General features: G+C 35.1%; 2 protein-coding genes across 2 annotated transcripts; both read left to right on the forward strand.

Moving 5' to 3' along the window:
- The first annotated feature begins 23,437 nt into the window (after positions 1 to 23,437).
- On the forward strand, positions 23,438 to 41,315 carry LOC131164503 (uncharacterized). Its single transcript, XM_058121755.1, has 5 exons — positions 23,438 to 24,815; positions 25,132 to 25,898; positions 25,991 to 26,080; positions 39,057 to 39,824; positions 40,733 to 41,315. Exons 1-5 carry the CDS (start codon positions 24,704 to 24,706, stop codon positions 40,859 to 40,861), a joined length of 1,866 nt encoding a protein of 621 aa, XP_057977738.1. The 5' UTR covers positions 23,438 to 24,703; the 3' UTR covers positions 40,862 to 41,315.
- Positions 41,316 to 52,844: 11,529 nt separating this feature from the next.
- Positions 52,845 to 91,076, forward strand: LOC131164705 (uncharacterized). Its single transcript, XM_058122114.1, has 4 exons — positions 52,845 to 54,227; positions 54,648 to 55,414; positions 89,436 to 90,191; positions 90,669 to 91,076. Exons 1-4 carry the CDS (start codon positions 54,116 to 54,118, stop codon positions 90,801 to 90,803), a joined length of 1,770 nt encoding a protein of 589 aa, XP_057978097.1. The 5' UTR covers positions 52,845 to 54,115; the 3' UTR covers positions 90,804 to 91,076.
- Positions 91,077 to 144,179: the final 53,103 nt, after the last annotated feature.

Below are 144,179 nucleotides of genomic sequence, written 5' to 3' on the forward strand. Positions count from 1 at the left end.
AAGCCTCTACTTTAATTCCTGAAAACTATGCTCACAACTATCGTCCTATTCAAATCTGGTGTTCTTTCTAGTCAGTCTTGTCAGAGGTACTGATAACGCTAAGAATCTCTCAACAAAATGACAGTAATACCCAACTAGCCCTAAGAAACTCCTTATCTCCTAGACGTTCCTTGGTCTAGCCCAATTCACTACCGTATCAATCATACTAGGATCCACAGAAATTCTATCCCCGAGATAACATGCCCCAAAAACACAACCTTTTTGAGCCAGAATTCACATTTACTAAACTTGGCATACAACTTCTTTTCCCTGAGCGTCTGCAAAACCTGCCTCAAATGCGTCTCATGCTCCTCATAGCTCCTCAAATAGACCAGTACATCATGAATAAAAACAACAACAAACTGGTCTAAATATTGGTGAAAGACTCTATTCATCAAGTTTATAAATATTGCAGGAGCATTCGTCAGACCAAAAGGCATAACAAGAAATTCATAATGTCCATATTTGGTCTTGAAGGCCGTCTTCAATACATCTCCTGCCCTTACTTGATGATATCTTGACCTGAGATCAATTTTAGAATACACCCGTGTACCCTAGAGCTGGTTAAATAAATCATCTATACGGGGTAGAGGATACTTGTTCTTAATTGTCACTTTATTAATTTTCCTATAATCTATACACATCCTCATGGACCCGTCTTTCTTCTTCACAAATAACACTGGAGCTCCCCATGGAGATACACTAGGCTATATAAATCCCTTATTAAGCAAATCTTGCAATTGATTCTTTAATTTCGCTAACTCTGCTGGCGTCATTCGGCAAGGTACTTTAAAGATTGACGTTATACCTGGAAGCAGATCAATAGGAAAATCTACCTCACAATTAGGTGGCAAGCCTGGTAGCTCATCTAGAAAAACATTTGTGAACTCTTTTACTACTAGCGTACTAGTAAGCTTCAATTCATTCTCTGACATTTCCTTCACAAAGGCCCCAAATCCCTGACAACTACTTAGAAGTGGTCTCATTACCTAAATAGTTGAAACCAACTGAGGTAAAGATTGCACTCGCGATCTTATAAATCTGAATTCTAGTCTTCCTAGAGGTCTAAATATCACTTCTCTCGAACGACAATCTATACTGGCAAAGTTAGTTGCTAGCCAATCCATGCCGAATATGACATCAAACTCGTGCATGTCCAGCACTATTAAATTAGCAAATAAAATTCTCCCCTGAATATCAACTGGACAGCCACGCAGCACCCTACTACACCTCACTACTGACCCGATTGGTGTAGTTACTAGCAACTCAATGTCTAATAATTGTGTTTCTGCCCCACATAATTTAATACACCCCATAGACACAAATGAGTGTCTGGCCCCTAAGTCAAATAATGTAATAACTTTAAACGAAAACATGTTAACCATACCTGTCACCATGTCGCCGACTATCTCAGCATCACCCAGTGTCAAAATGAAAACTCTGGCTAGAGCCATATTCCTCTACTGGCCCCCATGTGGCGCCTCATGGCCTCCCCGAACTAATCTAGGAGTGGGAGCAGCACCAATCTAAGCCTGACAATCTCTTATCATATGTCCCGGCTCCCCACATCGGTAGCAGATACCACGACCAGTACGACACTCACCTAGGTGTCTCTTCCCACAAGTCGGGCAAGCTAAAAGTGGCTACATACCTTAAAAACCACGAATCCCGGTCTCCTGCCTCCGGTTTCTATAGTAGCCACCTCTCTTCCATAAACCATGACCGAACCCCTGTTGGGAACCAGAAGGTGTGGATCTCTTCCTCTATCTCTGTTCTTCAGCTTCCAATCGCTCTCCAACTTCTACTATAGTTGCCCTATCTACCAGCTCGGTGAAATCTTGCAATTTCAGTATCTATACTTGCTTATATATATCTTTCCTCAAACCTCTTTCAAACTATCTTACCTTCTTCATCTCATCTAGAATAATGTACGAGGCGAAGCGAGATAGTTCAATGAACCTCGCAGCGTACTGCTGCACTGTCTGCTGTCCCTGCTTCAGATTCAGGAACTCCTCTATCTTAGCTTTCCTAAACGAGGCTGGAAAATACCTATCAAATAATATCTCCTTTAATCACTCTCATGACATCTCTATAGGCACTTTCCTCTGTTGCTCCAGGAGTTCCACTGTCGTCCACCATCTTTCGGCCTCTCCAGTCAGTTTATACATAGCAAATAGCACCCTCTGCTCCTCAGTACATTGTAGCACTGCAAACACTTTTCTAATCTCCTGCACCCAATTTTCAGCAGCAGTAGGATCAATTCCTCCTAAGAAAGTCGGAGGATTCATCTTAATGAACTTCTCAATCGAGCTATCGTGGCCTGTAGACGAACCACCCAACTCCCTAGAGCTCTTGGAAATTTTAGCCATGATTTTTTGTGCCACGCTGCGCAGTACTGCATCTGAATCACCACCCGTAGTGCCTGAGGGCCCAGCACCCTCATTACCACTGGCATGTGCACTACTACCTCCAGGGTCCATCCTGAAAAGACAATAAACTTAGGACCCTATCATCATAACATATCATCTAATTGGTATATTCTATCTTTAACTAATTCATCCCCCCTGATATTAATTCAAGGTTCAATCCTACAACCTAGATACCCAACCCGACGATAGTTTACCATGGCTTTCCTGAAATGGTCACCCCAAAAAAGACACACAAATCACCACAGAAGTCCTGCATTTAGACTACAAAACCAGACCTCAAATTCCTTGATCCTATATTATGGTATTATTACTGCTGCTTTCTAAAGTCTACAAAACCTAACATCCTAAGCTTTAATACGAAACTATAACGACCTGCTTAACCTACCACATAATCAACCATATTAATTATCATTAGCTTCAAACATAATAAAGTCAACCCAAACCCGTGGGTAATAGGGACACACTTGTCATAAGCAGCGGAAACCTAGGCAGCAGTAAAAATAGATTACATAAAAATCTCCAAACCATAGAGTACATAATACCAGAGTTATCTACAATCCACCATAATACTGTATATGCCCATCCTCAAACATCAAAAGATACATCAAGGATCTTTCAACAAAAACCTACTATTCCTAGCTCAAAAACTTACCCTCCTAGTGGGGTAGTATAACTGACTTAACGGCAGGCTCGGTCCGCCTGTCTTTATGGGTTCCCTGAAATAGTTTAAGCTAGGGTGAGACACTTCTCAGTAAGGGAAATAAACTAAATACAGTTGTGTGGTAACATGAATATTTAGTGCTATAATAGATATACAGTACATGTCACATACTTGAAAACACTGTAAAAAGCATGATTGAGTAAACATATAGTTTCATAATTCTACTAAATCATACTGTTCAAAATTCATCTGATATAACTAGTACTTTTGAAATTTACCCAGGATGTATAGCTAGCTGATGTCATGTATTACCCCCCATGACGAGTTGTGCAGCCTGAAGGTGGGACCCGACAATGACTAGTCGACCACTACCTATTCAAAAATGTCTGTAAGTACAATGGTCCCGCCACACCCTGGTCCGGACTTCCATGTGGACGTCTAACACTCTACACTGAAAGTCATATCGACTATCCATCTCCCACCCCCTCTACTAGCAGGGGCAGTTAGCACAAGTCTGAACTGAACTGTATAGCTATGGTACCGTGCTCCTGTAACTAATCTAAACTATCATCCAAGTTTTGATAACATATAATACATTATAATATACTATTTAATGTGAATAGATTGATTGCATGTTCTCTGTAATAACGTAAATAAATGCAGCCTTGCGCCGATTACATTCATAGTTGTGGCCTTGCGCCAAAAACATTCATATTTACAACCTTGCACCCAAAACATACATAATCCACGGCCTCGCACTGGCTATCAATCACGGCCTTGCGCCGAACATATCATACATATTAATCTGAATAAATATACTATTTATCATGTATTTTTGAAATCATAATGTACTATATTACACTATTATCCCTTAAATAACTGCAAATATGCTTTTCCTATAAACTTGACTTAACATAATACAATTTAAGTAAAATAATATTCATACCACACAATACTGAATAAAACCATAAATTACATTCTGAAATCATATTTCCTATATAACAGTAGTATTTTCCCAAATATACCTTTTACCAATATGCTCATACATAATACATGCTTCCTGAAAATTAGTTTGCTGATAAGTAATAATAATTTTCATGGAAAATAACTGCTTTATTTTACTCCCTTACCTGACAACTGAAAAGCCCCTTATAAAATTTAGTCTTACACCCGTAGGCTTCCCCGTTCAACACCCTAAAAACAACATTTCCTAGAACAAAAGTTTAGTATATCTCTGTGTACTACATTTCTTATAACTATGGGAAATTCGAATATTGAATAAAGAGTCTTACCTTGAATTTGGGATGAAATTCAAGACAGCCCCACCAACGATCCACTCTAGCAGACTTGAAGAGAACTTTCCCAGGAGTGTCATGGTTGCCTTGGATCATCAAACCGGCAAGAATCCGGCCTGAAAACTTAGAGAGAATGAGGAACGAACGAACAGGAGAGAGTGAGAGGAGGGTTTGTGCGTGAATTCTTGGCTAAAAAAATTAGGTTTAGGCTATTTATACAATGGCCTTCATCGACGAGACACGTCACTTCGTCAACGAGGTCTAGAAGGAAATTTGTCGACGAATGCTTATCCCTCATCGACAAAATTCAGAACTAGAATATAGTCTTTTAGTATTTTCTCATCGATGAGACCCTCATTGTGCTCGTCGACGAACTCCCTGTGTTCGTCGTCGAGACCTTGTTTAAAATCCTTCTTTTCTCTCCTCCTCCTATTATTAAATTACGATAATTATTTGGGTCTCTACGTATTTATTGTTCGTAAAAATCCTAAATTTTTACATCTCAGTCAACTGAGCATATACCTCCACTCTCCCAACCTCTCTCTCTTTCTTCTTCAAGTCATATTTCTCGAAGATTAAACCGTTTAAACTTCAATATTTCCTTGAATCTTTCATTCCCACTTCGTTTTCAAGGATTTCATCGGTTAGTTTCTTCAGAAAAATGCCTAGAACCAGGCATGTGGCAAAGTGAGGTTCTTCTTCTAGACAAGACGATGCAAGCAACATCGAAAAATGGTTGGTGACTCCTTAAGCAAAGCAAATCTATTGAAAGCATCTTAGATCTACCGAACCCATTTTTGGTAAGGTTTTGGACCTTGAATTCTTTAGCGAGGATTTTCCAGATATTTTACCAATGTTTTCTGCTTTGGTTTGGGAAAGATTCGTAACCTATCAAGCTAGGGGCATGTATCCAAATCTTATTAAAAAATTTTTATGCAAATCTAGTGAAAGGAGAAAATGTAATCTCTACTCAAGTTATGGGTAGTATTATAGCTTTAACTCCATAGATTTTAGTTGTCAAATTTGGAATTCAAAATGGAGAATTTGAATGTCCTTTGATTGGTTCATCTTGGATAATGGAGCAAGGCTTTACTCCTGAGGAATTTTTACCATTGATAATGAAGGCTCCAATATATTTTGGTCATCCTCCATTGTATCATCGGCTAAATCTTCAAGCACAAATCCTACAGAAACTCATCACGTACAATATTTTGCCTAGGGTAGGATCACATGATCACATTTCCTACCTCGACTGTTTTGTGATGTGGTGTCTGCTTAAAGAAAAGAAACTTGATCTACCTCGTCTTATTTTAAAATGGATGATCACACGAGAAAAGGCTAGACGAGTTATTCTACCTTATGGAGGAGTGTTGGATGAAATCTTTGATCATTTAGGTATTACCACTTCATCTGCCCTATTCATAGCTCCTTCTCGCCATAATATGCTTTCATCTACAACTGTTAAGCAAATGGGGTATGAACGACTTGATCAAGGGTGGTTTCTAAAGGGTGGTGGGGGACACAGACAAGCTCTAGGACTGAACAGGCTCCTATAGCCTAGGAAAATGCACCACCAGCGGATGATGCTCCATCTTGGTTTGCAGCTTATCAATAGCAGCAGAATGCTTTCTATGGTGAAGTGCATAATAGTTTTAGTTCACTTCAGTTGTGCTGTAATTCCTTGGATCAACATGTTGGATGCATTGAATAGTATATGGAAAGCTCTTCTTCATCATGTGGCAAAGCTCCTGTGGAAACAAACTCTAGAGATGAAGATGATGATGATGAGGAAGGAACCGATTCAGATGAAGGCAATGAAGATTAGCCTTATTTCATTTTTATTCTGAACAAACAACTTTGGGTTGTAATATTTGAGCTGTTTTTAGCTCTTTACATTGTTTTCCTTCTTCTTCTTCTTTTTTTCTTATCTTGAACATGACCTATTTTCATGCTAGACTTTGCTTATCTTGAATATCTTTTTACATAATGCATGAATATTTGATTCATGGTTGATTTTGAGTATTACATGCAGAGTTACAATGCATGTACCCTTTTTGTTGATGTCAAAATGGGGAGCAATATGTGCAAAATGAGATATGTTCATATGTTGACATGTTTGAGAAATACTGAAATGTTTGAACATGAGATATGTGATATGTTGATATGTGTCATGGAGAAATATATGTGCAAAATCTTATGATTGAGTCCATGAGCAACATATTAACATATATTCAGGGGGAGTTACTATGGATGATATGAGTATTGAAAAGCATGATATACATTGAAATTTTGAATGCTTGATTGACATGAGTTATTGAAAAGCATGATATCCATTAAAAATTCTAAATGCTTGATTGATGTGAGTATTGAAAGCATGATATATATATATATATATATATATATATATATATATATTAAAAATTCACAATGCTTGAAATTACTCTGATATGAATGTTCAAAACATGATATTTTAAACACGTGATATATTATCATATGTGTGTATAACTTGTTAAGAGTATGCTTATTGTAAGGAGGAGCCTTTTAAGGCTTCTCATTTTTGCTCCTTATTTTTCATCATAAAAAATGGAGAGATTGTGGGCCTAACAAGGCCACTTCATCTTGAAGACTTTGAATGGAAAATCACACTTAAGGCTATGAGACATGATAAACATGAAGGCTCAAGTTATGTGAGACATGAAGCTCATTGAAGCAATGCTTAAAGCTCAGAAAACATAGTGGAAGCTTCACAACCTGAAGACTTAGGCACTAAGGTAGGAAAATCATATGAAAGTCTCGTGTAAGTACTTCAAAACTCAATATTGATTGATTGAAGCTCCTAGGATATGTCATTGGACTTAGAGAGCTAAATTCATTTATGGAAAATATCTTCTCAAAGTACAAATTGAGTTTTCAAATATATGAATTAAGTTTGGAACCAAAAATATTGAAAAACAAGTTTTGTTGAAAAGCAGACGACTGATGTTAAGTCATCAGGCGATTGTAGTGCTTCTATGTTCAAAAATATTTAAACAAAATAGGCACAGATGACTAGCCTATTTGGAACAGTCATCTTACCCCATTCTTACTTTCAAAATACGCTGATTTTAAAATAGCACAGGCGACTGACCCTTCGAGGACAGGCGAATAATGCGTGTGTTTAAATGTTTAGTAGCGCTGATCTTGTTTCCATATTTTGTGTGAATGGTTTCCAAATTGAGAGAAAATTCATAGGAAAGTTTTTGAAACCCTAGTGCACTATTTAAATGTATTATTCTTGCACATTATAGCAAGAACACTGATTGAAAAAGTAAACGGCACGCACATACTTTTGTATACTCTTGTCTAATAGGTGACTGTTATGTTCTTAGTTGTTTCACTTTAAGAAATTGATTTGATCTTTAAAACTCACATCTTTAATCAATTCTGGTGAAATACTTCGAGCTTCAAATTTCATATTATTTATTTGAAGTATTATTTTGAATCTAACGTTTACTAATCTGCTCATTTGAGGAGCTTTTCTCTTGAACAAGCAATTGTTGTTGTTTGTAGTATTGTTTGACGATTCAGGATTGTTGGATCGTTGCCTAGTGAGAGGGGATTCTCATTAGAGAGGTGAACTCCACCTTTGAGGAAGAGAGGTTGTAACTTCACCTAGTAATGAAGTTGGTAAAGGAATCCTCTCAGTGGGTTGCTGGAGGCAAGGACATAGGCTGCGGCCGAACCTTGTAAAAACAACGGTATTCAGCTTCTTCTTCCCTATACTTTTACTTTCTGCAAGATATAATCTGCGGGCTTAACTGTATTTTCATCATTATCCTGCTTAATATCGAATCTTGGTAAATATTAAATCTTGCTAAGTATTGGAACTCTCTAAATATCTAATCTTGTGAAACATTGTATTATGCTGAAAATCTGATCTTGGTAAAGATTGGATATTGCTGAATATTGGTTGATTGTGATTGATTATATTTGTTATATGATTAAGTTGTTAAATAAAATTGCATATAAATACACACACACACACACACACACACACACACACACACACACATATATATATATATATATATATATATATATATATAACTTTGATTTTGTAAGTAAAAAAGAAACTAGTTGTAAATTGGTTTAAATATTAAAGCATAAGTGCTGGAGTTAAACAAGTGATTTGTAAAAATTTGTTTTGAAAGAAAATACCGCTTGTGGCTGAAATTCATATTTTATTGTTGATTATGTCATTAAAGTATAAATCAAATCATTGAATTTATTATTGAATATATTGTTGAAAACCTTACTCATTCAAGCTGAAATCATATTTTGAATAAGGACTAAATTGAATGTATTAATTCTTTATTTCATAATTTAGATCATATATTGAGACTCCGATTTCCTGAAACATAATTCAATTCAGGTCGCCCCTTGTGATTTCTTGGTCGCACCACATGGTCGATCAAAGAACTTCTGATATAGTTGAATCAAGGTCGTAGAAACCTAATCAAGTTGTTATTTGCACATGGTTGAGCCTTGTGTTTCCAAATTGCTGCATAAAGTCCTTGCACTGCATAACTCTTCAATTTAGACTCCGATTTCCTGAAACATCAAATATATTACATGTAACTCCAAACAATAATAAGAAGTGGTGATTATGGAGTAAATGGAAACATTGCACAGGTAAATGGGGGACTAAATAAGCATATTTAGGTACACGTCACTAATATATCAAAGTAATGAATCATAACAAGTATAAAGAGCAAGAGAGATATTGAACACTTGAGATGATGAACTAAATGCAAAGTGCTTATGAATGATATTCAATTGATGTTAATCACTAAGATTAATATAGAACAAGTCTTTAGACTTGTATGCATAAGGAATTTGGAGTACTATCCATTTTATGGCCATTGGCTTTAGAAAATAATTTAATACTTTGAAAACTAGTCGTTTATAGCCGTTGGGTTCAGAATCCTGAAGCAAACCATCGACAGATTCCCTAAACCATTGACGGTTTCCCCTTAAACCGTCGACGATTTCCCCTAAACTATCGACGGTTTGCTCAAACCATGGACTATTTCATCTAGGCCAAATTTTATTTAACTCTCTGCCTGAAACCATCGAAGCACTTGGGCCAAACCGTCAACGGTTTGCCCTGTTTCTACATGAACTTGATTTTTAGGTGCTTAAACATGGTTTTAACCCAACCGGGACCAAGTCTATAAAATATTACAACACTAAGACTATTTAAAACTTGTCCCTTACTAAAATACACTTGATCATAAGATATTTCCATGAAATGCATTTGAAAACTCATAAGTATTTATCCTTATGATTTGGTGATATCTTATATACTATTATGCATTTGAAAACTCATAAGTATTGACCTTATGACTTAGTGATATCCTATGTACTCTTATGAACTAGTATGCACATGTAATTGCTCAACTCTTGCCCAATAAACATTCGCAAAACAATACTGCAAGAGTTACAACAGTTCCTACCTCAAACACTCCCTATTATATTATGACTTTACATTTGCTTTATTGGATGTGCTTTATTTCTTTTGAGTGATTGTTCACTTTTAATCTTTCCTACTTGATTGTCCACTTGATCTTTGCCTACAAGAGTATTCACTTGATCTTTGCACTTAAACCTATATCTGTATGATTTCGCCACTTATACGTGTCATAGTTTAGTATGCAAAGATTAGTTCAACTTAGAACCACTAATGTGTTGTCATCATCAAAATATCACAATTAGGATTATGTAGCCACTAAGGCTAACAGAGAGAAAATATAGTGGAATATGAATTTGATTTTTTATTTTCCCTTTTCCAAGTAAAATTTTTAATCCAAACTACCCCTTGATTTGCCTTTCTTCTTTTTTTATTTTCCATTTCTCTTATTCTATTCTTTTATGCTCTATCTCTAAATTTACAATATACAAAAATGAAATACAAAGTTATTTCAAAAGTTATTTAAATCCATGCAAATCTAAATTCAAAACATAATAACTATTTTCATAAACACACTCTAATTTATTTGTTTGGTTGACAAGAATAAAATGAAATAGAATGGGATTAATATTTACAATTTTACAAATTTTTCATGTAATTTTTTATTCGATTGCGCAAGCAATCCATTTAATTTTAGCATACCAAACATAAAGTAACAATAAGAGCCACAAGCTTAATGTCGCATAATAAATTTTTGGTGAAAAATTTAAAAGCAAATATAAGACATAAATAGGCATAGAATAATAATAATTACCAAAAATGACACTCTCCAAGAGTTAATTCTATAAAGAAATAAAATTTTAAAATTTAAAATTTAAGATTTAGAACATTTGAGAAGACACCACACGATAGATATATAATATAAACTAGCCATGGACATGTTCTATGTGCATGCTTTACGATTTTCTATTTTTGAAACTTTTAAAAATTTATAAAGAATGAGAATTAAGGTGTACTCCTAAGAGGGGGGTGAATTAGATTTTTAAAATTTTCTTAATAACTTAGGTTTACAAATACCTTAGTTAAGTATTACCCCTTTCAAATTAATTTCTAACAATCACACAATCACAATAATATTGATTAGCAACCTCACAAGCACAGCCAACAATCCTTTGTATGAAAATATGTTATCGTAATCCAAATTCAATCTTTTATGAATGAACAATATTAAAGATCAATTGTTAAATTCCAATAATAAATATCAAGATAGAATTTTATAAGATTGATCTCAAAAATCTTGTGTAACGCCTCGAACCCAGTGGGGCTCAGAGTGCTATTCTCCATGCATACATCTCTGATACCATAATTATGACAACCTAAACCCGAAGAGGGGTACTGGGTACACCTATCTTTTACTCAATATAAAACATACAACAGAAATACATCAAAGCTCAAAAATTATACCAGAGTTCTAAACCATCACCATTACATCAGTATTTCCCAAAGACAATTTTACATTCTAAAATATACAAAAGTATATATATATACAGATCAGTGTCACACAAACACTCACTTTAAACAAAAACTATCTAGTCTCGCCCTGGAGCCCCTCAGCTCGACACCCTAGATTTCCTGAAATGTTAAAATTATTGGGGTGAGACGCTTCTTAGTAAGATGGAATAGATTATTATCAGTGTGTGGCTAAAATGAGTTTTAGTGTAAGCAAATATATTCTCTTAATTTAACTCGAATGAACAATCATTTATATACAACTCACGCCTATACAATTGAAAATGTTCATTTTCTTCTCAAAACATGCTTTATCTCAATAAATTTCTTTGTTTACATAAATCTACATATATGCATAAAAGAACATTCCTAACTGGATAATCATATATCATATATTAACCCCATGTGATTGGGTTGTGCGATTTGAAGACTGGACTTAGCCATGACTGGCCTACCATCAGGTTAAGTCAAACATATTATGCTCTAAAGTATGATTTGCCTACCCATCTAGTCCGAACTCTAGGAGGTACTCTACTCTTCTCTGGCCAAATCGACTATCAACCGCCTACACTTTCACAACAATGTGGCTGCACTAACATATATCTATAACTATGGTATCGAGCTTCCTTTACATCTCTGGTTCATCAGGATTCTTAAACCATATAATGCAATTTATAAAATAATAGAGTAACATGATCTCATTTTCACAATTTGGTATAAAATCGTCATATTCACAAATTAGCATGAACTTGTCATATTCATAAATTGGTATAAAACTGTCATGCTATAACTCTATATAAAACTGTCATACTATAACTATGTATAATTTTGTCATATCATAACTCTGAATAAAATAATAGCTTTGTCTATATAATACCATAAAAACAATAGTGCCTAATAAAAATTTTAAAAAATTAAAAATTAAAAAAATTATTATTAAAAAATAAAATTAAAATATAATACATTTTTTAAAAAAAATAATAAATAAATAAATTATTATTATTAATTAAATAATATAATATAATATTATAATGATATAATAAATATATGTATATAAGAACATGAAGGATATGAGATCCTTCAGGTTGAAGAAACGCAGAGAACAGAGGTGCTCCGCTTCTCCTCGTCTCCTCTCTCCCACTCTCCTCCACCTCGTCTTCGTTATTTGATCGATCAAAAATTTGAAAATACCATTGGGCTCTATTTGCCACCATCAACATTTCTACAAGAGCGGATCTGTCGTGGGAGCGGCGTAGGCATATCTCCTAGGGTAAGGTCAAATCTCAAACTTATCTCAATTTTTCTTAAACTATAAGCCCCATTAACGAATGGAAATTTCTAGGAGACTCGTGGGGAGATTCTCTACAATCTAGCCAGAGTGAGTTTTCGAATTGGAGCTCCGGGGTACCAATCCTAAATCGGGGGTAAGTTTGATAACTTAGGCTTTTATTAGGCTATTTAGGGAATTCAAAACTTAGGGAAATTTTAGGGAAAGTTACTCTATGAATTATGACGAATAATATGGTGAAATTTAAATTTCAAGGTTATGGGGTTTTTGAATACCTGGGGCATAGGCCGAGGTGTTAGCAGGCTTTTTCAGGAATCAGGTAAGGGGATCAAGTTAAGTCAGTAATTTTATGAAATTTGAATTAATTAAATTGTTATGTTTATACAAATATATTTATTTATTTATTCATTTAAGAATTTAAAGGCTATTTTGAACCAATCGTTCGAAATGGATTTTACAAACCTAGGATATATGGTATGGTATTTTTGAATAAAATGAATGGTGAAAAGTTTGTTTATTTATATGGATATGTTAAAATGTGGAAAATTGTATGGCAGATGACTTAATTTGTATGGATTATTGTATATTTGGATTTGAGATTTTGAAATACTGAATTGTTTGAGAAATACTGGAATTGTTGAGAAATACTGGAAATGCTTGTGAAAATATTGGAATTGTTTATGAAATGTAGGCGTTTGAATTAACGGCCAGTGGCCGGGTATTGTTTCGTCAGCCAAGGGCCATGATTATTATTTGACTGTCGAGGGCCGAGTTTGAATTGATGGCTATATGTCAGATTGTATTTTGTGGCCAAGGGCTAGGTTTTGGAATAACAAGGAATACATGTAAATTAATGTTTTAAATTGTATTTTCTATTATCTAAATTGCATAATATGCTTTAGGAACCTTAGGGACCAGTGTATTGTGAGCACGGTACCTTTGCAAGTTAAACCATGTGCACCCACACTGTCTGGATATAAGTGTAGGGGGTCCAGCCGACTGCCTGTGTGAGGTTGAAGTAAGGGCGTCAGACCTGCAGCTTTGTTGTGGATGTCTGTAGATGTGTTTGCAGAGGATGTTGTATTTGACTTTGTTTGGACTGATCACCCAAGCTTAGTCCAGCCTTCGGGCCGCACAACCCGTGTCATAGGGATGTAAATGATGTGTTTGTCACAAGGAGTGTCTTATATGCATATCTGTTAATTTATATGAATACGGTTAATTAATAAGATAATTTTGAGGGCTTATTGAGAAAGGTAAGTACCCTGGTAGTAGTAATGGTACTAGAGCAAAGGGAAGTTACTTGTATGGGCGGGTAATCTTCCCTATCCTCGACTAATTGTGTGTGTGGGTGTAAAATAAGAATATTTTCATAATGAGTTTATCTGCTTAGTGAACTGACTATTTTAACTTAGTCTTTCCCTTACTGAATTGTGCCTCACCCCTACTTTATAAACTGTTTTTTTTTTCAGGGAAACCTAGAGATTGAATCTAGCAGGCTAGAGGAGCCGGGCTAGTGGTGTAAATTTATATAGGTAGTGTGTAGATAGAGATTTTTTTTTTTTTTTTTAGTTTTATAGGATGTAATTATATGAAAATGGATATATTTGTGTATAAAGATAGTTAAAACTCTAGTAATGTAATTTGAGGATTTTATATTTTATTTTCGCTGCGTATGTGTGTTTTATATTTGATGAATAAGGTATCAAGTACACTAACGTTACTAAAGTAGCACTTCGGGCCCACGTGGTGGGTCAGGGGTGTTATAGGTGGTATCAGAGCCTAGGTTTGCTAGGTTCTACAGACTTTGAGGAATGATAATTACCAGACTATAGGTTGAGATAAGATAGGGATAGGAGTGGATAGGTTAGGATGGGTTTTAGTATAGAAGCTGGAGGCAAAAATCTATTGACGGACTTCTGTGATTTTCTGAATCAGTCGCAAGTTTTAGAAAAACATGGTAAATTCATTGATGGTTTCATTTCTAGGTTGAGGGACTTGAACTCAGGAAATTTAGGTTGGAATGTTAGGATGAGTGGGTATATGGGTGAAGTTAATGTTAAGATGGAGATTTTTTCTCTTAATGGTTTGTGATAGAATTAGAATATGAATTATTAAATTAGAACCCGTATATTATATCAATTCCATTATTCCATATTTGCTTTAATTATGTTAAATGTGAAATTTCTAAGTCGGGTTAGATCCTATTTACACACTGTCAGATAGTGCCATTGTATTATTTGATTGAGGTACAACCCACTTGTTTGTGTCTCGGGGATTTGTTAGATTATGTGGGTTAGGGGCTCAATTGTTAGAGACAGAGTTAGTAGTGGGCACACCGACAGGGTCAATGCTAGTATGTAGCAAGGTGACCAGGGATTATCTAGTAAAGATTTAGGAGAGAGTGCTGCCTACTATTTTGATAGTCCTTGATATGTATGGTATTGAAATTATTATGGGCATGGAGTTGCTAGCATCCAGCTACGTGAGCATTGACTGTCACAGGAAAGAGGTGGAATTCAAACCTCCTAGAGAACAGGAGTTTATATTTGTTGGGTCGTGTGTGCATTCGGCACCACAGATCCTTTCGGCTATGTAGGCAAAGTGGTTACTTTTGGGGGGATGCCAGGGTTACCTTGCAATGGTGAAGGAAGCGCCGAAGGAGGAACTCAAGTTGGAAGATATCCCAGTGATAAGGGAGTTCTTTGATGTTTTTCCAGAGGATTTATCGGGATTGCCTCTTGATCAAGAGGTGGAATTTGATATTGATATGATCCCAAGGACAACACCAATCTCTAAAGTCCCATACAGAATGGCTCCATCTAAATTAAAGGAGTTAAAGGAGCAACTATAGAAGCTTCTAGACAGGGGGTTTATCAGACCGAGTGTATCATCCTAGGGTGCACCGGTGTTGTTTGTGAAGAAGAAGGATGGGTCGATGAGGATGTGCATCGACTACTGAGAGATTAATAAGGTAACAATGAAGAACAAGTATCCATTACCTCGAATTGACGACCTGTTTGATCAGCTTCAGGGTACGCAAATTTTCTCTAAAATCGACCTGCGATCTGGATATCATCAGGTGAAGGTTAGATCAGATGATGTATCGAAGACTGCTTTTCGGACTTGGTACGGCCATTACGAGTTCTTAGTTATGCCGTTAGGGTTGACAAATGCTCCAACAATATTTATGGATCTGATGAACAAGGTATTCCACGAGTACTTAGACCAGTTTGCTATTGTGTTCATAGATGATATTTGGTCTATTCGAGGAGCCTTGAGGAGCATGAAGCTCATCTGAGACTAGTACTTCAGGTGCTTAAGGAAAAGAAGTTATTTGCTAAACTTAAGAAATGTAAATTCTGGCTAAAGCAGGTTGCATTTCTAGGTCATATGGTATCCAAGGAAGGGATTTCAGTGGATCCAAGCAAAGTAGAGGTTGTAGTTGATTAGGCAAGACCGAAAAACATGCAGGAAGTTAGAAGTTTTCTAGGTCTTACCGGATACTACCGCCAATTTGTCGAGGGGTTCTCCAAATTATTAAGGTCTTTGACACGAATCACAAGGAAGAATGTGAAGTTTGACAGGACCGACGAATGTGAGCAGAGCTTCCAAGAGTTGAAGCAGCGTCCAGTTACCGCCCCAGTGTTGACCGTTCCATCAGGTGAGGGTGGATTTGTAATTTATAATGACGCATCGCAGAAGGGACTTGATTGTGTTCTAATGCAGCAAAGGAAAGTCATTGCATATGCTTCTTGCCAATTGAAAGAGTACGAAAAGAACTATCCTATGCACAACTTGGAGCTGGCAGCAGTTGTGTTTGCATTGAAGAACACTACCTCTATGGTGTAAGGTGCGAGACATTTACTGACCATAAGAGTCTCAAGTACTTCTTCACCCAAAAGGAGTTGAATATGAAGTAGCACAAATAGCTCGAGTTGATAAAGGATTACGACTGCACCATTAGCTATCATCTAGGAAAGGCGAACGTGGTAGCCGATGCATTGAGCCGGAAATCGAGGGGTACGTCAGCGTCAGTAGTTATGGCTTATCACCATATCATGATGGACCTGGAGAGGTTGGGTGTATAATTGGTAGAAGGGAATCATCAGGCGTTCATTTCTAGTCTGGTAGTTCAACCGACTTTATGGAAGAGAATCAAAACAGCTTAGTTGAAAGATGCAGAGTTGATGGAGATAGTAGAGAAGATACAGGATGAGCAGCACACAAACTTTAATGTTGCTAAGGATGGAGTTCTCAGATTTCACACTCGATTGTGTGTGCCAGATGACGTAGAGATAAAGAGGATGATTCTGGGGAAACTCACCACTCTCTCTATACTATTCACTCAAGTAGCACGAAAATGTATAAAGACTTGCGAGAATCGTTCTGGTGGAGTAACATGAAGAGGGAAATTGCTAAATTTGTGGATTAGTGCTTGACTTGTCAGCAGGTTAAGGCAGAACACCAAAGGCCAACAGGACCACTTCAACCACTGGACATCCCTACGTGGAAGTGGGAGCATATCTCGATGGATTTTATATCGGAATTGCCTTCAGCGTTGCATGGGCAGAATGTCATATGGGTAGTGGTTGACAGATTAACAAAGACTGCCCATTTCATTCTGGTTAGAACTAGTTATTCCATGGATAAGCTGGCAGAACTCTATATTCAGGAGATAGTCAAAATACATGGTGTGCCTGTGTTCATCGTTTCAGATCGGGATCCGTGGTTCATTTCCCATTTCTGGAAGTTTGTAGGGAGCGTTGGGTTCTCAACTCACTTTCAGTATTGCATTTCACCCTTAGACGGAGGGACAGTCTGAACGATCCATTTAGTCGAGGATATGCTACAGGCATGTGTGTTAGATTTTGGGGATAGTTGGATATGATATCTGCCGTTGGTTGAGTTTGCAAACAATAACAGTCACCAAGCCAGCATTGGAATGGCACCATATGATGCTTTGTATGGTCATCAGTGCAGATCTCTGTTGTACTGGTATGAAGTAGGCGAGTTGTAGATTTTGGGACCAGAACTTGCTCAGTAGGCCTCTGCAAAGGTCGAACTTATTAGGGAAAGGATCAAGGCAGCCCAGAGTCGGAAAAAGAGTTATGCGGATACTCACCGGCGGGAGCTAGAATTCGAAGTTGGTGATGTGATATTCTTGAGGATTGCTCCGATGAAGCGGGTGATGAATTATGGAAAGAAGGACAAGCTGAGCCCTAGATACATTGAGCCATTCAAGATTTTAGGGAGGATCGGTTCGGTGGTGTACATGATAGCATTACCCCCAGCGCTGTCTAGGATACACAACGTGTTCCACGTGTCCATGTTAAGGAGGTTCATTCCAGACCCCTCACATGTGATCAGTTATGAGTTGTTGGAGATCAGGGATACTCTAGCATACAAGGAGGTACCAGTTCAGATTTTGAATTAGAAAATACAGGAACTACATACTAAGGATATACTGTTAGTGAAGGTGTTGTGGCGAAATCATGCAGTTGAGGAGGCTTTTTGGGAGTTGGAAAAAGAGATACGCCAAAAGTACCCACAGCTGTTCAGCGAGGACTAGTGCCGGACGAGTAAGGATATGGTTGTATAAAGAGGGATTAGAGTAGGTTGTTTGGTTAGTTTTGTATAGTTTTAATTATAGATAGTCTTTGGAAACATTTGTTATGATTATTGTAATTTTTCAAAGCAGTATTATAACTACGGTATTCCTCCGCCATAAGTGAGGGTTGTTAATAAACTTGGGACGGGGCCGCTGCGTGGGTGGCTACCGACTTTTCTGTAGATAGGGATCGTGAGTTAAGAATGTGACTGGTTAACAAATTTCAAGGACGAAATTTTTGTAAGGAGGGGAGAATGTAGTGATCCTAAAAAAAATTAAAAATTAAAAATTTTAAAAAGTAAAAAAATTTTAAAAAATTATTATTAAAAAAATTAAAAATAAAAAAAATTTTAATAAAATTTTTTTAAAAAATAATAAATAAATAAATATTATTGTTAATTAAATAATATAATATAATATATATATATATATATATATATATATATATATATATATATATAAGAACCTGAAGGATCTCATATCCTTCAGGTTGAAGAAACACAGAGAACAGAGGCGCTCCACTTCTCCTCGTCTCCTCTCTCCCACTCTCCTCCACCTCGTCTTCGTTATTCAGCCGATCAAAAATCTGAAAATACTGTTGGGCTCTACTCGCCGCCACCGACATTTCTATTAGGCATATCTCTTGGGGTAAGGTCAAATCTCAAACTTATCTCAATTTCTCTTAAACTATAAGGCCCATTAACGAACGAAAATTGTCAGGAGACTCGTGGGAAGATTCTCTACAATCTAGCCCGAGTGGGTTTTCAAATTGGAGCTCAGGGGTACCAATCCTAAATCGGGGGTAAGTTTGATAACTTAGGCTTTTATTAGGCTATTTAGGGTATTCAAAACTTAGGAAAATTTTAGGGAAAGTTACTCTAAGAATTATGACGAATAATATGGTGAAATTTGAATTTCAGGGTTCAGGGGTTTTTGAACACCTAGGGCGTAGGCCAGGGTGTTAGTGGGCTTTGAATCAGATAAGGGGATTAAGTTAAGTCAGTAATTTTATGAAATTTGAATCAATTTAATTGTTATGTTTATACAAATATATTTATTTATTTATTTATTTATTCATTTAGGAATTTAAAGGCTATTTTGAAAACCTACCGTTCGAAATAGATTTTACAAACTTAGGATATATGGTATGGTATTTTTGAATAAAATGAAAAGTGAAAAGTTTGTTTATTTATATGGATATGTTAAAATATGGAAAATTGTGTGGCAGATGACTTAATTTGTATGGATTATTATATATTTGGATTTGAGATTTTGAAATACTAAATTGTTTGAGAAATACTAGAATTGTTGAGAAATACTAGAAATGCTTGTGAAAATATTGGAATTGTTTATGAAATGCAGGTCTTTGAATTAACGACCAGTGGATGGGTATTATTTGATTGGCCAAGGGCCATGATTATTATTTGACGGTCGAGGGCTGAGTTTGAATTGATGGCTATATGCCGGATTGTATTTTGTGGCCAGGGGCCAAGTTTTTGAATAACAAGGAATATATGTGAATTAATGTTTTAAATTGTATTTTCTATTATCTAAATTGCATGATATGCTTTAGGAACCCTGGGGACCAGTGTATTATGAGCACGGTACCGTTGCTAGTTAGACCATGTGCACCCACACCATCTGGATATAAGTGTAGGGGGTCCAGCCGACTGCCTGCATGAGGTTGAAGTAAGGGCGTCGGACCTGCAGCTTTGCTGTGGATGCCTGTAGATGTGTTTGCAGAGAATGTTGTATTTGACTTGGTTTGAGCTGATCACCCAGGCTTAGTCTAGCCTTCGGGCCGCACAACTCGTGCCATGGGGATGTAAATGGCGTGTTTGTCACAGGGAGTGTCTTATATACATATCTGTTAATTTATATGAATACGGTTAATTAATAAAATAATTTTGAGGGCTTATTGAGAAAGGTGAGTGCCTTGGTAGCAATAATGGTACTAGAGCAGAGGGAAGCTACTTGTATGGGCGGGTAATCTTCCCTATCCTTGGCTAACTGTGTGTGTGGGTGTAAAATAAGAATATTTTCATAAATGAGTTTATCTGCTTAGTGAACTAGTTATTTTCTGTCCACTAAATGCATGCTGGCCACATATTGACATTAATTTAATCTTTCCCTTACTGAATTGTGCCTCACCCCTACTTTATGAACTATTTTTTTCAAAGAATCCTAGAGATTGAATCTAGTAGGCTAGAGGAGCCGAGCTAATAGTGTAAATTTATGTAGGTAGTGTGTAGATAGAGATTTTATTTTTGTTTAGTTTTATGAGATGTAATTATATGAAAATGGATATATTTGTATATAAAAATAGTTAAACTCTGGTAATGTAATTTGAGAATTTTATATTTTATTTCCACTACATATGTGTGTTTTATATTTGATGAATAAGGTATCAGGTACACTGACGTCACTAAAGTAGCACTCTGGGCCCACGTGGCGGGTCGGGGTCGTTACAAAAACCAACAGATTTAGTTGTGCAATAATAGTCATTCTCATGCCACATGATTTGAGTGATAATTCATAATATAATTAATTGCATGGGGAAAATATATTTCGCTGAAAACATGGGTATGATCATCTCCATAATTTTATTTAACTCATATAATATGTTTTATAGGAAAAGGGAGATGATTACCCTTATTCACTTTAGTTTTCCCCAAATGTGTATATAATAACAAAAAATTTTCATTTTCATATGCCTGATTCATTCAGAAAATCATATATAACATTTCTATATACATATACACCAATTTAATTTATTCATATTTCAAAATAACTGACATAATCTATTCCCCTTACCTGATCCTTGGAGTGGTGTCTATGATGCCCAAACGACGAATCCACTCTAGTTAAAATGCTAAAGATCAGAGCTAGGACCCAGAAATGGTATTTGTTTTTCAATTTGGCCGAGATTTGGAGAGAAAAATTGAGGAGAGAGAGAGAGAGAGAGAGAGAGAGAGAGAGAGAAATTTTTCCAAAAAAAAATGAGCTACGTTCCTATTTATAAGCTGCTACTCCAGACAAAACTGTCGACGATTTTCCTAAAACTGTCGACGGTTGGGTCTTTAACCAAACCATTTTTACCACATTTTTTACTTTTAAAAGCCCTCAGTAATTCGAAACCGTTAATGGTTTTCTTGAGCTCCACCAAATCGTCGACAGTTTGGTCTACACCAAATCAAATTCCCCCTATTATTATTATTATTATTATTATTATTATTATTATTATTATTATTATTATTATCGGGTCTTTACACCCTGCAATATATCTTTATTGATAAATTAACAAGGTTTATTTCAAATATTATTCTCAGAATCATCAATATTTAGAATTTCAGCCAACTTCGAATACTCAGCAATTCAGTATTCAAGTATAACCTATATTTACAATCAATAGAGTTCCTTTGATTAAAGATAATCACTATTCCAGCAATTCCCAAATATTCAGCAACTTCTTAACAATTTAAATAGGCATACACACAATTTTTATACTTGCAAGAATGTAAAGAAATTGAGGGAAGAAAAGAGGAACACCGGATTTTTTATAAGGTTCAACCAGCCGCCTACGTCCTTACCCCAAGCAACACACTGTGAGGATTCCTTTCCAACTTCTTTACTAGGCAAAGTTACAACCTCTTTCCGGTTGAGGTGGAGATTCCTCTCTAACGAGAACACCCTCTCGCTAAGCAATGGTCCAACAATCCTGAATCGTCAAGAAAATAGAAACAAGGAACAACTTTTGTTCGTACAAGTAAAACTCTCAGTTATAGCAGATTTGTACAATTGAAAATCAGTATACTTCAAACAATAAACAATATAGAAGAATGAAGCTCAGATGAATATCACCAAGGTTCTTATTAGATTTGAAAATTTTAGCAAAAAAAAAAAAAAAACAAATATGTGAGGATTATATCAGCAATAGCACAACAGTATTTCAGTAAGAATTTTAGCAAGACAAATATGAGTTTGTAATTCGTATGTGCTTGATAGTTGTCTATAATTTATGAAAATAACAAGTATTTATAGAGTAGTAAAGTATATTACCATTTTCCCAAGTTTCTTGTCGCATTTCCTAAGTATTCTCCAAGTTTGGGAGTCAAGAAATCATTTTTGGAAACTTTCCCAATGTTGTTTTAAAGTTAAAACATGAACTTCAGTCGACTATGCCTCGAGGGTCAGTCACCTGAACTTTTTAAGTTCAGCGTATTTTGAAAACTCAGAGTTGAGTCAGTCAACTGGATGTTAAGGGTCAGTCGCCTGTCTCAGTTTTGTTTGCTTAAAAAAACATTAGCACAAAAATGTCAGGCGCCTGGTGTAAATTCATCAATCGCTTGTCCCGCTTGCAACTCTTATGTTTTTCAAAATTTGATTTCAAAACTTTACTTTGATCTTGGAAAACGTAAGTAGGACTTTATGAAAATATTTTCCATGATTTAAAATCAGGCCTCTAAGTCACTGAAATTTCCTAAGAGTTTCATGCATCAATATTGAATTCGTGAAGTACTTACATGAGACTTATATATGATCAAACTATCTTAAATACTAAGTCTTCATGCTTTGGCTTACTCTTTATATCCAACTTGAAGCTTTTTATCTTCAATAAGCTTTAACTTCATAAGTCCTTATAACTTTAGGGATAAACTTTATTGAAACTCTTTGAACACTCGATCTTGATCGTTATGAAAACATTTGAGTCCTGAAACCTAACTTAAACAAACATGCTAAGTACCATTGATTTTATTCATCATAACAAGATTCTAAGTCTTGTTAGGCTAACAAAGAAAATAATAAAAAATTAAATAGTATAAGGACATTTTAAGATAGTTGTAGATAGTTACATGAGTCTTTTGAAATAATTATGAGTAGTTATGTACATATATTTGACGTGATTATCAGAGTATTTTGAAAAAGTTAAGACGGTTAAAAAAATATTTTGAAATAATTATAAGTAGTTGTAGGGTTAAATTTAATATTTTTAAAAGATGAGACTAAATAGGAGAATCGGTGAGGATAGGATTACATAGCAGAACTAGAGTGTAAAAATTAGATCCATTTTGCAGTGAGACTGGCTGGCATGCAGCCATATATTATATAAATATATATATATATATATATATATATATTTGAAGTACGTTGTAACTAGAAATTTTAAAAGGAGCGCAGCATTTTGGTTGAGCAGAATTTTCTTCTAATTTTCGACGGCCCCAAAGGAGCAAAACAAACCCTTCATCTATTCTTCTGACTTACTCTGTCTCTAACTCTAATCGCATCCCCTCTTTCAATACAAACTCTCTCTCTCTCTCTCTCCGCTGCACTCTGCACGGCGCAATCCAACATCCGGGCGTTTTCTCTCTCTCGCGAACTCATGATATAAAACCCTTCTCCCTCTGCCTCTCTCTCTTTCTCTCTCTCTCTCTCTCTCTCTCTCTCGACTCTTGAACAGCAGTTATAACACCATCTCTCTCTTTCTCTTTCTCTTTCTCTTTCTCTTTCTCGTTCTCTGCATTCTCTGGTTCGATCCACTGAATCGCGGCTGCTTAGCATTCAGAACGCTGGGCGGTAGGAGTCGCGCAATTAGGGTTTTCGTCAAGTTTCATCCGTTTCTGGGGCTCTTCGTTAATCAATCCGCGGTTCAGGGCAGTTATACCGTTCTTTCTAAATACGAAATTGCATATATTCGATTACTATATTCTCTCATATTCTGCACTGTTCAAACCCTAAGATTTTTTGCTAAGTTCATTTTGTGGGCTTCTCATTTTCTACCTTGTTTGATGGTTTCCAATTCTAGGGTTTGATTGTTTCTCTATTTTCTGTGATGATTGCCAGTTCTTTTTTGGAAAGGGGTTTATTTTGTCCATCTTTATTCAAAGGTTAGGTTTGCTCTTGTGGGCATTGGTACGAGTAATTCCAATGAATGAGGGTTTCTTTAGCGTCTTCTTGAACTTGGAGGACTGCTGAAGCCCTTCTTAATACAATCCCTCCTATATTAAAGCCATTGTGGACTAAAGCCCTTCATGACATTGCCTTTTTTGGATTTAGATAGATAGGCAGTTGTTCTTGTTTCAGTTTTTCGTGGCTGTTTGGTATATAGTGTACAGAGAGAAACAAACCATAGTTACAGTTTACAGGACAGTTGGATTCTTTTATTACAAAGTGGGTTTTGATTCCCAAAGGATTTGGGCCTGGCAATTTTGTTTCGCAGTATTATTGACTTGGTTTCTTCTCTGGGAGCGCCTGAAAAAGCAAGCATTGTGATTGAGGGGAAGTGGAAATTTGGTAGAAGTAGATTGATCTTTGAAGAAACATAGCAATTGCTTGAGATATTTGGGGAATTGAGGTGTATAGGGACTAGGGAGAAATATAATAGGTATTCTCTTTATAATATCTGATCATGTTTGATAGGAGTTATGGAAAGAAGTGAGCCCATATTGGTTCCAGAATGGTTGAAGAGCAGTGGAAATGTATCTGGTGGTGGCGGCAGTACAAGCCACCAAATTGCATCATCTTCATTGCAGTCAGGTAATTTTATTTACTTTGGCATGAATTTTTCTTACTTTTTGTTTTGATGTCCAGAAGTACAAAGAAAATAAAATATATGAATATTTAAATTGTATAAGTGATGTTGTTTGGGTTTCCAACTTTTGGATTTAGTTATATTTAGTTCAAATGGTTGGAGTTTCCTTTCCTGGATCTCGGAAAATGAAAAGCTTAGATACAATTTTCTTTTGGGGTAGTTTTTTTCCCTGTTCAAGCAATGTAACATAGTTTTATGTGTAACTGTCCTTGTTTAAGTCAAAATGATTACCTTTTTCGATGATTTTATTTTATTTTATAGATGAACATGCTGTTTTAAAGCCAACAAGGAGTAAGTCATCTGTGAGCAGCAGTGGTCATGATATAGGTCGCTCAATTTCGGATAGAACTACATCTACATATTTTCGCCGGAGTTCTAGTAGTAATGGTTCTTCTCACTCGCGGTCATATAGTAGTTTTGGTAGAAGTCACCGTGACAGGGAATGGGAAGACATTCATGACTACCGTGACAAAGACAAGTCAATTTTGGGTGACCACAGGCATCGTGATTATTCTGATCCATTGGGGAGTATTTTGCCGAGTAGGTTTGAGAAGGATGTCTTAAGGCGTACACAGTCAATGATTTCTGGGAAACGCGGCGATGTGTGGCCAAAAAAAGTAACAACTGACTCGAACAATTCTGATAAAGCCAACCATAGCAATGGCAATGGTCTGCTTAGTGGGGGTGGTGTTGCTGGCAGCATGCACAAGGCTGCATTCGAGAGAGATTTTCCATCGCTTGGAGCTGAAGAAAAACAAGGAGCTTCAGAAATAGGAAGAGTGCCATCCCCTGGCTTAAGTACTGCTATACAAAACTTGCCAGTGGGTAGTTCAGCTGTGATTGGTGGTGATGGCTGGACGTCAGCCTTGGCAGAGGTACCTGTGATATTTGGAAACAATAGCACAGGTGTCTTACATGTTCAACATGCTGTTTCTGCAAGTTCCTCTTCTATTACTGCAAGCACAACTACTGGACTCAATATGGCTGAAACCTTGGCTCAGGGTCCACGCTCACGGACTATTCCTCAGGTTCTTGTCATCTTTTATTCTATTTTCCGTTTGTTTACGAAAATATTTTTATGCTCATTTGGTGCCAATTGTTGGATTTGTATTGCATGTAGGTGTCTGTTGGAACTCAAAGGCTAGAAGAGCTAGCTTTTAAACAATCTAGGCAATTAATTCCCATGACCCCACCCATGCCTAAAGCATCGGTAAGCATTATTGCTTCCCTTCTTTGATTGATACTTTCCATTTAACCTTGGGGTGGTAACTGGTAAGTCTTTGTATCATGGTCCGCCTTTTAATGCATAATGCTTTCAAGTGTATACGTGTAGTGCCTTAAGACTTATGACCTAATATAGCTTTCAGTTCTTCCATCGGCTGTATTTTTGGAAGGTTTGTATAGAAAAACCTCGATGTAGGTTCTTTTCCTCTTGGTTTCTTGAATTTTGAAATCTAGTTTTTTCATTTTTGTCTGCATCTTTGTTAGACGCTCCAACTTGTGTAAGGTACATTTTGCTGAGTATGCTTGTTCACTATGTATTCTTACCATTCCAGTTGCTCTTTGTTATTCTTGCCATTTGTTTTATCAAATTTTACTGCTTTTTGAATCCCTCCATTATTATGAGGTTAGTTTAGGAATGTTTGTTTTTTGAACCTATTTTATGAATAGCTGTTTTAGAATTATTTGTAGCTCAATGTTTAGTGGGGTGTGGGGGGTTTGGACAAGGGCTGCTCTGTCTCAGCATATCTTCAGCCAAAAAAAGTGACTTAACATTATGATAATGTGGGAATTTTGGCGAGAGTATGCTTATGCTTGACTAACTACAAAAATTGTGAAGGTGCCACCCACATTTGCTGGTGCAACGTGTGGCTATCTAAGCCTTGGCTTTGTACCCCTAAGTGGAGCCTCCCTTCACTAATATTTTGTTGTACCCTCTAACTATGATATTATTATGTTGAAGTTGTTTCCTAACACAAAGAAAACATAATGCTTCAACAAAATTAGGTTGCAAGGTTGAAGGAACATATTTTTTGGGCTCAATAAGGCTGAAGGACCATGTAATGCATATTCTAAACACATCATGGCATCTTATAGATGGTAAACTTTGTTTGGCTTGTGGAATTAGTGCTGGAATGAAATTGGAATTTAGACTATGATTGCTATGCCAATGTTTGGTTTACAAAAATGAGGGCGGAATCGCATTCTAGCTTTATGTAAATGAGGGTCGAATTGCATTTAATCCAGAATGTTAATTCCCCCCTTCAATGGAATCGCAGTTTCATCTTGTACTACAATTCTATTCCCAAATCTCTTTTTTGAAAGACAGTTATAATCCTTACTAAGTAATCAATTCCAAAAAACAACACAAACTGTCTATATCTCAAGAACAGCAACAACAATAATGGCAATAACAACAACAACGACAATAATTTATTATAATAACTAACAATGACAACGATTATTATCATTATGACTTTTGAAAAGGTAGCAAAAAACCCAAACAAAAAATCAAGCCTTTATTGTTATTATTAGTTGCCTTGGGCATATACATTGAGTGTGTTTCTTGGATTTCAGTTGCCACGAATAATAATAAGAATGTGTGTTTGCAAAAATTTATAATCATTAAACACATTAGGTAACATTTGTATTTGGAGCAGGTACTTGTAGAAGTAGGGGAATATTTTTGTAAGATAATGGCAAAAAAGACAGGTTGCAAACTGCCTCATCTTCCCATAATTAATGGAATAAATTGTCATGTTTTTAAATACAAAACAAATATTAAGATTTGAAAAGTGCTAAAATATCCAATTATAAGGCTTGAAAAAAAAAGGGCTCATTTTTCATTTCATTGCAGCCTCCATTCTTGCCTTCCATTCCTACCCCAATTTTTTTCCTACTTCAATTCCATTCTGTGAACCAAACTTAGTGTTATTTCTTCTCCTTTGAGGGAAGGACAACAATACTAGTTGTTGCAATCTGGGTCAAACACGATGATACATTAACATTTGTTGATATGTTAACATTAAAATCGTCTTGCAGTGACTTTGTTTGAACATTTCAAATAAATCAATGAACATGGCAATGACCTGCTTGGATTATCCCAAAGAAAAACAACACATGATGATTAGAAGATTTCAACAACTGCTGAGTTTTGGGTTGATTCATGATATGGTATACTGGTACACAACAAAGTAACTGTATCTTTTATTTGAGGACATGTATGGTACACTTTTATCACCAAGTGGGTTGAATTACGTTTGGTGCTGTTATTTAGGTATGATTGGTGTCAGTAACCTATTTTTGCCCTGTTGCTGCGACAATGATTCTCTGCAGAAGTCGGCATAACTCGGCTTTATACATGCATTGATTTGGTGATCTTTCTCATCCTTCACTTTGGGCCCGTCAGAATTGAAAATGCCAGCACTGCTGCACATTTGACACTATCTAACTTTCTTCATATTGTTGTGGAGGCTAAAGAAAGTGCCATGTAGTGGGATAGCTAATAATTTGACATTGCATGCATTCTCGCTAGTGGTGCATTCTACTGCTTTAGGGCAGGATTGACCATATACATTGCAATATAAATTTTTACAATATATATATATATATATATATATTTTTTTTGAATCTATGCTCTAATAGATCTTAAAAAGCCAAGTACTAGTGTGCTATGGAGACTTCTGGAAATATTTTTCCCTCATAATGTTGTAGTTTTGTTGGTGAAATTCCTAAACTATTGTAATGGGGACTTTATTTACTAGAATATTGTATTGTTTGACTTTTTGGATTTATGTTAGTTATGAATTGCAATGCAATTTTTAAGGATATTTCCTGGCTTCAATAAAAAAAAAAATAATTGATGTTGAAGGAGACAACCTGGACCCTCTTAGAAAGAATTTTTTTGTATAATATTGCAGGTTATTGGGAAAGCCCTAACTATTGTAGCGGAGACCTATTTTCTATAATATTGTCATTTATAATATTTGCAGTGAAATCATCTTTAGCATGAAATTATGTTTTTAAAAGTCAGTAGTTCCTGCCAGGGGAGATAGTTCCATATGAAGGATCTGACCCTGCGAATGCTGTTAGTTTCCTAGGGTCCACTCGGGTCTGTATGTGTTGTTTGTAATAATCTTTGGTTAAATTTTTTTTTTAAAGATAAATTAGGGGAGAAATTTCACTTTGGGTTCAAATTTGACATTTGAATTTCAAGGAAATTTCATTCTGCAGTTAAACTTTTGATAAATATTTTGCCAAAAATTTCAAGATTTTGATAAATTTCAGCTGGTTTGTAGAAATTTCAATAGAAATTCATGAGATGAAAATTAACTGTCATTTTAATTTTGAGGGCGATGGAAGCGAATCTTGGTAAATTCAACAATTTTATCGAGATTTAAGTCATGCACTCCCCACAAATAAGGCTGCAAAGGAGCTGAGTTTTGCCATGCTGGAGCTTGTTTATTAGAATTTCAACTGAGCTCGAGCCAATCTTAGACCGAACTTTAGTATACTTGCTCAAGCTTGTTTATTATGCAAATGAACGTGCTCCTCGCAAGGCCTTACTTAGTCAAGCTATTGAGATGCTCATGATTGGTTTGGTTCTTTTGGAACCTCTTACTTTGAGAGGTGAGAGAATCTTAGGGTTTTGTTAGGCAAAAATGTGAAAAGGGACTCTTCGCTTACTGCCTTTTTTTACCTCCAACTAAGCTCGCCTATTTGCTTGGGCATTGGCCCTATCACTAAATTCAGGTTATAGAGTTTGAGCTAAAGAAGCCCACACCCAAACAATCCCTACTTTTAAGCTCACTATAGTATATCAAACTTAATTTGACATTATTAAAGTAGCCCATAATGAGCCTTATCCAAGCCTATTAAAGAGCCCAACCTAAGCCTATAATTGACCCCCCATGAGCTATAACGAGCTGAGCCCATTCATATTTGAGTTTGGTTCATTTATTAAATGAGCTGCAATACTGGGCTTGAGAATCACACATTTATATAATAAACGAGCCTGAACGAGCTCTTACTGAGTTGAGCTCCATGAGCGGCTTGGTTTGTCTGCAACCCTACCAACAAAGGTTTACTCAATGCTAAAGACCACATCATAATAGATGCACAAGGAGAAGGTCACTCCTCTTTAGGCTTCATTCTTTTATATTACACAAGGGATACCAAAAGCATATAACCATTTTATGCTTTGTTTATTTGTTTGTTTGGTTTTGTTTTTATTTTTTTTTTTTTTGGTTTTTGTTTTGTTTGGTTTTGTTTTGTTCTTTTTTTTTTTTTTTTTTTTTTTTTGGTTTTTGTTTTTAAATCCAGGAAGGCAGCAAAGAGTTTCTAGCAAGATATGGATTTATAACCAACAAAAAGTGCAAGAATTTCTAGAGGGAGGTGGAGTGACCACTAATGAAAAGTAGAAGGGAATGGAGCTGAAGTTTGATGGATCTAGGCAGAGAGCTGGATTTGCTATCAGAGATGGCATGTGAAAATTTCTATTGGTTGTTTCTATAAATGTAGCGAGCATCTCGTGGAAGTTCCCGTAGGATGTACATCTCATGGGGTTTGACTGTTTGAGCTGCTTGAGAAGTCATTGATCTAGAATTATGCACCTGAAATTGCTTTGATATGAAGCATTTCATAAATAAATTAAAAAAAATCAGATTGTGAAAAGCATTTTTTGGAATTTTTATTTTTTGTTTTGTTTTGCTTTGTTTCTTTTCGATGAGCTCTGCCTGGAACAGGTTGTGAGTATATGAACAGAAACAATGAATCTGAAATGCACACGATTTCTTACTTGAAAGGTTGTCATTTTTAATTATGACAAGCAAGTCATTGGTTCAGCTAGAGGAGGTTGAATAGGCGGGAGTGTGTTAGGTTTAGGGTTTTAGCCTTTTAGGCTTATGTTGAGGTGAAACATCTTAAGGGAGCTTTGAATGGTAATGTGGAGGTTTATGGTGATGTGAGGATTAGGAAGTCTTAAAATTTCGAAGGAGATAAACTCTGTGGACTGTTTGGAAGATTTGGTTACATTCTCTAAGGATTCAAACATAGAGAGGAGTGTCTTTTAAGAATGATTTGGAGGGTTTGCTGTGGAAGGAAGATATGTTGGAAGCGGCATACATTCAAATACGTTGAGTAGGTGGATTGCAATACTAGGTTCTTTTGTAGAGTAGCTAATGGTAGGTGTAAGAAGAGTGTGATTAGAGAGTTGGAAACTAGTGGAAGAGGTGTTGCCATGAATCCAAAATTGATTGCTAAGGAGGTCACTGGCTAGGAATCTTTCCTTAGATGAGGTTGAGGTTAGACCTATGATTGGGGGTTTGGATTGGGGCCCAATTTTTAAGTGATTAGTTGTGATGGTTGGACGGGCCTTTTGAGGACGAGGTTGGGAATCTGGTTTTTACTATGTTGATGTTAAAAAAATGTTTTAATTTTTTATGTACATTATCCTGTTCAATTATTTTTCAAACTGTTGAAACAATAAGATGATTTTTTTTAAATTATAAAGTGGGTCGCTACAGTTACTCTTGTGACTTTGCTCAAGTGTAAACTATGAACAATGATGCAATTATGTTTTTCTATATTCTATATTCCATCCTAAGTAATTAATTCAAATAGTTTTGTGGTCTGACATAGCATAGCAGCTAACTGACCCAAATAAGTGGTTCATGAATCATGATTATCACACTCCAAAATGGCATACTAACCCTACTCCCCCCAAAACTGCATGTCTCTCGAGTAGCATACCTCATTCCCTTGCACAACCCGCACTGTGGTCTGCTAACTGTGGTTGAGAGGTTTTTGTTTTTTTTTTTTGGGGAAGGTCTATGGCTTGTCGAATTTTTTTTCTTTAATAATGTTGTCCTTGTAGGAAAGTGGTCGCAGTTTCCTTTGGAATTTATTCTCTTTAGCATAATGTAATCATGAGTAGATTTAGCTTCATGATAATTCATCACACAGATCTCACCTCTATTTTCATTTGCTAAACATAAAGTGGTGGATGGATATCCAATTCATTTTTGGGAGGATCTTTGGGTTGGGGAGCACTCTTTTTGTAGTTTCTCCATTCTTTTTCGTTCTACCACATTTCACAATGAACCTATTTCCTCCTCAATTCTTGGAGGGGATTGTGTTTCCTATGATGTTCACTTTCATAGAATCTCAAGGAGGCTGAGGAGCTTTGTTTGCCTCTTATTTTGTTGGATTCTTTATGACCTTGTAAAAAGTGGATGCTGGAATTTGCACGTTAGATTTTTTTGCATGTTCTTGTGTAAACCGTTTTATTTTCATTTGATTTGTACCTCTAATTTCTTTCCTCTTGTTATCATATGTGGAATGCTACTTTACCCTTGAGGTTAAGGCTTCTGTGTTGACGACCATCCTTAATAGAGCGAACACCACAAACACCAATAATTGTGCTGATTAGAAGACTTGGCAAGTTGTCTACTAATGTGTGTGTGGTGTGTTACGCTAGCGGTGGGACTCATGCCCAAATGTTTCTTCATGCTTTGGAGAGCTGGACTTCATGGAGTATACTTTTTTGGTTTGCTTGATGTGTGCTGGTGTGCCTTATTTCATTGGAGGCTTTCTTGTTGATTTCAATTAGAGGTTTTGGGAAGCATAAGGATGTGAGAAGATTATGCAGTGCGGTTTCTTTTTTTTTTTTTTTTGCTTTTTGTTTTTGTTTTGTTTTTTTTTTTTTTTGTTTTTTTGTGGTTTGGTTGGAGAGGAATGCCCGCATTTTTTATAATTATTCTTTCTTTACTCATTTGTTTCTACTTAAAACATGTAGATTTTTTGGTTCATGTTTACGCTACTTTTTATAGTACTCTTTTCTTAAATGTACCTATTATTAGATTTATTCTCACTATTTCTTCAAGATTAGGGGGACCCTTCTTTGGAGACAACTGTATAAGCCAATTCATTTTTGGAATCCTTTGTTCTAAAAGTTAGCTTTTATTGAAAATGAGGATTCAAGAAATACCCCAGAACTTATCAAGGATTTTTTATATAGGTTATTAGCTTCATTAAGAAATGTATGAATCATGCCTAAAATCGTAAGTGATATGGGATATCTTCAATGTAATTGTAAAAAGATTACTTTGAAGAAATCATTGTAACAAAAGAGTGATGTAGTGAACTTTTTCTATCTGATAGTTTTCCTATTATTTAGTCCTTTGGTCCATTCACTGTTTAATAAATGGACTTTGTAGGTTGCTTTTCTTCAGAATTTTCCATGTGAAGCACATAACAGTAGTGCAGCCTTTAGGCATGTAGTAACATTTTGCCAAAAGCACTAGGGAATCCAAAATTTTGTAATATATTGCCTTCCATGGATGCCATGAATCTACTAGACTCACAATTGTTTGATGGAAACTCAGATTGCTGTTATTGGGGGCTAGCACGTTGGGGGATGTTAATAGAGGAGGGAGGAAAGGTCTTCTTTTGAAGGTAGATTTTTAGAAGGCATATGATTATGTCGAGGTTTTTTTGGGTGAGGCTTTAGAGGCAGAGTGTTGGGGTGAGATGGAGGAAGTGAATTAGATATGTAGTGGTGAATGGTGTGCCCAAGTCTTGGTTTAAAGCATCTAGGTGCATGAGACAAGAGGATCCCCTCTCGCCATTCCTTTTCACCATTGTAATTGATGCTTTTGAGTTGATTGATTGATAAGAGGGGTCAATTGCAGTTAAGTCAAGGGGATTGTGGTAGGGTCTAAGGATCTATCTATGTCATTTTGCAGTTCGCCCATGATACCATTGTTTTTCTTGTGGGACGATATGGATAATTCCATTAATGTGGTTACCACGTTGTAGATTTTTGTGAAGGCTCAGGGTTGAGTATTAATTTGTCAAAGTGGCGTAGTGGGCATGGGTGTTCATCTGAATGTTGTTTCTCTTTATGCGAGGGTGGCAGGTTGCATGTTCTTGGGTTGGCCAATTACTTAGCTGTTCCTTTTGGGGGTTTCATACACTTTAATCTTCTTGGGACCTTATCTATAAGCGAGTTTTTAATTTACATCAACTAGTAGTGTAACTCATAGTAGGGATCACTTTTCTATTCCTTGGTATTATTTCTCTCTTTTTATGATTCCTATGAGGGTGGCTTGTAAGATAGAGAAATTGATGAGGGAACTTTTATGGCTAAATGTGGAGAGAGGACAAGAGATCATCTTCTGATTTTGGAAACTCTCGATAGGCCTAAAAGGGAAGGTTTGGTCCGGTTAAAGTTTCCTGCAGTGGGGAAGTAGTTGTGGTGGTTTCCTTTGGAACTTGACTCAATTTAGCATAAGGTCATTCATAGTAAGTATGGCTTTCAATAGAATGGGGCAGCTTCTTTGACTTGAGCATATCTTTGTCTTTTATGTTTCTCTAGCCTTCACGATGCACTGATCTTCGCTTTCTTCTTAAGGGAGTGTGATGCTCTGAAATTTTCACACTGAAAGGAATTTGAATGAGGGAAATGAATGAATGAATGAATCATGTTGCTGAATGTGCTTGGCTCTTTTTCTAGGTCTTTGGGAAATTGGGAATTGCATGTTTATGGGATTTCTTTTTGGGCAGATCTTTTCACTCAGTTGACTCATGCTCCTATTGTTATTCCTTTCCCCTTTCACGCCTTTATTTGAAAAACTAAGGCCTTGTTTTGTTGTGAAATAACACTTCATTTTCCATTTTGGTTTTTCAAATAATTACAAAAATGCCTCTTTTTTTCTAGTTTTTCGACATTCATATGGGAAAGTTGAAATACTGCAGCCTTGAATAAGCTTGATACCAATGGTTTGCCTCATAAAATGCAAATAATGCATTGTCTGTGTACATGTCTGCTTTGCTTTAGTAGTGGGGAGACTTGTTCAAATTTGTTCTTACATTGTCCTCTTTCATGGAGCATGTGGAATAATCCCTTTGGTGTTTAGGTGAGAGATGGATTTATCTTTTGCTTGCATAGTTTTTGTCTTCTTCATTTTAATGGTATTGAGAAGGAGAGGGAAAGTAAAGCTCTTTGGAGGTGTAAGGTTTTTTGCGATTATTTGATGCATGTGGTTGGAGAAGATTGCTAGAGATCTTCAAGGGTATTGCTATTCTTCCTGTGTTGGTTTGGTGTGAAGGTGATCCTCTTTGCCTCACCGTGGTGTTCTTTAATGGCTTTTTCAAAGGTGTATTCTTAATTGATATGTAGTGAAACTGGATTGATTTCTTCATCAGTGTTGTACTGTGTTAGTTCTCGTCTCTTTTTTATTTAGTTGCTTATCTGGTTGGAGGACAATTATGGTTTATTTTTCTTCCCTCTAATAAAATTCTGTGTTTTCAAGAAAAAAAGGTGTGATGGTGGGAGTAACTAAGCTCTCTACTTTTAATGGATTCTTTCGTCCAAGTAAGAGCAAAGCCCTTGAATATATGGAAGTTCATTTGTTTAGCTTTTGCATTTGTAGCACTATGGAGTTTATGCTTTTTTTATTCAGATCTTCCAATACCAAATCAATGAAGTGAGCAACATGTGGATTGCAGACAACTTTTTACTTGTTTTCATCAACTTTCCTGACTAATTTGTAGTTTGCAGCATTTTTGGAAATAACTTGCATTTCACCTTCTTCTCCAATCCTTCACTAGAGTAATCCAACATCTCAAATGCCTGATTAGCTGTCAAATATATGTATGCATGCAAGAGGATTGTTCCCTTAGTACTTTTTGTCTGTTCACCATAATATTACACATTTTAGGACACTGTTTCCTTTGCCTCCGTTCCAGCATGATTTCTAGAGTGTCTTTTCTTTTAGCCAGCCAGCATAATAGTGCAACCTCATCTTTCATTTTTATATATACTCAGGCAACACCAAAGTGTGTAGCACCTCCTTCAAAAATTAGATTCAAATTTCATGAGTCATGGGCTGTTTAAATCCAATACTATTGTTGGCAATTTTCTCAAAACACCATTGAACTATGGGTGGTTGATGTAGGACCGTTGGGGAGACATGAAAAGGAAGTAAAAGAGGAGAAAATAGAAGACGAGAGAGAAGGAGAAAAAGAAGAATGCATGGGATTGGGGAAGAGAGAGAGAGAGATGACCGAAGAGATTAGGAGATGACCAATGGGGAGGAGAGAGAGAGATTACCAAAGAGATTAGGGAATCCACTGCAAAAAGTGTTTGATATGTGGACTAACAAAATATTTAAGAAGGAATAATGAAGGTAGTTTTACTCGTGGAGATCCCGGATGTAATGAAGGATGGTTCAAGTGATAAGGTTAATAAGTGTTTTCAGTTAAAAGGTTAAAAAAATGAGTGATGTATTCAATGATGAAAGTAATTGTGGTAGTGAGTTAATCCGTGTTGATGATTTGTTGTTTTTGTACTCTTCAGATTCCTTGAATTTAATGGATGGTATTTCTTGCATCAACTCCTCAACCAGAAGGTTTAGATTTTAGAAGGTATCCTTATTTTTTAAGATAATGGAATGGGCAAAGAATTTTTTTTTTAATGAAAACCCCAATTAATTGCAAGAGAATTGCTAGAGAATGATCGGATAGACAGGATGGTATCTTGCCCACTCCTGTTTCTTCTGTGAAGGAAGTTGGTCGAAATTAGATGTTGGGAGTTTGGTTGATCCTGGAGGAAAGATGAAGTTTGGTTGGGTCATGGTAAGATTAGAGGGCCTCAAAAGGCCAACATCAATTTGCCATTTTGAATTGTTCAATCAATCATGGAAGGGGAAGGGGTTAAAAAGAGTCCCCCCCCCCCCCCTCCTTTTTGGCTTAGCTTTGTAAAGTATTGTCTTTTTTAATTGCCTTCTTATTTTTTTAAAATTTTGTTGGTTTTTTCTTGCGAAGACTTCTTGTTTTCCTGTTGATTGTTCTTCTCGCCTCTCTATTAATAAATTTCTTTTATAATCGAAAAGAAAAACCAAACAAAATTTGCTTTAAATTGATTGCTTCAAATTAATTCTAATAAGGAGCAAAATTGAGAATTGTATAACAACCCCAAAAATAATCTTATTTTCTTAGTCGATGCCTAACAAAAGTAAGGTAGAGTGTCTGATACTCGTGCTGAAGTAAACTCAACTTTGGATTGTTTTACTGGAAGCACCGCTCTGAAATAAGGAGTAAATATGGAATTCTTGGGCTTCCAAGTAATGTGGGTTGTCCATTGAACTAGAGCTACATGGTGTTCAAGAATGAGTTTATTGGAATCAGAATGAAAACTGATGTTTTGAAAAAGGAATGGAAATGAATTTTGTAGAGGCTACAACTATAGTCGGAACCCCATTCCAAATCCTTGGATTGATATTCTCGCAGGGAAGTGGAATGGATAATATAGGTAGGAGACAATTTATTTATTTATTTTTTATGCCTCAAAATAGCATTATAGCCATTTTATTATAATAACAAGAAATAAAATACCTTATGTCCTAATGATTCTGATTCCAGAATGCATGATTCAAAGTGCATAAACAGAAATGAAGCATTCCTGTTCTCTGGAATGGCATTGACCTGTTCCCATTCCCATTCCAGATTCCAAAGAGACCTAGATAAAAACCACCATGGTGATAATATCATCTTCTGAGGTAACCTTAACCTCACTGTATGAGGGAACCTGCCCTTTTTGGGGCTGCAGAACCTATCTGAGCACTAGAAGAGAAGCATGAGGTCAGAGATGCCTCAGTAAAGTGCCAAAACCTTTTCACTGAAAATGGGAGTAATGTTTATATGATCATGCTAATCAAGTAACGTGCATTATATAAAGAACTTCTCAAATGATGGAAAATGGTCGAGTGCAATGATAAAATATTTTAAAGGAATTAATTTGCCAACATTTGTAATGAATTTATAAGATGGGTGCATGTGGTTTAAATCACACTAAGATGGACTCTTATCCATTGGCCTATCCATAGGTTGTTATTTAACAATAGATAACAGTGAGAACCAATTGCAGATGTGAATGTTTTCCTTTTCTTAGCAGTGCCATGCCTCTTCATAATGTCTTAAAGTTGATTGTGTCATGCAATGATGTTATATTAGTTGTTGCCTTTCAATATTGTCCCAGTATGTTATACCTTAGCAGTAGCTGTGAATTGTCTCGAAAGACTTTATTTTTGAAAATTCCAAGTGTTTAAAGCTTAAAAATAAAATTTCCTAACTGAAATCTTGACATTTCCTATAAAACAATTGCTACTGAAACTCCAAATTGAGATTGTTGTGGTCGAAGGACAAAAAAGTATGGTGCTTGGAAGGAGGAAAAATTGTATTTTTATGCAGATTTTCTTTGATTTTCCATTGAGATGGTTTAGAAACTATAGTTTTTAGTTAATTTCTTCCTTAATGCTATAAAAGTGAGATTAGAAAGGGTCCGATAGTCTCTAGTCCATGCTTCTTACTGCTTAATCGTTTGACTAAATATTTTATGTGTTTATGTGGTTATATGTTTTTCATTGGTTATCATTATGTTTTGATTTTATTTGTTTGCATTACATGTATACCCGATAAAGAAGTGGAATGTAATAAATACATGCTTTCTCATCAATAGAAAATATAACCTGTAGTACTTTAGTATAATTCTCTATGTAGATTGATTAAAATTTGCTAAAAATCATTTCTCACATTGGTACGTGTAGCTTGAGGGTTTTAAACTCTTTGTCTCTGAATTCAGTAAGTTTTCCACAATTTTGCTAATGTGAAAATGAATTCATGGGTTTGTTGTTTGTTACTGTTTTTTTAATGTCCTTGATGGCTGTGTCCATTACATGGTTACTGCTGCCAGACCACCGGTTTAAACCACAGCCCATAAATATCTTTTTCATAGAGCATTGTTGGTGGATATTCTGATGAGAATGGGTGACTAGATACTTTAAGTGAAGATGAGTGGTTATGTTGATTGGGAGCTGTGTGTTTTAGGTTTAAAAGTGCTACAAAAGGTGAAATTTTTGTGGTATGATCGACACTGACAGCAATAATTAGAGCATAGCCATTCATTTGGTATAACTTGTTTTTTTTTTGGTTGAATTTCATGAATTTTTTTGGTATCTATTTTTTAATAACTTAAATCGTTCTATTCGCGTTATATTAAAGTAATATTGATTAATCATTTAAAAGTTGGCCCTCTTGGTTGAGTACAAGTTTGCTGTTGACTGTTGGTCACATGTCTAAGGCTACAACAGTTATGCTTGGTTCGTAATTGTTATTTTTTCTTTCAGGTGCTCAATCCTTTGGAGAAGCCAAAAGCTAAGATTGGCCAGCAGCAACAGCATCAGACATCTTTGCACCTTGCCAATCATACTGCACGAACTGTGCCTGCGAAGTCTGATGTTTTGAAGCTATCTAATGTCGGAAAGCTTCATATTCTCAAACCAGCCCGGGAGAAGAATGGTGTCGTGCCAATTGCAAAGGACAGCTTGAGCCCCACAAATGGCAGCAAAGTAGTGAGTCCGCTTGCTGTTGCTCCCTTACCTGCTGGATCTGGTCCCCTAAGGAGCCCTGGTAGCAAGCCAAGTGGTACTGAGCGTAAGCTAGCCATTACCCCAACTGTGGAGAAACGGCCCACACCGCAAGCTCAGAGCCGGAATGATTTCTTTAATCTGATGAGGAAAAAATCTTCTACAAGCACCCCATCTGCTGCCCCTAATTCTTCTAGCCCTGTTGTATCATCAGCTGTCATGGAGAAGCCTGATGATTTCAGCTTGGAAGTTGCATCTGCTTCTGTTACCTCTCATAGTATGGATAATGCTTTATTGGACACCTGTGGTGAAGAGTCAGCTGAGAATAGGGTTGATATGGCCAACGATGCTGATTCCCATGATGGGCCGCAGAAATTTCTTGACAATGGAGAGAAACATTCAATCTCTGATGCAATTTGTTACCCAGAGGAGGAAGAGGCTGCATTTCTACGTTCACTTGGGTGGGAGGAAAATGCTGGGGAGGACGAAGGCCTTACAGAGGAGGAAATCAGTGCTTTCTTCAAGGAGGTAAGCATATTAAAACCTCATGTGACAACTCGAGCAAATTAAAACCTGATCACACTGCTAGGTGTCATTATCAAAAGCTCTGAAAATGAAAATCAAAAACAAAAACTAAGACTTAGAAACATGATCTCAAACCTGAACTTTGTATAATGCAGTCAATGCATGTTCCTTTTCGTCCTTAGATTGAATAATAATTAATTATCATATCGCCCTTAAATCATCATAAAATTTTTCATTTTCAAATCCACCGCTATGAAACCTTATAAATCTAACTTTTAGGAATACTTTTTAAGCTTTAATCAATTAAAGTATGATTAGAGTAATAAAAAATTAGAAGAATGCAAATTAAAAGAAATTAGTGAAAAGAGCAGAAATTTCTTAATCATTATAAATTTACTGTTTTAGTTTCCTATCATATATGAAGGTTGAAAAATGATGAAAATATTTTTGGATCGTTTGTCTTGCAACTCTTGTTACAACTTTGAAATTATAATAAATTTGAATGGCAGTTGTATCTAATTTTTATCTATTAAAAGTCATGCACACAATGATTTAACCCGCACTAGTGAATTATGGTTGCACCAACAGTAAATTTGCAATGCAGTTGTATTTAATTTTTGTCCGTTAAAAGTCATGCACACAATGATTTAACCCACACGAGTGACTTATGGTTGCACGAACGGAAAAAAAATACCTATGATAAAAATTCAGAACTAACAAAACAAATAATTTCAGCCACCAATTTCTTGTGCAAGAAAGCAGAAATCATTAAACAAACATGATAGTGACAACCTCTTGGAAATTCTGGTCTCAACTGGTTTTTTTTTTTTTTTGAAATAATGTTTAAACAATGTCATTTTGTTGGTATTCTCAATAAAATTTCATGTAATATCTGCTATTTCTTTGTACAGCACATGGTATTGAGGCGATCCTCAAAGCTTCTTGAAGGAATGCAGTCAAAGATTTTAGTGCAGCTCAACTCACAAGGAGGGTTGGGCAACATTTCATCTGGATCAAGCCCAGCTGACTCTGATTCTTAATCCCAACCTATACTTAACTGACTGGAGAATTATAAATTGATGGGATAAGGGTTGCTTTCTTTTTTTAGTTTTCCCATTTTGTTTTTTATTTTTTTGTTTTTGAGTTACTCTGGTCCATATTGAGATGGAAACAAAAGCAGCCGACGGAAGGTCAAAGGTAGTAAGGTATGGGCGCCCCTGCTGATTGTTGAAGGTGAGTTAGGAATAAATCACAATGGATGGTTTCAGACCTCGGAACAACTCCGGATGTGTTCTGCCTGCTCATAGGTTTGGGATTTTATGAGTTTTCAGTGGTTGGGATGATGAGAAGGAATGGGTTTATATTTGTGAGGAGCTGCTCTCTTTTCTGGGTTTTTGTTGAGGAGGGTTCAATTTAACAAAATAGAGCTTACAACGTCTCTGAAGTCATTTGGAAAGGGATAAAAGAAATAGGGAAAAAAATATGTTTACTTCATTTTGTTCTCTGCTTGTTTTTATTTGTTTTATTCCGTTCTAGGCAATACCATGTCCATATTTGAAAAATAAAATTGTTGCTCTTGAAATGAGAAGACAGAGCAATCAGAGATATAGCCCTCTTTGCTTTTGGGAGGATGGAATGGAATGGAATGGGTCGAGCAACTAACTGGAATTCATTTTTACCCTCTAGCGTTCAAGTGGGCATGCAATCTGTCCTCGCCTTTTGAGAGGTTATTGGGTTTTAACCACTCTTAAGGGCCTTCTCCCCAACCCCTGAAAATTGAAATGAAAAAAATAGTTAAAATTGACTGAATCGTCATGCACAAGAATCTGCTTGTATGTAAAAAAACGAAGGCAACATATTGCATGCAACGGAGGATGACTAGGTCGCGGACCCAACCAGGGGAGGGGATAGGATAGGGGATTAACTCTTAGAACTGAATAACTGAGTTAAGTTCGGAGTATGCATTTTGGACATTTTAATTTTAGATTTGGATGAATTTATTTACTTTAATATAAATATAAATTCAGCATAGATATCACACAATGCTTGCGTACCTTGAAAATTAAAAAATGCACAATTTATGAAGACACCATTTCCTTAATTTTCCTGCATCGTGGGGGTAGAAATTGGGGAAGCAAAATATGGAGGCTAGAGGTCCTCATTGTTCTCAAAAGTGAGAACTTTAATGCTTTATGAGCCTCAGGTGACATTTATTAATGGGAAACTAGATCTAAGAATCAGAATTGAAAGGTGGGTATGAATTATTTGTATTAAGTTTGGAGAAACTCATTCTAATTACCATTCTATATAGGAATAAAAAAATTTCTTTTAGACTTTTTGAATCTAGCCTCCTAGCTTTGAACCAAATTATTATTGATTGGAATCATAAAAATTTTTGAAATTGCGTAAACGTGCCGATCTTTATACATGCACATACACAAATATCAACAAATATATTTTATGTGTGCACACATTATATGTTTTTGATTTTTTGAGTTCGATCTCTGTTTTTATGCTGACAAAGTACAAGTTTCTTATGTGTGTATTTAGCATATGAACAGGTCCATTAATTTAATACACACATAAGGGAATGAAAATGGAAGCCTGAAGGACTTAAAGCCTATACGATCTGGTGTATTCCATGAAGACTGAAGAGTAAAGAAGAAGAAGAGGAAGATATCTATTTTAATTTGTATTATATTTCATTTTTATATTTGGTCTGTAATAATGCATATCTCTGCATGACATGACTTAATGCTTAAGATGAACCATAGATTGACCTTCTTGCACCCAACACTTCCACGAAAAACTTTTTTCATAAAATGCTAAAACTATACAAGGTTTTTAAATCATTTAGGGTTAAAAGTTGGGCCAACCTTAAGTTTTTCACTGATCTCGGTTGACCGTCTCATGTATGTTCAAAGTGCCTTAGTCGACCGACTACACCTTAGGCTAGAAGTCAAAGTTTGACAAAGTTCAGTCAACAAACCATCTTTTGAACTTAACTTCCACAATTGACCGACTGCTGAACATGACTTTTCTACCTTCCTCAGCGAATCGGCGCTCTTGGTTCAAAATAACCTCAGTCGGCCTGCCTTTAAGGCTCGATCGACGGTCATTTGATCAACCAACCGAACTCACGAAGAAAGGAAAATCGTCCTAGGTCAACCAACGGGCCCTTTGTTTGGCCAACCGAACCCATTAAGAAATTCAAATTTGATGTGTGAGGTTAGTCGACCAACGCTAGGGTCAGCTGATAGAACCTCTCAGGTTCCGATTATTTTCCAGCACTAATCAAGTTTAATTTTTAATTAAACAATTTGAAAATACCGAGTGTGTCCCTAAACGGTTATATTTTCAGAAATTCTATAAATACCCCTTCCATTAGCATTAGCAACTTTGATTAGTCAAATTTTTCTCTCAAATTTTTTCTTTATCAAAATTCCCCCAACTACATTTTCTTTGCAAATATTTCTTTGGGGCAAAATTTTTAACATTCTCTCCAACTCTCTTTCACTCATTTTTTGAAAATTTATTTTGAAAAGAGCATTTTATTTTGGACATTCATTTTTATTCAAAGCAAAATACTCTCATCCATTCCTTATTTTTGAAAATCAATTTTTTGAGAGTTACTTATAGTTTTTCACATACATTTTTCTTGATAAATATTTTTGGGAAAAACTATTATCTTGCTTGTGAATCTTTTACACTTTCATTGCAAGATTCAAGTTCATCTTGTTTTTATTACACAAATCCTTTTTGAATTAAAAACTCTAAAAGCTCATATGCTTCATTTTGAAAATATTCTTTGGAGAATTCATTTGAGGATTTAAAGATCTTTGAGGTACTCATTGCACACTTCATTTTTAATCAAAGATTATACAAACCCTAGGATCTCCTGCTATTCTTTGAAAAATAATTTTTTGGGAGAAAATTTTATTAAGGTCAAATTTTTGAGTATTTATCATACATATTTTTTCAAAGATTGAAAAATATTATTGAGAAAAACACCCTTACTTTACTCAGTATATTTTATATCATATAAGAGTGCATTTTAGAGTTTTTATTGTGTACATTTCTGCTTGTATTAGAAACATTTATTTGTACAACAATGGTTTTATGTACGTGTTGGATTTAGCCCATAAATTGAACTGGGGAGTCTCTGCCCCGTAAGGGAGACCAGTTTGGTTCAGTCCGGTAAATTGAACCGAGGTGTCTTCACCTCGTAAGGGAGACTAGTTGGGCTCCACCTGATAATTGAGCTGAGGTATTCCTCATCCCGTAAGGAGAGGCTGTATGGTTGTGGCTCAACCCTATAATTGAGCTAAAGTTTACCTCACCCTATAAGGAGAGGTTGTAACGGTTTCTACTCCACCCGTTAAGTGAGTAGGGTTAGTAAAATCTTTGGGGGGTATGCCTAAGGCGGGGACGTAGGTTGGTTTGACCAAACCTCGATAACAAATCATATATGCCTCTCTTTCTCTCTCTCTCTCTCTCTCTCTCTCTCTCTCTCTCTCTCTCACACACACACACACACACACATATTTATTTTCTGCACTTTAATTTCCATGTGTATGCTTGTTTAATTACTATTATAATTATTTGCATATACACATCTAATTTAAATTAAATATGCTACACTGGTGTATGTCTGCATTCATTGTTTAATTGTTTTTACATACATGCATGTATTTTGAGTGAGATATGTTATGTGGTGAATTGGTGTAAATTTAATTTAGTCAAAAAGTTTTAAAACCTAATTCTTCCCCTTCTTGGGATTACACCAATCACATCAATTGGTATCAGAGCCTGGATTGCAATAAGCTTAAGCGCTATTTGTATAAAGATTGCAATGACTCATTTTCAATACATCCCTGTTTTGAGAGTTAATCCTTTGCGAATCCTCTACTGCTTTTACTGTGTATATTTTATTATTTGGAAAGTGATTGTTAAAGAAAATTTATATCCCATTGAAATTTTTTAAATGCATAGTTTCCCAAACCTGAAAATGTCTTGAATGAGCATGACATAGTTCTAATGCATATCATTTGAGTGTCATGCATATGTTTATATTGTTCTTAGGTACTAATACTTTTACAAAGTTTATGACTTATACTAGTACTAACGTTTTTAGGAAAATCTAAAAAGTATAGAAAGACCGAGAGAGAGGAGAATGTCACTCCAAGCTTAAACGATTAAGGAGTAAAATGTATTAATATTTCTCTGCCTCCTTCTATTTTATTAAATATTTCATGCCATGATTCTTGTGATATATATTGTGTTAAATATTTAGTTGAATCATGTGTTATACCATGTTATCTTATGAGATGCCTTAAAAGATATTTCATTAATACTCATAAGATGTTAAGTGTTGGCCTGACAAGGCTCACGAATCTTATTTTGATGATAATAAATCAAAAAAACTTAACAAATTTTAGTTAAGTGATGATATTTCAGGAATCAAGCATATGAGTTCACGATCAAGTGCTCACAAGTTTTGTTGAAAGTTTATACTCCAAAGACAAGTAGTCAAATGAAAGCCTAGAGTATATTTAAATCATGGGCATAAATATAGAAAAAAATGATGAAACTTAAAGCATATTGAAATTTGAAGACAAGATGGACTTCAAAAAAAAAAAAAAAGACAAGCATGAAGACTTGATGTTTAGAACATTTAAATCTTAAAGAGTCTTATGTAAGTACTTCATTTAAATGTTGATATTGATGTATTGAAGCTCTTAGGTTTCATTATTGACTTAGAGACCAAATTTTGAAAACCTCGGAAAATATTTTCAAAAGTCTCAAAGTAATAAGACAAGTATAAAGGTTAACAAAAGTTTTTGGAAACGAAGTTGAAAAAGCATATGTTATTGCACGTTCAGGCGACTATATTTTTTATACTGAAATAAATTGGGAACACAGAATATGCACAGTCGACTGACCCCATGAGTTCAGGCGACTAACCCCATTCTGACTTTGAAATTTTGTAGGTTTTTAAAAGAGCAGGCGACTGATCTTGATAGTCCAGTCGACTGTACTTCGTAACGGTCAAATTTAAATAGCAAAGAAAAGTTTCCAAATTTGTTTTCTTGGACCCCAAACTTTATGAAAACTTGGGGAACACGAAATATAAGTTTTTTTTTTTTTTTTCATCTATAAATACATGAAAAACCTAAAGATTTTACACACCAACAAATTGCAAACAACATTCAAGCTATATTATTCACAGTCTTCAAAAACTCTTATTGCAAACACTTTGCTGAAGTTTTTGTTGAAATTCTTACTGATCAAATCACATTGTTCTTTGCTCACTTTCTGAGAAATTCAAATCCAAGGAAGAACCCGGTGATAAATTTCTAAGCTTCAATTCTTTTTATATTGATATTTAATTGAAGTATCTTTATTGTTCATTCAATTGACACATTATATATATCTGTGTGTGTGTGTGTGGCCTAATTTATTTGATACTAACCCATGAGAAGATGGATTCAAAAAATAAAAAATAAGGAAAAATTTATAAAAAAAGTAAAACAAAAATGTGATGAATACCATTTTAATCTAAATCATTATTAAGTACTTTGAATCCCAATTTAAATACACAATATAGTGGATTTTTTTAAAAAAAATTTAGGAAATGGACTACAAATTCAAAGAGCATAATTAGTTTTTTCATAGATGCCTTTCAAATCGTAGTCAAATTAATACATAAATATTGATAGCCCATGTACTTTCAATTTGTAAAACGAACTTGAACGACTACATAACATATTTTATTTTATTTTACTTATATATTTAGAAAAAAATAAAATCTAAATACACACATCTTCTTAAAAGTCGATGAGTGCATGAATGGTATACTTATTTCTTTATTTTTAAAATATTTTGAATTCATTTTATAATTTTAATGTAAGTGAATGTAAATGTAACATGATATACATATTCCCATATTTTTTTTAATGATTTGAATTTAATTTTTAATTTTAGTGTATGTAAATGTAAATAAAGGATAAAGAAAGTAAGGACCAATAATTTGGATTAGTTTTATAATTTGAATTTGTGTAAATATAAAGGTATATAAAGATGTTGGGAGGGGGTTTGGGGGCCAATCACATGGAGAGAGAGAGAGAGAGAGAGAGAGATAAGAATTGAAAGGAAAAGAAGTAAGGAAAGAAAAAAAAAGTGAGCAAACCCCCACGTGGGGATGTAAGTGAGTTAAACTTACTCGTGAGCTACTCAGACTCGACTTGTTCCTTAACTTAATTCGACTCGATTATACTCAAGTTTGAGTTACTCAAATATTTTAACGAGTCAAATTCGAGCTCAATAATAGTACTCGAGTCGAGTTTCGAGTCTAATTAAGCTTTGTAAAATTATTATTTTTATTATATATATATATCATACAATATATATTTTATAAATATATTTAATATTATATGTAAATTATTTGTATATGTATTTAATATTAATTTATAACTGAGTCGAACTTAATCGAGCTGAACTCGAGTTTTATGACCTTGTAACCAAGTTGAGTTTGAGTATTTATTGTGTTGACTCAACTCGACTCTAATACACCTATGCCTCCACCAGTATGTGTCTGCCTAGGGTGGGCCCCACTCACATGGTAGTCGGGGAGAGAGAGAGGTCAAAGGAAAATGGAGGAGCTAAAAGAGGAGACAAAAAACAAAAGAACGAAAAAAAAAAAAAAAAAAAACCTAGAGGTGACAAAAAAAAAAAAAAAAAAAAGAAAAAATTAGTGCAACATGTGTCCCACCAAAGGTTCAAGATTCATATATAATATAGATAATAATAGTTGTAAAATATGAGATAAAAATGATATTTTAATATTATGATATTAACAAAATGTAATGGTAAGAATTTATATAATAAAATACAATGTGTAACCTTATTTCCTTTGTTTCTATCATAAGGATGCACACACATATATATACGCGCGAATCTCAATCATACAATAATTAGACAATCATTCAGATGTATCAACTTAATCATTTAAAAAAAAAAAATATTCCCATGATTTTCAAAAAGTTTCTACAAATTTTTTGAGATATTTATGAGAATTTTCAGAAAATTTTTATGTTTTAGGGCATTTTGGTCATTTTTTTTAAAAAAAGTGGGGGTATTTGTTTTTTTCCAATTTTTATTTTTCATTAAAGTGACATCAAACAATATAAATACATACATACATATATATATATATATATATATATATGGATTTTCTTTATAACAACAAAGATATTAAAGCGATGAAAGACACATAAAATGCAGTTTAGCATTCACACATATGTACTAACACATCCATGTTCACATACACATATATATGCTTCTACATGTATATGTACACTTAATGACACATCAACCTTGCATAAATTTAAATCCAAAGGCACACATACATGTGCACAAACCACTTATAACATGTACATACTAAAATCCATCCACACCTACGAATTCTCACACTAGCATCCACTCTTGAACACACATAATACATATCCATCCTCCTCCCATTTTTACATACACACAGCCACACACACTAATGTATATATATATATACATGCACAATAATACTAACACATGCATACTTATATGCTAACTTACACATGCATTTCCACATTCATGCTTATGCTATACACACTAATGCATGCATGTATCTGTACACATATTTGAACTCATGCCCTCACTCACTACATCTATGCACATTCATATTCCAACATGCATGTATTCTCTTATGCATTCCCATGCCCATACATATGCATTCCATATCATCTTTGCACAATACATACATGCCCACGTACCCGCACTAATGCATGAACATATATATGTTTACCAACACATGCCTACACATATAGACACACATTCGCACATCCATATATTCAAATCCAACCATGCATGATCATTCTTCTATCACTCATATTCTCATGCATGCATGGTTGCTTAAACATGCACATATATAAACACAACATACACACACATGCACCCTTCATCACCCTTATGCATGGAAATGCAATCACACGCTCAGATCAACCATTTACACACCCCTACACACATATATACTTACACTCATGCGAACATGTCACCTACTCACGCATGCACACACTGCCATCTAACACATTGCCATATGCACAATTCCACACACATCAAAATATACATGCATTTACACATAACTATGCATGCATGCTCTTACACCTTGACGTACAAATGCATTAACATCATGCATATACACTACAAGAAATTCTGCTTTCACCAGTGATTTTAACTGCTGGTAAAGACTAAAATAATGCTGGTATATGCATTACCAGCGATTTTTGAAACCGTTGTAGTAGGTCCTATATAGCAATAGTTATAAAGATTACATGTAAAAGGGTTTCACAACCGTTGGTATATGGCTAATATTTAACATTGATGCAGTAGTAAGAATACTGCTGCTTAATATAAAGAAATGGTCGGCATATGTCTATAAAACCGCTTATAGATGGTATTAAAACCGCTAGTATATGTTATTAAAATCGTCGATATATATTATTGAAACTGCTGGTATATGTCATCAAAACCGCTGGTAGATTTCTACAAAACCGTTGGTATATGACATTAAAATCAATGATATAGATCATTAAACCAGTGGCATAAATTATTAAAATTGCTGGCATAGATCTTTTAACCTGAAAATTGACTTTTGTTGCAAACCTATAAATTAAAATGACGAGCACTATTTTTTTATTCCATTCAACTTGTACAATTAAAAATTAATTGTATCTAATAACACTTTTTTGTACCGTTCATTCACAAAAAGATTTTCAATTCCACCAATCTTATCTTCAGATGCCAAATGAGTGGCCAAATGCACCATGATGGTAAAAAAGGAGGGTGGAAGATCCTCTCCAATTGGCATAATATCACCACAATTCAATATTCTAGTTGCTCAAGATGAACTTTGGAGCATAGTTTCCTAAAGATACAATAAAGGTCAATTAAAGGAGCAACAACATTCCTTAACAAAGAACTATGAAATCCTACTACAAGAAGTTGTTGCATTAGAATGTGACAATCATGACTCTTCAAGCCTATTATTTTTCTTTCCTTGAGTTGCACACATCGCGATAGATTTGACGAATAACCATAAGGAGATTTTACATTTTTCAAGACTTTAAGGCATCCTTCTCTATTGGGGACATTGTGATGCAAGCTGGTGGCTTATACACCTTTGCTTCCTTTTTCTTTCTAATTGACTCATCTTCCATATTTTCATCTAAACCATCATCACTTATTTGCCACCTCAAACTACCACATTTTAGACATGCTTCAATTTATGCATTTTCTTTCCGAAATAATGTACAACCATTCAGACAAATATCAATCTTCTCATGTCTAAGCCCTAAGTCCTTCACATACTCCTTTGCCTCATAACAATTTGGTAACTTAGCATATGAAGGAAGTATGTCTTTTATAATCTAAAACAACATTGTAAATGTCTTATTGCTTATTCCACTAAGGCATTTGACATGGTATAATATCACAATTGCTGATAACTTACTGTACTCATATAACTTCTTTGCATCCTCATTTGGTCCTTGTCTAGTGGTTTGCACATTGAGGTCTTCTCTATATGAGTCTTGAAAATTATCACCACATTCAAATTCATCCTTTTGCAAAATTAAGCCTTGTGAGAGTATTGTTGAGTGATTCTATATTATTCCTAGTTGCTAAAAACTTTCACTGAATGATTGCTTGGTTATTTTTTATTGAGAGTTATAACTAAAGTTTTCCTTTGGTTTAACTCAATAAATCCATTGTGAGGGAAACTTTAAAGCTTGTGGGTCTTGGCATTCGAATTGCAAGGCACCTTAGCTTGTTTTTTTGAGTGTGCAAAAATCTTTTCACAAGCTTATTTTTCGAATATCTCTTGTGCTTGAATATTGAGAAAATATTTTTTTTGAGATAATTATTACTCCTGGTGGAAATCTTTGAAGCCTAGAAGAATTAGTTGTAAATGTTGAAGTCAGTCCTATGTTAATTTGACTTGGTTGTATTTCGGTGCCGCTCCACCCGTGAAATGAGCCTTAGTGAAATTCTTGTGCCTGTGAGTCAAGGTGGGGACATAGACACATTTTTCGAACCTTGATAACATATCTGGTGTTATTTCTCTTTACTTGCTTTACTGTGCATGCATAAATAGTTTAATTGTGCAATTTAATTTTAGCTAAATATATCAGTTTATTTTATATTTGCACTAGATTGACCCTAGGGTTGAGTAATACTGCTGTTGGATGTAAGACCTAGGGGAGAAAATTTTAAAATACCAATTCAACCCCCTCTTGGGATTACAGTAAAGTTAACAATGATCTCAATTCTCAACACATATTTTGCAGTAATCTCTCCCCATCATGCTCAACAATCAATTTCTCAACACACAATTCACAATAGTTTTTCCAAAATTTTCCAACCATCCATGTGATCGGTATTGAAGCGTCAAATTCATAATATCCGCATTTTTCCCAAAAATTCCAAAAATTAGTATAATACCACAACTTTTGCCATATAATACCATAAAAAATTCCAAAAAGTTTAAATATGCAATATAATAAATTATTCTCATGTCACACAATTTGAGTGTTAATATCATAATCTAATAAAACTGACCGGAGAAAGTATATCCTAATTAATCTGTATATGTTGTTGAAAATGGAGGTATGACCACCTCCACCATTCTCATTCAACACAATATATATATTACAGGGAAAAGGAGATGATCACCCTACTCACTTTAATTTTTCCCAAATACGTGTATAACAAACCAAAAATCATAAATTTCATCCGCCTGATTCATTCAGAAAATCCAATATAATATTTTAGTATTCAAATACTCAAGTTTAATCGGTTCAATTTTAAAATAAACTCATATAATCTATTATCCTTACCTTAACCTTGGAGTGGTGCCTACGACATCCAAACGACGAAATCTCTGCGATTAAATTGTAGAAGAGTGGAGTTGGGACTTGAAAATGATGTCCATTCTTCAATTTTGCTAAGAAATGGTGGAGAAATTGAGAGAGAGAGAGAGAGAGAGAGAGAGAGAGAGAGAGAGAGAGGGAGAGAGAGAGGGTTTTAGAGGGGGGGGGGTTAATTGAACTTCCTAAAGGTTTCTTGAAGAATCAGGATCCTTCAGGTAAAGTTATATATATATATATGTGTGTATTATATTATATTATTATTATATTATATAAATTAATAATAATAACTTAATTAATTAATATTTTATTTTTATTTTTTGTATACTTTCATGCAAATTATTTTTAGGGCCGTTATATAAAACATTTTTACTTAACTAATCAATTGAAAGTATATTTCATGACCATCAAATGCAAAGTAAGTACAAGGAATCATGTAAGAAAATAAGAATCACGTGGTAATAAAGCGACGCAATTCATTAACAAAACCTTCGTAAGCAATGCGTGTTCAACGAGAGAAGTAAGTAGGCTAAATACGTTTACAAATGTTGGTGAGTTTTATAGTAATTGATGAACACCCATGCTTTTATAGAGAGCTTTATATGTTGTTCTATCTTTGATACTAGAAACATAAAACTAATTAAGGAGTCATACTCCATTATCACACTAAGACAAGCACACTTAATGAATGAAACAGATACTACTTTTTACATAATGATTACACATCTCATGCACACAAAGCAATCGTTTGTAGCCGAACATAATATCTTAAACAAGTTTGGCTCATGGGTCCATGATGTATTCAAATTGAATAGATTTGTGAAATTTTAAATTTGTATAATTGGGCAATGAGTCATCATAAATTTCTTTCATTATTTTATATGTAGATTGATTTATTTACTAGATATCATCAATGCCAAGAATTTAGGCAGGTGGGGTGGACCATTTTGATTAATGAAAGAATTTGGCATGCTATAAATAAAAATAAATAAATATATAAATAAAAAAAATATAGTCCAAATACATAAATACCTAGGGCACCAAACAAGATAGAGAAAATAGCCGGACACCCCAAAGGGTCTGGTAGCAGGGTCCTACACATTCCCTGGTTTCCATTCCATGTGTACGTTTTCTTATGGTCAGCAAGCATTTTTTAAAACCCAGCGCAGCAAGGTTTCAGCAGAAAACCCAAGTTTTCCCCGGCACCAATCCTTCTCCTCGTCAAACTCTTCTTCTCCGCCGTCGCCACCGCTTCCCGCTGTTCTCTCTCTCTCTCTCCCCTATACAGCAGCGAGATAAACCCTTTCTCTCGGTCTTCTTTCTCTCCACAGTATTTTTCGATTCACTGAGTCTTGGCGGTTTAGCATGATTGAGGTTTCGTTTCTGGGCGCTTCGTTCAGTAATCCCGCGGCGTTTGGGGCAGTCAGAGCTTTCTTTCTATGTACGAGTTTGTGTATGCCATAACATACTCTTCTCTCATTTCCTCTACTCTTGAACTCCATTTTTTTGGTCGCTTTGTGGACTTCTCCTTTTCTCCTTCTTTTGATGGTTTCCAATTCCAGGGTTAGATAGTTTCGCTGTTCTCTATAATGGTCCTGAGTTCGTTTCCAAGAAAAGGGCCTGTTGTGTTAAACTTTTTTTCAAAAAATAGGTTTGCTTTTGTGAGCATTGGTACGAGTAATTGCGCTGATGAGGGTCTATTGATGGTTTCCAATTCCAGGGTTAGATAGTTTCGCTGTTCTCTATAATGGTCCTGAGTTCGTTTCCGAGAAAGGGTCTGTTGTGTTCATCTTTTTTCAAAAAATAGGTTTGCTTTTGTGAGCATTGGTACGAGTAATTGCGCTGATGAGGGTCTATTAGCGTCTTCTTCTTGAATTTAGAGGGCTATTGAAGCCCTTCTTAATATAATCCCTCCGTAATTGAGTGTCTTCTCGACAAACGCTCTTCTCAACATTGGTTTTTTGGGTTTAGGAAGAGCAGATAAGATTGTCTCCTTTGATTCATTAAGTTGTTTTTACTTGAATTTTTGGCTGCTTTTGGTATATATTGTACGGAGAGAACAAACCAAAGTTATCGCCAACAAAGTGGATTTTGATTTCAGGAGTAACTAGGGTCTGGCAATTTTGTTTGACGGTGTTGTTGACTTGGAGCGCTTGCAAATGAGTGTTGTTGTTGAGGGAAAGTGAAATTATGGTGATAGCATATTCATATATGAAGAAAACATAGTTGTTTCTTTAGAAATCTGTGGAACTGAGGTATAGTGGGAGGGAAAGAAAAAGTTTTTTTTTTTTTTGAATTTTATTTTAAAATTATATGTGATCATGTTCGGCACTAGTTATGGAAAGAAGTGAGCCTGTATTGGTTCCAGAATGGTTGAAAAGCGGCGGAAATGTATCTGGTGTGGGTGGCAGTGCAAGCCACCAAATTGCATCTTCTTCATCGCAGTCAGGTAATTTGATTTACTTGGCGTGTAGGACCCTTTGATACTTTCTGTTTGGTTATCAAGATGAGGAAAACAAAAAAAAAAAAAAAAGCAAAAAGAAAAAAAAAAAAGAACTTTTAAATGGCATAACTGATATATATATATATATATATATATTTTATTTTGGAAGTTATATAAATGGTTGTATTTGTTTAGTGAGTGGGAGTTTTTGTTTTCGTGGATACCAGAAAATAAAAATTTTGAGATCCAATTTCCCTTTGGGGCAGCAGTGTTAATTTTTCTTTTTCTTTTTCTTTTTCTTTTTTCAAACTATGTAACAGTTTTTGAGATCCAATTTCTGTTGGGCGAAAATTTTTTCTTTCAATCAATGGAACAATGGACATAATCTTTCATGTTTTAGACTAATTATTTTCTTTGTTTTTATAGATGATCAAGCTGTTTCAAAACCTGCAAGGAGTAAATCCTCTTCAATCAGCAGTGGTCATGATATAGGTCATTCAATTTCAGATAGAACTCCATCTTCATATTTGCGCTGGAGTTCTAGTAGTAATGGCTCTTCGAGCACACAATCTTATAGTAGTTTTGGTAGAAGTTACCACAACAGGGACCGGAAGAAGGACATTCGTGACTACCGTGTCAAAGACAAGTCAATATTGGGTGACCTCAGGCACTGCGACTATTCTGATAAAGTGGGCAACATTTGGCCAATTAGGTCTGAGAAGGATGTGTTAAGTTGCACACAGTCAATTTCTGGGAAACAGGGTGAAATGTGGCCAAGAAAAGTGACAGCTGACTTGAGCAATGTTGTTAAAGCCCCACACAGCAATGGCAATTGTTTGATTAATGGGGATAGTATTGTTAGCACCATGCACAAGGCTGCATTTGAGAGGGACTTTCCATCACTTGTGGCTGAAGATAGAAAAGGAGCTTCAGAAATGGGAAGAGTGCCATCTCCAAGCTTGAGTACTGCCATAAAGAGCTTGCCCATGGGTAGTTTGGCTGCAATTGGTGGTGATGGCTGGACCTCGGCGTTGGCTGAGGTTCCGTTGATAATTGGAAACAATAGCACGTTTATCTCACAGGTTCAAAATACTGTTTCTGCAAATTCTTCTTCTAGTACTTCAAGCATGACACCTGGACTCAATATGGCTGAAACACTGGCTCAGCGTCCTTGTTCTCGCACGATTCCTGAGGTTCTTATTGCTATCTTATTTATTTTATTTCCTGTGTGTATATACATAGCACCTAGTGCACAAGACTCCCACACCACCAAGGGTATGGGGAGGGCAAGATGTGCAGAGTCTTGCTTCCATGCTTGGAGGACTGTTTTCGTGATTTGAACCTCTTACCTCCAGCGTTGGTGCAACACCCTTACCATTGAGTCAAGACTTGCCCTCGTAATTTGTGACGATGTATGTCAAAAATTATTCGTATTCTTCTTTGGTGCCATTGTTTGATTTGTATCTAATTAGGTTTCTTTTGAAAGTCAAAGGCTTGAGGAGCTTGCTTTCAAACAATCTAGACAATTAATTCCCATGACACCATCAATGCCTAAAGCTTTGGTAGTAAACATTGCTTCCCATCCATGGTTGATACTTCTATAATTGTATTTGACCTTTGTTGCTAAGTCATTTGTATCCTGATCTGTGGTTTTGCATCCTTTTTGCTAAGTCATTTGTGTCCTGATCTGTGGTTCTGCATCCTTTTTATACTGTAACTCATGCAAGGTGCATTTTCTTTGTAATGCAGTGTGTGTTTTCGCCTTTCTTATTGGTCTATTACTCTTTCCATTTGGTGTTATCTAGTTCAGCTGCATTTTTAATCTCTTCATTGCTGAAGAGGTTGTGAAGTGGTTATGTGCTAGTAGATTTTCTAAAGGCTGGTTAGGAATGTTGCATGTATCAAACCTACATGCTACATTAATGAGTATTCATTATCATTTGCTTGTTTAAAAGTACTATTATATCTTGTGCAATCATGTTTAGAAGAGAAAATTGCCCTATTACCCACCCAAAGCAATGCATATTTTGAGCCAAAAAGATATTTAACATTGTGAAAATGTTGGAATTTATGAAAAAGTTATGTTTATGCACTGCTAAAAACATTGTGGAGGCACCAACAACTTTAGTTGATGAAGCTAGGGCTATATTAACCTTGGGTTTTATCATTAGAGCCAACCACCTTCACTATCATATGCTATCCCCAGAAAATGTAATATTATCATGTTGAAATTCTTTCATATCCTGAAAAAGGAAAACAGACTAATTCCAACTTCCAATAATGTGATGCATAGTGAATAGGAGCCCTTGGTGCAATGGCTATTAAATTTTTTTTTTTCTTTTTAGGGGCAGATTCATGATTTGCAACTGCTTTGTTTTCAATTTTTAAGGATATTTTGAAAAATTTCAGAGGTTTGATTACAATATGTAGTCTTTTGAAAATTTTCAGAGGGTTTGATTTGTAGTGGAGTGATTATTGGGTCATTCTTGTTGGGTGTGTTGAAAGTTTTATCAAGCCCAACCAAATACTTGCCCACTGAGTTTCCTAAGCCACCAAATTTCCTTGGTCACCATTCACTGAATTTTGGGCTTCCTTTATTCTTGGTTACCAAATCTAGTTTTCTTATTAATATGTGATTGTTATAGCTGAATGAATGAGAACTTGAGTTCGGATTTATGTGGATTTGCTTGGCCCTTATAAGAAAAGTGCTCTCTTTCTCTCTCTATGATGCTCCTAGGTTACCACTTACTGTGCACTGTACACTGTACACTAACGCATCTCATAACCAAGTCTTCCTCCCTCTACAAAGTTTAAAAGCTCCTTTCCTGTTGTTGAGGCTTGATATACATTGTTGGTCCACAACATAACATCTTAAGCTTTTAGATAAGGTGGTTGCTTAACATGGTATCAGATCCATGGTTGTGAGTAGATTCGAGGTTCTTGTCTTGTTGCTTGTGTTTAGTGTAAGTTTGTTAAAAAATTATTGTGTTATCAATATGGGTGCTATACATTGTTTGTTAATCTCTTCTCGTGCAATTGGGCTACATGTGTGGCAGAGTGTTTAAGGCTTAATATACTTTATTGACGCCCAGCTTAACAGCTTAAGCATCTATGTAAAGTGGTAATCCGACACTTATTTCCTTCAAAGCCCTTCAAACCCTAATCCCTTTCTCTACTTCTTGTCTTTAACCCACAAACATGCAATTCCAGCATGCCTCTGTCTCATAGTAGTTAAAAGTGCGCCTAGGCGCAAGGCGCAGTGAAGTGAAGAGGCTTGCGCCTCAAACCAGGTGAGGCGAGGCGACCTGCAAGAGGTGACGCTAGGCGAGATGAGGTGCACTGGGGCGACAGGCGCAGTGAGTCGCGCCTTGTGAATTTAAGTCATTTAAAGGAGAGAAATAGCCACAGCCAGACCCGTAGCCCTCATTCGACTTGAACGAACATAGCCCTAGCCCCTCTCGGCCCTTTGAAGCCCTTCGTGAGTTCGTCTTACACATTTGAACCAACAGGAGCCTTCGCGATCCTTCAAACCAGCAACGTGAGCTCGTTTGCGAGCCTTAGAACCAGCCGGAAGCCTTCGCGACTTCGTCTTCGAGCTTCGAACCAGGATTGTGAGTTTGTCTTCAACATTTTGAAGAAGCACGACCCTTCGCGACTTCGTTTCGAACCAGCAGGAGCCCTCGCGAGTTCTTCTTCTTCCTGCTGCCTGCTTGTGCATGCTGCATGCTGCTGACTGCTGCCTGCTGCTTCTCTTTTTCTTCTTCTTTATATGTAAGCTTATTAATTAAATATTTTCTGTAATTAATCTAAGCTTATAAATTAAACTAATACATAATATTTATTTGTTTTACTCAAATTTAGCTACTGTTTTTTAATTTGTAATATTTAGTTTAATTAATGTAAGTTTATAAATTATAACTAATACGTAATATTTATTCTTTTTATTGAAATTTGGCTACTCTTTTTCTTCTTCTTCTTTATATGTAATTACTAATTAAATATTTAGTTTAATTAATGCAAGTTTATAAATTATAACTAATACATAATATTTATTTATTTTTACTGAAATTTAGCTACTATTTTTTAATTTGTAATATTTAGTTTAATTAATGTGAGTTTATAAATTATAACTAATACATAATATTTATTCTTTTTATTGAAATTTAGCTTCTATTTTTTGATTTGCACTCTTTTCTTTTGATGTTGAACTATGTTGAATTGTTGATGCTTTTGGGCTTCGTATGGGCAATTTTATTAAATTTTCAATTTTGTAATTGAATGTTTTGGCATTTTAAATTCTAATATTACTAGATATTCATATGTTCATATATCAATTATCCCAAATAGACATTTTACACCATTTTAATAATTGTGCCCCTCACCTTCAAGAGGCACGCGCCTTCGCCTCGCGCCTCGGCTTCAAAGACCCTTTGCGCCTCGGCTCGCCTCACGCCTCTAACTACTATGCTCTGTCTAGGTTTTCCTAAGTTATGCTGCATTGGATTTGTTATTGGAAGAAAGGATCCTATATCAATGCCTAATTGCCTATTATCACGCGGGAGCAAAGTTTGAATTTGGAAGATGTGATATTTAGAGCTACAACATTTTATTTAGATAACAAAAGAAGATATATTAAGAGAGAAAGAACATACAAACGAGAGAGGACAAGAATCCTCAAAGAGAATAAAAATAAAGATTAAAGACAATCCAAACCACAGCTGTCAACAGTCCAAACCACTATTGTCCACCACCCAAAACACTACCTAAGCCTAAACAAAACACTACCTAAGAAAACCTCTCTTTAGTCCTTTGTATTTGATGGAACACTACAAACTAGCCGATTCCCATTATCCAAGTGGATTTCCTTTCCTTCTGAATTAGCTAACTGCATTCCTTTTTTTATCAGCATATGTTGAAATTACATGAAATCTGTGCTGGGTCTCATTCTTACCAATTGTATCCTCTAGCTCTTCCATTTCAACATTCCTCAAACCAAGCGCTTCCTCTAATCTTTTAATGAGATGAAGATTGCAGGAAGGAGCACCCATCAAATTAGCATTGTTCGATCCATAACCGAGTTGTTCACGAACCTCATCTATGAGTAGTCTTTCGTCGCAATCAAAATCACAAACCAGATCACATCACCCTCCTTCTTTTTCAGTGAATTTCCTCACTAGCCTTTTTTTTAAAATATATTTCCGACCCATTTGAATCCTCAATGTAAAAATTACCATCACTATGTTTTTTGAGGAACTTAACTCCCCTTGTGCCTTGAGAAGCTTCTCAATTGACTCATCCTTTTTTTTTTTTCTTACTCTTTTGCCTCCAACGAGTGTAAACTTTTGATTTTGCTTGTTTTTTGGAAACTTGGGGATTTTTTACCTCACTATCCTCTATAATTACCTCTTGACAACCATCCTCCATAGGAACCCCTTTGGTGAACTCATTATCTTTAGGATATCCTTTCCCTGTCCCATCACGTACTGACAAACATTGTGTTGCTCAATTGCACAAAATACCACCTTTAGAGAAGAGGTACCATGAAGCTATTTTCTTAGGTAAATGGATTCAGGTTGGTGGATATACGCCCCAGTCTGTCCTATGTGGATTTTGTATTTCCTAAATGTATTAGGGGCAATCATTGGGATTTTTTTTTGTGATGCGAGGCGGATTTGGGGTGAAAAGTGGGTTTCTTATCCCAAGTTTGCTCTGCCTCAAATATTGCTATGCTTAACAGGCCCCAAATCTAAATAAATAAACAAATAAATACATGTATGCGTTTGTGTATGTGTATGTATAATTAAAGTATTTTCATTCAATTTTTTTTTTGGATAGTAAAAAAAGAATTTCATTAAAAGATTAAAAATATGCAACTAGGAGAATAAGACATCTCCTTAACAGAGTCTGGAAAATCCGGATAAAAACAAAGAAAAAAAAACGAAAAACTGAAAAGGTAGACAAATAAAACCAGCACGAACTAACAATCAAACACAAATGCCAACCGGACTGAATATAAAAAAAGTTCACCCCCTTAAACTTCCCCTGCTCCACAAGAGAAGCCAAATACTGTATTTTTTCGCAAATCAACAAATGTGACGACTTCTTCCCTAGAAAATATGTGTATTATGCTCCATCCAAAACCCCCAAACTACTGCAAAGAAAGCACATTTCCAAAGCACTGCGTTTTCTTTTTTACTGCCAAAACTACCAAAAGAAACTGCCAAAAAGTCCTCCACTGTCTCTGAACTCACCCAACATTCACCTAAAATTCCAAATAGCTTAATCCAAACCATCCAAGCATAATCTCAATGTATTAACAAATGTGATGTAGAGTTTGAACAATTAAAACAAAAACACAAACGTCTGGAGGTAGATCTTTCAAAGGTCTCTTGACCTGCAACAAGTATTGGTATTAATTCTATCAAGTGCAACCTACCCGTTAAAAGCCTTGATTTTAAAAGGAACTTTGCCCTTCTAAATGGATCTATAGAGAGGAAAAAATGAGTTAGACCTAGTCCAAAAATCACAAAAAAATTGCAAGAAAAAAACCCTTGAAGTATCCAAATACCAAGAGCATCCATCTCCAAAGAAAAATTATAGTTATTCAACAAGACTAACAAAGAGGATAGCTCTACCATCTCCCCGTCGTTCAACAATCTACAAAAATGCAAATCCCAAGAAGGCAGAGGACCACCTGGATCAACAACAAGAGAAGAAATGGAACCGTCCTGCCTTGAGCTCAAACGAAAAAGGCATGGAAAATAGATGGATAAATCTAAATTCCCTAACCAAGGATCTTTCCAAAAAAAAATATTACTACCCCTTCCCACTAGGAGTTTATATGGGAAATGAAGAGGGAATAACTTTGAGAGATAGCTTTCCATGGACTCTCCGAAGTGCATTGAAATCTCAAATTAGTATCCCACTCATTCTCGTTGAATCCATACTTTTTACAGCTATATGCCACAGGGAAGAATTCCCTAGTGGAAACCACCAAAGCCATTTGGCTGGAAGAGCTATGTTTTTAGACAACAAGTCTCCAATACCCAAACCACCCTCCCATTTATATCTACCCATCACTTCCCAAAAGATCCCTAAAACTCTCTACTCCTAACCACAAGAAGTCCATCATTATCTTCTCAATCTTTCTAGCTAGTAGCAACCCCCACAGAAATCTTAAAAATTGAAAGAGAGTATAAGAGAATACTAGAAGGACAAGCCTGGATGAGTGTAATTCTACCACTGAGAGAAAACATCTAGTCTCTTAGAAACCCTTTCCACAATACAATCCCAAAAACCTACAGGTCTATTGTTACCCCTAAAAGGAACCCCTAGATAGGACAACGGCCAATCCACCTTTGCAGACCACTCCCTAACACTCTCGTTAGGCATATTGATAGCCTCAATACTGCTCTTCCCCATATTAATCCTAAGCCAAGAAACCTCCTTGAAAACGTGGAGACCCAAACTATTCAAAAAAGAGGGTTTATGATCCTCTAAAAAGAAGATAGTTTCATTAGCTAAATGAAGGCGTGAGACCTTGGCCCCCTCTCTCCTCACCTCCAACCCTTTCACTAAATCTCTGTCTATTGTCTATCCACCATCCTTCTTAAAATGTCAGCCACTAAAACTAACAAAATTGGGGAAAGAGGGTCGCCTTGCCTAATCCCCTTCATAGCGTCAAACCAAGATTTAGACTCGCTATTCACTAAAATTAGGTGGCTCACATTATGCAAGCAGCCTCTAATCCGACGTCGCCATCTCTTACCAAACCCCTTTCTCATAAATGTCTTGTCCACGAAATTCCAATTCATTCTATTATAAGCTTTCTCAAAATCCAACTTAAAAATGAGTGCCTTCTCCGAATATCCTCAACAATCTATTGGCAACCAAAATGGCATCCACATTTGCCTACCCCCACAAACACACTTTGAGCCGTAGAGATAGTCCTATCAAGCACTGCACTCAGCCTTTTAGCTAAAACTTTAGTGACGATTTTATCTACATTGGAAATTGGAGTAATAAGTCTATCGTCTGACGTCTTGATGAATTTATTCTTCGTTGGCACTGAAGTTATGAAAGTGGAGTTAATACTCTTTCTTAAAATCCTATTTCCATAAAATTCATTTAAAACCTTAAGCAAGTTGACCTTAACCACCTCCCAACAATCTTGGAAGGAAGCCATATTAAAATCGTTAGGCCTTGGAGCTTCATCCATCTCCATCCCAAAAATCGTGGCCCTCACTTCCTCTTCCTCAAAAGGTCTTTCTCAAACCAGGCTACTTCATCAACAGACAAAGGGTTCCAATCTAAACCTTCAACAATTGATATGCTATCATCCTCCTCAGAATACAAGCTAGAATAAAACTCATGATTTTAGAAGCAATTTGAGTATTTGACTCTGATCGGAGGTAATATCCTCCTTGCCTAAGTCCAAATCCCTAACCAAATTCTTTCTCGTTTCCCCAACAACTATTCTATGAAAAAAACTAGAATTACGATCACCACCTCTTATCCATTTAAAATTCATCTTTTGCATCTAGCTTCTTATTTCCTTGAAAATCCCTCCTCTAATTCATTCTTCAAAGGTACTCTTTTCATCTCTACCTTCCCCGAGAGAAAACTATCTTCTTCCTTCCTATCTAACTCAGCCAACTCTCCTAAAAGACTAGCCTTTCTAAACCTTAAATCTCTGAACACCTCCCTATTCCATTCTTTGAACTTCTCTTTTAATCTCTTCAATATTTTCATGAATCTAGAACCTTCCCATCCCCTCTCCACATCCTCATTCCAAGAGTTCCTAACTAAGGGATGGAAGGAATCATGATCCAACCATATATTTTCATACTTGAAAGGAGTAGGACCCCACAAAACCTTCCTTAGTTCCAACATGATGGGGAATTTGGTTAGAAGTAGGCCTAGATAAAATAAATTGAGAGAGATTAGGGAACTCATTCTCTCATTTTGTGCAAAATAGGATTTTGTCAAGTCTGCTTGCCGTTGCTTTAGCACCTCCCACCGACCATGTAAAGTTAGCATTATCAAAGGGGAGATCTCTTAAACCACAATCCCTAATAAAGGAATAAAAACTTTGCATTGTAGCGGTGACCTTTTCTTCTCTTGGGAAAACTTCACAACATTAAAATTACCTCCCACTATCCACTTAGGAGCATAAAACCCAAACACATAACAAAGATCATCGCAATAAATATCTCCTATGGGTTGGTTGAGAAGGACCACACATCAGCAATACCCATTGTTGGCCTTAGCCTTTCAGTTCAACTAAGACAAAAAGAAAAAACAAAAGCCTATTGGACTGTTCACTTTAACAGCAGAGCGCATGTCCCACGACACCAAAATACCACCTGCTGACCCCCAAGAAGATACAAAGGCCCAATCCTGTCCAAATCGCTCCACACCCCCACCCCCCCCCCCTCGCGGGGCGCGCGGCACCCCCAGGGGGCCAAACAACAAAAAAAAAATATTCTCAAGCTTAGTCTCTTGAATCAGAACAATATTAAGAGAATATCTAAGTAGGGCCTCTTTGATTAACCCCTCTTCCTAAAATTTCCCAGACCTTTAACATTCCAACTAAAACTTTTCATAGTTTCACTTGTTTCCCTCCCTTCCCAACTCCCTTGCTTTCCCCAGGATTGATAGAAGAAACCAGGTTCTTAAGTTCGTTTTTGAACCTTCTTCTTTTTTTGCTTATAAGTTCCACGACTCATTAGAAATTTCCCCTAGGCCCGACTGGACTAACTAATTTTAAACCTAAGTCCTCAAGGAGTTTATTTGGATCTAGATTGTTTCTTTTACTACCCCCTAGGCCAATACTAGAAGCGCTACCCCCAGTAGAACCCTTCTCGTTGTATAAAGTGTTAGAAGACAAAACGGATTGAATAGGAAGGGGAAGAATACCTTTTCCAAATTTGGACGAATTCAGACAAACCACAGGAATAGCTGCCTCTTCATCAATACCCTCCCCCCCCCCCCCTCCTAAAAAAAAACATTGAATCAGAACAATATTAAGAGAATATCTAAGTAGGGTCTTTTTGATTAACCCCTCTTTCTAAAATCTCCCAGACCTTTAACATTCCAACTAAAACTTTGCATAATTTCACTTGTTTCCCTCCTTTCCCAACTCCCTTTCTTTCCCCATATTTGATAGAAGAAACCAAGTTCTTAAGTTCTTTTTTGAACCTTCTTCTTTTTTGGTTCATAAGTTTCACGACTCATTGGAAATTTCACCTTGGCCCGATTGGACTAACTGATTTTAAACCTAAGTCCTCAAGGAGTTTATTTGGATCTAGAGTGTTTCTCTTACTACCCCCTAGGCCAATACTAGAAGCGCTACCCCTAGTAGAACCCTCCTCGTCGTATAAAGTGTTAGAAGACAGAACAAATTGAGCAGGATGGGGAAGAATACCTTTTCCAAATTTGGACTAATTCAGACCAACCACAGGAATAACTGTTTCTTCATCAAACCACCCCCCCCCCCCCCCCAAAAACATTTATAGGAGGAATATCAACAAAGTCCACCTTGTCAGAGTTAGGCTCAGGGATAGGGGAGAAAGACCCTTTATTAGTCAATTCTTTGTCTAGTTTAAGTTGTGTTTTATATCATTTATGCCCCCTTGTACAATGTTAGAAAACAATTGAGCACACTCTTCCCCATTCTTATCTAAACTTTGTGTGTGTTCATCACATTGCTTTAAGGCTTCCACTCTCTTTTGGAAGTTCCTTTGTAAGTTGTGTCAAGGCATGCTCTTCATACAAATCTAAATTAGCTCTCAACTAATCTACTAACAATTCCTTCTCAGAATCACAAAAGCTACTTGAGTCATCTTCAAATCAAAGACTTCCTTGTCATCACCACTATTCAAATTATCTTCAGCTCTCTACCCCTAATCCCGTTTGACTGTTTTACCTTATCCTTCCTATGAGTTCAATGTAAAAACTTAGTCCCCTTTATTATCAGGAATATCTGACTTCTTTCTTGATTCCCCACTAGCTAATTTGAGAGATGGTGTGGTCGATAACATGTTAACCATTCCTCAGATTCTCCTCCATCACCTTCATGTCTCCCAGACATTGTGCTTTTGATACCTCTCTCTTCAATTTACCTTGAGAGCTTTGCTCGACCTCCCTTTCTAAATTAGGCCCCTATTCCAGTCCACCAAGGTCATTCATTTGGCCGCTTGAAGTGAGACCCAACTCATAAAGCCTCTTTTCCTTGTCGCCAAAAGGTCTCGGATCCACCTTCTTGATAGAATCTGAGACTGCAATATTTTTTCCCTTTTCAATCCATTTGCTAACAATCCTTCTCGGCCCATTATAGATAGGCTCAAATATTAAGTCCCTGTTACCATTGTTTGGAAAAGAGGTGCTTCCAAATTGCCCAGAAATTCTTGCTTCCTTTAGCGGAAAATCTTTGACAACTTTGGCAAAAGACCGATTGTCCAAGAGCCCTTCAAAATCATTTTGCTTCTCCAACTTTTGCTTAGGATGAACGATGTTCATGGAGCCACAATTAGCACAAGTCGTGCGAGAATATTGTTCAAGGTTGATAGAAAATTTCATAAAGGCTTCTAGAAACTTATGCGATCCTTTGTTTTGATTCCCTATTGGGACACAGAGTGCTTGCGTTTGACTTCTAGGAGAACGCTTCTCAATACAGATAAACCTGCCTTTCTCATTCCTCCTCTAACTCTATTCAAATCTTGCCTCCTCTTATGAAGAGTGTGTTCCCTCAATGCCTAGTTGCTGCCCTAGAGGACCAAACAAATCATCCCCAAGGATCTCAAAATCCATAAACCCATTTTTTTAGTTAGATAAATGAGATGATGCTCCCTGCAAATTTAGAAAGTCTGAATGGTGTACTATCCAAGCGATTAACACTAAAAAATTTGCTCTCAATCTTCATAGTAGAATGCCCACTTTTCTCAATCCCTTCCCCCATAACCATGTAGGATTAGTTGACGGAAGAACACAACTATACAACAAGTAATCAATCAGCAGATGAACAGTAGTCAATTATTAAACCACAACCAGTAGGTTCAGCAAATGATCAATATACAAGGACAGACAGACGCAAGGCTTCCTTATATTGGTAACATGATCCCACGCTCAAGTCTTCCCTAAACTGATAGTCGTAGAGGAGTTTCTCATCAGGCTCCCTGCTGCGAATGCTCAATTTCCTGGATATCTTCGAACAGTATCTGATTGGCCGGGAAAGGTTCGAGCAGTCTTAAAAGGTCCAGGAAGGTGGTTGTATAGAAAGAGGGTCAATGCTTTCACCTAAGGTCTAATTGCTAGTACAATCTGTGAAGATCTAGGACGGTTTGAGCAGCCTCTGAAGGTCCAAGAAGGTTGCTGTAAGAAGAGAGCCTTCCCGACAGTTTAATGGTGGTTGGCAAGAGAGTTGATAGGTTGTACTTTGTTGCAGGTGTGAGTCAAAAGAGCCCTGATGGCCTAGGATGGCTTTCTGAGTGGAGATGTGAAGATTTGAGAAGGAAGCTTGTCGGAAGTCAAAAGGGATTTTTGGTAGGTTGAATACAAATAGGGTTGGGTTGCTGTGGATATGTTGGGGCTTTGGTTCGATTTTTGGGCTAGGGCAACAAGGTAAAGAGATTTTAGGTCAGAAGATTTAGGATGAAGGTGATCGATGAGGCTTGCCATGTTTGTTGTCGTGAAGTAGGGAGACGTTAGGAAGAAAGCATCGTGAGATCCTCGACCCTGAGTTTGATTTGCACCACATCGTAAAAGTACACTTTCATTCAAATGTTCATAGCTTCTAAATGTATTATTTTTATTTATATTATTATATTGGGGAAATGTTCTATTTTATCTATAATTATATTAAAATAAGATAGATTATCTTTTTTTAATAACATAAAGACATAGGAATTGTTTTTGTTTTCTCCCAAAGTTTTGTATGTTCTTTTTATAGTTGGCGACGCAGGCTTGGATCCTTGAGGGAGGTGGATCCCCTAATGAAGCTGGTATTGGGGTACCAATAATGCTCTGAGGCAGATTTGGGGTTGTAGGTGGGGCGGATTTGGATTTTGTCTCCCCTGCTCCAAACCAGCCCCTTTTATATTGCAATCATTGTCTAAGATCAAGTTTGTTATGCCCATCTGTTTCAACACCCACCACCACACGAGCCTCTTCCAAGCTTTGGGCTTGGTTGTAACTTGTAAGGAGACTTACGTGAAGCCATGGGCTGTTCATTGACCAGTGGGCTTTGGGCTTGATATCTAACAAAAGAAACTTGCAAATCCTAAGATTTGTATTGGGCCTGCTTTGGAGATTACAAATTAGTTGAAACGGGCTGCCCATTAAATTTAGTTGGATCTAGCCCAATAGCAACCCAAGTTCAAAGTAATGTCTATAATCCTTGGTTCACCCAACTCAAAGCCCACTCCTTTTTTCATGGGCTGCCAATCTTAAGCCCTCTTCCCATTGCAAACCCTAGCGGAAGCAATGCCCTTCATATCATTTATCGGTGTCACATAGAACACATCATACCTCCACAGTTGTCATGACACCACCCATCCTACAAGACCTTTGGCAACGAATTTCCCTCCAAGCCATCCTTCTAATTTCGGTGACCATTTGATTGTATAGACTTATTCCTAACCTCTCTCTTGGGATTAAAAATCTATTGCGCACGTCTCACCAACTCCAAAGCTTCAACAAAGCTATGCTAATTTTCCCCTTTCAAGCCACCCTCAAATGAAGATACAGTGTCTTTTGTTCTTCGATCGTACCCCATTTCTAAAAATTTGCCTTTTCAAGTTTATCTACTTACCACCCAAAAAAGCGATTTACCAGATGTTTTTTGATGAACACTCCAAATTGTAGGTTAAGGAAAACAAATCGCACACCCATCTTGCCCTTGCTTTCAATTTGGATGGACTTGGGAAGATTCTACTCCATACCCTCCTTGATCCATAGAAAGAGCGGAGTGAGGATCTTGCAAGAGAGGTACCTAGAGAGAGATTTATTCAAATTTCCATCTTTTAAAAAAAGATTGAAATTGAAAGTAAGTTTTACCTCTTCATTCCTTGGAAATTAAAGAATTTGATTTAGAGATACAACATGATTGGATGAGTTGACTTTGTTTAGTAGCCTATATGGTGTTGTGGCCCTTCATCCTTGTGTTCAATCAAAATATCATGCTCTGAAAAGATTTTCCCCATCAAGATAAAATAGTTGAAGAATGGTGAGTGTTATTATTTGTGTTGTATTAAGGTCACTTTGGATGACTGCTCATAAAAAATTTCCAAAATTGGTCAAGGATTAAAATTTGAAGTTGATATATGAGCTCAATGATGTAGGACAAGAAGCAGGACCTTGGGAAGACCCATGTTGGAGACTACTTAAGAAGAATTGGATAATAATTGTTGGGTTTAATTAGTATTTTATTATGTATTTAGTGCAATTAGTATAGTATTATGTGTATTTTGGGGGCTTGTTTCATGTATTTGTATATTCTATGAGTATGCTTGTAATGTAATGTAGTTTTAGGGGTTTTTATGTAATTTCATATGAAGAGGCTTCCTTATAAATAGTGTGTGGAAGCCATGTTGTAGGCAGTTTGATGAATTGAATTGTTGATTGAACGTGAGTTCTCCCCTAGTATCTCCTCTCTCCTCGCTTCTCCCCTCCCTTCCTCTCTTCTAATTCTTCTAATCTCTCCCATGGCTGCTGAACCTTGATGCTGCCCCTGCATTATTTGGTATCAGAGCCCAACCACGACTCTCCATTCTTCCATTTCAACCCCCCCATCTTCCCGTTCTTTCTTCTCCTCTTCTACAATATCCTTCTTCTCCCTCCCTTCACCTTTCCTTCTTACCTCTGTTCAGTAACTTCTCATTCCCTCTCTGCTGCTGCTTCTTCTTCCTTCTCTTCTTTTCTCTAGTTTTCTGTCGTGAGAAATTGGTGTTTTCTCATGATATTTTGATTTGCAGCAGATATTCTGGTTCCTAACTTGAAATTGTGTAAGCAAGTGCGATAAGTTGGCACGAAACCATATAAATTGTCACTGCCAGAATCAAAATTCAGGTTTTATTGCTGCTATTTGTGAGTTGTTCTAGTGAATTTGTTTCATTTTTGCGTGATACTCAAGATTCAAGGTGTCTTGAAGATTGCTCTTAAATAATTGAAGGTGAAGTTCATGATTTGCTTCATATAAGTGCATCATGGTGATCAATGTTGAATTGTTTGCGAAGGTGGAGCTGCTATCCGGTAGGGTGCAAAATATGGAAAATGCTTTGGAGACTAGTACTGGTGCTTTGAATAGGTTGTTGAAGTTACAGCCTTTGGTAAAATGCCCATGGAATTTCCTACCAAACAAGAGGGTGGAATAGCTGCTGTCCCTCATGCTTTTGAGTTGTGTGAAAGCCGAAATTATTATTTGAGTAAGGGAATTAAACTAGAAGTCTCAGATTTTAATGGTGATGGTTCTCCTAATGAATTTGATGATTGGGTGTATTCTTTTGAGTACTATTTTCGATGCCATGACATGAATGAGGCTAGAAAGTTGTACTTTGCTGAATCAAAATTGAAGGGAACTGGTCAAATTCAGTGGATTAAACAAATAAAAATCTTTAGAAGAAGGAGATATGGTGAGATTACAATGTGTGATGAGATGAAGTGAGCCATGGAGGAGCAATTTGTGCCTCCCAATTATTAGGAGCGTGTTCATCTCTATCTCTTTGATTTGAAGCAAGAAGAAAAGACAGTGGTGGGGTACACTAGTAGATTCTATCATTTGGCTATTCATGCCAATATAGAATGGGAAGAGGATGCTATGATAGCATTATACAGAAAGGGTTGAAGCCAGCTATTGCCTCCAAACTTGCTGCATGTCATCTCATCACAGTTGGGGATGCAGCACAGGATGACACTCAGATTGAGGAGGACATGCAACCCAATCCTCCTAGAGCTACATCAGCCCTTCAGTTTGAGAAGAGTACTAGTGGAGTGGTATGAGAGAAGAAAGTTGAGCAATTGGGTAAAGGTGTTCAGACTAGTACCTCTTGGAAGACTTCTAAGCATTTTGGAACAACTTATAAGAGCCAACCATCACTCAAATGCTTTAAATGTTAAGTTTTTGGACAACGGGCTGCACAATGCCTTAACCAATTCATGGCTGTTGCAGAAAAGGAAGAAGAAGATGATGATGGTACTCAAGTAGTTGAAGTTGAAACAGAAATTCCAAGTTACTTAGATGATGATGGCAATTTGAGAACCTGTTTAGTGCTTTGACATATGCTCTTTTCCCACAAGGTTAAAGAGACAGAGGATTGGAGGCGGACCAACATTTTTCAAACTCAAGTGATATGCCAAAAACAACTTTGTGCTTTGGTTATTGATTCTGATAGTTGCACAAATGTAGTATTTGAAGAAGTTAAATTTAGAAGTTGAGCGTCATCTCGAACCATACAAATTTTCTTGGGTGAATAATACTAGCTTGAAGGTCCATGATCGCTGCTTACCTTCAAGATTGGTTCCATTATGGAGACAGTGCAATGTGTTATCCTTCCTCTCAAAATTTTTAACTTTCTGTTGGGCCGACCATGGTTATTTGATTGGAAGGTGAAGCATGATGGATATCAGAATTCTTATTCTCTCTCCATTGACAAAAAGAAGTATAAGTTGATGCCATTACAAATTCTTTCACTCACCAAGTTGAAGCATACTGCTGGTTCCTTTCTTATGAAATGAGACGACTCTATTCATGATGACGGACTGCTTGGTACTTCCCCAACTCGACGGAGTCCAGTTCTTTTTGGAAGGAGGGAATTGATGTAGGAAGAGAAGTGGCTTTTTGGATGGATAATTTTGACCCAATTAGGAGGCCTATATCAAAGAATAAGTTGAATGGTTTATTGGGTCTGAAACCGAAATGTGCTTAGTTATTTAGTTTAAGTATGTGTATAGTTTGCTCGTATTAGGATAATATTTGTTGGGGACTTGTTTGTAGTAATTGTGTATTCTAGGGATATGTTTGTAATGTAATGTAGTTTCAAGGGTGTGTGTGTAATTTCATATGTTTAGAGGCTTTCTAATAAATAGTTTGTGAAAGCCATGATGTAGGCAGATGTTGGTGAATTCAAATTGTTAATTGAACGTAAGTTCCCCCCTAGTATCTCCTCTCTCCTCCCTTCCCCTTCCTTCCTCTCTTCTAATTTCTCCATGGCTACAGAACCTTGATGCTGCCCTTGCATCACATGGTCTGCATAATCAGAGTAAGGCTCAGGAGTACAATTATGTGAGGGGAAGGTACTAGCGCGCGTTACATACCCGTCACACGAACGGCACCTACTAAGCCAAGTGTAATCATCAAAGCACATTAATTGTACTTTATGTAAATTTTATTACCCTTTCATTTAATATTGTTCCACCTTGCATTCCTCACCATATTATGATATGGAACACAAGATTTCCCTCATCTCAAGAGACCATTAGAGAATGCTAATGCTTCTCTCTAAGACATCCATCGTCGGATTAATTAAGTTAAATGTTTTCAAGATTAAACAAGACACAATACATGGGAATAAATTATGCAAGGAGGAGATGGACACTAAAATCATGCAACAAAAGATATGCAAAGATGTAAAGTTAGTAGTGCTCTCCCATAATCAAAACATTCAATTAAGTTGAAGTTGCCCAAAATAATATGTTCTAACAAAGAAAAATATTATAATAAAATCAAACACAGGGAAATAAAATCACACACAATACTTACCTAATCTAGAAAAGACAATTAAGCAAATTAAAATGCCAATTTACTATTTTGAAAGATTCTTTATTTCCAATTTAAGAAACAAACACAAAGAAAGTTTAAATCTTTATGTATAAGGAAACTATATTTTTTATTTATTTTTTTACGTTCATTTTTTTTTTTTGCGAAAGGAAACATTCTATGGTTTTAATACTTTCCAATTTTGGTGGATTAGAGATCCAATTCTTAAGGAAACACATTAAAAGAAGCCCAAAGAAACCCTAAAGCCCTAGCACTCACCCCAAAACTTTTCTCACAATTTTCTGCATTTTTTTTTTTGAACTTTTAATCATTTTTAATTGCAAAAATTGAAAATAACAAACAGAATAGAAGACTTAAAAATAATATTAACTAAATAGAACAAACCTATTTTTTTATTTTTCATTTTTTCATATATTTATTTTTTATATATACAAAAATTTAGATAGAAATATTATAATAATAATACAATTAAAAATAATGTTTTTTTGATTTTTATATCTTAATTTTTTATTTATATATTTCTATCTTAATTGTTTTTTATATATAAAAAATAAAAAATATGAAAAAAAAGAAAAAACCAGAACATAAGGTTTTTCTATTTAGTCAGTATTATTTCTAAGTTTTTATTTTGTTTGTTATTTTCAATTTTTGCAATTAAAAATGATTAAAAGTTAAAAGAATCCAAAATATTGTGAGAAAAATTTTGGGGTGCGTGCTAGGGTTTTTAGGGTTTCGTCGGGCTTCTTTTAATGTTTTTATTTAAAAATTGGATCTTTAACCCATCAAAATTGGAAAGCATGAGAATCATAGAATGGTTCCTTTGGCAAAAAAAAAAAAAAGAGAGGAAAGAATAAAAGAAAAAAAAATTGAGTTTCCTTGTTCCTAAGTTTTGAACTTTCTCTATATTTGTTTCTTAAATTGGAAATATAGAATCTTTCAAAATAGGAAATTGGCATTTTAATTTGCTTAATTGCCTTTTCTAGATTAGGTAAGTATTGTGTGTGATTTTTTATCCTTGTTTTTGAGTTTATGGTACTATTTTTTTATTAGTGCATATTATTAATTGAATGTTTGCTTTGATTGTGGGAGTGTTCTACTAATTTTGGCTTCTTTGCATATCTTTTCTTGCATGATTTTAGTGGCTATCTACTTCTTGTGTGATTTATTCTCATATATTGCATTTTGATTAATCTTGAAAGTATTTATATTAATTAATATGACGATGAATGCCTTATAGAGGAGCACTAGCACTCTTAACGGTTTTTTGAGGTGAGGGAAGTCTTGTGCTCCATATCGGAATATCTTGAGGAATGCAAGGTAGAGCAATATTAAATAGAAGGGTAATAAAAAAGCTGCTTAAAGAACCAGTTAAAAGGCGTAGGCGTAAGGTGAGGCGTTTTAACCCTCAAAAGGCGAGGCGTAAGCCTTAAGGAATTGGGGCGTAAGCCTTTTGAGAATTTGTTTTTTAAGATAAAAATTTGTTAAATAAATTATATATATTTAAAATAAAGTAAAAATTAAGAAAATCACAAATATAATGTAAAAAAGAAAAACTAGATGTACTTCGCAAAATACTTGTTGGCCATTCAAAAATTGCTAACTTGAATACATGACATAAATCATGACAAGAGATAGCCATACCATTTCAAAGTTCAAACTATTTTCATGACTTAAGATACAAGTCGAATTATTTTGGAAAGGTTGAGGTTCAAGAGTTTTAGAAATAAACTCATATTATGACATTCCTTTTGTACAAGCATGTAGTTAAAATTTTCTAATCAATTCTAACTTGAGAATCACACACCCAAAATGCGTAAGCCTCAACTAAAAAGGCGCAGAAGGCGTGTTTTTTGCAAAAAATTGTAAGCCCCAGCATGTGATGCGTTAGCCTTTTTGGAATTTGATATTTTAGATCGAGCCTCAAGGCGTCTTAAGCATGCCTTGCCTTGAGGCGAGCCTTGATTGAGCCTTTTAAAACACTGTAAAGAACAATTGATGTGATTTGATGATTATACTTCGCTTAGTAGGTATTGTTTGTGTGACGGGTGTTTAGGGGGTGCTAGCACCTTCTCCTTGTAATCATACTCTTGAACCTAACTCTGACTACATAGACCACGACTATTGATTCCTTGGACCTAGTTTAGGTTAGAGACCCATCAATTAGTTATAATTAGGTGAACTAAACCGCACCTAAGTAAATAAAAAGTTAGTAGACTCCTTAGAACCCTTAACACAACTAAAGCCCCACCAATAATCATTTTAGGGTTGCCATCTTACTTGAGGCGTCGGAATTCCCAGTCCGCACGTGTTGACACATTACGGTTAATTTATAAATATAAATGACATGTTTAGATTTTCAGTTATTCTTAGAAAAAAAAAGATTAATACTGATTTATCTTAAATGATAATGCACTTGGCTATGCTTAAAAGTAGAATTAATAAATTGAGAATTTCTTTGGATACATAGTTTTTTGTAACTGTCATAATTTATCATATATAGTGTGTATATAAAAATATATATTTATGTTGTGTTTGGGAGCTTCGATTTGTTTTTTGTGTGGGGTTGAATAAAATGCAGTAGAAAATCATATTGGGCTTATTCCATATCATTACAAAGCCAAATCTAAAGTCTGAAATTTGTGCCCCTAGACACAATCTATATTATTTATTTATCTATGTTTTTCCATGTTGTGTCCTCAATGTCCATGTTGTAATTTTGTTTGTGTCCATGACTCTGCTTCATAAGTGCTTGGCACATCTGCATCAACTGTCTCACACCAAACCTTCATGGGACCTGCACATAAGAAGACTTTAAATGCACCACATTATAGGACAGAAAGAAGGTACTGTACTTTGGGCTCAAGTCTTTTACATATGAATGGGATGCCCAATGTATGTATCAATTGGCTTCATTGTTTACACATCTCCATGAGTGGAAGCAAAGTGGGAGGGAAAATAGTAAGGGGGTTAGGGGTGAAGCAGTGAATTTTGCGAATGTTGAAGAATGCAGGCATTTTGTGAAAGTTTTGCATGGTGCATATGGAAATACAAAACTAGGGCGAATTGTTTCACGTTCAATAGAAATTGTCGTCACAATTAATTGTTGTGAATTTTTGTAAAATGATTTTAAATAAAAAAGTTGTTGGAAAAAAATTGCTTCAAAGTTGTTTTTTCTACACATGAATTTTTTCTGACAGCACCTAAAGATGATTTCGGTGCAAATCTTAAAAATAAATATTTTCTTTTTTCCCATTATAATGGTTTTGGGTTTTTCCAGTAAAACTACAATATTCCAGGAGAAGACCCTGGGAAAGGAGACTTACAGAGTTGATCTTGATGCAACTCTCTCCAACATGCCAAAATATGGGTCGCATGCCTTCCTCTTATAATTAATATTTTTGACACTTGGGAAGTTTGCTGTTATGACTTGTTGTGTTCGTGTCCATGCAATATATGAAAGCCATTATGTGGCAAGTTTTTTATCTGAATGCAACAAGCAGCACTTGATGTCTAGAATAGCCTTTTCCTCTTTCCATAAGATAAGGGAGGGACGACTCAGATGTTATGGACACTTGCAACGTAGGCCTTATAGTGCACCTGTGAGGAAGAGTGACTTAGTTACTGTGGGGGGCAGTAGAAGGGGTAGGGTTAGACCTAAAATAACTTGGGAGGAGATAGTGAGTAAGGATTTAATATCCTTGAATCTATCAAAAGAAATGGTCCATGATCGCATAAATTGGCGGAAAAGGATTCATATAGCCGACCCCACTTAGTGGGACTAAGGCTTGGTTTTGTTGTTGTTGTTTTGTTGTTTGTAATTTGGAGCAATAGCAGATAACTGGCTCTACTATTTCTTCCCTACCTTTCCTACAACTGTGTGGGATATCCATCAGCAGTTTAGAAATATCAGATGTATCTATACTGGAACATTGTTCTGCAGGGCTGTTCACCAAAAGATTCCATACTCAGTGTCTCCTTGTACCAGTTCAATCATTAGGTAAGTGCAACCAGTCCTTTACCATTCTTATTTTGACCCAAGCAATGCATTCAGCACTGATTTAATCCTGTATTTAAAATTTTCTTAACCATGAGTATGAACTCTTGGTTCTCACCGTAGGTGTCAAATTGAGATTCGAATTGTGAATCGAAATCCCAATTTCATGAATCAAGAATTCTTGAATTGAATCATAAGATTCGGTTCAAAATTTGAAAAATTGATTCCTAATGACTTGTATATATGTGCAACAAGTAAAATAGAAAAATACATTGACATTTCAACAAATATGGATTATCCATGCTGATAATTGGAAAGGTGCTTGCTTTTGAAGCAAGTTTTGTAGGTATCCTACCACGATTCTATTGAACTCATAGATATATTGATATTATAGGAAAACTAGCCATATAAGCAAGATATACCATGATCTAACCATTCCACCTTTATCAAGTATCAAGTTAAGATAGTTTCTATGAAACTATAACACTTATTATGTTACTCAAAACTAAAGCACTAACTCTAAGAGTTGAAGGTACACTAAAAAATAAGATAAGGACCAACAAAAAACTTTAAATAATTGAACTTCATGCTTTTGGTGTAAGTTTACATGTTTTAACATTAAAAAATTCATGTGTGCTTTCTTTAAAAAAAAATAAGGAGAGGAATCATGAAAAGCTTAATTAAAAATAGAACTTTATGGTTTTTAAGGGAATGAATCATTGGAAATTTTTTTTTTATGCTGTTTAATAAAAAAAAATTCATTTTTAATACTTGGCCTTGCTCTAATATCTAAAACAAGGAGAGAGAGTAAATAAAAAAAACATAAACAAAGCTTTCTAAAGTATAGAAGCTGAATGAAAATCAGATCTTTAAATCCAAAGGAGTGGAGCATGGTTGTCACGCAGTCTATTAGCTTAAGCTTTTAGGTAATGTGGTATTCTAACATCGTATCAAAGCTGGTTACTAGGAGGTCTTGGGTTCTAGTCTTGTTGCTTGCGTTTTTTGCGTGGTGTTAAAAAAAAAAAAAAAAAGTATTACCTGTGATGGTTGTTATTCATCATGTGTTTTATCTTTCCATGTGCTGTCAGGCTGCACATGTGAGGGAGTGTTAAAGCTTGATATACATAGTTTGCCCACAACCTAATAGCTTAAACTTTTAGTTATTCCTTCTCCAACTCTGGTTTTCTTCTAGTCTTACCTAATGGAAGAAATAATAGGTGCAGAATGAGAGGGCCAACAGACTTCTTTCTTCCCCCTTGGAGGACAGAACTCATGTAAATAGCAAATAGAAGGCCACCATGAAAGCAGAAAAAAGGTTTAAAAATCTTTAAGTTGGGTTTTAGAGGAGTTGCATCCAAATCTTATGATTCTTAAGATTCGATTCGACCCACTTCAAGTCACTGTCTTTTGTGATTCTCCCATGCAATTCAATTTATGCCTTTCTCAATACAAATCTTATGATTTGAATTGGGAATCGTACGACTCTTAACAACTATGGTTCTCACTGAATTGATGGGGATGATGTTAGTTCAGGAAAAGTGAGCAATTTGCTGACAAACTTGCTGCTCAGAAATTTGACTAATGGGTGTGATGCAGAATGAATGTTCAACCCGACTTCAATTCTAGTTCAACTCTAAATTAAATAGCAGAGGCCTTTTTTAGACTTAAGAGTATATGGGAAGCTAGAAAAATAATTTTAGAAATCTAAGGAGCTGTTTAGCATCACTATAAAAAATTACCAAAACTCTGCAACATGTTTGGTTAATATTATTATTTATAAAACTAAGTTTTAATACAAATTAAAAACTTGATTTATCAAATGCTTATTTTTGTGCTTGAATAAAATAACAATTAAAAAATATGATTCAAATAATAAAATAGGAAAAACACAAATTACAAGTATTATAATAAAAATATAAGTTAGTACTATTATTTTACTTAATTATTCAATTTTAAAACTTGCTTTTATTGCTACAAGAACAATATTATTGCACATGAAAAACTGGAAAGTAGTAAAAATATTTTTAAATGACTTATTTTTCAAAATTTTAGAAATTTTTTGGATATTTATTGTGGTCATTTTATTTTAATTTTAAGTGAGAATTATGTATAAAGTGAATGGATATAATAAAAATAGAAATTATTACTATTATTTTACTTATTCAATTTTAAAACTTGCTTTTTAGTGCTACAAGAACAATATTATTGTACATGAAAAATTGAAAAGTAGTAAAACTATTTTTTAAATGACTTATTTTTCATATTTTTTGAAAATCTATGGATATTTATTTAATTATATTTTAATTTCATGTGATCATTTTAGTTTAATTTGAACTGAGAATTATTTATAAAATGAATGATTTAATCCACAAGGTTAATTATGAATATTAAAATATTTTGAAACAACTGAAAATCATAAAATCTGATTTTTTATTTTTGTTTTTTTTTTGAAACATAGCTGAAATCAATGATTGAAATAGAAAACTCCCAACGTAAACAAATGCATTTTCATAATCTGTTTTTTCACTGTAAAAAAAGGAAAACAGAAAATAGAGATGATACCAAACAGATCCCAAATAAACTCTTAAGTTCTGCCTTCCTAAATAATAACACCATATTGCCCTTATCCCAATATATATATATATATATATATATATATATATATATATATATATATATATATCCCTAAAAAATGAAAATACAATTAATTCCCTAGAATTTACTATTTATGTAAGGAAAATGAGGAATTGAAAATTAGGAAACCTAATAATACTAAGACATTATTTTCCAAATAGACAGTCCCAAAATCTACTAATTGTAGCCTAATAAATGCCATAAAATACATAATGAAAATAAAAAAAATGAAGGTTAGTTATTTGAATCATAGGTCACACAAGTCATTTGAATCATCCCAGACACCCCGGCTTTTTATTTGAGTCATGAACTTTCTGCAGTCACATGAGCTTTCATTTTGCCCTTCCATTTTTTGGTTATTGCTTAGCTGAAAAAATTGTTCTCCAAGGCATCTCCTATCTCATTCTCTTCCTCTTCATCTCCTGTCTTTATTTTCATCCTTTCGAGACTCCTTTGAATCAGCTTGCTAATTTCTTTACTTTCAAGACATGGCTCAATGTTGCTGTGGTTGTGAGCTAGATGATATTCCAGGCAGAATACACCAGCAAAATGGACCATTCAACAATATCTACACTTAACTTTCCCAAGGTTATTGTTGACCATGGCACTTGGTTCCCACTCTGGATCCAAGGTTGTTAGAATCAGGATCCTTCATATGATTGTTGGGGGGGTTTGCAGGGTCGGGTCATAGGATCAGATTGTGGATCATAGGATTCTACTTGCACAGTAAAATAAATTAAAAATTTATATATTTGAAATTTTATGATGGCTCTCTATAGAGCAAGCGTAAAAACTTGGTAGTAATTTTAAGAAATTAAAAAAAATTTCAGGAATGTAGCTGGCTTGCTACTGGGCACCTAACAGGTTTTTCCTTCAACAATTTTGACCCTAAAAAAATCTGAGTTGTTTGAACTGCAAAGTGCTCTGAAAAGGGCAGACTGTTGCTAGCTTGCTTATTCACTAATTGTAATTAAAAATAAAGCAAAAGGATTGAAGAGAAAAAGGAAAAAGAAATTGCTAATCTTAATTCAGTGAACTGATTTAAACTTCTCAGCTTCTGTGGCTTTGTCAGCAGACCGTAAGGAGGAGGAGGAGGAAAAAGAGAAGGAAGAGGAAGAAAAAAAGAAAAAGGAAAGCTTTTTGTTGAAGGAAGAAGAACCTTTTGTCAGTCAAAAAGAAAAGAAGAGGAAACAAAAACTATATGCTCTCTGTTTTGGGAAAAAAAGATAGGTCTCTGGCTTGTCAATAATAAGAGAAAAAGAGGAGGAAGAAAGTGAAAAAAAAAAAAACTACAAAGATATTGCGTAACTGCTACAAGCTTGCAACTTTAAGCCCTCGGCTTGACCGTGCAACTCCCTATTTGTTGACGCTCTCTGCTGATCTCAAAGGTATCAGCGGGCCTCTTCTGTTTCTAGAAGAACGAACAATCCAAGCCTGGTGATAGACAGCTTGGGATCTGCCTATCCAGAACTCTAAGCTCTTAGAGAGCTTTTGATTTGAAGGAAGAGAGCTTTCAAGAAATGCTCGACGGATCACTTTACTTGGATCAAACAAATCCCATAACATGCTCGTTATTTTGCCTTAATTTTTGATGCATTTGAGCCAACTAGACCAAAATTTTTTTCTATTGCAAAAATAAAGTGTTTGGGCCAATAGAAATATATATTGGGCCTTTTTCTTTGAAGTCCTAAGCAGGAAAAATCCATATTCCATTACACAAGAAGGATCGGTAGGATCCCAAGTAGGATCATGATCCTAATGATCCAGATGGGATTCTACTTGATTAAGATTCTTCTTAAGATTCGGATCATTTAGGCAAGTCTGGATTGTAGGACTCACGATTCAGATCAGGATTTTGATTACCATGCCTGGATCTGACCTTTGACCATTGTTATTATTCTTTCTTTGTTTTCATTGTTTTTTTCTCCAATAGAGAAGACATTTTATAATCAATCTACGACAATGTCAAGTTATCAACCACGGAGCAGTATACAAAGTACGGCCAGTATACAAAGTACAAACAACAATTAAATAGTCTAATAGCCAAAACAATAAAAACATGGTAGTCAAAATTATGTAAATCGCAAGAAAGATGGAATTTTAAAACATTAGCAGCAGGAAATGCATGATCAGTTGGGGGGTCGGCTGAAGGTTCGATCCATTGACCCTTTTTGATCAACCACAAAGCTTCAAATTTTGTTTTGGAGCTCTAAATTGACAGAATCAAATAACAATTTAACTTGACTCAGCATCAAATGATCTTTAAATCACATGAACATCTTCAATTAATCCACAATGAGAGAGAGACTATTTGTTCAATTTCAAGAATTAGGTGAATGAAATTAAATTTCTAGGTTTAGATTTATGGCTAATTGGTCATTTTTGGGCTTGATGTTGAGCTGTTTGTTTGCTAGCATTTTTAAGGTTGTCTAGCAGACTTGCTGGAGTTGCAACTAGGTCTGCAATTCTAACTATACTATTCTATAGTGATCAAAGACTGCAATCCAGATCATTTTGACTAGGCATGGTATGAGTCCTATTGCAATTATAATAACAATGATGATGCCTCATAAATTATTTGATGTTTGTATAGTTTCCTATATTATAGCTGTGTTGTGCAGTGTGTTCTGCCAATTTGTTACATGCATTGGGCAATCACATCTTGAAGGGTTCATTTTCTTCTTCAGAACTATGGGCAGATCTCTTTCCTTCATTTTTTTTTTTGGTTTTTTTTTTTTAATAAACTATGGGGGGCAGATTTTCTTATTACTTTTTTGTCTTATGAAATATCCATTTGGCATTTATTATGAATCTTGATTAGTCAGATTTCAGTGATCCACGCTTGTGCTTTGGTGTGATTCAAGGTGCAAATTTGGCTGTAAAAGCAACTAGGAAATAGTAGGAATCAAGTTCCCTGGTGTTTTGTGTTGCATAGATTTGGGTACTAAATTTTCTTTGGTTTTTGTCAAGGATTATTAGGGTTTTCTTTGGAATGGATACTGTTGAAGTGTCAGACTTTGCCGACTTGTTTGATCATTGCATGAATTATGACATATTGGTCCTATAATGCAATCTATCTAGAAATTGGAAAAAGAAAGCCCAAAGAGAGTAACTTTTGTCTGAATATGTATTGGAAAATTAGATTTGTTGTATAATTTGATAAATTTGACACTGGAATGATTATAATTTAATTCATTGAAGTGAAACCCAAATTATAATGCAAAGTTTATTATAAATTTTTCATCAAATTTATTTTTCCAAGCTAATATAGGTAATATTTAACTTTATTTTTATTTTAATGTGATTTTATCCCCAAGTTGAAATATTTTCTTTGAGTTAGCTCTACAGTCAAAAGAGGGTGTTGGGAGTGTTGCAACTTGCAGGTTAAAGAAGCAGTGTACTTATTGCATTTTTTTATTGGTCGTGCCAAACCTCTTCATGGTGTCTAATTAAAATCTTTTCCTGTTTTGATGATTGTATTTTAGTTCTTTATGGCTTGTAGATCTCATGCCACTTGAGAAGATAAGGTCAAGGTTGTATGTTGGGGCCACAATTTTAGACAGGATATTTAGAATTGCTCAGAATAAGCTGTCTCACATATTTGCAGTCAATGCACATGTATAGAAAACTCTAAATACTTTATAATGCTGTAAGGCCATGGTAGAGTATGCATAATACCTCATTGTTACAACTTTAATATCATTTTTTAGGCAGCAAGTTTTAGGTTTGAGTCTCATCACATTTAAAAGTATACTCTACCATGAGAATGACAGAGAAACTCACCAATTATAGATGTTCGTCCATTCGAATGCATGATGCCAAAACTCATTTTCTTATAAAACTTGCTAGCATGAGCATAATCATTTAAATTCTATTTGCAAATAGGTCCCCACTGGTTAAAATTTAATTTTGGGCTCATAGATGATTGTGGACTTCCATAGATATATAACGTCAGCCACTAAGTGGAATCTAGGTTTGCTGGGTGGTGAGAAATTGCATATAGAATTGGGATTAATGAAATTGCCATGCATGTACAGCTTCATTTTGGCACCCTTCCAAGTTGCGCCTCCTCTGAGTAGAACTTTCCTATTCAGTGTGCAAACAAGATCTGCTTTAATTTTAATACCCTAATTTTATTGTATTTTCATTTTCGTTTTATTTAGGGTAATTTTATCAGGGCCATATCTTCAAAATTCTAGGATATAATTATTTAGGAAGCAAGGTTCAAGGGTATTATTATTTGGGAAACTAGTATTTTAGTTTAGTTGGGTTTCTTGAATTAGTTTGCTCATCTTCCAAACATTGGAAGTCTATAAAAGGCCCGTTTGTATTAGGTTTTATGGAGGGTGGAATTGAGAATTGAAATTGTTGGACCTTGGTCCTGCAGCATTTCCTCTTAATGAACTAAATCTATATTAAGTGCAGTACATGAAAGAGAAGCTCATGGTATTAGACCAAGAGGAATCACATAAGGTGGGACATAGAAGACATTGAGAATTTAATAGAGGCTAGACATGCTGTCATGTACCATTTGATAACTATGATTTCTAGTTGGCAAAGTCGGCTGGTTCATTGTAATCCTTGATTTCCTTGGCACCTTACAGTGAGGGTTGTGTTGTTTTTTGTTGTTTCTGTTGTACTTGGGTGGCATCCCCTTGATGCCTTCATCCTTAAATAATTATATCTCTTTTCTGGTAAAGAGGAAAAAGAGGCGAGACATGCAAGCACTGTTTATATTATCAAAAAATAAATAAAATTGCAAGCACTGGTTAGAATCTTACTACTGATAAAAAAAAAATAATAATAATCTCATTATTATTAGGATGTAGTCCATAACCATCCATTATGTTATCCAATCTCATTGAATAAAAAGGAACAAGGGCAAAATTGTTATTTTCATAGTTATGGCACAAGTAAGGTTTTAGCCCAAACAATTTTGATCCATAATTCTAGCAAACTGTACTCCCAAAATATATTTTAGATTGAGTCGGGGAATCAAGTCAAAATCCAAAGGCTGACTTACTGTCCCTTCACAATAAGAAATCAGTATGGCTTGGACACTGATCCAAGTATAAACTTGATTAGGTCAACTATTTCCTAATCCATAACTGATTTAAGTAAATAAAATATTTACTTTGTACAAAATAATTTCTGGGATTTTTCAGAAAATAAAATAATTGGAAAAAATGTAGTTATGCATGAAACCATGCAAAATCTGATGCTAGCTGTCTAGTCCCCTTGGGGGTGGACAATCTTTCGCTGCTGCTGCTGGCAGCTGTCCTTGTGCTGCTGCCATCTATTAGCTGTCCTGCATAGGGCGATCGCCACTATGGCAGTCTTTGGTCACCAGCAGCCTGGAAAAGGTTTGGATTGCTCAATTGTTCAGTAATTCTGGACCTAATTTTGTCCACTTTCACCCTCCTCATGATTTAAACAGCCTTGAATCATCCTAAATATGTATGCAAACAAACTGTGAAGAGTGTGCCACCTTAACTATTAACCCAACTATTTGAAGGAAGGGGGCTTCATGTGGTCTTGCAAGAACAAAGCCAAGCTAGGCATGTTTTAATCTACGGCCATGCATGAGCCAATATTTGGTTGTTATCTTATGAAGTAATTAAACAAAAAACTATATTATTGATGTATAGCATTTATATACATTCATAAATAACCCAAAAACATGAAAAGTCAAATCTTTCTTTGTGCCATAATTACAATAATTGCTGTTTTTCTAGACAAAAGGCAAAATATGACTCTAATACCACTCAAAGAAGATGCAACATGCATTACTCAGAGGAAATTGAAATTTAATATTCACATGCAATACTTTGATCTTACCACATCTGATCACAAACTAAGAAAGTGGAAGTATGAAATCCCCAACCCTTATGTATGTATTTCATGCATTTGAGCTCTCTTTTCTTAATTGTTGCACTTTGCCCCTTTTGTGTGTAATTCATCAGGTTTATTCTGATCTTGTAACGGGAATAATGACATTAATCTCTGTTAAAGCTTGATATACATTGTTTGCTGATGACCGAACAGCTTAAGCTTTTAGGTAAAGTGGTAATCTAACATGATATTAGAGTTAAGGTTGCTAGGGGGTCTTGGGTTCTAATTTTGTTGTCCATGTTCGTTGTAGGTCTTGGGTTCTAGTTTTGTTGTCCATATTTGTCGTGTTGTTGGTTAAAAAATTATCTTATTACCTGTAATGGGATATACTTACCACTCCATGTGCAATCAGGTGGCATGTGTGGGGGAGTGTTAAAGCTTGATATGTAGTGTTGGCTCACAACCTTAAAGCACAGGCTTTTAGGTGATGTAGTAATCTAACAATCTCAATTATGGTCTTAATTTGAACTCTTTTGAATTAACTTGAGTTAGAAGACCTTTTAATTCTTCTAATTAACTTATGACAGCCGTTGTCCATGACCGACACATAATAGTATTATATGGCAATGCATATTAGATTGAGTGGAAGAGAACCTATTCCTTTACAATTCCTATGTGATTCTTCCTTAATCACGTAGTATTCCTGAATAAACTATAATAGTAGCCCCCCTAGATTTTATTTTATGTTTTTTTTTTTTTTTAATTTTTTAATAAAAAAAGAAATTTATTAACAAGAAAAAGAAGAATCAAGATGGAAGATAAGGGATCCTTCTAAAGATAGAGAGAGGAAAAAAACAAAAGGATTACAATAATGCTCCCCTCTAGTTCTTTTGAAGATCTAACAAAAGTAAACCTCAAACAAACCCTAAAGAATGAGCCCAAAAAGATGCAAGGAAACCACTCTATCCCAAAGGGAGCAAGGAGGATTTGATTTGCCATTAAAAATCTTTGCATTCCTTTTTGTCCAAAGAGTCCAAAGGAGAGCAAAGGTAGCACATTTCCAAAGGATCCTTCATTTTTAAGAAAGCTTCAACTGTCCATAGGAAAACCATAGGCTCACCAAAGATTGAAAGCAACATAAACCAAAGCTCCTTAGCCACCCTGCAATGTAGGAACAAATGGTTGATAGTTTCATTTGAGTCATGGCACATAATACACATGTATGGACTCATAGCTTTGTGAGGCCTCCTTTTCTATGACAAATCATTGGTGCTAAGCCGATAAAGCACTAAAGTCCACATGAAAACTTTCATTTTGAATGAAACCTGTGCCTTCCAGATAAAATTATTTGAAGGGAAAGTACAAGGACTCGAGGATTTCATAAGTTGAGAGAAAAAAGATTTAGTGGAAAAAGAACTAGAGGAATTCCCTACCCAAATCCTTGAGTCATCTCGCACCATGGGACAAAAAAATTCCAACACTCGTTAAAAAGGTTAAATCATCCTCTCTCATTGAGATTCCTAAAAAGGTGAAAATCCTAAGAGAGTCCCCTTTCAAATTGTAGAAATCAATAATCAGAGAATTGTGTAACCTAGACAATCTAAAAAGACAGGGGACTAAAGACTCCAAAGAAACCTAACCCATCCAGATATCTTCCCAAAAATGAATTTTGTTTACATTACCAACTTGGAAACAAGAGGGTAGAATAAATGGGCTATTTGAGATATGAATTTCCAAGGACTTGTATGAGAAGCACAACCACTTCCTTTGGTATCCCACCCATTTTGATGCAAACTACATTTACTTCTAGTTACCATGTTCCAAAGGGAGTCGACCTCCAAAGCCAATTTCCAACTAGCGAAATGTTTTTACTCAATGTTCCCAAGTCCCTAACCCCCTTCGGACTTAGATTTTCCAGTTGTATCCTAGCTAACTAGATGATATCACCCTCCCCTCATAATCCTCTCCAAGGTCTCCACCACCCCAACTAGAATTTTGAAAAGGGCAACATTTATGAGGGTAATGCGTAAGCCCTCTTCCAAATCCCCTCACCTCCCCAACCCACAAAAATCTATTCCCTAGGCTTTCTACTATAGAGTCTCAAAACGAGATATAGCTAGGATACCACTAAGAGGAAGAGCCAAATAAGTCAGAGGTCACTCCAAAAATGTGCACCCGCAATGTCAGCCAAACCATCAAACTCTATCAAACCTAAGTTGATACTTGCTACCCAGTTAGAAATTTTAATTTTAAGACCTGAAATATTCTCAAAAGATTTTTAGTAAGGTAAGAGTCTTGCTAAAGTTAAGAATACTATCCTCAAGAAAAAAGAGAGGGTATCATTAGCAAATTGAAAATGGGGCACTATGATTGCTCTACGTACTTTGAGACCCTGAGACCCTGATTGAGATTGAGACCTTGAGCATCATTGATCATCCTATTCAGCACATCCACAACTAAGGTAAAGAGAAATGGGGAAAGAGGATCCCCTTTCCTCAAACCTCGTGAGGCTTGAAACATCCCTTGGTTGACCATTTACTATGTCTGACATTGTTACTGTGGATAGGCAACCTTTTATCCATTTCCTTCAAATCCCACTGATACCCTTCAAGGCCAACACATTATCTAGGAAACTCCAACTAACCGTATCCTAGACTTTTTCAAAGTCTAATTTGAGTAAAACACCCCTCTCCCCTTCTCACATCCTTCACTACCTCTTTTGCCACAAGCACAACATCTAGAATCTGTCTATCCTTAATAAAGACAGAGTGTTAAGGATATCCTATAACTTATCATTCTTGCTCTCTCATGATCCTCTTAGGTTTGCAACTGTGGTTTATTCCTATATCAATGTGAGTCATATTTCTCTTTTTCTTGGGTATAAGTTTGCTTATTTTGGGAATGGCAATCAAGCATACTCTGCCCATGAAGGCAGTATGGCCAATGATTTGGAAAGCATCTGCTTGAAGTAGAAAAATAGAGTAGCCAGACAATCAGTTAATGCACATTTGGAAGTTCAAAGTTTTTTTTGGAAATTTGAGTCTGCCATGTGGCATAGAATTTTAGAGGTCCAGGATCAGCTCTGTAGTAAGGTCGTTGCACCTAGACTTGAAGGTCATTGGTTTAAGTCACAAAAATGTGGACGTAAGGATTGCATACATCATGCCACTACAGACCCCCTACATGGTGTTGGAGCCTTGTGCATTTGTGTTGCTTTTATTTTATTTTTTGGGCATTTCGTGGCATAGAGATATCTGTAGGCAGTTGAAGCCCACATGGCCTAACTGAGCATTGGGAAAGGACACAGTTTGAGAATAATGCGTCTTTGGCAAAGGCTATGACTTGATAGGTATACTTGAGGAAATAAGACTTAGAGAGGTATTGCCAATGGGCCAGAATTTGGGAAAATCTTGTTTGGCATTGTTGAATATGAGAGCTTTGCTTTGATTTGAAGATGTTGCAATGACAGTTAGCTTAAAACGATGATGTTTGGTTTCTGTGAGAAAACATCCTAATGATTCATTCTTTAATGGAGAATATGGCCAGAGCAGATTGGTGAATTTGGGTCTGGCTTATCATCATCGGCATTTATTTATGGATGCATTGATGGTTTAAAAAATTTTTTTGGCTGTTATTTACATGACTTATTGGAAAATTTACTATTAATTTTATCAGCAGTTTCAAAAGCCAACTGCCAATAATATGATTTAAGACAAGATTAATAAGGCTGTATTCTCCGCATGCCATTGATTGCCTTGAAATATGTTTTCATAGTCATTGTGTATTTAGTCACTGGTATGTTGAGCTTCTTATCACTCCCTGCCTTTTTCAAACTGCAAACTGCCAAAGATCATCTCTGTTCTGAGCTTCTAATGCTGTCAAAATTGTATGATCTTAGATTTTAATTGTATGGTTTGACTCAATTCACCTGCATAATGTTTGAATACAGAAGGTGCTTTGAACTTTGCAAGAATTGACCATGAACCATACAATTCTCAACTCAAATCTTACAGTCCACGATTCAGTAAGTACTAAGGAGTCATGTTCTACCCAATCCAACAAATTGAGTTAGTGTCTTCTGAAATTTAAAAAAAAAAAAAATATAAATGCTGGAGAACTGAAAAACGAGGTGGAATTTTTGAATTTTTTTGAAAAATCAAAATGAAAATGGAACCTATTTTCTATAACCGAACAGGTATGTTTCTGAACTTCCTAAGAGTTTGAAAATCATTAAGTCTTCATTTGTTTAATTCTCTTGAAAAATAGTTTATTTGGAAAGTAAAAGTTTTCAGCTATGAAGTTTTTTAAAGTTTGGGTATTTTAAAGGCTAGATATGCTTTTAACATTCTAATAAATAATATATTTTTCCATATGTATCTATACTTGGGTTCATGATAATTCTGTTTTCGTTAATGTATTTCACTTTCTAATGTGTTTTGCTTGTTTTACATACACGCCTGACACATAAAGCTGCTTTTATAGAGTTTGTGTTGAATACTGTGTTGATTTTATTCTTGATTCCCAGTTCACCAAATTAAGATTTTATTTCATGATTTGAATTGTGATTTGACATCTATGTTGACTGCTGTCTGCAAGTTTCACTCTAATAAATCTGTGAACCGAAATTGTCATGGATAATGAAGTAGAATATGTACATCATCTGTGGAAAATGCTTTTTCTTTTTGGGTGGATTCTGCCTCATTGAATATGGTTTTTATAGAATTTTTTAAAAAAAATATAATTTCATGAACTTTTTGGAATATTTGTTCCCTATTTGTGCCTGCTCAGAAAGATAGTTGTGAAGTGGCAATGATGTTTTTTAAGCCAGATAAATGAAATGAATTCTATTGACTTAGTGTTTTTTAATAACATGAAATTGACCCTCTTGCATGCGTCTTTATGGATTTTATTTCCCATTGACTGTTGATCATATGTCTGTAAACAATTTAGCATGTATATTAATTTTCAATTTTCTTTTCAGGTGCTCAATCCCTTGGAGAAGCCAAAACCTAAAGTTGGGCAGCAGCAGCTTCAGATGTATTCACACCTTGTCAGTCACTCTGCACGAAGCACGCCTTCAAAATCTGATGCTCTGAAGACATCTAATGTTGGGAAGCTTCACATCCTCAAACCGGCTCGAGAAAGGAATGGTGTCATGTCAACTGCAAAAGACAGCTTGGGCCCTACAAATGGCAGCAAAGGAGTAAGTGGCCCCTTTTCTGTTGCCCCTTTAGTTGCTGTTTCTCCTGCTTTAAGTGCCCCAAACCTTGCCAATTCTGAGTGTAAGCTAGCCATTACCCCTGCTGTGGAGAAAAGACTCACATCGCAAGTCCAGAGCCGGAATGATTTCTTTAATCTCATGAGGAAAAAAAATTCTGTGAATAGCCCGTCTGCTACCCTTAATCATGGCAATGTTGTATCATCAGCCGTCTTGGAGAAGTCTGATGATTTCACTGTGGAAGCTGCCACCTCTCCTGTCACTCGGTTTGGAGATGGCTCCTCATTGGCTACCACTGGTGAAGTTTCTACTGAGAGTAGGGATGTTATGACCAACAATGGTGATGCCACTGGTGGGTATCAGAAATTCCTCAACAACAGTAGGTTGCATCCAAGCTCTGATGCAACTTGTTATCCGGAGGAGGAAGAGGCTGCATTTCTACGTTCACTTGGGTGGGAGGAAAATGCAGGGGAGGATGAAGGCCTTACAGAGGAGGAGATCAATTCTTTCTTCAAGCAGGTAAGCACTTCAAAAACCTCATCTGAATACTTGGTATTTCTATGGGAGTTAAATGACACTTTTAAGGTCCGTTTGGTTCAAGGATTTTGTTTGGTTCAAGGATTTTGTTTGGGGAAAGGAAACTCATTTCTAGTGTGTTTTCTATCTATAGCAAATGCTATTAAAGATGAAATTTGTTCTAATATGATTACAAATCAAGAAAAATAGAATATTAACAATTTGTAAAATCAAAATTTTTTCTCATGATTTGGTATATTTTTTTAATTTTCTTTCTCACTTGATAACCTAGCATGAAAAAGTGATTTTCTTAGATTTTTTGTTTCCTTAATATTTTTGAGAGGACTCCTATTTTGTCAGGCATTTAAAAAAAAAAAACTGTTTTCACATTTCTTTTTACAGAATTAACCTTGAAAAGGTGTTCTATTACCTTCTGTCAAAAAGTTTTTGTAATCCTTGTATGCTTCTTTGATTGGGCAGCACATGATGTTGAGATCCTCCTCAAAGCTTCTCAAAGGAATGCAGTTAAGGATTTCAGTGCAGCTCAAAGCACAAGGTGGTGGGTCAGGCAATTCATCTGGATCAAGCTTATCTATCCCCAGTTCAGAATCCTGATTGATTTTTTTGGGGGGGCGGGGGGTAGTTTCTTTAATTGAAATTTGGAGTTGGAAAACAAGAGGGTAGGTGAATCTTGGAAGAGGTTGCATAGGGGCGCCATTGTTGCTGGAAGCAAATATGCAATAAGTTAGGATGGTCCAGTTGCCAGGACAATTTGAGCTGTGTTTTTTCCACCTTATAAGTCAGGATTTTTCTGATGTTTAATGATTATTAAGAGGGTAGGAATGCGTTTTATTTTGTTATGCAATTGCAATGTGCTGCTCACGAAAATTAACATGTTGATTGTTCTCTTTTCTGGGTTTTTGATGAGAAGGGTTCAATTTAACTAATAACTTGCAATGTCTCAAGTTATTTTGAAGGGGGGGTGGGGGGAGAAAAATACGTTGTATAAGTTGAGCCTTTTGGGTTCAAGAGATGAATATATTCATTAATTTTTTCCCCAAATTGTGATTAGACAACATGGTATTCAGCTAAACAAGAAAAAATCCAAGTTGTTTACCGTGTTCTTCTTCTTGTGACTCCCTGCCTTGCATCACCACCACCACTCAACAATGGCACTACTATCTCATGTTGTCCGCAACTGTCATTCTTGTAGCTTGCCAGTTTGTGCTACGGCCTGCTGTTATAGTCAAACCCTTGCTGTTCATTTGAATACTCTCCTCTTTGTTGTTCCGACTATGTTAGTCCCAGCCATGATCCAGTCTCCTAGTTGTGGCGCCCATCGTCACTGAATCTCCAAGTTGTCGACCCTCCTTCCCAATCACTGGATTTTCTCACCATTTGGCTCTTTGCCGGTTGTTGTGGTTCTCGGTCACCTTTTCATGCGTGTCCTGCACATCACTTTTCCATTGCTCTGAAGGCCACATTGGCATCTTTGTTCATTTATCAACGCCGACAGAGCATCCTGTTCTAATCTTTGCCACATATAATTATTCTATTTACGAGTCACCATTCTGCTCACTTGATTCACTAGCATGGAAAAATTTAAAGTTTCTCATGTTATCACCATCATCCTTGATTGACCACAATTATTGATCTTGGTTTTATGATATATGAATTTTTCTCAAAAGATGAAAAATGTGGCGATATGTCTTTAGTGGCATCACATTATCCACTAAAGCCGTAGATGAATATGATGTTGAACTTGCATATCACTTCGAAGACTAGAAAAAATAATAAAAAAAAATTCATCAGATAATGCATACAAGCTTTTTATCCATGAGCAATTTGGGTGGTTCAAGATTGTGAAAGAGGTTTGGGATCTTCTGACAAATCGATATGATAATGTCATCTTTGCTCCTATGCATCACTTACGGGTTGACCTTCATACATTGAAATAAGAGCCTTGTCAATTGGTTAATGAATTTTTTACTCAAATGTAGACATTCTGGGATCAAATGGCTCACTAGGCCCAAGTGGGATGTGATGGATGCTTAGAAGTTCCTTTGCATCGTGAACAACTCTGCCTTATTTAAGTTCTCATGTCCTTTGACAAGCGTATGAACCTATTTGTGCATCACTTCTACATCAGAGTCTTCTGCTTACATTGGAGTGAGAAATTTTTGATTGTTCTCTGAGGAGACTTGCCTTAGCTTACTCAAGCTTTTGCACGATGATGTTGTTTTGGCTATTGTGTCCCTATAAAATGAAACGAAAATTCTGTCATTACTACTAGAAACTAGGCCACACTATTTGATTGCCCTCTTGTGGAATGTAGGGTGTGCCACAAGAAAGGGAACATCTATACTAATTGCCCTTCCAATGTCATTGTTTAGTGTCATTCTTGCAAACTCAATGGTCCCTCGATTAACAATTTTCCTATGAAATCACTCGGAACAGAGCACTATCGGGATGTCAATAAACCAAGTCAGTCATGTGATACCCCATGGTAGAAAGACTTAAAAGAATTAGATGTTACTACCTATATCAATAAGGTGCACCTTTATTTTCGGGAGCCTTCTCATAAGAACTCCACGGTTAAGCATGCTTGGCTTGGAGTAATCTTGGGACGTATAACCTTCTGGGAAGTTTTCTTAGGAAGTGTGTGAGTGAGGACAAAACACACTGAAATGACATGTGTTGGTTTGTGGGGCTAGTCATTAGTTCAATAAGGCTCGCCCAGTGCTGTCTGGTCCAGGTAGAGGAGGAGAGACGCAGTGCTCCCTAGTAGACCCAGGTCGGAGCGTTACAAAATGGTATCAGAGCAATTACCCAGTCGGAAGTGTGATGAGATTCACATCGCTTGAGTACTACAAAATGGTATCAGAACTATTACCTAATTGGAAGTGTGATGAGATTCACATCGCCTAGGATTGGAAATGTGGGTTCACAACGATGACGTTGCATTTTGTAAGTGGGGGAGAACGTAATACCCTGTGGAAGAAAGGTTTAAAAGAATTAGATGTTACTACCCATATCAACAATGTGCACTTTTCTTTTCGGGAGCCTTCCTATAAGAACACCACAATTAAGCGTGTTTGACTTAGAGTTATCTTGGGATGGGTGACCTTCTGGGAATTTTTCTTAAGAAGTGTGCGAGTGAGGACAACACACTGAAAATGACACGTGTTGGTCCGTGGGGCTAGTCATTAGTCCGATAAGGCCCGCCCCCTGTTGTCTGGTCCAGGTAGAGGAAGAGAGACACAGTGCTCCCTGGTAGACCCAGGTTGAGGCATTACAAGTCTTCCATACCTCCTACTAATACAAACTAAAGGGTCACTTAATTGACTTTGATTTTGTAACTATATGACTAGTATCTCCATTTTTTCCCCTTTATAATTACTAGTTTTAAAAATTTAGTCCTTATAACCATACGTTTTTCAATCACGCTAGTTGTGTTTTCGCAACCAACTTAGCACACCCTAATACTTATCTTGTTCCCAAATTATCCTATAATCTTATCTTTATTAGATAACTCTGTGATCTTGGACTCGAACTTACGTTACCTCTACTGGTTGTCGAGTGCAAGATTTGAAAGATAGGGTAGGTTCTTGGATAGGGTGTAAAGTTGGACATTAGTATAAGTTCATATCTCTACGTTTCCTTTGTTGATTGTCATTTTTTGACCAAAATTTTAACCCAAAAGAAGATGCAAAAATTAAAGGAAAATAAAGAGCAAATCATAAATTTTGCACTAGGCAGTCGACTAACTTCTTAGGGCGGTCAATTGACCTTCCCTCTAAAACTAGCTGTTAGCTCTTTCCTCAGGTGGTTGGCCAACCTTCCCTCCAAAGCTAGCTGTTAGCTCTTTCCACAGGCGGTCAATTAGCCTTTGGAGGCGATCAACCAGTCTACCCCAAATTTGAAATTTTGACTTGTTTCCAAGAGATTAGCTGGAGATTTTGAGCCAACCATGTGTCCTATTGATGCCACATGTTAACCAATGACATTGGCAGTTGACGTTTGGTGGTTACTGGTAGTTATTTTTGAATTTGAATTTTTGAAATTCAAATTCGAAAAGAGTTTTTCGTTCCTTTCATTGAAGGCTTATAAAAAGGACATGCTATGAGAGACTTTAGGTACATCCAAGTGGAGGCAATGCGAGGGTTTTTAAGACTAATTCGTGGGTTTCAAAGGGATTTTCATTTGAAGGAGAGAAAGATGAAAAATCATAATCCTCTTTGTTTGAAAGGGACTTTGGGAGTGAGGTTCGAAGTGAGGGGCCTTCCACTTGATCTATAGAGATTCATTCTTCAAAGAGGTCAATGCCAAACCCTTTACTTTGTTCATTTCCATTCATTACATTGAATTTGGCATATTGATACATGATTGTGTTTTCTTAAATTATATGATTTATACTTCATGATTTTTTTTTTATGCCAAAAGTACATGTTAGATGTTGCAGAACATGTTTCTATCAAGATTGCATAGGAAAAAGCATACTAGGATGTCAAAATTTGACATGTGTGTTAAAGTTGGCTTCCAAGAAGTCAATTGACCTCTCTCCATTTTGAAAATGTGCCAATTGGCTACAGCTGGACAATCGACCCCTACAAGTGATTGACAGCCAATTCCTAAGAATGCTCATTTTGCACTCTCTCTTGATTTCTTTTGTGATTTTAAGTGTTTTAGTGTCTCTACACATGGTAGAACACCTTTGATTGACATTGGTTGATTTTTTCTTTAGAGTGTTCATGGTTTCTCTACGGAAATAATTTTTTTCATTAAAAAATAAATGGATTTGCATGATTTTTTTAAAAAAACATCAATAGTTTTTGCAAAGGTTTTTAAGTTATTTAGGGCCATACATCCATAAAGTAGCATTTGAGTGTTTTGAAATCCTATCAATGATGGTCAAGTTGGGTTTTTGGTTCTACTTCCAAAAATTCATACCTTTTCAAATGATTTTTGTGATTCTCTCCTTAAATAGACCAAAAGATATCTTTTAGAAAATTTAAATTTTTAATGAACTATTCATGATAAGGCTATTGAATGGATTAAAAAGTCTTTTTTCTAGAAGATAATTAAAGGGATTACAAGTTGGGTTTTATAGTTTTCCTCCCAAAGAAACAAAAAAATCATGCAAACTTTAAATATTTTCATAAAATAACCCAAAAGTTATTTAAAAATTTTTGGGAACTAAAAATGACTTGATTCCTCTTGTGAGGATATGTAGGTAGTCTACTCTGTACATCCATCCATGTCAAATAAAAAACCTAAATCCCTCTTTCCCCTCATTACATTTCTTCTTTGTTGTTTTTGTTCTTTATGTGTTTGTATAAGAAATCTTAATATCCCAACAATAATTAATTGAGCAGATATTTAAAAAACAAACAAAGCAACCTCAGTATTTCCCAATCATTCAAAATATTTAAAATATAAGCATGCAAATTGCAGATAAATAAAAAAAGTGCAAGGAAAAAGAGTGACATAGTTATTTTTATTGAGGTTCATCAAATCCTGCCTACATTCCCGCCTTAAGTCAACAACCCAAGGATTCCACTAAGTTCTCACTTAACCGGGCGGAACGACATCGCTTAAAATACTCCTTACGAGGCAAAGTCTCCTTGGCTCAATTACAGGGCTGAGCCACAACTAGTTCTCCTTATGAGGTGGAGTCACCTCAGCTCAATTCACCAGGTTGAGCCAAACTAATTTCTCCTTACGAGACAAAGTCTCCTCAGTTCACTTACCGGGCGAAACCAAATCAAATTCTCTTTACTCGGCGGGAGTCTCCTCAGCTCACCTAACCAGGCTAGAGCCAAACCGGTACACTTTACAGGACAGTGTATTCCTCTTTAGGCCACACCTGGAGTACAAAGATTTTGGAATTGGTGTATTCCCAAGAGGGGGGGGGGTTGAATTGGGAATTTAAACTTTTCTCCTAGGTTAAGTCAGAAGTCAATATGATTTGGTAACCTAGGATCTTTTTACACAATTCCAAATGTGCCGATGAATATAATATGTGGAATTTAAATCATGCACATCATTCATACCATAACATATACATGCGGTAAATATAAAGTACGGAAATGTAAACAGACACACGATATGTTATCGAGGTTCGGCCAATTGTGCCTACATCCCCGCCTCTAGCTCGCAAGCCCAAGGATTTCACTAAAGGCTTACTTAAGGTTGGAGTGGCATTGATTACAACCAGGTCAATTAGCACAGGGCTGACCTCAACCTTAACAATCAGGTCAATTAGCGGGGTTGATCTCAACCTACACGCCTTAACAGGATGGAGCACCTAGCTTTCTAAACTGGGTCTAAGTCAATCCGGGACTATTTCAAAAGGCTAGTCTCCCTCTTCAGGACCGTTCTTGGAAAACAACAGTTTTGCTTAATCAATGAAACGGTACAGTGATTATGCTTTCAAGTAAAGCAGATATGTACCTAGTTACGCTCAATCATATACACCACCGATATGATTTAATATGTAAGCTCAGTATGGTCCAATAGTTCAACTCTCAAATGTATTTTCTATCAGTGTAGTGAGTGCGTGAGAGTATCAACGAACAATCTTTGTATCTCAAGATTTTCAATCAATAGATTCACACAAAGATGTCAAGCGAGTTTCAAATGTGTTAATCAGCATAATATCTTAATCACAAATATAGCGTATATGCTTGGTTTGCAAAAATATATGTAATCCTTATATTCAGCAAATAATATGTGAGTAAATAATTATTGCACAAAGATCAATATCACAAACACAAATATCTTCTCACAAGTATATCAAATATAAATCACACAAGATATTTGAGTAAGTTTTGAAAACATTTTGCAATCCAAAAACCATACAAGCTTCCTAAGATATTGCAACACAAATGCAATACTCAGACGCTTAATGCAAGTCTTCTTAGGATAGGCTTATGAGCAAAGTCCCCTAAGAATACTAAGGTTTAGCTCTTGTAAAAATCGATTCAATAAAACACGAATAGGAGAGCAAACCTATCTAAACAAACACTCAATCAACTTACAAAGATTTTAAGCAATGAAAGAGGGTAAGTATGAGTGATTGAAGTATAAAAATGAGTAGTAGGATTTTTTAACTTGAGAGTGAATTTATTAATCAAATAGGCTAATCAAGTTCCTAATTTTCCCAAATGAAGGGGTATTTATAGACACCCAGAGAATTATAACCGTTGGGGACATAAGTAGAATAATTAGAAAATTTTTAACAATAATTAATTTATTTAACCTCATTTAAAAATAGTTAACCGCAGTAAAAATTAAGTCCAACCCGAGAGCACCGGTCGATCAGGACAAGTTCGGTCGACCGAAGTTCTTGGGGTTCGGTCAACCAGGCCAAAAATGAACTGCTTGTTTGGTCGATCGAACATATATATCTGAGGTGATTTTTCAATATGTTCGAGGTTAGGTCGACCAAGAGGAAAATGAACTATGGTCTCGGTTGACCGGACTAACATGTCCAAATGCGATTTTTAATTTTCGTGAGATTCGGTCGACCAGGCTGATTTGAACTAAGCCCGTCGGTCGACCAGACCGTTAGGACAACTCCCGAGGACCCTCGGTTGACCAGAGCGTTGGTATTCATTTTTCTCTCGGTCGACCAGGAAGTCAAAGTGTTGACTTCCAGAGGGTTCGGTCGACCAGGGCCATTTGAACTGTCATAGTTCGGTCGATCGGGCTATGGTCAACATGTTGACCCAGACCCCATTCAGTCGACCAGAGGCAGAATGAGCTGCACAGGTCGGTCGACCGAAGGTGCACATTTTGTGCAATTCAGTCCTTTATCATGCAACAAACACTTTATTCAAAAGTATGACACATATATGTGCAAAAGTGAGTGTCTTAGGGTCTTCTAGGCCTTTTTCAAGACACTGAAAAAATCCGGTGTCGGCCAACTGAAGGGTGTTCCCGAAGGTCTTTCTAGATCCTTTTTAGTTATTCTTGGTTTGAGCTTACGTATTAGATCATGCATGTGATGTGTGTGAGCTTATTACAAACCAAAAACCTAATTACTATTACAGACCATTTGCATAAGATTGAAATATAATACAATAGAAATTGAGTCTTCAACTTCGATCTTCTCTTTGTGCATTATGATCTGTCACTTAGAATTCCTGCATATAACCTCAAACACCCATTAGATATAATGAGTATTTGTCATAATCAAAACCGGGCGTGACCTATAAGGTCAACAAAAGATAATAATAATTTTGTGTACAAAGAAAATGCTTCTCAAAAAGTAGAGATGTACAAATTGAAGCTCTAAAATGCACTCCCAGATTATATGAGTTTAAGCTTAGTAGAGTAGGTGTTTTTCTCAATATAATTTTTCAATATTTGAATAAAAATATATATGATGAATACTCAAAGATTCAAACCCTAATAAATATTTCTCCAAAATATTTTTCAATGAAAAGTGTAGGAGAACCATGCGTTGTTGCTTTCAAGAAGATTTTGAAAAAATGATCTTTGATGTGAGGTGAAATATGCAATAAGAACTTCAAAGATCTAAATGTCACTAATATTTTCTCCAAAAAAGATATAGCAATGAATAGTATTTGGAGAAGTTAGGATTTATGCTCAAAAATGTTTTTTCAATAAATACTATATGAGCTTTTGAATCTTACAATAGATGTGCAAGTATTCACAAGTTGCAATGAGTTCCCCTAAAAATATTTATCAATAAAATAGATGGGAGAAACTTTACACTTACTCTCAAAAATGATTTTCAAAAATATAGTATGAATGAGAGTAAATGCTTTCAAATGCTATATGCCCACTAGAATGATTCTTCAACAATCTTCTAGAGCAATGAATTTACTAAAGAAGAAAGTGCGAAGTAAACAATGCTCCCTTTCAAAATATTTTCCAAGGAAAAGGGAAAGAGAGTAGCAATTTAAGCACAAAATATTTGGAAGAGTTTTTGAGCTAATCTTATTACTAATTATGCTAATGAAAGGAGTATATATAGATTTTCCAAGAAAATGACCATTTAAGGACATGGAGGGTATTTAAAATTTTTTTAATTAAAAAATTAAAAACGTTTTAGCGCTAAAAAATTGGGCAACCCGAGAGGGTCCATCAACTAACGACTTCGTTGGTCAGCTAACCGAGGCTAAAATATCAAATTTCTTAGGGGCTTGATGACTGAGGAAATCGCCGATTGGCTAACCTCGGGCGATTTTTCACCTTTCATAGGTTCGGTCGGCTAACCTCAAGAGCCAGTCGGCCGAGTGAATAGTGTCGGTCGACTAGGGCTATTTTGTTCTAAAAATTTTGGTCGACTGAGGTAAGCAAATTTGCCAAGTTCTAAGGTCAGTCGACTATGAAAACTTAATTAAAAAAATAGACAGTTGACTGAGCTTTGTCAAATTTTGACTTCTGGCCTAAGACATGGTTAGTCAACTGAGGGTTACATAACGTGAACTAGTTAGTCGACCGAGGTCAGTGAATACCTCAGTTTTGCCCTAATTTTGACCCTAAAGTTATTCCAAAAACCTTTATGAAAAACATTTTTGATTAAAGTTTAGGTGCCTTAAAGTCTGTCTACGGTCATTTTGAGCATTTAACCACATCATGCAGAGCATGCATTATTATAGATCAAAAACCTAAATGCATTACAAATTAAATAAACATGTCTTCTTTTTTCTTTGTTCTTCTAATTCTTCTTGGAATATGCCATGCAATATAAGCTTTAAGTTCCTCCATGGCTTCCATTTATCTTTTCCTTATGTGTGTGCCGAAATGTAAACATGTTCATGCACTTAAATAAACACATAAAATATTAGTGTTTTGTGAGTATCAAAACAGGGATCAGACTCCAAAAGTCAACAAAATACCAAAAAATCTTGGTTATATGTTCTTAACATCATTAATAACTTATATTCTCAAATTATTTGTGCACTTATTTATATGATGCGTACAATATCTATGCAACATGATTAACTATATTGCTTAAATTCATTAATTATAATATATATAATAATACAAAAGTCCTAGCCAACTAATTGGTTTTTAAGGCATACAACCTACAAAGGATGGGTAAGCCCCTTGAGGCGAAAGACCATTGTAACTTTGAATATTTTGAAGTAAATGTTATTCATTTTATTTCCTACTTTTCAAGATCTGACTTTCTTATTTTAATTTAGGTGAAAATAATGGAAGGGGGGGACTAATCATGCCACTCACAAGAGTACACATACCATTGTCGAAAAAAATCTGTGCAAGGAAATTTGTGGGCCAAATGGATGTCTAATATAAGTCATACACATTATGTTTCCAAAAGAAAATTAAAGTTTTTACTGATAGTCACTCAGACCAATTATTGAGTGTTTATTCATATAGCTAAACCCACCTAGTGGGACTACGGCTTGGTTTTGTTGTTTTTTCCTTTTCTTGTTCCTTCTTTTTTTATTTACTATGCATATGCACAAACAATGGAGAAGTTATTCATTTTTTTTTTTTTTGTAGAATATGAAAATGAAAAATTGTTTATTTTTTAGCACATGGATTCTCTTTAGTTAGCTACAAAAAATTTTATCCTCATTTAACTCCAAAATTTTTGTTGATTTTTAATGGTTCAGTTCTTTTTTAATGCACTGCAGGGTTGTGCAATTTGTCAATTTGGTTTGTTTGAAGAAAAATCAAGTGAATAAAAATTGTTTAGTTTAGTATAGAGGCAAAATAAACCAGATTGCAGTACAATTTGCACCTAAGCTCAAATTGAGCGAAGTGATGGAGAAACTAAACCAAACCAATTAATATAGGTTTTATAACATTAGAAATTCAATTTAACACTAACCAAAATACATTTTTACTAAAAAAAATTATACTAAAATCATGAAAATAGGTTTCATTCAAACTATAACACTCTGAAGGCTTATTTTTTTTTTTTAATTTTATAGAAATATAAACTATCTAATCCCAAATTAAGATTTCAATTCCTACTGTAACTTGTGAACTTCTCATGAAGATGAAGGAGGAGGAGGAGGAAAACGAGAGAGAGAGAGAGAGAGAGAGAGAGAGAGAGAGAGAGAGAGAGAGAGAGAGAGAGAGAGAGAGAGAGAGAGAGAGAGAGAGAGAGAGAGAGATCACTTCTTATTACTATTCAGAGTTACACGTGGTATATTTGATTTTTCAAGAAATTAGGGCTTAAATCGAAGATTTAAGTAGCGCAAGGAGTCAATACAGCAACTTGGAAGCACGAGGCTCAACCAAGTGCTTGACTAGGTCTCCATAACCTTGATTCAATTACAGAAGAATATCCCTGATCGACCATGTGGTGCGACCAAGCGGACACAAGGGGCAACCAGGTTGGGCTAGAAGACTCCAGAGTGCTAATTAATAGCAGGTTCACAAAGACCCTCGACCAGGGCGCGACCAGGAGACCTTGGATGTGTGACCTAGTTGACGATGCCACCAACTAAAATTGAAAATTTTCCATAATGTGTCAACTAGGAGACCTTAGCAATGTGACTACGTCGACTTCTATTGATTCTAGAAATCTGCTTCACGAGATTATTGCGGTTTGTTTCTTGATTTGAATTCAAGCACATATAAACCCTAAGGGGTATAAAATTAAACTTCAAAGAGATAATTAGGGGTTATTTTTAGCCTCCTTTAGTCTCATTTTCGGTAGAGATCCTTGATTTGTATTGCTTTTTTTAATTCTGGATTGCAATAGTTTAATTGTAGTTTCATTCTTGCTTTGTTTTTGGATTTTAAATTTTAATAAAATTTATGTTTACAGTTTCATTTTTCATCTTATCTTCGCGTTTGATTGCTAGCATGATGAGTGGCTAATTCATCCAATTCTCCAGTTGTAATGAAACCCTAAGCTAGATTCGCATAGCTAGGGTTAGTTGGTTGTTCATAATAGGGTTTGGTTGTTAGAAAGGAATCCGTGTTTGCTAGATAGGGTATGCCCAGTTCTCCCAATCGTGCTCTAGACGATTGGTGCAAACCCAGATACACTATACTACTCGAGCAGATTACTTGTCTTTGTTTAGGGTTCATCAGATGCATTTATATTAGGATGAACCGTTGAAACCCCATTATTGATAATTGACCAAACCTAGTTATTGCGAATTAACGATGTAGGGTGGATTCATAACTAGGGTGTTGACTCTATGTGTCCAATCCTATTTTGATAATGACAAATCACTTGGTATTTGATTTGTGCATTGAGATTGTGAATAGGAACAATATTTAGCATGCACGAAAGGATAACAAGTCATGGAAGCCATGAAGATTAAAGAATATACAGCTTGGCACAATTCATGGAACTAAAAGAGTTGAAGAATGAAGATGCAAGTGGAGAGTTCAAGATCATCATGGGAATGGGTATTTAGAACTAATATATTCACATATTTCATATGATTTAAGTTGAGACTCGAAATATACCCTAGATTGACCTTATGACTCATGCATCTCATGAACATCAATAGGGGATATTTATGGACTTAGAGATATTTTTAAAACCCCAGAAAATATTTTATAAAAGAGCAAAAAAAGAGAGCAAAGTAGATTTTTAAAACTAAAAAAAAAGAAAAAATTCAGAATTAGTCAGTTCAGAAGATCGAACTTCACGTTCAGTCGTCTGAAGATTCAACTTCAAAAGACTGAAGTTAAGCTCAGCCATCTGAAGAATTTCTTCAAAAGACCGAAGGTTAAGTTCAATCGTCTAAAGAATTAATGGTGAAATATAGAACCTGGTAGAAGCACTTCAGAAGACTGAACTCAGATTTCAGTTATCTGAACCCGACACTTCAGAAGACTGAACCCCAACTTCAGTCGTCTGACCCTGTGTCCAGGTTAATTTTTCAAAGTTCTAAGGAACTTCAGTCATCTGGGCTCTAACCCTCAGTCATCTGAACCTGAGGAAAAGTTTAAAAATTTAATTTTTAATGAGAGAACACACGAGTTATTTTTTGATCCAACAGTTAAGATTCATTCTAAGGGCAAGGTTACCTATATAATCAACATCTAAACCCTAGTGCCCCAAGAGAGAAAGAAGAGAAAGGATTTTTAGCATACGATTGAGCATATTGTATGATTTGCACAACTTGGGAGAATACACTGCTGAGTTCTTGATTGGGATTTCAAATCGCATACTTCAAATATGAGCTAAAGTTACGTTGATCTTCAAAAGACTTTCTTGTCATTTTTGTGCATTCATTTTGGCATTGAGGTTTGGTAAATCGATCTACTTGTTAATATTTACTCTCAAAGAGTTTTTCCATCTAAGCTGATTTGAGTGTTGATATTTATTTTTCAAAGAGCTTTTCATCTCAAAATCCATTATTGAATATTTGCTGAGAGGTTGATCTTTAGTGTGCATATATTAAATCGTTTTGATAAGATCACTACTTGAGAAAAGTTTTAGCCATTGGTTAATTATTTTTTATTCAAGTGAGTTTTCATTTAAAGACTTTATATTTTCGATATTACAAAACTACTTGATAGAATACCCTTAGTGTTCATAACTCTATATATATTATTGAGGGATATTTTCAGAAAAATCTTATATTAGTTTTTGGTCTTTGGAAATCATATCATATATATATATATATATATATATATATATATATATATTTGTATATTACAAAAGATCATATTGTGGTTGAATATTTGGAAGAAACCTTATTGATTTTGATCGTTATAATATGCAAGACAAATCTTTTGATAAGTACACATTTGATATTCGTGCATTTAGCAATTTCTCGAAAGCTTTTACTTATATCATTATTTTGGGAGATTTGATAAAAAGGAAAATTGTGTGTTAAAGCATATCATTCATATAACGATTGTATCGTTACATACATACTGAGCTTCAAGTTTCATCATATGGATATGTATTAGGTTTCAATTGTACTCACTAGTTTTGTTAGAAGTAAATCTTGAGTTGTTTTGTAGATTTGAAATTATATATTGTAATCACGGTTCGGGTTGTGAACCGGGTGAGGAGGAAGCTGTGCCTCTTGTAAGCAGTGGATGTAAGGGAAGCTCCGTACCGGTTAAAGGAGCAGGGATTTAGTGGAATCCTTGAGTGGGTTGCTCAAGGCAAGGACGTTGGTTGGGTTGACTGAACCTCGTAAAAATTGTGTTTGTCTTCTCTCTTCCTTTACTCTTTTTATTTTCCGCACTGCATTTCATTACTCGTATTTCATGTGTGTATGTTTGAATAACCTCGCACGCACTTGATAATTATTGGGAAAACACTCATTGATATAATAATTTAAATCAGTCTCAAACCCCTACAATTAATTTGTTAAATAGAGAAATAGGAATTAAGTGGTAAATAATATTAAAGGTTTTTAAAAATACCCAATTCACCCCCCTCTTGGGATTACACCTAAATTAACGCAGGGAATTACTTTTCCATAAGGAATTCAATTTAATTAATTTGCTTTTGTAGTTTAAATAGAAAACCCCAAATTCAATCTTCTTTTATTGTTCTAGCATAGTAAATTAGATTAATTTGGTACACCGTTGCATTGAGTCTTTGAGGATCGACACTCGACTTACTCACTGTTCTACCAAACTTGGGAGTAGTTAGGTTTATAAATTTTGTCTTTGGTAGTTAAGGACCCAAGCCTTGGCAAAGCTATGAGAGAGAGAGAGAGAGAGAGAGAGAGAGAGAGAGAGAGAGAGAGAGAGAGAGAGAGAGAGAGAGAGAGAGAGAGAACAATACCTAGAGCCTCAAGGTTAAACTAATAGAATCAATAGCAGTAAAGGGCCAAAGAAAGAAGGGTTTTCTATTGAAAAACCAATTAAGGCTAATTTTATACAAAGCACCACATTCATTTATTAAAATAAAAAACACTCTATTTCATCATCCTCCCCCACAAAAAACCCCCTACAATACCTTCCAAAGAAAGAAACACCCTCCACTTTGATGCACCACCCTTCAAAACATACATTCTTCGTAGCTACTATTAGTCTAGGCTGGCACCGGGGGGGGGGGGGTTAATTGAGTGTTATAAACCTTTTCTCCTTTTTTACACAATAAGCTCAATATCAATCTCTTTTTTGATTACGTCGGGTTCCTCTCATCCCTATCACCACTAGTGGATACTCCCCTTTGGGGCACACAACCTGGTGGGACCGGTGAGAGAGACTAATTCCACGCCTACACGCATGACGCCCTTCACACGTGTAGGAGTAAATCGTGGATGTGGACTTGGGCTAGTAGGATTCAAACCCTAAACCTCTCCGTCAAGCGGCCTGCGAGACTCCGTCCTTACCACCAGAGCATAGATTGATAATTAGATTGTATGCAATATTTAATAAATAATATATCCCTTAAAGGTACAATAGATTGAACAAAATAACAATCAAAGTTGTTGGATTATAAGGTTGATCAAATAAATTAGAGAATGATAATCATAATTACTGCAGATGTTACTTAATAAAAAACATGGTAAATGGATAAGCTCAATATGAATAATGTAACCTTGATTCACGCATTGAGTTGATTGATCATTGATGAGTGCAATATGAATCCATAAACCAATCATTTACTTGATTGATTAATGATAGTTAAAATGAAGTGCACACTCGAAATGTAAAGCAGAGAGAGATAAGAGAGACATGCAGATTTTATAGTGGTTCGATACTTAACCTACATTCACTCCCCAAGCAAACAGATTTGGTCTTTTCCACTAATACTCGTAGTATTAAAAAACTAGGACAACCGTCTATGTTGTTGACACCTATAAACAACCGTGCCATAGCTCCAAGGACAACGCTCTATGGGGTCAATACAGCACTAACATGGACCTTGGCCAAAGACAATGCCTATGCACTTTGGGAACATAGTCCCTAGTGATATTACACCCAATACGTAGTGTCAAAGCACTTTAGGAACACAGTTCCAATTTGGGATTACAACCAATACCCAATACCAAAACACTCCAGGACACATGTCCTATTTTGGGGTAACACCCAAATGAAATATCAACAAGATAGTAAACTCTGAGGTCTTTTTCTTCCTCACACAAACAAGTTTTGAGATCTAGAAACTATAAGCTTAGAGAGCCTTGTTAAAGGATTCAATGAAAATGACCAAGTTGAACAAATAACTAGCTGCGTGTAAAATGATAGTGTGAATTATATGCTTTCTTTTGTGTATCACTTCTTTTGAGTAAGCTTTGAATAGTATTTATAGACAAATGTCAGAATCCAGCAAGCTTCATTTAGGTTATATACTTAATGCATATGTAGTTGACCGTTAATGCCTAACCAAAAAAGGAAACTTCTAGTCATTAAATGATCCTTACTTGATTCTCCAATTATAATTTCGAACGTTAAAAATTTGACATGGAGTAGAAATATATCTAAGATATCAATCAAAAATATATTAAATAATATACAACAATGAGGTGGCCGAATAGCTTACTAATTCGCACAGTAAAATTTATAGTGTGTTTGCTAACAAGTCTATGATAGAGCCTGCATATGAGTTACGTTTGTGAGTGCGTCTATCCATGAGTCTATTATAATGTTTGGGAGAGAGTTTTTTCATGAATTTTTAATTCATACCAACTTTGGTTTGAATTTCCATATCCAGCGGACATACTCCTTTAAGATATGGAATGCTAGAGCATAATTAATTCTAAGGATTTGATCTTCCATAAATATAGAAATTTAAGTAAAGTCAAACTAGAATTTAAATTTGAATTGTATCCATTAAAGCTCTTGTCATTAGATTAATAAGAAATATAATTTGGATCATAATTAAGTTATAAGATAGGAAATATATTCAAATAAAAACACATCAGTGAGTGGTCATCCGTAAATAAGTTTGTGAATACATTTTTGATAAAGTCTATGAAAGAGTTTGTGAATGAGTCTATGACTTATATATATATGTCCCATAAATAAGTTTGTGAATACATTTTTGATAAAGTCTATGAAAGAGTTTGTGAATGAGTCTATGACTTATATATATCTGTCCCATAATCAAAGCATGATACACATAGATGTATATATCAAATGATCAACACATATCACACATATATTATTAAACAAATCACATGGTCATCAAATAGGTTCTGTCACCAATAAAAACTTAACTCCAATAGTCTTCCCCTTTTTTATGATGACAAAATTTTATGCATTATGCTCCCCCTTACAATATACAGCGAATATATAAATCTCCTCCTTATAACCATTCAATTGAAAAAAAAAAATAAAAAATTCACGTATAGCATAATTACAGAATATTTGGTACAAAGGAGAACAACACAAACATAATTTAATGATTATCTCAATTAAGCACGTAATATATGTTTTGTCATTCATCAATATTTCACACATGTTTTTTCAATCATCAAAATAGAATTCCAACAGACACATTATCGTTTACACTATAATCATGGTTAAAACGAGAAAAACACAAACTACTACTTTCAATCTCTCTTTTAAACATGAGGATTTTATCCAGCTTCCCAACCTGCTACAGTAACCCAAAAATCACCAACATTGTATGACCTAAAAAAATATCATTACACACTAACTCAAGAATCACGAACTTTGTTCGTATTCAAAAAAGATCCCCATTTGCATAGTAGCATGCACCTTGTTGGCTGCAATTTAGTAAAAAAGGGAATATGGATTAATTCATATAAGGTTGGTATTTACACAAAATTAGATCGCATGGCTTAATTTACACAAGGTAGGTATTTACACAGCTGTATCTTGCTAAGTCCCTCCTAAAACTCAAAAAGGTAGGCAAATGTGCTTGAGTTTGGAAAGTAAGCATTGAAAATGACTTAGATAGGGTGCTTTGATCAAGATATCAGCTGTTTGGTCAAGAAAAGGAAGAAATGTTAATGTAATAAGGCTATAGCGAATAGATTGTCGAATGAAATGACAATTTGTCTCAATATGCATGATGCATTCATGGAAGACATCATTGTACCCAATCTATATTGCACTATGATTGTCACAATGAATAATCGTTGGCATGGATAATAGGATATCTAAGTCGCTAAGTAACCAAAGAAGCCATAATAATTTAGAACCCATATCTACTAGAGCACAATACTCAACCTCGGTACTTGATCATATAGTCTAATATTGCTTTGCTACGATATTAAAGACTTTCCAATAAAAAATTAGAAACTAGTATTGGAACGACAATCAATAATATTTCCACGTCAATCAACATTAGAATAGGAGTCAGGAATGAAAAGTAAGGTGTACTCCCAAGAGGTGGGTGAATTAGGATTTAAAAATTTCTTTATAAACTCTTTTTATAAGTTCCTTTAGTTAATTTTGAATCCCGACTATCTTTCCTTTCAGCTGTCACACACAAACACAATGATCAAGAATCCATTGAACTATAATCAATAATTATACCAAGTTCAATATTAAAGACTAGTTTAGTTAAATTCTCAGATTTTGTCCAGTATTCAAACTCGGAATCAATGAATAAATATGAGACCAAGACTTATTTTCAAATTGACAAATAACTAAGCTTCTGCTTTAATATTCAGTTTCAAGCTCAAAATTTTTTCACAAAAATAATCTTAGCTTTACTTTTCAGATTATAACAGAATTGAATTTATCAAGATTTATGTCAGTTGAGCAATACAAAAAATTCAAATTTCAGAGTTGTATCAAAAACTTAATCAACCAATCAATAAGTTAATGAACTTTGATATTTATCAATCAGCGTACTCCCTTTAATCAAGGTTTCTGCAATTCCTAGTGACAAAATAATTTCCACCAATTAAGTAAACATCCATGAAATTTATATATGCAGAAAATTAAAGAGAGTAGAGTGAGGAGAGTGACACCATATTTTTACAAGGTTCGGTCCAAGACTTACGTCTTTGTCCTAAGTAAACCGCTATGAGGATTTCCCTTTCCAACTTTTTTATTAGGCCAAAGTTACAACCTCTCTAACAAGAATCCCCTCTCGTTAGTCCAACGATCCAATCCCCTAAACCATCAACAAATCTCTCTAGCAAGAATCCCCTCTCACTAGTCCAATGATTCAATAGCCTGAACCGTCAAAAATCAATAAGAAACAATTTGGTGTACAATGACACTCTCAAAAGAGCTGATTAGTACAATTGAATGCAAAATAAATATACTTCAACTAAATATCAATATAGAAAGAATTGAAGCTGAGAAATTTATCATCGGGTTCTTTCTTAGATTTGAATTTCTTAGTAATTGAGAAATGAACTGTGTGATTTGATTAGCAAAAACTCTAGCAGAGTATTTGCAATAAGGTTTTGAAAAGTATGAACAATATAGCTTGATTACTGATTGTAACTGTTGGTGTATGAAATCTTTAGGTTTTCCCATGTATTTATAAATGGAAAAAGCTTTTCTTTCATGTTCCCCAAGTTAATTTGAGTATTTTCCAAGTTATTACAAAATTTAGGGTCCAAGTAATCAAATTTGGAAACTTTTCTTTGCTGTTTAAATTTGACCGTTACGAAGTTCAGTCGACTAGACTATCGGGGTCAGTCGCCTGATCTTTTAAAATCCGATGAAATTTCAAAGTCAGAATGGGGTTAGTCACCTGAACTCATAGGGTCAGTTTCTGGGCCTATTCTGTTTTCCTAATTTATTTTGGCATAAAAAGGTCAGTCGCCTAACCAAAACAGGTCAGTCGCCTGATCGTACAACAACATATGCTTTTACAATTTTGTTTCCAAAAAAAATTGTTAACTTTTATACTTGCCATATTGCTTTGAGACTTTTGAAAATATTTTTCGTGGTTTTAAAAATTTGGTTTCTAAGTCAATCATGAAACCTAAGAGCTACAATACATCCATATTGACATTAAATGAGGTACTTACATAAGACTTCTTAAGACTTAAAACATTCTAAGCACTAAGTCTTCATGCTTGTCTTTCTTTGAGTCCATCTTGTCTTCAAGCTTCAACATACTTTAAGTTTCATCAAATTTTTCTATCTTTGAATCCAAGTTTTAAATATACTTTAAGTTTCATCTGATTTTTCTATCTTTGAATCCAAGCTTTAAATATACTTTAAGCTTTCATTTAACCATCTGTCTTTGGAGTATAAACTTTCAATAAAGCATGTGAGCATTGGATCTTGAATTCATATACTTGATTCCTGAAACATCATCTGTTGACCTTATACATCATGCCTGGTTTTGATAATGACAAATACTCATTGCAACTAATGGGTGTTTGAGGTTTTGTACAGGAACTAAGATTGTTAAGATCAAGATGAGCACAAAGCAAGTAAAGCTTGAAGACCAATTTGTTGACCTTATAGGTCACACCCTGGTTTTGATAATGACAAATACAATTGTATTTAATAAATATCCAGTTGATGTGCAGGTTCATATTAGCGTATCTTTAGTGGCACGTGAAAGCTCAAAGCTTGAAGACAATTTCATACTCTTAATTGTAATAATTTTTAGTGAAACTGTCTGTAATAGTAATTAGGGTTTTCGGTTTGTAATAAGCACACACATCACATGCATGATTTGTTTTGTAAGCTCAAACTGAACCGTGAATGAGACAGAACCTTAGGGTGGTCGACCGACACCGAATTTTTTCGGTGCCTTCAAATTGGACCCCAAGTGACCTTAGGACACACACATATTTCACATATGTTTATTAGGCACTTGAATAAGACTTATTTGGGTCAATACGGGATCGAAATGCACACTTGGTGCACTTTCGGTCGACTGACCAACTCAGATCACTTTGGCCCGGTCGACCGAACCGGTCCTGGGTCAACAGTTTGACTAAGGCCCGGTCGACCGAGCCCTTACAGTTCATTTGACCTCGGTTGACCGAACCACCTGGGAGTCAACATTTTGACCTCCCGGTCGACCGACCAACTTTGTACTCCAACAACCTGGTCGACCGAAGGGTCTTGGGAGAATTCCTAGCGGTCTGGTCGACCGAGCCCTTCAGTTCAAAAAGGGCCCGGTTGACCGAACCTCGAAATTTTGGAAAATCGCCCTTCCTCGGTCGACCGACTACTCAGTTCAAAACACCCCTGGTCGACCGAACCATTTGAGTCCTGGTCGACCGAACCATTTCTGGTCGACCGGACCTCTCGGGTTGCTCCTATTTTTTTACCGTGGTTAAATGCTTTAAACAGGGTTAAATTATTTTAAATGTCATTAATATTTTCTAACAATCCCTAATAGGTCCCCAACGGTCAAAATTTTCAGTATGTCTATATATACTCCTTCATTTGGTGGATTAAGTACTGATTAGCAAAAAGATTAAGAAAATCTCTCTCATGCCAAAATACTTATTTTTGCTTCTCATTACTCATACTCCTTTTAAAACCTACTCAAGCTTACCTTCTTCATCTATCTAAATCATTTGTAAGTATATTGAGTATTATTGCTTAGAGGTTTGCTCTCATTATTTAGAGTGTTTGAATTGATTTTTCCCTTGAGAGCATAACCTAAGTTTTCTTAGGAGGCTTTGTTTATAAGCCTACTCTAAGAAGACTTGTGGTAAACTTCTAAGTGTTGCATTATCATTGTAATATCTTTGGAAGTTTGTATTTGTTTTGATTTGCAAAAACATATTTCAAGCTTACTCAAATATCTTGTGGAATTTATTGAACAATTTGTGAAAAGATATTTGTGCTTGTTACACTAATCTTTGTGGTATTATTTGTACAAGTATATATATCATTTGCCGAAAACAAAGATTATCTATTTTGCAATCCAAGCATATACACATTCGTATGATTGACACATTCTATTGATTGATAATGTTTAGGCTTGTTTGATACTTTGTGTGAACACGCTTGACTGAATATTTTTAAGTACACAGATTATTATTATTGACACTCTCACGTACTTGCTACACTGATAGAAAACATTTTTGAGAGTTGACATATTTAGACCACACAGAGCTTACATTATTAAATCATCTGTGGTGTTTTGTGTTTGTGCACATTTGTGGTACAAATTCGCTTTACGTGAAAGCACTCTTGTATTGTACCTTTGATTGTATATCTGAGAGATTCTAGGGGTGGCCTGAGGGGGCGGTAATCCAGCCCGGTAAGGATTGGTGTAAAGGTTGAGGTCAGCCCTGTGGTAATTTGACCTGGTTTGTATAGGTGCCGCTCCACCTGTTTAAGTGAGCAAGGTATTGTGATAATCCTTGTGCTGGTTAGCCAAGGTGGGGACGTAGGCAGTTGGCCAAACCTCGATAACATATCTGCGTGTCATCCTCTCTTTACTGCTTTCTGGTGCTTGTATGGTTGTTTAAACTGCTTTATTTAATTTCTGGTATATTTACATTATTTGCACTAGATTGACCCTAGGCTTGTGAACATACTGCTGCTAGGAGGAATACCTAGGAGATAAAATTTAAAAATACCAATTCACCCCCCCTCTTGGGATCACGGTAAAGCTAACACAATTTCTATTCAGTATTGTAATATATTTCATTTAATTGGTCTATAATAGTAACTAGGGCTCTGGTTTGTAATAAGCTCACACACAGCACATGCATGATAATACGTAAGCTCAAACAAACCGTGAGTGAGAAATGACCTTAGAAAGACCTAAGGGTTCGGTCGACCGACACCGGACTTTTTCGGTGTCTTCAAATTGGACCCCAAGTAACCCTAGGACACATACATTTGCACATATGTTTGTTAGGCACTGGAATAGGGTTTGCATGTCTCAAAACGGGACCGAAATGTACACTTGGTGCACTTTCAGTTAACCGAACCAGGCAGTTTATTCTGCCTTGGTCGACCAAACCAAGCCTGGGTCAACAGTTAACCAAGGCCTTGGTCAACCAAACCAGAATAGTTCAAAAAGCCACGATCGATCGAAACCTCCCTGGGTCAACAATTTTGACCATTTGGTCGACTGAGCCACTTTTGTACTCCAACTACCTGGTCAACCGAGGGTCCTTGGGAAAATTCCCAATGGTCTAGTCGACCGAACCAGTCAATTCAAAATGGCCTAGTCAACCGAACCTCAGAGAAATGGGAATTCGCACACTTTCGATTGACCGAGCCTTTAGTTCAAAATCCCCCCTGTCGACCGAACCATATGAGACCTGGTCGACCGAAACATTTCTGGTCGACTGGACCTCTCGGGTTGCCCTGATTTTTACCGCGGTTAAATATTTTTTAAGCAGGGTTAAAATATTCAAAATATCATTAAACTTTTCTAATAATTCCTAATAGGTCCCCAACGGTTATATTTCATGGGGTGTCTATAAATGCCCTTTCATTTGGGAAAATTAGAGATCGATTAGAAGATTTGATTAGGGAAAATTCTTTGAAAATCCAAAACCCTATAATATTCATCTCCAAGCTCCACACACTCAATCCTACCTTCCCATATTGCCTACATCATTTTTAAGTTAGTTTTGAGTGTTTGTTTTGATAGGTTTGCTCTCCTATCTTTGGATTGATTAATTTATCTTTATTGAGAGCTAAACCTTAAGGATTCTTAGGAGACTTTGTTGATAAGTCTATCCTAAGAAGACTTTGATAGATCTTCTAAGATTTGCACCTTCATTGCAACATCTTGAGAAGATTATATTTGTTTTCGGTTGCAAAATATTTTCAAAATATTTTTAAATATCTAGTGTGCTTTGTCTTGATAAATCTTTAAAGAGATATTTGTTTGTGTGAGAAAAATCTTTGTTGCAATATTCATTGATTTATATCTCTAGTTGAATACAAAGATTAAACTCTTTTTGCAAACCAAACTTATACATTGCTAGAGCTTCATATACATATATATATATATATATATATTGTTTGGTAAAATATCTTTGTTTGAGCAATCAAATTGAATATGTTTTGTGACACAAAGATTATACTGGTTTGCACTCTCACGCACTGATTACACTGATAGTAAATATATTTGAGAGATGATATATTAAACCACATTAAGCGTACATATTATATCATTGGTGGTGTTTGTGATTGCGCGTATCCGAGTACATATCTGCTTTACACGAAAGCACTATCACTGTTCCATTTCAGTGTATTTCAAATACTGTTGTATTTCCAGGCATGGGCCTGAAGAGGGAGACTAGCCCTGAAATAGTCCCGGATTGGCTTAGACCTGGTTAGGAAAGCTTGGTGCGCCATCCTGTTAAGGCGTGTAGGTTGAGGTCAGCCCCGCTAATTGACCTGGTTAAGGTTGAGGTCAGCCCTATGCTAATTAACCTGGTTGTAAATGGTGTCGCTCCACCCTTAAGTGAGCTATTAGTGGAATCCTCAGGTTTGCGAGCTAGAGGCGGGGACGTAGGCACAGTTGGTCGAACCCCGATAACATATCTTGTGTTGTGTATATTATCACACTTTATATTTATCGCACGTGTATGTTATTATGTAAATGATGCACTTGATTTAAATTTCCACATATTACATTCATCAGCGTATTTGGAACTAAATAGAAAGACCCTAGATTGTTATATTCAGCTGACATCTAGTTTAACCTAGGAAAGAAATTTAAAATTCCAATTCACCCCCCCTCTTGGGAATACACCAATTCTAATATCATCACTTAACCAAAACATGTTAAGTTCCCTTGATTTGTTTTCATCAAAATAAGATTCATAAGCCTTGTTAGGCAAACAATCTCCCCATTTTGGATGATGACAAATAAGGTGCAAAAAATGAGTGAACCTTAATATGGCTCCCCCTTACAATAAGCATACTCTTAACAATATTTGGAAAGTAAAACAATCATTCATATGATGGTATATCAGATAGTATCAGATTCAATTTCAGATTCTATGTAAGTTCTTTTTTCAAGATCTATGACTATCAACAATACATGTCTCAGCTATGCCACATTTGTCAAGTTAAACTTCAAGAGACAATTTTCAGAGTATATCTCAATTTTATATTACTTTTGTCTCAGGTTTGTCTTAATTTTTCTCAAAAGTTGTCCCCCTTTTGACATCAATCAAAAAGACATAAAGCAATAAGCTCATACATACTAAGACAAAAATTAGAATTAAGCACAAAAACAGAGAATACCATTTATCATGTTATAATCAATAAGTCCAAAGAAAACATAACATATTAATAACATGCTTCAAAGAGATAAGGAACACGAGCAATAAGCATGTAAAAAAAAATAGTGCACAAAGCTTTTTTTAGTACAAATTCAAAATGTTCAAAGAGCAAATAGATCTAAGTGGCTCCAGCATCGTCATTATCAAACTCATCATCTTCTCCTTCTTCTTTATCTCCTTCTTCACGTCCATTAGATTCAGCTTCCATTGGAGCCTTTCCTCGTGAAGAGGAAGTGTCGGTCATATGCTGTTCAATCTAGCCAAGTCTCTAGTCTAGAGAAGTATAGTGTGCCTAAAGAGAGCTATAGTTAGCATGAATTTATGTACTAAAGTATGTGAACTGTTGATGATAAGACATAAACCATGAAGGTGCATCAAGCTGAGGTGCTGGATTCTGAATATGAGGTGGAGCTGGTTTAGCAGCTTATCTTGTTTGTCTTCCGCCTTTTTGAAACCAACCTTGCTCATGTTTATCATATCCCATTTGTTTGAGTGTTGTGGAGGAGAAAAGATCATATCAAGTACGTTTGATAAAAAACTCAGTAGGAGAGATTACATCAAGACGAGCAAAGATGAGGTTAAGAATTCCACCATAAGGCGGAGTTGCACGACGAGCCTCCAATCTTGAGAGCATCCACTTAAGAATTGAACTTTATAAATCAAGCTTCTTTCCTTTTAACAAGCACCACATAACAAATCAATCCAAATACAACAGATAGTCATGAGAACCAGTGTGAGGCAAAATATTATACGTGATAATCTTTTGAAGAATCTGTGCCTGGAGGTTCAATTACTTGTATAGTGGAGGATTTCCAAAGTAAACTGGAGCTTTAGTCATGATAAGTGGCAAGAATTTTTTAGGGGTAAAGTCTTATTCCATAATACACAATTGCCCGAAGTTAGGACAATCAAATTCTCCTTGGCGAATATGGAAAATAGGGGCCAAGGATTCTGGAGTAAGGGCAATGGATTTCCCCATAACTTCGGTAGAAATTACCGACTTGCCTTGAACTAAATTTGCATAAAATATTTTAACCAAGTTTTAATAAAGTCCTTTGGCTTGATACGTGATAAAATTTTGCCATCCTATGTTCCTAAATATGGGTAGGATATTTGAAAATTCTGTTTCAAAGAATGTGGTATCTAGAACCTTACCAAAGATAGGCTTCGTAGTAGCCACTTCTCAATACAGTCATCATCCTTTCCTAAAGTAGAACCACGATTTGTCGTGTTTTCGTTCTTGGAATTTTGATTTTAGAAGAAAATAAATGGTGAAAACCCTAGAAATCATGAGGGAAGGATGTGGGAATATGAAATTCACGATTTAATTGGTGAATTTTGAGTGTAGAACCACTTGGGATTGAAGAAGAATGAGTTCGGATGAGTGAAGAAATAAAGTCAGTTGACTGGGGATCTGAAGAGTTAGGGTTTCGTGCACTTTATGTATTTAATATCCCGCCAGTCATTCAACTGAAGTTGAGGTTAGTCGCCTGACATTTAGCGCATTTTAATTTTTTCCAGACAGTAGCATATCAGTCGATTGAGGGCCAAAGGGTCAGTCGCCTGACCTAACTGATCTTGAAAAATTGAGAGAGTTAGAACGAGTTTAGTTGACTGGGGCTTAAGGCTCAGTCGCCTAACCTCACCTATGTTTCAAGTTTTCTCTTAGCACTCATCATGTACCCTTCTAAGCAACTTCTCTATTGTGTAATAAGCCAAGTTATCTTTTTATAGATATAAATCTATTTTTCTGGAAGAGGTTTGGTAAAGATATTCGCCCATTGGTCACTTGTATTCACAAATTCAAGTATAATATCTTTTTTTTTTTTTTTTTTGCATATGATCTCTTAAAAAATGATGCCTTATGTCTATATGCGTGGTTCTTGAGTGTGATATGGGATTTTTGGAGATGTTTATTGCACTTGTATTATCACACTTTGTATGAATTGCTGAATACTTTAAATTAAAATTTTTTAATTGTTGTTTCATATAGAGTGTTTGTGCACAACAACTACCTGCTTCCACATACTCAGGTTCAGCAGTAGACAAAGTTACGGAGTTTTGTTTCTTAGAGAACCAAGAGACAAGAGACCATCCTAGAAGGTGACAAGTCCCACTGGTGCTTTTTCTATCAATCTTACATCCATCATAATCAGCATCTGAATAGCTTATCATCTCAAAGTCGGTGTCCTTAGGATACCATAGACCTAAGTCAATAGTACCTATCAAGTATCTTAAGATCCTTTTTATAGCTATTTGATGAGACTCTTTAGGAGCTGATTGAAACCGGGCACACATGCATACACTAAACATAATATCCAGTCTACTAGCTATCAAATACAGTAAACTTCCTATCATCCCTCGATATATTTCATATCAATTGATTTTCCCTTTTCATCTTTGTCAAGACTTATGGATGTACTCATTGGAGTTCCTATAGGCTTGCTACTTTCCATGTCAAACTTCTTAAGCATGTCCCTTATATACTTAGATTGATTTATGAAAGTTCCATTCTTGGCTTACTTAATTTGAAGTCCTAGGAAGTAATTCAATTCTTCCATCATACTCATTTCAAAGTCATCTTGCATACATTTTTCAAAATCCTTATATAAATCTTCGTTTGCAGCACCAAATATAATATCATCTTCATAAATTTGAATTATGAGCATAACTTCATTTGAAGATTTAATAAATAATGTGTTGTCTGCCTTTCATCTAGAAAATTCCTTTTCTAGTAAAAATCCACTCAACCTCTCATACCAAGCCCTAAGGGCTTGTTTCAACCCATATAAAGCTTTTGTTAACCTAAACACATGATCAGGGTTATGGATATCCTCAAATCCTGGAGGTGCACCAAATATAATATCATCTTCATAGATTTGAATTATGAGCATATATTCATTTTTAGATTTAATAAATAATGTGTTGTCTACCTTTCATCTAGAAAATCCCTTTTCTAGTAAAAATCCACTCAACCTCTCATATCAAGCCCTAGGGGCTTGTTTCAACCCATATAAAGCTTTTGTTAACCTAAACACATGATTAGGGTTATGGATATCCTCAAATCCTGGAGGTTGTGCCACATAGACTTCTTCATTTATGAATCCATTTAGGAATGCACTCTTTACATCCATTTGATAGAGTTTGAATTCCTTGTGGGATGCATACACTAATAACATTATTATAGCTCCCGTTCTAGCTATGAGAGCAAAGGTCTCATCATAATCTATTCCCTCTTCTTGGTTATATCCCTGAACCACAAGTCTAGCTTTGTTAACTACTACTATTCCTTTTTCATCCTTTCCAATCCTATTTTGATAATGACAAATCACTTGGTATTTGATCTGTACATTGAGTTTGTGAACAGAACCTATATTAAGCATGCACGGAAAGATAATGAGTCATGGAAGCCATAAAGGAGAGAAGCAAAGCATACACATTTTGGCAAGCTCCATAGAAATCAAAGAGTACAAGAATCAAGATGCAAGCGGTAAAGTTCAAGAACATCTTAGGAATGGATATTTAGATCTTATGTATTTACATTTTCATATGATTTAATTTGAGGCTCAACATATACCTAGAATGCTTTTAGGTTTAATGCATTTCTTGAACATCATTAGGGGACTTTCATGGACTTAGAAATATTCTTAAAACCGTGGAAAGTGCTTTTATAAAAGAGCCAAGGAAGAAAGTAAAACAAAATTTTAAATTAAAAAAGGAAAAATTGATAAAAAGGGGAGTTCGGTAGCTTGAACTCAACCTCAGTTGCCTGAAGAATTTCTTCAGGAGTCTGAATATTAAGTTCGGTAGCTTGAAGAATTAATGGGAAACACAACAAGTTGGCCTAGGCACTTCGGTCGCCTGACCTTGGGACTTCAAACGCCTGAACTGACCACTTCAGGAGCCTGAACTAGCCACTTCAGGAGCTTGAACCTCTCTTTAGGCGCCTGACCCTGTTTTCCAAGTTAATTTTTCAAAGGTTTAAGGAACTTCGGTCACCTGGGCTTCAACCTCAGTCGCATGAACTTGCGTGAAAACTTAAAAATTTGATTTTTATTAAAAGAACTTGCGAGCTATTTCCTTAATCCAACAGTTGAGATCAATTCTAAGGGTAAGACACTATATATACTGAATATCAAAACCCTATAATGAAGCTAAGACACACAACAAGAGAAGAACATATCTTATTGCAAGAACATAGAGAAACTTGAGATTATTACTATACGATTGCCTGCACTTCATTCTACATTCATCTTCTTTGGGCAAATCTACTCCGAAAATCAAAGGGCATTCATTCAACTTTATTTCATTATAGTATTGAGGTTTGATCATTCAAGTTAATATTTTCAAGAATTTCTCATCCCATCATTTGTTATTGAATATCGTTAGAAAAGTTTGATCTTGAGTGTGCACATACATATAAAAAAATTGCTTTTGAAAAGATCATTACTTGAGAAAGTTTTTTTTGCTATTGGTTGATTGTTTTTTTTTTTTTTGATTCAAGAGTATATATATAGATATATATTGTTCATAGAGCTTATTATTGAAAAATCTATTTTCAATTAAGTATTAAAAGGTTGATCTTGAATGTGCATATATACATATACATATTTTTTTAACAAGATCATTACTTGATTAAAGTTTTGTTATTGATTGAATGGTTTGATTCAAGTGTGTATTTAGTTAAAAGATTCATATTTTAGATATATTAAAACACTTGAATATATATCCTTGGTATTCATAAATATTTATTTTATTGAGGGATATTTTGTTTGGAAAAACTTATGCTCAGTATTTTGATCTTTGAAATACATATCGTATATATTTGCATATTACAAAGATCGGGTTGTGATTAAATATTTGATTGAAAGCTTTTTGATATAGATTGATAAAATATTCAAGATAAAGCTTTTAACAAGTTCACATTAGATATATTTGTGCATCTTTACAAAGTGAACTAGAACCCTAATATACTCTAAAGCATTTCAAATATTTCTTTACTTGGGAGTTTTTGATAAAAAGGGTTTTGTGTGTTGAAACATATCATACATAAACAATTGTATCGTTTCATGCATTCTGAGCTTCAAGTTATATCATATGTTAATGTATTAGGAATTTGAATTGTACTCACAAGCTTTTGTTTGGAAGCATTTTTGAGTGTTTCTACATATTCGTTGTATTTAGGGTTCGGTGTGTGAACCAGTGTTTGAGGAGAGAGCTGTATCTCTTGTAAGCAGCGGAGTGGGAGGGAGCTGTGCCTCTTGTAAGCAGCTGATTATAAGGGAAGTTCCATCCCAATTTAAGGAGTAAGGATTTAGTGAAATCCTTGAGTGGTTGCTCAAGGCGAGGACGTAGGTCAAGTTGGCTGAACCTCATAAGAATTGTGTTTGTCTTCTCTCTTCCCTTTACTCTTTACTTTCAGCACTGCATTTAAATTGTTAATAATGCATATATAGATTGCATAGCATTGAACAAAATTAATTGAGTAATAAGAACTCATTGGTAAATATATAAGTAGGGATTAAGTGGTAAATAATATTTCAAAGAATTTTTAAAATACCCAATTCACCCCCCTCTTGGGATTACACCTGATTCAACAATTGGTATTCAAGCGGGTTTACATAGACTTGATTGTTAATTTGTAAAAAGATCACATGACACACATTGGTGTAACTCCATTCGGTGAGGGACACTCATCCACAAGACCACCCATTTTCTGTGGTGTAAATAACACCTATTGGAAATGTTGGATGAGCATATATCTACTAAATGTAGATTGGAAGGTTTGGAAAATAGTGACTAAGGGTAATCATATTCCCATGAAAGTAATTGATAAGATTAATGTACCTAAAACTGAAGATGAATATACTGAAGATGATTGAAAGTTAGTACAAATCAATGCCACTGCCATGAACTTAGTTTTCTGTGCATTAGATGTCAATGAATTTAATAGGGTAATGACATGTAACTCAACTAAAGAAATTTGAAAAAAATTAGAAGTTACATATGAAGACACTAAGGAAGTTAAGGATAGTAGGATAGACATGCTCACTAGTGAATATGAAGCATTTAAAATAACAACTGATGAATCCATACAATCCATGCACACTAGATTCACACACATTATTAACTTTTTAAATGCTCTTGGAAAAACTTACCCTACTTATGAGTTGATCAAGAAAATACTCAGGAGATTATCTCTAGTACGACAATAGCAGAAGGGAGAAATCTCAAGGAGATGTTTGTGGACGAACTCATTGGATCGCTCATCACCTATGAGCTGGCAATAAACGAGAGGAAAAATGAGCAAAGCAAAGCAAAGAAGGTCACTACACTCAAGGCATCATCAAGCTACTCAAGTGATGGAAGTGATTCTGAAATGGATGATGACATGACCTTGCTTACAAAGAAGTTTAGGAAGTTCTTAAAGAAGAACAAGAAGTTCAACAGAAAATTTCGAAACTCTAAATCGGAAAAAGGAGAGTCTAGTATGAAGAAAAAGAAGAAGGATCCACCAATATGCTACAACGGCCGAGAAGTTGGACACATCAAGCCTGAGTGCTCCAAGCTCGTGAAAGCCTCAAAGAAAAAGAAGAAGGCACTGAAAGTCGGTTGGGATACTCACAGCACTAGCGGTTTAGAATCTGAATCCAGCGACAACGAGATTGCCAATTTGTCTAATGGCACATGATGACCTTGAGGTACAATCATCTTTTTCATCATCTTCATATTATTCTAGTGAGTCTTAAAATGAAAATGATATGATTTCATATAATGAACTGAAACAAGAATACCTGTACACTATTAAAATGCTTGAGAAGAAAACAAAGAAAATTTATGAGTTGAGAAGTAAAGTCAAAGAACTTTCAAGCTTTCTTGAATGTCAAAATGAATCTCATGCATCTTTCATAAAAGATAAAGATTTGAAAATTGAGGAGTTAGAAAAGGATTTGAAAGATAAATTTGAAATTATTTGTAAATTTACTGAGGGACAAAACAATTTTGAAAAGCTCCTAGGATCTCAAAGAAATTCCCTAGAAAAGGAAGGGCTTGGCTTTAATGGAAAGGAAAATCTAAAGAACAGACATCTTTACATGGGTTATTTTACAAAAGAATCAAAGTCATATGCACCAACTAAGAATTATTATAGAAATACTACTTGCTTTAAATATAGAAGGTTGAGTCACAAACAATTCGACTGTCCTTTAAAAAATAAATATGTAAAAGTAAAGAAAGTATGGAAGGTCAAAGGTCAATCTAGCACTAACTCCCCTGGACCCAAGAAAATCTGGGTACCAAAGCTAGTTGTTTGATTGTGTCTTGTAGATACGCTTAAGATCAGCATCCTCAAAAGATAGATGGTATATGGATAGCAGATGCTCACGTCACATGACTGAGGATAAAGCAAAGTTCACATCCATCACACCCAAGGATGAAGGATTTGTCACCTTTGAAGATAATGCTAAGGGAAGGATCACAAGTGTAGGTAAAGTTGGAAATAATTCTTCATTAATTATTAATGATATTTTACTGGTGGAAGATTTAAAGCACAATTTACTAAGTATAAGCCAACTATGTGATAAAGGTTACAAAGTATCGTTTGAACATGACAAGTGCATAATTGAACATAAAACTGATAATAAGATACTATTCACTATTGAACGTCATGAAAACGTATATACCACAAGCTTTGATAACTTAACCTCACAGAGTGTGACATGCTTCTCTGCTATGAATGAAATTAGCTGGATTTGGCATAGGAGACTAGGATATGCAAACATGGATTTAATCTCAAAACTAGTTAAGAAAGAATTAGTTAAGGGATTGCCTAAGACTAAATTTGTGAAAGATAGAATCTATGATGCATGCCAACTAGGAAAACAAGAAAGAACAAGCTTTAAGAAGAAGAAAGAGATCTCCACTACTAGGCCACTCCAAATGCTACACTTAGACTTATTTGGACCAAACCCAATTCAGAGTTTAGGAGGAAAATCATATGCCTTTCTCATTGTTGATGATTTTTCAAGATACACATAGGTACTATTCTTAGGTCACAAAGATGAAGCATGTGAATAATTTATAAACTTGTGCAAGAAAATCTAAAATGAAAAGGGATATACAATTACTAAAATTCGAAGTGATAGGGGTAGAGAATTTAAAAATTAAGGCATGGAAGACTATTGTAATTCATTAGGAATTGTCCATAATTTTTCAGTTCCTAGAAAACCACAACAGAATGGTGTAGTTGAAAGGAAGAATAGGTCCATACAAGAAATGGTTAGAACTATGCTTAACGAACATAAATTACCTAAGCACTTCTGGGCTGAGGCAGTGGATACCGCTTGCTTTGTGCTAAATAGAGTTTTGATTAGACCATCACTCTATAAGACTCCATACGAATTATGGAATGACCATAGACCAAACATATCATATTTTCGTGTCTTTGGCTGTAAGTGTTTTGTGCTTAGAGACAATGAGCATCTAGGGAAGTTTGATGTGAAATCAGATGAAGGTATCTTCCTAGGGTATGCCTTAGATAGTAAAGCATATAGAGTATATAACAAACGAACATTGACGGTCATAGAATCTATTCATGTAGTGTTCGATGAGTCAAATCCCTTCTTTAAAAGAATTGATGAAGATGAAATTGAATTAAACAAGGAATTTGAAGAACTATAAATTGAGAATGATTTATAAAAGAAAAATGAACTTAAGGAACCATCCATTGAAATTGATCAAACTGAAAATGAGGTTAATGAACCACCTAGAGAATGGAAATACATAAAGAATCATCCCATAGATCAAATAATAGGTTAACCATTACATGGAGTAGCCACTCGATCCTCTCAAAGGAATATAATTAGTCATTTCGCATTTCTATCTCAAGAAGAACCTAGGAAGGTGAGTGAAGCTATAGAGGATGAATCATGGGTGTTGTCCATGCAAGAAGAATTAAATCAATTTGAGTGAAACAAAGTATGGACATTAGTTCCCAGACCAGAAGATAAGTCAACATAGGGACCAAATGGATATATAAGAATAAGAAAGATGAACATGGAATAGTTGTGAGAAATAAGGCTAGATTAGTAGCTCAGGGATATAGTCAAGAAGAAGGTATAGATTTTGAAGAAACATTTGCACCTATAGCTAGGATGGAGGCCATACGAATGCTTTTAGCATATGCAGCTTTTAAGGATTTCAAGTTATTTCAAATGGACGTCAAAAGCGCATTTTTAAATTGATATATAAATGAAGAAGTGTATGTAGAACAACCCCTAGGTTTTGAAAACCATAAAAATCCTAATCATGTTTATAGACTGACAAAAGCCTTGTACAATTTAAAGCAAGCTCCTAGAGCTTGGTATGAAAGGTTAAGCGATTTTATATTAGAAAATTGATTTATAAGAGGAAAGATAGATACAACCCTGTTCATAAAGTCTAAGAAAGATGATATTTTCCTAGTGCAAGTATATGCAGATGATATCATATTTGGCGCTACAAATAAAGAATTATGTTGAATTTGCCAATACCATGCAAAATGAATTTCAGATGAGCATGATGGGTGAACTAAATTTCTTCCTAAGACTTCAGATCAAACAAGCAAAACATGGAATATTCATAAATCAATCAAAGTATATTAGAGACTTACTCAAAAAGTTTAATATGGAAGATGGAAAAATACTAGTTACACCTATGAGTGCTTCATTGAAATTAGATAAAAATGAACAAGGTATACCAGTAGATGTCAAGCTATATCGTGGAATGATAGGTAGCTTGTTATACCTGACTGCCAGTAGACCTGATATAATGTTTAGCGTATATTTATGGGTAAGATTTCATTCTACACCAAAAGACTTTCATTTGCTAGCTGTTAAACGAATACTTAGATATCTGATAGGAACCGAGGAAATTGGGTTATGGTATCCTAAGTACACATGCTTTGAGATTATTATTTATTCAGATGGTGATTTTGCGGGTAGCAAAGTGGATAGAAAGAGCACTAGTGGTACTTGTCATTTCTTAGGACATTCCTTGGTCTTTTGATTTAAACAAAATTCAGTTGCTCTTTCCACAGCTGAGGCTGAATACGTAGTGGCAAGCAGTTGTTGTGCTCAAATGCTATACATGAAATAACAACTGAAGGATTTTGGATTGAGTTATGAAACAATCCTTATAAGATGCGATAATACGAGTGTAATAAATATCTCAAAGAATCCCATATTATATTCATGAACTAAGCATATAGAGATACAACATCACTTTCTTCATGATTATGTACAAAAAAGGGATGTGACACTTGAGTTTGTATGCACAAATGAACAATGGGAAGATATATTCATGAAACCACTTGCGGAGGATAGGTTTATCCAAATTAGTCGTGAATTAGCTCTGATGCATAGTCGAGAGGTTGCTTAGAATTATATTAGATAACTTAATTCAGGGGGAGCAACGTCATTTAAGATGTAATCACTTGATATCAAATCAATCATCCTTTGGCATCACATTAATTAACATTTGATATCAATACAATCAATCAACTTGTGTGCGCATTCGACATAACATTAGTCCACAGTTGGTATCAAATCAATCAATATTTGGTATTCTCACATAATCACTGAAACTTATGCATTAGTAAGGGAAATGCTTGATTTAAAAAGAAGAGTAGTTAAATTTTTCCAAAATCTAATGGTTGAACAAGATTAAAACGTTAAAATTTCAAAGGGGAGAAGAACATAAGGTTATGTCCATTCATGTATTCTTATTTTACACCTTTTTGTTGTTGTCAAAAGGGGAAGAAGAGTGAGAGCAAAAATAATAGAAGAATGAGCAAAATTGTTATTGAGATATGCAAAGGGGGAGAAGGAAAATTGCACACACAAACTTGTTTTGACATTTCATTTGGATTCAGGGTAAACACTTTTTGTATGAACATGAGCATGAACATATTGTCATTCATTGAATATTTGATGCATTATTTGAGGGGGAGCCTTGTTAGGCGTAACCCATTATGTATTTTTGCTCGTGTATTTGTCATCATCAAAAGGGGGATATTGTTGACTCTATGAGTCCAACCCTGTTTTGATAATGACAAATCACTTGGTATTTGATCTGTGCATTGAGTTTGTGAACATGACCTATATTAAGCATGCATGGAAAGATAATGAGTCATGGAAGCCATAAAGGAGAGAAGCAAAGCATACACATTTTGGCAAGCTCCATGGAAATCAAAGAGTACAAGAATCAAGATGCAAGTGGCAAAGTTCAAGAACATCTTGGGAATGGGTATTTATATCTTATGTATTTACATTTTCTACGATTTAATTTGAGGCTCAACATATACCTAGAATGCCTTTAGGTTTCATGCATTTCATGAACATCATTAGGGGACTTTCATAGACTTAGAAATATTCTTAAAACCTTGGAAAGTGCTTTTATAAAAGAGCCAAGAAAGAAAGTAAAATAGATTTTTAAATTAGAAAAAGGAAAAATTGAGAAAAAGGGGACTTTGGTAGCCTGAACTCAACCTCAGTTGCCGGAAGAATTTCTTCAGGAGCCTGAAGATTAAGTTCAGTAGCCTGAATAATTAATGGGAAACACAGCAAGTTAGCTGAGGCACTTCGGTCGCCTGACCTTGGGACTTCAGGCGCTTGAACTGGCCATTTCAGGAGCCTGAACCTCTTTTTAGGCACCTGACCCTGTTTTCCAAGTTAATTTTTCAAAGGTTTAAGGAACTTCGGTCACCTGGGCTTCGACCTCAGTCGTCTGAACTTGCGAGAAAACTTAAAAATTTGATTTTATTAAAAGAACTCGCGAGCTATTTCTTTGATCCAACGGTTGAGATCAATTCTAAGGGTAAGACACTATATATACTGAATATTTAAACCCTAGAACGAAGCTAAGACACACAACAAGAGAAGAACATATCTTATTGCAAGAACATAGAGAAACTTGAGCTGATTGCTATACGATTGCCTGCACTTCATTCTACATTCATCTTCTTTGGGCAAATCTACTCCGAAAATCAAAGGGCATTCATTCATTTAACTTTTTTTCATTATAGTATTGAGGTTTGATCATTCAAGTTAATATTTTCAAGAATTTCTCATCCCATCATTTGTTATTGAATATCGTGAGAAAAGTTTGATCTTGAGTGTGCACATACATATAAAAAAATTGCTTTTGAAAAGATCATTACTTGAGAAAGTTTTTTTTGCTATTGGTTGATTTTTTTTTTTTTTTTGATTCAAGAGTGTATATATAGATATATATTGTTCATAGAGCTTATTATTGAAAAATCTATTTTTGATTAAATATTAAAAGGTTGATCTTGAATGTGCATATACATATACATATTTTTTTAACAAGATCATTACTTGATTAAAGTTTTGTTATTGATTGAATGGTTTGATTCAAGTGTGTATTTAGTTAAAGGATTCATATTTTAGATATATTAAAACACTTGAATATATATCCTTGGTATTCATAAATATTTATTTTATTGGGGGATATTTTGTTTGGAAAAACTTATGCTCAGTATTTTGATCTTTGAAATACATATCGTATATATTTGCATATTACAAAGATCGGGTTGTGATTAAATATTTGATTGAAAGCTTTTTGATATAGATTGATAAAATATTCAAGATAAAGCTTTTAATAAGTTCACATTAGATATATTTGTGCATCTTTACAAAGTGAACTAGAACCCTAATATACTCCAAAGCATTTCGAATATTTCTTTACTTGGGAGTTTTTGATAAAAAGGGTTTTGTGTGTTGAAGCATATCATACATAAACAATTGTATGGTTTCATACATTCTAAGCTTCAAGTTATATCATATGTTAATGTATTAGGAATTTGAATTGTACTCACAAGCTTTTGTTTGGAAGCATTTTTGAGTGTTTCTACAGATTCATTGTATAGCAGTTGATTGTAAGGGAAGCTTCGTCCCAATTTAAGGAGCAGGGATTTAGTGAAATCCTTGAGTGGTTGCTCAAGGCGAGGACGTAGGCCAAGTCGGTTGGACCTCGTAAAAACTGTGTTTGTCTTCTCTCTTTCCTTTACTCTTTACTTTCAGCACTGCATTTAAATTGTTAATATTGCATGTATAGGTTGAATAGCATTATACAAAATTAATTGAGTAGTAAGAACTCATTGGTAAATATATAAGTAGGGATTAAGTGGTAAATAAGATTTCAAAGAATTTTTAAAATACCCAATTCACCCCCTTTCTTGGGATTACACCTGATTCAACAAAATTGATTTAGATCTTCTTACATTGCAACTATCCAAGAATCATCACTTATGGCTTCTTCAATGTTCTCAAGTTCTTCTTGAGATAGGGATGCATAATGATTGCATATTTTTTTCAATGAAGATCTAGTGGATACACCACGTGAAGGTTGTCCTATATTTTGTTCGTTTGGATGATTCCTTACAAATTTGCATTCTATAGGTAGTTCATAATTTTAAAAAAGATTCATCATTTGAAGTTGGTTCATTTGTCTCATCCTTGAATTCTTTTATTTCTAAGTCTTCTAACTTTTGTGTAGTTTCAGCTTCCTCAACATTTATTGTTTTAGTGAATGGCTTTTTCTCATCAAAAGTTACATGTATTGATTCTATAATTGTGAGAGTTCTTTTATTGTAGATTCCAAATGCCTTGCTTTTTAATGCATATTCTAAGAATATTCCTTCATATGATTTTGTATCAAATTTTCCTAAGTCATCTTTATCATTCAATACAAAACACTTGCACCCAAATACATGAAAATAAGATATGTCAGGCCTTCTTCCTTTCCGTAGTTCATAGGGGATCTTATTCAAGCTTGATCTTATGGAAACTCTATTTATTACATAGCATGTGGTATTTACCGCTTCAGCCCAAAAATATTTAGGTAGCTTATGTTCATTGAGCATGGTCCTAGCCATTTCTTGAAGAATTCTATTCTTTCTTTCAAAAAACTCCATTTTGTTGAGGAGTTCTAGCTGTTGAAAAATTGTGATTTATTCCATGTTCATTACAGAATTTTTCAACTTCTTTATTGTTAAATTCTCTTCCTTGATCACTCCTTATATTTAAAACACCATATCTTTTTTCATTTTGAATTCTTTTGCACAAGTTAATTAGCATCTTGCAGGCTTCATCTTTGGAGGTTAGGAAGAGTACCCAAGTAAACCTGGAGTAGTCATCAACTATGAAAAAAACACATTGCTTTCCTCCTATACTTTGTATTCTAGTAGGACCAAATAAGTCTAAATGAATAAGTTCTAAAGGTCTACTAGTTGAAATATGTTTCTTCTTTTTAAAACTTGTCTTGGTTTGCTTCCCAAGCTGGCAAGCATCACAGATTTTGTCTTTTATGAATTTTGTGCTGGGTAGACCTTTGGCTAACTTTTTCTTAGATAATTTTGCTAACAAATCCTTACTATTGACCTGATAGGTCACAGCCAGTTTTGATTACAAAAAATACTTTTAGTACTGATGGTTGTACTAAGACTTGCATGCAGGTTCACTGTGTACGTGTATTTGGACTAAAAGACATACCATGATGGCGTGCGGTGTTCATGCCGAAGAATAAAGAATTGTGTGTTGTATTTGTATTCATTATTTCATTTCTTCATTCTGGGATGTAAATTTAATTATGGACTGTGCACTCCTATGACTTGTAATAATTTGCATCATGCATGGTAGGTAGGTATGCTCAAATCGACTCTAGTTGGACTTTAGGTACCTACATAGACCATAGAAAGACCTTAGGGAGGTCGACCGATGCCAACTTTTTCGGTGCACTCAAAAAGGCTTGAAATGACCCTAGGACACTCACTCATGCATTTATATATTTGGTCATTTGATTAGGGTGTTTGTACAAATTGAAAAGAACCGAAATGTATAAAAATTACATGTTCGGTTGACTAAACTCCCATGTGCAAAATGCCCTCCATCAACCGAACTTGGACCGGGTTAACAGGTTGACCACAACCTAGTCGAATGAACTCACGCAGTTCATTTGACCCCGGTCGACCGAACTCCCCAAGAGTCAACTTTATTGATCACCTAGTCGACTGAGCCCATATTACATTACAACGCCCTGGTCGACCGAGTTCCCACGTGCAGGAACTCAGTGGTCTGGTCGATTGACTGAGTTAGCCCAAAATCTTCCCAGTCGACCGAACCTCGCAAAAAGGGAAAATCGCCTTTGGACTTATAAGTATAGTCGACCGAACGTGCAGTTCATTTTAGTCCCGATTGACCAAACCTTATACAAATGCTTTGGACTTACAAGTCTGGTCAACTGAGCTCACAATTCATTTTAGTCTCGGTTGACCAAACCTCAAGAACTTTGGTCAACCGAACTTGCCTCAATCGACCAGTGCTCTCGGGTTGCCCCTCATTTTTATCGCAGTTAATATTTTTTAGACGGGGTTAATTTATTTAAATGATATTAAATTTTTTTATAATTATTCCATTTGTGTCCTCAACAGTCATATTTTTGGGTCTATATATATCCCCTCATTTGGAATAATTAGTAAGATATTTGTAAGATCACTAAGGCTAAAATTCTCTCAAATTCAAAAATCATTTTATAGCCTATACTAGTCCCATACACTTCAAAACTTCACTTTATTTGATCATTCAAGTGTTGTGAGTTTCTAACTCCATTGTGCTTAATCTCACTAGCTAGAACTCTCACTTGTATTATTGCTTGACTAATTTTATTTGAGAGTTTAGCGTTAAAGTTCTTCCACCAATTTCATTTGATAAATCTTGTGTGGAAAGATTTTTAGGATTGTGGTTCTTGCATCGTCATTGTAAGATACCTAAACCTATATTTTGGTGTGCAAAAATCCTTTTCAAAAGCTAGTTTTTCAAACAACTCCATTGTGCTTTGTATATTGAAATATCGTATTGAGTTTGTTTGATTCAACTTGCTTAGCATATTTGAAACCCTGATATGATCTTGTGTTATCTACATATCGTGTTTCAAATCTTACTTTGATATACACTCTAGATTTGGATTGATTATCATACTTGATTGAGTGTTTAGCACACATTAGAGAACTGAGCTTATTTACATACCATTCATGCTTGTAGTATTGATTGAGCTGTATTGGCGCACACATTTGCTTGTCTAGAAGCGTATTTCTATGTACAAACTTTATACACTTTTGTTGTATTCTAGGCACAGGCCTGAAGAGGGAGACTAGCCCTGTGGAATAGTCCCGTATTGGCTTAGATCCGGTTAGGAAAGCTAGGTGCGCAATCCTTTTAAGGTGTGTTGGTTGAGGTCAGCCCCTTGAATTGACATGATTTGTTTAGGTGCCGCTCCACTCGTTTAAGTGAGCATTATAGTGGTAATCCTTGCGCTGGTGTGGCCAAGGTAGGGACGTTGGCAATTTGACCGAACCTTGATAACATATTGCGTGTACTGTTTACCTTTCCGCACTTTGCATTTACTGCATGGTTATACTTATTTGTTGATTGCATGGACTGACCCGAGGTCGCATTACGCTGTTGGTAAACCAGTTAATCTAGGCAATAAATTTTATATACCCAATTCACCCCCCTCTTAGGGTTGCACCAAAGTTAACACATACTTGCATGTCCTAATCTTCTATGCCATAGCCAACTAGCTTCATTCATGGCTGCTAAGCATGTGACCTCTTGAGAAATTAGATTTTCAAAGTTTATACAATATACATTATTAACTCTATAAGTAGTGAATAGAACATCATGTTTTTTCTAGATTTTCAACTATGCATTTTTATTGTTTAAAGATTATGTCAAACCCCTTATCACTTAACTAACTTATACTTAATAGATTGTGTTTTATTCCTTCTATTAACAACACATTATCAATGGTTAAGGAAGGTTCTTTACCTATTTTTTCAATTCCAATAATTTTACCTTTAGCGTTGTCACTGAAGGTGACATATTCTCCATCATTTTGCATTAGGGTCATGAATTTTATTTTATCCCCTATCATGTGTCTCGAACACCCGCGGTCCAAGTACCACTTGTCCTTTGATGGAGTGATCCTAAAGCACACCTACAAGAATGATTCAAGGTGTTACTTTTGATACCCAAACCTTTTTAATCCTTTTTAGGTCATGTCTATTTTTAGTGTTGATTTTTCATTCATTCTTGATTTTGACATATATCTTTTTAAGTGGACATTAAAATTTTATATGTCCCTTTTTCTTACACAAGAAGCAAGTAGTGTGCTCATAAGCATTTGTAGAACAGGGTCAGTTAACTGGGCTGACATGGTTCAGTCTTCTGAGGCTGTACTGCTTCTTCAAGATTTTAATAGGAAATTCTTCAATAGACTAAACTTAATCTTCAGTTATCTAAGGAAATTCTTCAGTAGACTGAACTTAATATTCAGTTGTCTGACGAAATTCTTCAGTCTTCTGAAATTACACTTTAGTCGTCTGGGCAGTTAAAAAAAACTGGGTTTTCAGTTTGGTTTTCAAAAACTTTTTGCTCTCTTACTTTGATTTCTTATAAAAACTTTTTCCAAGGTTTTTAAAATAAAGTCTCTAAGTCACAATAACCCCTAAAGAGCTTCATGTATCCATATTGAAATTGTTTGAAATACTTACATAAAGACTTCTTAAGACTTTGACATTCTAAGCACTTAAGTCTTCATGCTTGTCTTTCTTTGACTCCATCTTGTCTTCAAGTTTCAATATACTTTAAGCTGTTAGCAAGTTTTCTTTAATATTCATGCTCTCATGATCTTCAAGTTTTATTAGATCATCTTTGAATCCATGCCTTAATATTCTTTAATCTTTATTTGATAATCTTTCTTCGGAGTATAAGTTTTCAATGATCCTTGTGAGCACTTTACCTTGTACTCACATACTAGAGTCTTGAAATATCATCACTTAACCAAATATGTTAAGTTCCTCTGGTTTGTTATCATCAAAACAAGATTTTAAGCCTTATAAGGCCAACAATCTCCCCCTTTTTGATGATGACAAATAAGGAGCAAGAAATTGAGTAAGCCTTAAAAAGACTCCCCCTTATAATAAGCATCAACTTAACAATATTTGCAATATCAAGATCAATTTTAATATTAATTTCAATATTATGCTCATTTATCAAAATCACATCATTCAAGATAAAATACTTTCATAGTTGAGCCAATATACATGCTTAGGTATGCAGCATCATGCTCAATTTTTTCCTAAAATTTCTCTCCCTTTTGACATCAATCAAAAAGAGTAAGATATAAAGAAAAACGTATAAATACTAAGACAATGAGCAACCATAAGCAAAAGTATAGATCTAGTGAAGGCTCAAAACAGAAATTTTGCATTCAACATGCATAAAAAGATAGGCAATAAGTTCCCAAAGTAGTATGAGAAAATACAAAAGATTGTATATCATAATTTTCAGTGATTTTTAGTAATGAACATAAATCATGATATCATTATTTATCAAGTCTAACTCCCCCTGAATGAAATGTATTTCATATTCAATAGGTTTATAATTTCATTCTTGAAGTATAAACTATGTATTTATGAAGGTGTTAAGATTACCAATCATGCTTTTAAATTTATCATGCCATGCTCAAATATCAATTAATTTCATGTAAGTGTTCATGGATACCAACATCAAGAATAATACAAATATCATATCAATATCATAACATGCTCATGTTTAGTTTGTTCACATTCAAATTTTGCTAAATTTTCTCCCTTTTTTTATATTGACAAAATGATTAAAGTGAAAGAAATCTTATGCTAAGGTACTAAGGACCAAAAAATTTTGCATTTAGATTGCAATAACGAGGTCCATAAGCCAGCATTTATCGTAACATGTTTATCCATTAGTCAATCATGCAAGAGATATATAATGTGATCCATCACTCTAATATGGTCAAGAATTAATTTCATACTCAAATATCAATATCATATTAAGATTCATGCTTCATAATCTTGCTCAATAATTTCATGCTCAAATTTGCAATGTATAGTGAGCCATAAATCATCAATATAAGTCAAGTCATTATCATGTCTCTGGCAATATCAAGATATCATACATATCAGCACTTTAACATAGTCATACCTCAATATTTAGTTCATATTATCATATCATTAGTATCTCACCACATATGCATATCAAAATATCATCATTTAGCATGTAAGTATGTAGCACATCAGCATATCATATAAGCATGGAGCATATTATTATCATTTGTGCATTGTGGTACAATTTTACTCAAATTGTTCTCATGTTGCTCAATATGCTTTAGATTTTCTTGCTTTTGATTTCATATGAATTCCAAAAATTCATATTGCTTTCGAAATCTTAATATTTTCTAAGTTAAGCCTTGTATGAATAATCCTATGATTTTGGCCAACAATGTCATTTTTTTTTTATTTGTTTCAATGTTATAGTCATCAATAAGCTCTTAAACTCTTCTTTGAGATTTTCCATTTCAACTAGTTCAATATCCTTGTATTGAATTGGATTAAGTAGTTTTCTTAATTTCTAAAAGGGAATAACTAATCCTAATATCTTTGGAGTCCTTGGTTTGTGAACTAGGCTTTTTATCTAGGTACCCATACTTTCTTGGGTCCGGATGGTTTAGAAGAAGTTGATTCTTTTATTCTCCAAACTTGTCTAATTTTCACATCTTTCATCTTTAATGGGCATTCAAACTTAATGTGCCCTTTCTTCTTACATAGACAATATATAGTGTGAGTATAAGCATTAGAGGAGGTGCTAGCATAGTCTTTGGAGGCTTTCGTAAAGTACCCCATATAGAGGTTCTTTTTTCCTTGTATTTTCAACTCTATTGAACCCTATGCCTTCTTTATTCAAATACATTCTTTGTGCACCAATCATTCTATCAAAGTTCTCTTTTCCTTTAGTGAAATTGTAAATTATTTTTTCTAGATCCTCATTTTTCCTTTTATGATCACTGATTCTTGAGTCTAGAGTATTTTTACCCTTTTCTTGCAGCTTTTCTTGGTTTTGAGACATCTTGGTAATTTTATTTTCTAGTTTAGAAATATATAAGTCTTTTTCACTATCCATAGAAGTTTTGGACTTTATATCTTCTAGTTCTTTTATCACCTTCTCATTCTTGCTTTCTAGTCTATTGATTTTTAAATCTTTTTCTCTTTCAGCAAGTTTTAGAGATTCCAACTTTTTCATTACACCTTCATTCTTATTTTTCAATGATGTTTATCTTTTAGTCATACTAACTAGAATCTTATGCACTTTGAATAGTTCATTTTGAAGTTCTTCTTAAGAAGGCATACTTTTATCATTGGATTCTTCTGCTGAGTCATCACAATAATTATTAAAAGATTTGGATGATGAACTTTGTTCTTCATCATTATCCCATGCCATGAAATAATCAACCTCTTGGTCACTTGATTCATTATCTAAACTACTTGTACTCATATTATAACAAGTAGTTGCTTTCATAGCCTTTTTTCCTTTTCTTTTTGGAATCTTTTTTAAGTTGTGGACAATCCGATTTTATATGTTCAACTTTCTTTTTATAGATTTTCTTTTCTTCTTCTTCATCTGATTTTGAGTTTCAGATTTTTCTTGTAAATTTATTCTTCCTTCTAAGAATTTTTACAAGTTTCTTGGATATGAAGGCTATTTCATTTTCATCCATCTCTTCTTCATCTTCATCACTAGAGTTTTCATTCAATGCTTCAGAAGAAATGGATTCCTGAGCTTTAGATTTTCCACTTCTTTCATTCAAAGCCATTTCATAAGTGAGAAGTGATCCTGTAAGTTCATCTAGTGAGGTGGTCTTGAGATTTCTACCTTCTGCTATGGCCATGGCTTTTGGTTCCCAAACGGGTGGAAGTCCTTTAAGGATTTTATGTATCATCTCATAAGTGGAATATGTTTTCCCCAAAGCATTTAATGAGTTTATGTTATGTGTAATCCTAGTATACATGTTTGTGATGGATTCATTAGGATTCATCCTAAAGGCTTCGTATTCACTTGTCAACATATCAATTCTATTGTCTCTAACATCTACGGTACCTTCGTAGGTTACCTCAAGTTAATCCCAAATTTCCTTTGCCGTTTTACAAGCCATGACTCTTTTGAATTCATTAATGTCAAGTGCACAATATAAGTTGTTTATAGCATTAGAGTTGACTTGCAGCATTTTATGATCAATTTCAGTCATATCTTTTTCTTCATTTGGAACCTTTTTTCCATCTACTAGTTTGGTAGGAATTAAGTCACCATTTGTGACAACCTTCCAAGCTTTCCAATCCATGGCTTGAAGATAAATCCTCATTTATTGTTTCCAAAAAGTATAATTAAGTCCACAAAAAATAGCTGGGCTAGTTGAGGATTGACCTTCTCCAAAGGGAACTACTCCTATATATGCCATGTAGATCTTTATATAACTACTTTTTAAGATTCGTTGTAACACGACTTTGATACCAATTGAAAGTTAAGGTGTAGTCCCAACAAGGGGTGAATTGGGTTATTAAAATTTTCTTTTAACTCTTATTACAAATTTGCAACCTTTTGTTAATTTAGTGAACACACAAGTTTGTTTTAACTTCTAATGCTTAGTGTTGGCCTTACAAGGCTTAACATCTTATTTTGATGCTAACAAACAAGTAGAACTTAAAATATTTGGTTAAGTGATGTTATTTCAGGATTCAATGATGAATGCAAGGTCAAATGTTTAGAAGAATTCATGAAAGCTTGTACTTCAAAGAAGGATGATTATATGAAGTTTAAAGCATGGATTCAAAAATGGATTTAAAGATAAAGCTTGAAGATAAAGAAGAACTCAATAAAAAAGCTTGAAGTATCTTAAAGCTTGAAGATGGAAAGACCAAAGCATGGAGACTCAAAGTTTTCAAGAATAACAAAAAATTTAGAAGTCCTCATGTAAGTGCTTTAATATTTAAATATCTTTTGAAATATTGTTGTAGCTCTTTAGGGGATGTTATATGGACTTAGAGACCTTTTAAAAACCCTAGAAAATGGTTTTATGAAAGATTAAAACATATGAGTGAAACTAAATTTGAAAAACCAAAAAGGCCTTAGTTCAGTTAGCCAACTGACAGAAAAGAATAAAAATAATATCTGTTCAGCAGACAAACTCAGCAAAGATAAAATCACCCAGCCAACTGACAGCCAGCCGACTGACTTAAGAAAGGCAAAATCACCCAGCCGACTGACCCAAAATGAACTGTGTCTCGTCAGCCAATTGAAAATTTCTTGAATTAATTTTTGGGAGACAAAATTGTGTCAGCCGCTTGTCCAGCCAACTAACCCTGTGTTTTTTGAACTACTCAGTTGCCTGTCTAGCCGACTGACTCCATGGGTTTTATTTTTTAAACTCCAACGGGAAGATTTCAAAAATTAGTTTTTCAAAATATGAACGTTGTAAAAACTTGGGAAACACCCAAAGTCACTTGGGGAACAAGGAAACTAATCCTATAATGCCTATAAATACTTCCTTAATCTCAAGATTTCAAAAAACAAGAAATTACACAGCACACTTGTATCAAATCTCTCAATCTCTTTCAAAGCTTTGAATTGCTCAAACTCTTGCTGAAGAAAGATCATCTGAATTGCTGTTGAACTACCAACCCAAGGTTCTCATATTGAATTTTCTCAAATCACAAAGGAACCCTTGGTGAATTCTACTCTTAAGCTTCAATTCTATTTCTTTGTGGTATTTAAATTATTGAAGTACCTAGAGCTGAATTTGTACTAATCTACTCTGTTTTGAGCGTGCTTTGTATGCATTATTTTCTTCATATTTTTTTGTAGTTCTTGGACGGTTTGAGGTGCTCGGATCATTGGCTAAGTAAGGGGATATTTCTTAAAGAGGCGGGCTCTAGCCTAATTAAGGAGTGACCAAACGAGGGGACATCGTTTGGAGAGGCGGGCTCTTGCCTACTGAAGGAGTGTGTAAAGGTTTTGTTTCACCTAGTAAAGGAACTGCGATAGTGGAACCCTTTGGTGGTTTGCCAAGGGCGAGGACGTAGGCTGTGTTGAAGCCGAACCTTATAAAATCTTATGTTCCTCTCTGTTTCCCTCACTCTTTACTTTCAGTACATATAAAATTGTGTGGATGGTTTAATTGATAAACATACAAACTACATAATTTAGAAGCTAAATAAACTTAAGGTTCAATTTTGATTTGGGATTGTGGAAATCGAAAGGGAGTACGTTGGTTAAACCTTACTTTGCAGAAACCATACGGGAGTACGTTACTTGGTTAAACACCCAAAGATAAATTTACCAAGGGTTTATTTGAATTCTAAATATTTGGAAAGAGTGATTGGATTTTATATTGAACATCATATTGAAGAAGCAAATTCATTAATATAGGGTTTGATTCAAATTAACTACAGGGCTGCAAAGGACACAAAAATTGAAAGTTAAATTGTTTAAAGTTTGATATTGATTGGAGTGTGTTTATATTCCAAAAGTAATGAATCTTGAATGCATTCATCAATCTAAATAGTGATGCAGTTAGCTTAATCTTGACTTGGTTGTTTTGCTTTCCAATTGTGTTTGATTGGTTTGGATAGTGTGGTTGAAGATTGGATGTTTAATTAGTTGTGTTGTTGATTGTATAAAAGAAACCAAGTTATTGTGTGTGTGATAAATTAAACAAACAAGTCCAAGTATTTGTTAAACAATAAAAGAAGTTAAGTATTCTTAAAAGGAATTAAAAGAAAGTTTTTAAAATCCCAATTCACCCCACTCTTGGGAAGCTATCCTAATTTCAATTGGTATTAGAGCGGGGTTATAACAAATCTTAATTAGTAGCTATAAAAAGATCTAAATGGCTAACTTAGGCATAGCTTTCTTTGGAGAGGAACTATCTTCAACTAGGCCTCTTATATTTTGTGGTATAAATTACACTTTTTGGAAAACGAGAATGCAAATCTATCTCCAAACTATGAATTGGAAAGTATGCGAAGTTGTTATAGATGGAGATCAAATTCCTACTAAGATAGTAGATGGAAAACAAATTCCTAAAGAGAAAAGAGAGATGACCGATATAAACTATAAGATGCTGCAAGTTAATTCTAGTATCATGAATGCTCTATATTGTGCTTTAGATGTCAATGAATTCAATAGAATAATGACTTGTGAATCAGTTAAGGAAATATCGGACAAACTAGAAGTCACTTATGAAGGTACTATAGACGTTAGGGATAATAGGATTGATATGCTTACTAGTGAATATGAAACTTTTAGGATGAACCCGAATGAATCCACAACTAATATGTTTACTAGGTTCACTCACATAATAAATTCCCTAAATGCACTAGGAAAAACCTATACTACTTATGAGATGATAAGGAAAATTCTTAGAGGGCTGCCACCTAAATGGGAACCAAAAGCCATTGCTATAACGGAAGGAAGAAATATGAAAACCACTTCCTTAGATGAGCTTATAGGTTCTTTACTCACATATGAAATGTCAATAAATGAAAAGAGTGGCAAAACTAAAGCCCAAGAAACAATAGCCTTCAAAGCCTCAAAGGAAAACTCAAGTAGTGTAGAAGAGATGGATGAAGATGAAGTAGCCTTCATATCTAAGAACCTAGCAAAAATTCTAAGAAAGAAAAATAAATTCAAAAGAAACTCCAAATCTGAATCAGATGAAGAAGAAGAAGAAGTTAGTAAGAAATCAAAGAATAAAACTCCTACGTGTTACAATTGCAACAAAGCTGGACATATTAAACCAGAATATCCACTACTAAAGAATGAATCTAAGAAGAAAAAGAAAAAGGCCATGAAATCCATTGGGACATGATGAGCATAAATAGTTCAGAAAATGAATCAAGTGACCAAGAGGTTGCTTATACATGCTTTATAGCTTGAGACAATGAGGAAAGCTCCTCATCCAAACCCTTAGATAATTCTTGTAGTAATTCATCTAGTGAATCCAATGATGAGGGTATGTCATCTTATGATGAACTACAAAATGATCTATTCAAAGTACATAAGATGCTTATCAAAGTAAATAAACAAAATGCTTCATTGAAGAATAAGAATGAAGGATTAATGAAAGAGTTAGAATCCTTTAGAAATGCTGAAAAAGAAAAGGATTCAAGAATCAAGAAAATATAAAATAAGTATGAAGCTGTAATAAAAGAAATAAAAGCTAAAACTCTTGTTGAAAAAGAAAATGACTTGAAAATCAGGAAATTAGAAAGCAAAAATGAACAAATGATAGAAGACCTTCGATCCCTATCCTCTACGGTATACGAGAAAGATATGTATATTTCTGAATTAGAGGATAGAATCAGAAAATTATCTCTAGAGTTAGAGAAATCATTAAAGAAAGTTGACAACAAGAAAGAGATGGAGATAAACGATCTCAATAGTCAAATCAAGGATAAAGATAAGATCATTTATAACTTCACTAAAGGAAAAGAAAATCTTGATAAGATGATTGACTCACAAAGAATGTCGTTGAACAAATAAGGCATTGGTTTCAATGGAGTTGAAAATAAAAGGTAAAAGAATCTGTACATGGGATATTACTCAAAAGGATCTAAAGACTATGCAAACACGTTTTCTAATGCCTACACTAACACCATATGCTATCAATGTAAGAAAAAGGGGCATATAAAGTTTGAATGTCCATTTAAAAGAAAGGATGTTAAAACAAAACAAGTATGGAAGATAAAAGAAACATCCCTTGTGAAACCTACTGGACCCAAAAAGGTATGGGTACAAAAAGTGAAATAATAACTTCATACAAACATAAAGAAAATAGCATTGTAGGTCCAAAATCATAGGATGATTTTTTACAAGGCTTAAACTTAAGAAAATATTAAGAAAATATCAAATTAAGCTTATTACATTAGTATCTTGATTAAGAAGAAGATATTTGAGAATGAAAGCCTATATACTATATGCTTACATGCCTATAAGATATGCTCCCTATCTATGTGATGTGCTGATATGCTATATGCTACATGACTTGAGTTATATTGATAATTTATGGCTCACTATGTTGAAAATTTGAGCATGAGATTATTGCGTATAACCATGGATTTTGATATGAGAATAATTCTTGACCATGCATGCTATTAATGAATCATATGGATAAACTTACTACTTTTACTATTGATATCTATGTGCTATGAAAGATATAACAGTTATATTGGTATCCATGAGCTATGCATGATGTGATAATGACTTTGGTATCTATAAAGTATTTTTGGCATCACATTTTAAAAATTTTAAATTGGTATCATAAAATCATCAATTGGTATCAAAAATTGGTATCTTGAATAATATCAAAGGGGGGAAAAGCTGTTAGTAAAGATATTGTTATATTGAAAAATAATAACTTGAGTGTGTACATATGGTTGATATGCATGATATGCTCAGAATGTGTTGTTATTTTGTTTCTATTTTTGATTAATGTCAAAAGGGGGAGATGTTTTAAGCAAAAATTGAGCATGAATATCAAAAGGAGGAGAAATACTTGATATTGATGAAGTGATGGGCATGATTGAAAAAGAGTTTTTGAAATTAATATTGATCTTACAAATATTGTTAAGATGATGCTTATTGAAAGGGGGAGTTTTTTTAAGGCTCACTCTAATTTTTGCTTCTTGTTTGTCATCATCAAAAAGAGGGAGATTGTTGGCCTTATAAGGCTTAACATCTTATGTTGATGCTAACAAACACGTAGAACTTAACATATTTGGTTAAGTGATGTTATTTCATGATTCAATGATGAATGCAAGGTCAAGTGCTCAGAAGAATTCATGAAAGCTTGTACTTCAAAGAAGGATGATTATATGAAGTTTAAAGCATGGATTCAAAAATGGATTTAAAGATAAAGCTTGAAGATAAAGAAGAACTCAATGAAAAGTTTGAAGTATCTTAAAGCTTGAAGATGAAAAGACCAAAGCATGGAGACTCAAAGTTTTCAAGAATAACAAAAAGTTTAGAAGTCCTCATGTAAGTGCTTTAATATTTAAATATCTTTTGAAATATTGTTGGAGCTCTTTAGGGGATGTTATATGGACTTAGAGACCTTTTTAAAACCCTGGAAAATGGTTTTATGAAAGATTAAAACATATGAGCGAAACTAAATTTGAAAGACCAAAAAGACCTTGGTTTAATCAGCCGACTGACAGAAAAGAACAGAAATAATATCTGTCCAGCTGACTGACTCAGTAAAGGTAAAATCACCCAGTCAACTGACAGCTAGCTGACTAACTTAACAAAGGCAAAATCACTCAGCCGACTGACAGTCAGCCGACTAAACCAAAATGAACTGTGTCTCGCCAACCGACTGACAATTTCTTGAATTAATTTATGGGAGAAAGAATGGTGTCAGCCGCTTGTCCAGCCGACTGACCTTGTATTTTTTGAACTACTCAGTTGTATGTCCAACCGACTAACTCCACAAAGTTTATTTTTTATACTCCAATGGGAAGAGTTAAAAAATTGGTTTTTCAAAATATAAACGTTGTAAAAACTTGGGAAACACTCAAAGTCACTTGGGGAGCAAGGAAACTAATCCTAGAATGCCTATAAATACTTCCTTAATCTCAAGATTTCAAAAAGACAAGAAATTACACAACACACTTGTATCAAATCTCTCAACCTCTTTCAAAGCTTTGAATTGCTCAAACTTTTGCTGAAGAAAGATCATCTGAATTGCTATTGAACTACCAACCCAAGATTCTCATATTGAATTTTCTCAAATCACTAAGGAACCCTTGGTGAATTCTACTCTTGAGCTTCAATTCTATTTCTTGGTGGTATTTAAATTATTGAAGTACCTAGAGTCAAAATTGTACTAATCTACTCTGTTTTGAGAGTGCTTTGTATGCAGTATTTTCTTCATATTTTTTTTGTAGTTCTTGGACGGTTCGAGGTGTTCAGATTGTTGGCTAAGCAAGGGGATAGTGCTTAGAGAGGCGGGCTTTAGCCTAATTAAGGAGTGACCGAACGAAGGGACATCGTTTGGAGAGGCGGGCTTTAGTCTACTGAAGAAGTGTGTAAAGGGTTTGTTCCGCTCGGTAAAGGAACTACAATAGTGGAACCCTTTGGTGGTTTGCCAAAGGTGAGGACGTAGGCTGTGTTGAAGCCGATCCTCATAAAATCTTGTGTTCCTCTCTCTTTCCCTTACTCTTTACTTTCAGTACATATAAAATTGCGTGGATGGTTTAATTGATAAACATACAAACTACATAATTTAGAAGTTATATAAACTTAAGGTTCAATTTTGATTTGGGATTGCGGAAATCGAAAGGGAGTACGTTGGTTAAACCTTACTTTGCAGAAACCATATGGGAGTACGTTACTTGGTTAAACACCCAAAGATAAATTTATCAAGGGTTTATTTGAATTCTAAATATTTGGAAAGAGTGATTGGATTTTATATTGAACATCATATTGAAGAAGCAAATTCATTAATATAGGGTTTGATTCAAATTCACTACAAGGCTGCAAAAGAAACAAAAATTAAAATTTAAATTGTTTAAAGTTTGATATTGATTGGAGTGTGTTTATATTTCAAAAGTAATGAATCTTGAATGCTTTCATCAATCTAAATAGTGATGTAGTTATCTTAATCTTGGCTTGGCTGTTTTGCTTTCCAATTGTGTTTGATTGGTTTGGATAGTGTGGTTGAAGATTGGATGTTTAATTAGTTGTGTTGTTGATTGTATAAAAGAAACCAAGTTATTGTGTGTTTGAAAAATTAAACAAACAAGTCAAAGAATTGGTTAAACAATAAAAGAAGTTAAGTATTCTTAAAAGGAATTAAAAGAAAGTTTTTAAAATCCCAATTCACCCCTCTCTTGTGAAGCTATCCTAATTTCACTTAGTTAGATTAACCACAACTTAAATATCAACCCAACCGAATAATTCTCAACAATATCAATTAAACAAACATTAAACCATTCAACCACAATATC

This window comes from Malania oleifera, chromosome 9 (assembly GCF_029873635.1).
Source record: "Malania oleifera isolate guangnan ecotype guangnan chromosome 9, ASM2987363v1, whole genome shotgun sequence".
Lineage (NCBI taxonomy): Eukaryota > Viridiplantae > Streptophyta > Magnoliopsida > Santalales > Ximeniaceae > Malania > Malania oleifera.

What these genes read in the sequence shown, in the direction of transcription:
- LOC131164503 (XM_058121755.1), top strand. Translation starts at nt 24,704, where the DNA reads ATGGAAAGAAGTGAGCCCATATTGGTTCCAGAATGGTTGAAGAGCAGT. An exon ending in ATCATCTTCATTGCAGTCAG is followed by an intron (nt 24,816 to 25,131) that starts GTAATTTTATTT and finishes TTTATTTTATAG; the next exon opens with ATGAACATGCTGTTTTAAAG. An exon ending in TCAGTGCTTTCTTCAAGGAG is followed by an intron (nt 39,825 to 40,732) that starts GTAAGCATATTA and finishes TTCTTTGTACAG; the next exon opens with CACATGGTATTGAGGCGATC.
- LOC131164705 (XM_058122114.1), top strand. Translation starts at nt 54,116, where the DNA reads ATGGAAAGAAGTGAGCCTGTATTGGTTCCAGAATGGTTGAAAAGCGGC. An exon ending in ATCTTCTTCATCGCAGTCAG is followed by an intron (nt 54,228 to 54,647) that starts GTAATTTGATTT and finishes TTGTTTTTATAG; the next exon opens with ATGATCAAGCTGTTTCAAAA. An exon ending in GTTCTCGCACGATTCCTGAG is followed by an intron (nt 55,415 to 89,435) that starts GTTCTTATTGCT and finishes TTTTCTTTTCAG; the next exon opens with GTGCTCAATCCCTTGGAGAA.